Here is a 125,075-nt window from a genome sequence, read left to right as displayed (position 1 = left end):
AACTAGGTTTGGAATTTTAGGTTGGATATAATTTTCCCTTAGAATTTTGAGAGAATTATACCATTGTCTTCTAGCTTACAGTTTTTATCTTAAAGTATGATGACAGTTTGATTTGTATTTTGTTGTTCTTCTTTCTCTTTAGAAGCATTCTTAAATACTTCTCTTCACACCTAGTTTTCTGAAACTTCACAAAGGTGTGCTCTGGTATGAGTCTTTTTGGTTCATTGTATGGGGTATTCAGTGGACCCCTTTATGTTGAAGAATCGTGACCTATATTTCTAGAAATCTTAAATTTTCTGAAATTTTCCTCCATTCAGTTTTCTCCTCTCTGTTTCTGGAACCTTCTCTTTCTGGATGTTGAAATTCCTGATTTTATCTGTTATCTTTCTCATTTTTTATTACCTTATTTTTTAACTTTTTTTTCCCCCTACAACTGAGTGATTTCCACAACTCTTTCCCATATCTGCTATTAAATTTTTAATAATAGGTATTTTATTTTTAATTTCCAAGAGCAGTTTTTATATACATGTTAATTGTTTCCTGGATATAAGATCTCCTCTTACCTCTTGGTGCTATTGTAGGGGGATTTTGGGTGGCTTTTTCCTGTGTGTGTATTTTTCTCTTCCTTAACTGTATTCATTTCCTTAGTTCTTTTTTTTATTGTTTTCATCTGTCTTTCATATTAGTAGGTTTACATTTACATATTGCTAGGCTTTTCCTAGTTTGTTGATTAATACTGTCCATTCATCATTTATTAATAATGCGCTAAAAAGATGACTGTTGTTGGGCCTCAAAACAGGCCACCCCAAGAAATGCCACAATGGCATATTGATTGTTTTGAATTAAAGTTACTTGAGAAACAGCTAGTGGGGAAAAATGATATAAAAAACACTCTGACCCCCTTCTTTCCCCTGAAAGCAGGAAATAAATCTCCCATGTAAAACTATCCTCCCTATACCAAGAGAATAAAAACCATCCTTATCACCAGAGTTAGGGAATTCAAGGCTAAGAAAGCTGTATAAACGAACTTTTTTACTGCTTCGTTAGTCTGCTCCGCCAAGCACAAGGCCCTTTGTTAAATCTTCACAAATAATTGTTTCTTTGTCAGGGGTCCCATTTCTATGAGACTTTCATGCATATAAATTAAATTGGGTTTTTTTTCTCCTGTTAATCTGTCTTGAGTCAATTAAATTATTAGACCAGCCAAAAGAATTCAAGAGGGGTGGGGGGAGGGATTTAATGTAATAACAATAGGTAGATAGATAGGGCTTGTCAACTTGTGAACTTCAGTATAGATTTCAGACATTTCTTTGTCAGCCCCAAAATGTTAATATTATAGCTTTTCTCCTAGGCTATTCCGTTTCTCCAGAGAAGAGCCTTCTCACCTCTTGACTGCCAGAATTTTGAGGGTCCAATAGTGATGAGGTCCCACCATTTATATTTTATTTCTTTATTTTTTTTAATTAATTAATTTATTTATTTTTGGCTGCATTGGGTCTTCGTTGCTTCGTGTGGGCTTTCTCTAGTTGCGGCGAGCAGAGGCTACTCTTAATTGCGGTGCTAGTGGCTTCTCTTGTTGCGGAGCACAGGCTCTAGGTGCACAGGCTTCAGTAGTTGTGGCACACGGGCTCGGTAGTTGTGGCTCGCAGGCTCAGTAATTGTGGTGCACCGGCTTAGTTGCTCTGAGGCATGTGGGATCTTCCTGAACCAGGGCTCGAACCCATGTCCCCTGCATTGGCAGGCAGATTCTTAACCATTGCACCACCAGGGAAGTCCCCCATTTATTTTTTATTATAATTTTTTATTAAAGTATAGTTGATTTACATTCCACTATTTTTTTAATCCCCTGATTTCAGCATGGTGCCTCTGCCATCTGCTTTTCTTCATATCCTTGTGTCTAAAGCTTCCCTGATTCAATTTCTCTAGGGAATAAATATTCTATTCTTTGCCAGGATGGTGTGGTAGTGTATTATCTATTTCTGCATAACAAATTGCCCTACAATGTAGCAGCTTAAAACAACAAACATTTATTCTCTGAAACAGTTTCTGAGGGTCACAAATCTGGAAATAGCTTAGCTGGGTGATTCCAGCTCAGGGTCTCTTGTGAGGTTGCAGTCAACCTGCTGGCCAAACTTGACTGGGACTGGAACATTTGCTTCCAAGGTAGATGGCTCATTCACATGGTTTTTAGTAGTTCCTTGCTGGCTATTATCAGAAAGCTTCAGTTCCTTGTTACCTGGGCCTCACCACAGGGCTGCCTGAGTGCCCTAACGACTGGCTTAATAGATTACCCCAACAACTGGCTTAATAGATTGCCCTAAGAGCAAGTGATACAAGAAAGACCAGAGTGCCTTTTATGATCTACGTTCAAAGGTCTCATCCCATCACTTCCACCATAATCTGTTCATTACAGGTGAGTCACTAAGTCCAGCCCACACTCAAGGCAGGGGCCAGGGAGAGTATAAAAAATTTGTGGACATGGTTCAGAACTACCACAGGTGGTAATCACTTGGCTTAAATGGGGTTGGGGGTGCTGAGTTTGAAACTACTTGTAAGTCCTTTTTTCAGCTCCATGCTTTAACCACCTTTTGAGACATTTGGTTTCTCCAGTCCATGAGTTGTTGTAGTGATTTGTTTATAGCTTATTTTCATTGCACTCTTTTCTGTGTGCACTTTTATTTGAGCTACTTGGTTCTGCTGTTAGCTAACAGTCTTGCTTCTGCTTGCCACCTTTGAAAAATATGTTGACATAACTCATCAATTATACCAATTCTTTTTTTTCTTGTGAGTTTATATTGTCCCACTCTCCCATTTACATAACTTGAAGTTTCTGGAGGAAGCAAAAATAAATGCATGTCAATTCACTATGTTTAATACACTATGTCCTCTTTGTATGTTTTTCCCTCTGGTCATTCTATCCTCTGTCCAGTCTTCTAAATAGACTCTTTTTATTAACTCACTCTTTCATCCTATTGGTTACTTACTCATTTTGAGATCTGTTCATTTTGCTGATTTCTGAGTTATGGAAGGTTAATTTAAAAGCATTCAAAGATATACATACAAATTAAATGTCAGTGTACTACCCAAAGTTCCTCAGTAAGAGTTTCCTCCTCAAAACTAAGGGCCATGAATTGGGATAGTGGGATTGACATATATACACTATTGATACTATGTATAAAATAGATAACTAATGAGAACCTACTGTATAGCACAGGGAACTCTACTCAGTGCTCTGAGGTGACCTAAATGGGAAGGAAATCCAAAAAAGAGGGGATATATGTATACGTATAGCTGATTCACTTTGCTGTACAGTAGAAACTAACACAACATTGTAAAGCAACTTATACTCCAATAAAAATTAAACAAAACTAAGAGCCAGTAGATATGAGCACTTGTGATTTCATTCATATTGGGTGATTCTTTAGACCTGAAACTGAAGCGTCTACCCCATAATAACAAATATGTGAAATTTTATTAATAAAATAATAATACAAAAAATTTAAGTGATGATGATTACAATAATAATCATTTTCTGCATACTTACCACATACTAAACAGCATTTTAAACAATTTTCACATATTAATTTTTAATGCTTATTCTTTGCATTCCATTTTAGAAGAAATCTTGGAAGTTAATAAGCAGATAAGAGAGGCAACTGAAAGATTCATGAGTCAAATTGTAGATATCTCCAAGAAAATACAGTTTGAAAAAGGCAGTGAATTTAAGTGAATCAGAAAGACATCCTCTGAATTTCAGCCTCTTCAAGACAAGGCTTCTATCAATGTGACTCACTTGAAAAGAGTTGAAAACTTAATTTAGACTTAAGATATTACGAAGGGGGGCTTCCCTGGTGGTGCACTGGTTGAGAATCTGCCTGCCAATGCAGGGGACACGAGTTCGAGCCCTGGTCTGGGAAGATCCCACATGCCACGGAGCAACTGGGCCCGTGAGCCACAACTACTGAGCCTGCGCGTCTGGAGCTTGTGCTCCGCAACAAGATAGGCCGTGACAGTGAGAGGCCCGCGCACTGCGATGAAGAGTGGCCCCCGCTTGCCGCAACTAGAGAAAGCCCTTGCACAGAAACAAAGACCCAACACAGCCAAAAATAAATAAATAAATAAAAATTTAACAACAACAAAAAAAAGATATTATGAAGGAATTTATGTAAGAAAGAAATGCTATGAATATAATTAGTATATTATAATTTATCTTACCTTATAGTGACCCCGATTAAGTGAAATCTGTATAAACAGGGATTTAACAATAAACTTCATGAAATACCTGAGAATACACAGTGGAGAGAAAGCCTACAAACCCTGTCCATGTGGGATCCTTATATTCACATGCTTAATCTTATTAGTCACTAGAGAAATAATGCAGCAGAAGAAGCCTGTACATGTAAAGAATATTGGAAAACCTTCAGTTATTCAAACTAATTGAATATGAGAAAATTCAAACTGTGGAGAAACTCAATGAATGTAACAAATTTGGAGAACTGTTTTTTCCAGAAGCAAAACTTCATAGAACTTGAGAAAATTTTAAACCTTATGAATATGAGAAAGCTTCCATTCAGATGTCACACCTCATAAGTCACCAGAGAATTCATATTGGAAAGAAATCTTATTCATGTAAGAAATGTGTGAAAGCCTACAGCCACAAATCAAATATCACTGACCATAAGAAAATCCATATGGGAGAGAAAACCTTTGAATGTAATGAATGTGGAAAAAACTTCAGCCAGAAGCAATACCTCACTAAGCATCACATTGCTCACTTTGGAGAGAAATCCTGCAAATGTAAGGAATGTGGAAAATCCTTTCTTTCAATCAGAAAGAAAATCTCATTACCCGTCAGAAAATTCATACTAGAGAGAAACCGTTGGGATGTAATGACTGTGACAAAGTTTTAATTCATAAGTCAAGCCTCATTAAACACCAGAAAATGCACAAAAAACTAAAAATAGAATTACCATATGATCCAGCAATCCCACTACTGGGCATATACCCAGAGAAAACCATAATTCAAAAAGACACATGCACCCCAATGTTCATTGCAGCACTATTTACAATAGCCAGGTCATGGAAGCAATCTAAATGCCCATTGACAGACGAATGGATAAAGAAATTGTGGTACATATATACAATGGAATATTACTCAGTCATAAAAAGGAATGAAATTGAGACATTTGTTGAGACGTGGATGGATCTAGAGACTGTCATACAGAGTGAAGTAAGTCAGAAAGAGAAAAACAAATATCGTATATTAACACATGTATGTGGAACCTAGAAAACCTAGAACCTAGAAAAACCTAGAACCTAGAACCTAGAAAAATGGTACAGATGAACCAGTTTGCAGGGCAGAAGTTGAGACACAGATGTAGAGAACAAACATATGGACACCAAGGGGGGAAAACTGTGGTGGGGTGGGGATGGTGGTGTGCTGAATTGGGCGATTGGTATTGACATGTATACACTGATGTGTATAAAATTGATAACAAGAACCTGTAGTATAAAACAAACAAACAAACAAAAAAAACTAATTAACTTTCTTTGGGTTATTTGTATGGAAATATGTTAACATAAATGTTTCAGACATTACATGAAATTTCTAAAAATCTTATATGTTCTGGTATGATGTTATAAGTCATAATTCTAGTTATTACTTTAAAATATATATCTCAGAAATAACTAAATTTCCTTGTCAATTGTATTATTATGAATTTTCATCAGATCTTTAACCGTGGTTATTTTTAAGTCTTTTGTCATTTACAGACAGTTCTGGGTGTACTCTGATGCTTTTGCAAAAATGTTCCTGTAAAAAGGTTTCATCTTCAAGGAATTCATGGAAAAGACTCTGACAAGTACAGGTTTCTGGTAACTGACTATACTGCTGAACTGAATGAATAAGCATTTTCAGAACTCTAATGGGAAACTGATGAACTCATAAAACTGCTGACAAATATCAAGATGAAAAAAAAAATTAATTACATGGGACTGAGTGAACTGATGAGGATGATTATAATTTTTGTGACTTTCTGTTTGAATAAAAAAAATAGAATGAGGAAGTAGAATACTAGTGAAACATCTATACCAGTTAATGGTATTATTATTATTATCATCATCATCACTATTTATTTATTTATTTATTTATTTATTTATTTTTGGCTGCGTTGGGTCTTCCTTGCTGTGCTTGGGCTTTCTCTACTTGCAGCTAGTGGAGACTACTCTTCGTTGTGGTGTGCAGGCTTCTCATTTCGGTGGCTTCTCTTTTTGCAGGGCACGGGCTCTAGGCGCACGGGCTTCAGTAGTTGTGGCTCACGGGCTCCAGAGCGCAGGCTCAGTAGTTGTGGCGCACGGGCTTAGTTGCTCCGCGGCATTTAGGATATTCCCGGACCAGGGCTCGAACCTATGTCCCCTGCATTGGCAGGTGGATTCTTAACCACTGCGCCACCAGGGAAGTCCCATCACTACTATTTTATTGTTGTGATTAACACCAGTTAAGCACTAACTAAATAGAACATGATTAAATAACTAAATGGTAGAAAAATTGGACCTATAAATAAAGATGGAGGATAAAAGTAAATATTTAGAAAGCTATATCTAGAGGGGAAAAAAGCTGAACTCTCTCGCATTTCCCCACATGATCTCCCAAAGTCACCAAGGCTGGATATGTTTATTGCTTGAGGAGGGACTTGCTTGTGTTGGGATTCTCCACTTTTAGACCTACTAGGTAGCCAAAGGGGTGTGGCTACCTTGAGGACACAGAGGGGATTTCTCCTTTGTTATAAAGTACACAGCTGGGGGACTTCCCTGGTGGCACTGTGGTTAAGAATCCGCCTGCCAATGCAGGGAACACGGGTTTGATCCCTGGTCCTGGAAGATCCCACATGCTGTGGAGCAACTAAGCCCTTGTGCCACAACTACAGAGCCTACACTCTAGAGCCCTCGAGCCACAACTACTGAAGCCCACGCGCCTAGAGCCCGTGCTCCGCAACAAGAGAAGCCACCGCAATGAGAAGCCCGCGCACCACAACGAAGAGTAGCCCCTGCTCGCCACAACTAGAGAAAAGCCCGCGCGCAGCAACGAAGACCCAATGCAGCCAAAAATAAATTTATTTAAAAAATAAAGTACACAGCTGGGATTTCCCTGGTGGTCCAGTGGTTAAGACTCCGTGCTTCCACTGCAGGGCAACTAAGATCCTGTGTGCCGCACAGCGCAGCCAAAAAATTTAAAATAAACAAAAATATAAAAGTACACAGCATGCTGTACTTGTATGGTTTTACTTACTAGAGTCTCTCATAAAGCCTATGAGGGAAGGACTGGCTCTTGTTCACCTCTGTGTGGTTTACAACACCTCTCTCGTGGTAAGTAGGGAAGGAAGGAAAGAAGGAAGGTAGGCAGGCTGGAGAAAAATTGACAAGCTTTCTGATTTTGAGGTCTCTGATTAGGCTTTCTTTCTGGAATGGACAGAGGAATATGTATTTCAAAAGCACTCAAATAAGGATTTCCTTGGTGGTCCAGTGGGTAAGACGCCTCGCTCCCAATGCAGGGGGCCCAGGTTCGATCCCTGATCGGGGAACTGGATCCCACATGCTGCAACTAAAGTCTGCATTCCGCAACGAAGATCCTGCGTGCCGCAACTAAGACCAGGTGCAGCCAAAAAAAAAAAAAACAGCACTCAAATAAGCGCATGTTGAGTGATTAAGAGTAATTAATTATGTGAGAATTTTCCCACCTGCAGGAGCCAGTTCCACCAATGTCCCCCATACCCCTTTCCCTCAGTCATCTCAGCAGGAAATTACTATACTATGTCTCTCACATGGGTGATGAATGTTAGAAGCATTTTAGCAGACTGTGATAGGGCCCAGAATGGGGTCAAGTAAAAGTAAATACCAGTCCTTATTAGGCGATCCTGGCCTCCAGTGGTGCATTTGCCCTGAGACACACGCAGCTTCCTGCTCTGTCATAGAAAGCAGACCTATCAGGTCACCACCTCCAGGTGACAGTTCCCTGACCTCCAGAAAGTTCTTTAGTCAGGCATCACTTCATTCCTCACTCCTACACTCGACTCCTACACTTGACTCGATTTTACCACCGTGCACTATGCTCATGACAGTGCCCTGGTGTGGCCACAGGAGGAACTCAGCAGAGCACTGGGGAGTCTCCATAACGGCGGCAATAGGGCTGTTTTACGGAAACCCAGCAAGGCTGTGGCTGGCCCTCAAGAATCATTTCACACGTTCATTTTCTACCTAGTCATATGTCAAAGGGGAGCAGAGGGGCAAATGGATGGACTAGTATTCACACACGAGCTGCGGCTGACAGAATTCTGATTTTCCAGAACTAGTCCTATACAGCGGTGGATGTGGTGGTGTTAGTTGGGGTGGGAGAAGCTTCATACCATGTATTTGTTTAGTGACCCCAGGTTAAATTATATTATGATTTTTATTTAATGGCTATTAAATGCTCAGAAACTAATTAAGGTAGCATGTATTGATTCACAATTTTTACACCATTCCATTTCTTTTTGTGTTGTTCTTCTAAAAAATTCTAGGATTTACCTGTGATTATATTTGCATTTATCATGCCTATGTTGATATTTTAAAATTTGTATCCATGTTTTTTTCCAGCTCATGAACGTTTTCTTCAACTATTTCTGTTCAGTTGCTCTGGAGCCTGCCTTAGGAATATCTCTAATTCTTTATTTTGTATATCTGATCTCTGTTCTCTGTATCTATAATATTCATTCTTTCTTCTTTTGTCCCCTTCCTCTGAATCCTGAGAGAAATTTGTCTTTGACATCACTGATATGATTTTTTTTGCAGTGTCAATTTTTTAAAATTAAGTTTTAGCTCTTATCAGCTAGTATCATTGCTTCCTATAGTGGTGAAGTTTTTGGTAGTTACTCAAGACTGTTAGATTTGATTATTTGCAGTTTTGTTTTTTAATGGGGGAGAAAATTTTTTTTTCTAGTAGTAAGTATTTCTGAAAACTTCTAACTGCTTACTATATAAAATTAATTTTTTAAAAATGAAATCAGAGCAGCAGTATAATAAATAAAACAATTTTAATTTGCTGTTTTAGTGTGTCATGGTATAGTATACATAGTTTATTTTCTCATCATTTCTAGCATTGTTTTGGAACAGACTGTTTGGATTCATACATTTGTAATTATCCTAGCATTAAATAATGATACATACAGTGTCTTTGAGAGAACTCAGTTTTTCAGAGATACTGACTTTGGAGTATTCATTTCCTGATTTGTTCTCTTTAATTTGAATAGTAAAGTTTCAGAAATTTAGCATTTTATTGCAATGCTTTAAATAAAGAAAACTGTTCTACTTTCTAGGTCCTCCATTAAGCCATTGAGTAAAATGCCAACCCATTCATCTCAGCTTCAATCTTATCTTGCAGACTTTTTTCTCAAAAAATTCTGACTAATAAGGTTTTCTGAAAGACCACATGTTTCAGAATTATTGCCATCCCTCCCAGTGGTGAGGGAGCTGGGATATTTATATACCAACCCTCAGGGGATGTTAATTCCCTTTCACTTGTGACCTGCTGCTCACTCATGGGCAGAGCAGTATTTCACAGCTATGAAAAAAGTCCCTAAAGCACAGAGATGCAGATATAACAGCAGAAAGTTGTCTGCAGCATACTGCTTCTCTTTGCTCCTGTTTAAAGTTACTCATGAACCCATTCTTTTCTCTATGTTCCTGAGTGCCCCATCTCCCTGCTAGGGAGAACTATTCATAAGTTGGCAGCAACCCCCCATTTAAATCAAGGTGAGTTAGAAATCAGTGTGCCCCTGGAGAGGGGACCAGAGCTACTTATGCTATTAGCTGATAGGAAAGAAGTTTCTACTGGGAGTGACAAGACTGTTGAGCTATCAGGGGTAAACCCACAGATGTGGGCACAAGGGGACATGGGCTAGGCCCTTGGGGCCAGCCTGTAGTATTCCACTTAAAATCTGGACATAGCTGCCCAAATAAAAAACAGTAGCCTTTGCACCAGGAAGGCCTACAAGGCATAGCTCCTGTAATCCAGAAGCTAATAGAACAAGGTCTTATCCAACTTTGCCAGACTGCCTGTAACACCCCCATCCTCCCAGTAAAAAAAGGCAGTGGAGAATACTGCATGGTACAAGATCTGAGGGCAGTTAACGAGGCTACAGAGGACATTCAACCAGTAGTCCTAAACCCTTATACTCTGCTAGCTACTCTCCCACTGTTCCCGGACCAGAACTGGTACTCTGTCCTGAACTTAAAAGATGTTTTTGTTTGTTTGTATTCCCTTGGCTCCAGAGTCCTAAGAAATTTTTGCCTTTGAATGGCAGGACCCCAACAGTCAGCAAAAGCACCAGTACTTCTGGACAATCTTGCCACAAGGATTTAAGAACTCTCCTACTCTTTTGGGGGAAGCCTTAGCAAAGGACCTAAGGGACCTTCATTTAGAGGAGGGGACTCTCTTGCAATATGTGGATGATATTTTGGTCGCTAGCCCCTCAAAGCTACTATCAGATAAGAACACCATCATGACCCTAAACCACTTGGCAGACAAGGAATATAAAGTTTCAAGGAAAAAGGCTCAGATATCTCAGATAAGGGTCACCTACCTGGGGTTCACATAGACTGAAGGGAAAAGAAGCCTGCCCAGGGAAGGAAAGAGGCCATCTGTGGCCTCGGGCCACCAAAAACCCAGAGACAGCTCAGGGGGTTTCTAGGAATGGCTGGGTTTTGCCAAATCTGGATTCCCAACTTCGGCCTAATAGCTAACCCCCTCTACAAGGGAAAGACAATGACCGCTTTGAATGGGACTTCACCTGTGCAAGGGCCTTTAAGGAACTAAAGTTGGGCCCTTAGTTCCTTAAAGGCCCCATTGCTTCAGGCTCCTGCTCTGGGTCTTCCAGGTCTTATCAAACCCTTTAATTTGTACCTTCATGAAAGACAGAAAGTAGCCCCAGGAGTGCTCACCCAGAAGTTAGGCCCCCTTACTTGAGTGGTGGCATACTTCTCCAAACAGTTAGATCAGACAGCCAAAGGATGGCCGCCTTGCATGCAAGCGGTGTGGCCACCACTACCCTCTTAAAAGAGGCAGAAAAGTTGACTTTTGGACAAACCACAACAATTTGGACCCCACATCCGGTACCAGGCCTTGATTAATTCTAAGGGAACTGAAATGGCTATCGCCTGGGAGATCCATTCAAGTTCAGGCCATGTTGCTAGACAACCCAGTCATGACCATAAAGACTTGCCAAACCCTGAACCACATGACTCAGCTTCTGGAAGAATCAGGAAATCTAGAGCATAATCCTATAGAGACAATAGACAGTTTATTTCAGTCAGCTTGACTTCAAGAATAAGCCAGTCCCCAATGTGGAAGAAGAATGGTTTACAGGTAGTAATTTTATAAAGGAAGGGAAGAGCAATGAAGTTAGTTATGCCATTAACACTTTGGGAGAAGTAACAGAAGCAAGTGCCCTTCCCCTGGAGACCTCCACTCAAAAGGCTGAGTTAAAAACACTAACCTGAGCCCTAGAGCTGGGAAAGGGGAAGAGCCTCAACATTTATACCAACTCTCAGTATGCCTATGGCATTTTACATTTTATAATTTGGAAAGGAAAATGTGTGCTTCTGACCACAAGCAGGTTAAACATGGGGCAGAAATCCTGAGGTTATTACAAGCCGTCATGCTGCCTAGAGAATTGGCATTCACTGCAGAGGCCACCAAAAGGGAGATGCGGAAGTAATAAAAGAGAACAGAGCAGATGCAACAGCTAAGGAAGATGCACTGAGATCTAACTCCCCCTTGGTCTTGCCCTTAATGCCAATAAAACCTGACCCTCTGAATTACACCCCAGTCTATACAGAGGAAGAACTTGGGAAGGCCGAAAGATGGGGATTCTCCCAGGAGCCATCCCAAGGTGGATGGCTGACTAACCAACATGGACAGTACTTCTTTCTCAAACCCGCAGCCTACCATGCAATAAGAGAAGCCCATCAGAGTACCCATTGTGGGAAAGAAGTCCTCCATAACTGGCTTGTAAGGATGTTGTTGACCCCAGGCCTAAGAGTCCTGATAGAGCAAGAGGTCAAGTCCTATCCTATCTGCAACACTAACAACCCAAACACTGGGCCTCCGCATGGGCCAAATGTCCAGGCAATCCAGGTAAGAGGTAACTACCCTGGGAAAGACTGGCAGATAGATTTCACTGTCATGCCCCGAGCAACAGGAAACTTCACGTACCTCTTGGTGTTAGTAGACACTTTCTCCAGGTGGACGGAGGCCTTCCTACAAGAAAAGAGACTGCCATCGAGGTCTCCAAGATATTATTAAAGGAAATAATCCTGACATTTGGGCTCGCCAGGTCTCTTCAGAGTGACAATGGGCCTGCCTTTGTGTTCCAGGTCATCAAACATACTGCCCAGGCTCTACTGTGGACGGAGGTTACATTCCGCCTGGAGACCTCAATCTTCTGGAAAGGTTGAAAGGACAAATCAAACCCTTAAGAGGACACTGGCTAAACTGTGCCAGGAAGCCCAAGAAAACTGGATTAAGTTTTTACCTGTAGCCTTGCTTTGCTTATGCCTGGCCCCACAGGGAAAGTTAAAATTAACTGCCTGACGTAGAGAAAGGACTTGAGGACATGGGGTGGGGGGGATGTGAGGGTAAGCTGGGACGAAGTGAGAGAGTGGCATGGACATATATACACTACCAAATGTAAAATGGATAGCTAGTGGGAAGCAGCCGCATAGCACAGGGAGATCAGCTCGGTGCTTTGTGACCACCTAGAGGGGGTGGGAGGGAGGCACAAGAGGGAGGGGATATGGGGATATACGTATGCATATAGCTGATTCACTTTGTTATACAGCAGAAACTAACACAACATTGTAAAGCAATTATACTCTAATAAAGGTGTTAAAAAAATAATAATGGTAATAAAAACTGGAAAGTGTGAAAAAAAAATATTAACTGCCTATGAGCTAATGTATGGTAGGCCAGTTCCCTCCATGGAAAAAGAGGGACCCTTGAGTCCTTATGAAAAGGAACAACTCAGATATGCCCTACAGGTGGGAGAAGCTATGAAGGCCCTCACTGCCTATGGAAATCAGGTGCTGCCTGCTCCCACAGATCTCATGCTATATCCATTCTAGCCAGGGGACTGGGACAACTGGGAGTCCTCAGGACCAATTATCCTCTAAATGAAAGGGATCATATTGAGTAATTTTGACAACTCAATCTGCCCTAAAATTGCATGGTGTCACTCCATGGATACACCATAGCAGAGTGAAGCATGACCCTAAACCCAAGACGGGAGAATCGCCCTCACAATATTCCTGTGAACCCCTTTCAGACCTGACGCTGTTATTCTGCAGGGCTGCCTCAAATAAGTGGTGCGGCTATGAATTCACAACCTACCCACCAGAGGCTTGCACCCGCTTGTGGTCTTTGCCTACTAATAAGCTATCTTATCATCCTTCTCCTGACTCTCACCTGTGCTCCCCAGGAACTCCCCTATTGGAGTGGCTTTGAAGTTTGGCCAACTCTTACTACTGACGTGGACAATGACATCTCCTTAACTGGCACCGCCCTTCACAAAAGTGAGAGCTAATGCCTGGATACCTGGATGGTTCAGGGATCTTATGCATAATATTAATCCTTATCCTGTTCATACTATGCATACTTCTAATACTTTATTCAACACTTAGTTAAGATGTATCAGATTCTGACTCTTCCTTTACTTATATGGGCAATTCAGACCATAGGAAAACCCTACCCATGGGCCAATAACACACTAGTACAAATAACTGCTGATATAATATGGGGTCAGAATGTCACTAACTGCTGGGTTTGCCACAATCAACCAACTAGTGACTCAGGGAGACACTCAAGGTAGGACAACCTGCACCATGGGAGGAAGTGTTGCTTCACCCCATATATTGAGGGGACCAAAACACCTCGAGTCCCATTGTCTGGGTCCAACCTACCCTGGCCAACCAGTCAACCCATAAATGTTACCAGCCAAGTGCCCTGAGCTGTTACACCAATATTGATGAGAGGTTCCAGGACACTCATAACACCTCCTGCCCCATGTGTGGCATCCCGTACTGCAAGCTTCATGATGGGGTGTGTAAGAATACCCCTCCATGCATGTGTGCCATTGGATCATGGACATCAACCCCCTATCCCCCAGGGTATAATAGGATGCAAAACTCATTAGTGGTGAGCAAATGGGCCCAACGGATAGAAGTCCCCAGATCAGCAGGGTGGGGAAAAACCTACACAGGATGCATTCAATCAAAATCACTGGTCCAAATGGGTACCCCCTGACCACCCCATCTTGAGCCCTGCTAAGCTAATCCCCAGTCACGGGAGGACTGTATGTCTTGGAAAGGGAATGATGTTCTTAGGATATAAGGATGGTCAAGGTATGGCTACACAATGCCTGAATTGGAGTTGAATGGCTGGACAATGGACCACTGGGCATGTATACCCCCATCTGAATCTATTAATTTTCACTAATGATCCTGTCCCCTTGCATCCACAGCAAGTCCATCATTGAGAGACGATGGGAATTGGATTACTCATATTTGGGAGAGTAACCCTCATTAGAGCCTTGATTGGCCTGGTTGGGAGAGTCATATACAACAATGTGGTAGCCAGGAAGCTCACAGGCACAGTGGCAACCATAGCTCAAGAGGCAAGATTTTAAGATCATAAAAAAATCCCTAGATTCTCTGGCCCAGATGGTAGTTGACCATTGCATTGCTCTGGATTATCTCTTGGTTGAACAAGGGGGCATATGTGCACTGGCCAACACTTCTTGCTGTTTCTATATTAATGTAACAGGTAAAACTGAGATTAGTGCAGATAAAATTCTGCAACAAGCGGTCTGGCTTAGGAAGTCTGAGGAAGATCAAACCACCTCGACCATTCGGGAAACAGTGAGAAAGGCAATTCTAAGTTTAACTTGGTTCCTCCCTTTTCTGGGGCCCTTAGCAGCCATTATTCTTCTATTCCTTTTTGGACCTTGCATTTTTTTTTTTTTACTAAACACTTTCTAAAAAATTGAAGTATAGTTGATATACAATATTATATATGTTACAGGTATACAATATAGTGATTCACAATTTTTAAACATTATACTCTATTTATAGTTATAAAATATTGGCTATATTCCCCATGTTGTACAATATATCCATGTAGCTTATTTTATACATAATAGTTTGTACCTCTTAATCTCCTACCCCTATATTGCCCCTCACCCTTCCCTCTCCCCACTAGTAACCATTACTTTGTTCTCTTTATCTGTGAGCCTGCTTCTTTTCTATTATATTCACTAGTTTGTTGTATTTTTTAGATTCCACATATAAGTGATATCCTACACTATCTGTCTTTCTCTGTCTGACTTATTTCACTTAGCATAATGCCCTCTAAGTCCATCCATGTTGCTGCAAATGGCAAAATTTCATTCTTTTTCATGGCTGAGTAGTATTCCGTTATATATACACATATATATGATACCCATATATTCAGAATATATATATGTTTTGTAAATAAGTTCATTTGTATCATTTTTTTACATTCCACATACAAGTGATATCATATGGTATTTGTCTTTCTCTTACTTCACTTAGTATGATAACCTCTAAGTCCATCCATCTTGCTGCAAATGGCATTCTTTCATTCTTTTTTATGGCTGAATAGTATTCCATTGTATATATGTACCACATCTTCTTTATCCATTCATCTGTCAATGAATATTTAGGTTGTTTCCATGTCTTGGCTATTGTAAATAGTGCTGCTATGAACATTGGGGTGCATATATCTTTTTGAATTAGAGTTTTCATCTTTTCCAGACATATACCCAGGAGTGGGATTGCTGGATCATATGGTAACTCTACTTTTAGTTTTTTAAGGAACATCCATACTGTTTTCCATAGTGGCTACACCAATTTTCATTCCCACCAACAGTGTGGGAGGGTTCCCTTTTCTCCGAACCCTCTCCAGTGTTTATTATACATAGACTTTTGGATGATGGCCATTCTGACTGGTGTGAGATGATACCTCATTGTAGTTTTGATTTGCATTTCTCTAATAATTAGCAATGTTGAGCATCCTTTCATATGCCTATTGGCCATCTATATGTAGTCTTTAGAGAAATGTCTATTTAGATCTTCTGCCCGTTTTATGATTGGGTTGTTTTTGATATTGAGCTGTATGAGCTGCTTGTATATTTTGGAAATTAATCCCTTGTCGGTCTCATCATTTGCAAATATTTTCTCCCATTCTGTAGGTTGCCTTTTTGTTTTGTTTATGATTTCCTTTGCTGTGCAAAAGCTTTTAAGTTTAATTAGGTCCCATTTGTTTATTTTTGCTTTTATTTCCATTACTCTAGGAGACTGATCCAAAAAAATATTGCTGTGGTTTATTTTGAAGAGTGTTCTTATGTTTTCCTCTAGCAGTTTTATAGTATCCAGTCTTACATTTAGGTCTTTAATCCATTTTGAGTTTATTTTTGTATATGGTGTTAGAGAATGTTGTTGTGATGGAAATGGGGTTGTTTCCTTAATTTCTCTTTCTGATCTTTTCTACCTATTCTGAATATTTCATATTGAATAAATCATAGAATATGTGACATTTTGTGTCTAACTTCTTTCACTTAATTTTTTTTTTAATTCTGTAAAACAGTTATTTATTTATTTGGCTGCACCGGGTCTCAGCTTCAGCATGAGGAATCTTTGTTGCCGTGTGAGGGATCTTCATTGCAGCATGCTGGTTCTTTTTTAGCTGTGGCATGCGGGATCTTTAGTTGCGGCTTGCAAACTCTTAGTTGCGGCATGTGGGATCTAATTCCCTGACCAGGGATTGAACCCAGATGCCCTGCGTTGGGAGCACAGAGTCTTAGCCACTGGACCACCAGGGAAGTCCCTAACATAAAGTTTTTGATGTTCATTGATGGTGATGATGTAACATGTATCAGTATTTCATCCCTTTTTATGACAATATTATTCTGTTGTATGATGGATATATCACATTTTATTTATATATTCATCAGTTGATGAATGGGCTTTTGGCTATTGTGAAAACTGCTGAAATGAACATTCTTGTACAAGTTTTTGTTTAATCACCTGTTTTCAATTCTTTGGGTATATCCCTAGGAGTGGAATATTTGGGTCGTATGGTAATTCTATGTTTAAGTTATTGAAAAACCAACAAAGTCCTTTCCATAGCAGCTGCACACCATTTAAAATTACTTCCAGCAATGTATGAGGGTTCCAATTTCTCCACATCCTCATCAACATTTATTATTTTATGTTTTCTTGGCTATCACCATCCTAGTGGATGTGAAGTGATAACTCATTATGGTTTTGATTTGCATTTCCCTAAAGAATAGAGATGTTGAACATCTTGTCATGATCTTGTTGAACATTTGTATGCCTTCTTTGGAGAAAAAGGACTTAAGTTATTTGCCCATTTTTTATTGGCTTGTTTGTCTTTTTTTATTGAGTTATAAGAGTATTTATATATTCTGGATACTAAACCCTTATCAGGTATATGATTGGCAGATATTCCTCCCATTCTGTATGCTGCTGTCTTTTCACTTTCTTTATAGCATCCGTTGATGTACAAAAGTTTTCAATTTTGATCAAGTTCAGTTTATATTTTTCTTTTGTTGCTTGTGCTTTCGGTGTCATATCAAAGTAATCATTGCCAAATCCAAAGTCATGAAGAATTTACCCTTATGTTTTCTTCTGGGTTTTATAGTTTTAGCTCTTATGTATAGGTCTTTGATCGATTATGAGTTAATTTTTGTATATGGTGTGAGGCAAAGGTCTGACATCATTCTTTTGCATTGATTTTCCCAGCACAGCACTATTTGTTTAAGAGACTATTCTTTCCCCGTTGAATGGCCTTGGCACTCTGGTTGAAAATCAACTGACCATAGATGTATGGGTTTATTTGGGGACTCATTCTATTCCATTGATCTATCATCTCTATCATTATTCTAGGAACACACTGTTTTGCTTTGTAGTAAATATTGAAATGTATCTCTTCCCCAGTCTCTTCCTTCCTAGGCTTTTCAGTCTGTCTGCTGCTTGCTCTATTATTTTTTTTCATGGATAGCTGTGTGTAGTATATGCCTTTGAATACTTTTGACAAAAGCCTCCCAGGGGGGCCACTCCAGCCCTTATGGACCAAACGGGTCAAAATAAGCACAATTCTTTGCGAACAAGTCTGTATTGTCCACTATGGTACCAACAAGCTGCACGAGGAATGCAGGCCACCACACCCACAGCCACCTCTGAGGTGGGAGATAGTAGGTTGGTATGCCAAAATACCACAATTCCTTCTACTGAAATTTAGCAGCTTCTTTCTTCATTAAGTACTCCCTTGGTTTTTGTAAATTTTAAATTAGATTCCATAGTTATGAAAAGTTGATTCTGACAATTTTTGCCAGCTTAATCATTGCTTCATTGGAGGGATGGATCCATGGAGCCCCCTACTCCACCATTCTCAGTGACATCACACCCATTTCTACCAGTTATGCTTTACATATTCTACAACTCTGTTGTTTGGTACATACACATTTAGGATTTATACATTTGAATAAACATTCCTAAAGGATATTTTCACTAGGTAGAGAATTCTGGGTTGGACAGTTTTGCTTTTTCTTTCACCACTTGAAAAATGCTGTGCCACTTCCTCCGTCTCTGATGAGAAATTTGTTGTCATTCAAATTGTTTCCTCCTATAGATAAGGTGTCACTTCTCTTTTTGCTTTCAAGATTTTTTCTTTAGTTTTCAGAAGTTTGATTATAATGTGTCTTAGCTGGGATTTTTTTTTTTTTTTTTTTACCCTGTTTGAGTTTTTCTCAGCTTCTTGAATCTGTATGTATGTCTTTTGCCATATTGGGGACATTTTCAGCCATTATTTCTTCAACTATTTATTTAGCCTTGCCCTCTTTTTCCCCCTCCCTGTGGGACCCCTGTGACACAAATATTAGATCTGTTTTTGTTTTCAGTCCATTTTCTCTTTGCTTTCAAACTGAATGATTTCCATTGTCTGTCTTCAAATTCATTGAGTCTTTCCTCTGTACTTTTCACACTGCTATTGAACCCAGCCGCTGAGTTTTGTTCTGTTTCTTATATTTTCAATTATTGTATCTTTCAATTCTAAAATTTCCATTTGGTTCTTCTTTATGTTTTCTATTTCTTTTTTTTTTTTAAGGGAATTTTTTTTTAATAAATGTATTTATTTATTTATTTTTGGCTGGGTTGGGTCTTCATTGCTGTGCGCAGGCTTTCTCTAGTTGTGGAGAGCAGGGGCTACTCTTTGTTGCAGTGCACGGGCTTCTCATTGCGGTGGCTTCTCTTGTTGAAGAGCATGGGCTCTAGGCATGCGGGCTTCAGTAGTTGTGGCACCTGGGCTCAGTAGTTATGGCTCGCAGGCTCTAGAGTGCAGGCTCAGTAGTTGTGGTGCACAGGCTTAGTTGCTCTGTGGCATGTGGGATCTTCCCGGACCAGGGCTTAAACCCGTGTCCCCTGCATTGGCAGGCAGATTCTTAACCACTACACCACCAGGGAAGCCCTATGTTTTCTATTTCTTGCTCAAACGTTCTATTTCTCATTTGTTTCAAATGTGATTTTAATTGCTCATTAAAGCATATTTATGATGACTGCTTTAAAATCTTCATCAGATCATTCTAACCTGTCATCTATGTTGACATCTATTGATATTTTTAATAGAATTTATTTTTTAGAGCAGTTTTAGGTTCAAAGCAAAACATCTTCATTTTATTGGACTTCACTTTATTGTGCTTCACAGATATCGCATATTTTACAAATTGAATGTCTGTAGCAACCCTGCCTTAAGCCAGTCTATCAATGCCATTTTTCCAACAGCATTTGCTCACTTTGAGTCTCTGTGTCACATTTTGATAATTCTTGCAATATTTCAAACATTTGCATTAATATTGTATTTGTTATGATGATCTGTGATCTTTGATGTTACTACTACAACTTGCTGATGGCTCAGATGACAGTTAGCATTTTTTAGCAATGAAGTATTTTTTAACTAAGGTATGTATATTTTTTAGGCATAATTCTGTTGCACACTTAACAGACTACAGTATGGTGTAAACATAACTTTTATATGCACTGAGAAACCAAAAAATTCGTGTGACTCACTTTACTGTGATTTTTGCTTTATTGCGGTGGTCTAGAACTGAACTCACAATATCTCCAAGGGATGCCTATATTGATTTTTATTCAAGTTGAGATTTTCCCCGTTTTGTGAAATTTTCTAGTTTTTCTGTAATTTTCTATTGAAGTGTGGACATTTGGGGCATTATGAGACTAGATCTTATTTAAACCTTCAGTTTGGGCTGGCTTCCTCTGAGACTGTCATAGCTGAGAGACCTGGAGACATGACCTTGTTTCTGCTAGCTGTGGGTAGAAGTCTAGGTTCCCAATTCAGCCTTCTTTGACACCTGAGGAGGGGAAGGCCTCCTTGTTATTGCTGAACAGGGATGGAAGTTCCAGCTCTCCTTCAGGCATCCACTGGTAATCACCATGGCTGGGATGGATAAGACTATATATTATAACCATCCCCCAGGTGGTCTCCACTGACACTACAGGGGTTTGTGTGGGCTCATTAACACAGGGCAGTGGTGAAAGTCCTGACTTTCCAGTAGGTCTCCCTGAGACCACCCAGTAGAGAGGTTGAGGGATGCAGGTGCCTCATTACTGCTGGGTAGAAGTCCTAGATCCCCAAAGGGTCTACACTGACACCATGGGTGGGAGTGCTGTCTCATTACCACCCAGTGGGGATAAAAGTCCCAACTCCTTAGTCCTTTTCTGAAACCACCCCAGTGAAGGAGAGGTAGGGTTGGAGCACCTTTACAGCCTGGTGAGGCTTTATGCGGCCTTTGCTGGTGTGGGTGGGGCCAATCTTTTCTGTGGTGTTTGGCTTGAGTAGAGCAGCTATTATCTAAAAATTTTTTGTCTTACTAGGCTGTCCCTTTCATTGTTCTTTGGTTAGAGAGAATGGGCTTTTTTCTGAGGCTTTTTCTTTCTACATCATTTGGCATTCCAGGGTTGCCAGCTTCTTCAGCTCCAAGTCTCAGATGTATAAGGCAAAAAGAAAACCCAGAAAACTAAGCACCATGTTATTCCTTAGGTCCCATGGTTCCAACCATGTCCACCTTTCAAAGTCTTATGTTTGTTTTCTATATATATTCAGAGTTTTTATTTGTTCTCAGCAAGAGAAATAAGGAAAAGTACACCTACTCAATGTTCTCTGAAGCAGAAGGCCCTCTTCTATTATTTTTAAATTATTACTTAATCTTATACTGTTCTTTTTTTTTTCTGGCTGCATTGGGTCTTCATTGCTGTGCGTAGGCTTTCTCTAGTTGCAGCGAACGGGGGCTACTCTTCATTGTGGTACACGGGCTTCTCACTGTGGTGGTTTCTCTTGTTGCGGAGCATGGGCTCTAGGTGCGCAGGCTTCAGTAGCTGCGGCTTGCAGGCTCAGTAGTTGTAGCACACAGGCTTGTTGCTCTGTGGCATGTGGGGTCTCCCCCGACCAGGGCTTGAACCCATGTGCCCTGCACTGGCAGGCGGATTCCTAACCACTGTGCCACCAGGAAAGCCCAATATACTGTTCTTTTCTGGCTCTTTCAAATGTCTATTATACATATAGAGCATATTCTAGATGTATTTTTATATCTTTCCTTTCATAATTTCAGTGTCATTTTTCTCAGTCCTTATCAAGCTGTTAAGATTGACTGATTTGGTACTCTGCCATAACCATCCTGCTAATTATAGTTGCTGAGTCCAATTGCTTCATTTTATTGGCCTCTGTTCACTTGTAAAGGGATTGGAATAAATAGCCTTTAGCTTCCCAATTTATCTCTAAAGATGCTCTATTACAATAATGGTTTGAGAACTAATGGTTAGTTCCTAACTATGTAAAATTCTATTTCATCTGTAAAAAAAATGAAAGTGGTTAACTACTAGCTATGTAAATTCTATTTCCTCATCTGTAAAATGGAAATAAGTGACTACACTTCATAAACTTGATGTGAATATTGACACATTATAAAAGACTCAATGACTGGTAGTTATTATACAAAAACCTATGATTCCTGAGAGGAAAAAGGCAGAGAAGAATAGGAAAGGCTCAGTGGAAGAGTGACAACTGATCTCTGCCTTTGATGAATATATTTTGATAGCTGGTAATTGACAATTATAATGGATGGACATTCCAAACAGAGGAAAAGGCACAAGAAATGTTGCTAATGTGGAAAAGAGCAAAGCAAGTTCTGGGACCATTAAGCAATCTATGTTTAGTTGACATATAAAGTACATGCGCTAAATTAGTGATGGATTAAATTAGAAAAGTAGAAAGTAAATAAAATATGAAAGACCTTGAATAATGTGGTAAGGAGTTCAGTGTTCTTTTCAAGAATTGAAGAATGATAGACATTTATTCTTCATATGGCAATGAGATAAAGTTGTCTTTCAGATTTCTCTGGGAGATAAACGGAGATTGCATGTTTACCCAAAGACCACATTCTGCATAGCTCTATCATCTCAAAAAATTTGCTTCTCTGGCAATTTCCTTCCTGGATTATGTATCAGACTGGAATCTCCCAATTAACTCAGCAACCCAGGCAATCATTTCACTGTTTCCACTAAATGAAGTTAGGAAGAATAAAAATTGGTTCTGGTTACATGTGAAAAGGATGGATGACTGTCTGCAATGGTCCAGAGTCCTTACACCAGAAAGCCAAAGAGAACTGTGAGGCCTCTTAAGCCCCACTTTTCGGTCCTGTCAGCACAACCTTTACAGTCAATCATACTAACCCGCACTTCCGCTCTAATACTGTCTGTGCCTACATTTCATTTTGCCCTTGGAAATGCCAGTTGTATCACAAACACTGCAAATGTGCTAAACTCAACAGTAAAGGTTTTACCTCTATTTTCTGCCTTAATTTAGCCATACTTTTTCTAAGGATTTCTCTTCCTCTTTAGGCCTCTAGAGTTGATGTTGCTCATTTCCCATGCTTCACATCCCACGGATCCCAGAAAAAGGGTGGGTGTTATTTTTTATTGCCTACACATTTGTATCCCTCATATAGCTATAAAAGCTATATAAAAGCTATGTCATATGCTTATATCACTTCCTATACTTCAAACTACTGTAACCTGTTCAAAACTCATTCTGGGAATATAGTTTTGAGAAAAACTTATGGATCTAAGGTCTTTTGTTTTTTTTTTAAGAAACTGTTGCATTTCAGCTAGACTTGCTCTAACTCATGCTGGTAGTTTTAAGGACTTATGTATCTAAGCTTATTTTCACAGAAACTGCTGTTTCAACTAGGTGTACTGATTTCCAGGTTGTGGGTTATATTATGCGTCCCAAAAAGATATGTTTAAGTCCTAATCCCAATACCTATGAATTTGACTTTATTTGGAAACAGGGTCTTTGCAGATGTAATCAAGCTAAGATGAGATCACACTGGATTAGGGTGGGCCCTAAATCCAATAACTCTTGTCATAAAGAGAAGTTTTGGACACACAGAGGAGACAAGGGGAATGGGATCATGTGAAGAGATTGGAGTGATGCAACTACAAGCCGAGGAATGCCTGGGGCTACAAAAGTTGTAAGAGGCAAGGAAGGATTCTTCCCTAGAACCTTCAAAGGGAGCATGGACCTGATCACACTTGTGGGTTTTGGACTTCTAGCCTCCATAACTGTGAGAGAAGAACAAAATACCACAAACTTGGTGGCTTATCAAAATATTTGGTGGCTTGTTTTAAGCTTTGTGGTACTTTGCTATGGCAGCCCTAGGAAACAAACATTCCTCAGTGACTGAAAACTTCAACAGCAGTTTCTGAATTTTCTCTCTAGTTCCATTATCATTATCTGCATGGAAAACTTACCCAATTGGCTTGTCTGCCTCTTCTGTCATATACTTTCACAATGGTACAGAATAGTAATGAAAGAGCACATATCATGTGCAGTATAAACTTAAGTTTAAAAAGGGAAAGTATACGTCACTTTCATTTATGCAATCAGATTTGAAAGCTTAAATACTACCAAACTTATTCCAGTAGGACTCCAAATTGGCCAAACAGGAATTCTACAAGGAATGCCATAAATGGACTTTTGTTGTTCACTTTTATTACACAATAAAAGATAGAAAAAATAAAGACACATTTAAAAAAAATTTTTTTTTCATCATGATCTTTTGTTAGCACTTTTATGAGTTCATCAGTTAAGACACATTTTTTAAAAGATAGAAAAAATAAAGAAAAGGAAAAAACTCAAAATCATCCATAATCCCAGCTATTCGGGATTACCACTCTAACATTTGCTAACCATCCTTCTTCATATTTTATTCTGAACGTGTACAGAAAGTATATTTGTATAGAAATGTATAGAAATGGTTACTTATTTTAGATCTTGTTTTGATGGCTTCCCTATCACACTGTAGAAAATTATGTATTTCTATTGCACTGTAAAAACACATACGGGCAGTGGAGAAAGTGACCTGAGGGTAATAAAATGTGCAACTTACACACAGCCCTCTGAGAAGGCCAGGCCTGAATGGTTATATATAATTGATGGGTGAGGAAATAGTGCCCTGAGTAGGAAAAGCCAGGTCTAGGCCATGACACAATTTGGGCCAGCTCCCATCTCTTTCAAAGAACTCCATCTCCCATCATTTTAGGCATTCAATAATAAGGGATTAAAAAATGATGGAAATGATCATGAGTTTCTCTTGAGTTGGCTTTGCTCCTGATAGTTTTAAAATACCTGGTTGATTTGTCAATTTCTCTCTGTAGTTCTTTTGATTTGTTTTATTAATATTCTCAGGCTATATTATTTAGCAACATACATGATTAGAATTATATCTTCCTTAGTGAAGTGAAATGTTTACTATTCTCTAGTGACTTTATCTCTAGTAATGTTTGCTTAAAGACTACTTTGTCTGGTATTTAAATACAACAGTTTTCTCTTAGATACCATTTGCCTGGCATATCTTTTTCTGTAATTTTCACCTATCTTTTTAGAGATACCCTTGGTAAAATGGCTTATAGCTGCTTTTAAAAAAAAGAATTCTACTTCATGATCTTTACTTTTAACTGAAAAGTTGAGCCTATTTACATTTACTTGATTAATGATGTACTCAGATTTATTTCTACTATTCATTATGTGGTTTCAACTTACCTCCCGTTTTTGTTGTTGTTTCCTCCTCATTTTCCTGCCTTTCTTTGCGTTGGTTTTTTTCTCACTCCATTATTTTCTTCTAGTTTAGAAGTTTTCTCTCCCTGCCACCCTCCTTCCCTTTCTTAGTGGCTATCCTGGTTATTTCAGCACGTACACTTAAATCAGTCCATCTGCCATCTTCCTGAAATAAAAGGATCTTACAATGCTTTAACCCAGTAACTCATTCACAAAAGTTTGCGTCTCAAAACTTTAGTTCTTTTGTTAACGCCACAAAACAGACATTGTCATGGTTTTATAGTCACTATTCCTTAATAAAAACATTTATATTAAACATTCTTTAGTATAAATATTCAACCCTTGGTATATTTTAGTCTGGTCTCCAGTATTTTCTCCTGTTCTACATATCAACCTATTTTCTACAAGATTTCTGATGCAGTATTGCTAGGAATTGCCCTAAAGTTCACTCCTCTAACCATCTGCGTTTTCAGTTCTGTAGGATGGTAATCTCATTATATAGAACTTTCATTCAATAACATACTCTCAAAATTTCATGTGGCAGGATATGTGAATAAATGTGTCTCAAGTCTGATATTCATCTTAGGGTAGAAAAATAATCATTAGAGAAAAGCCATCATTACTATGCTCTGGGTCAACTCCACAATACCCCCTTCCCTGCCCCAGGGCAGGCAGGTCAAATTGGACACATCTTAGGAATGTCTGAAATGAGGGGTGACTGTTGAGGAAAAAGGAATTTTTACTGAAAAATTCGAGACTTAATTAAGATATATTTTGTTGGGGACCTATGAGCATGCTTCAACACTTCAGTATGAGAGACCTCCTTTATCTCCTCAAATCTTGCACATTCCTTCCTCTGCTTTCGTTCTAACCCATTTCATCTGATATTACACTGAGAAAATACAATTAACCAAACAGAAACTTCCTTTTATTCTCCCCACCACCAAATTCTCAGATCTGCTTGCACTGACACTTATATTCTCTTCCCTCCTGTTCAGAGAAAGTAACCCAGTTCCTATCAACCACTAACTGGGTCATCTATGCAACAGCTCATCTTCTCCCGGCCTCTCAAATAACTCTTGTCCTGAAGTTACCTTACAGTTTACAAATATATTCTACCCAGCTTTAGTAACAAACCAAAACCAAAGAACCAAAACTCCCTTCCTTTATCTCACATCTGCCTCAAACTAACTTACCTCTGGGCTTCTTCTAGTGGAACACTTAAAGGGTAGTCTACTCGTGCTGCCACTCTTCCTGTCTTTCCGTTCACCCTTTAACTCTAAGAATGATAAACATTTATTGAGCATTTAACGTGCTGAGTACTGTTCTAAGATTTTTTTTAAATGTTATTTATTAATCCTTACAACTCTATGAGAAGATGATGTACTGGAGATAAGGCAACTGAGGCACAAATGTTACAAAATTTGCAGAAAGCCTCAGAAATAGTGGCAGGAACAGTTTTCAAACCTGATAGCAGAGCCAAGTTCTTATCAATTTACCCTATGCTAAACCAATGTGGTTTATGACCCCCGCAGTCCACCAAAAAAGCTTTTGAACAGGTTTACAGTGGCCTACATACTGCCAAATTTAAAGGACACTGGCTCATCATTTAATTTTGTAGTAAAATCAACAGAATGACCATTTCTATCTTCATATACTTAGTTTCCTTGGCTTCTAAGACACCATACTCTAAATAGGCTCCTACCTCATTAGCATAGGCGATCAGCTGCTTTTCTTTCCTCTGCGTGACTTCTAAACGTTGGAGAGTACCAAGGCTCAAACCTAGGCCTTCTTATTTCCTCTAAAGACTGTACTTTACCTCAGGGATCTTACCCTATCACCTGTCTTTAATACTATCTGAAGGCTTATGATTCCAAATTCTCTGATTCCCACTTAGTGTCAAACAAGTTTTTCAAATCTAACAAACACACCTCAAACCAATTTTTTTTTTTTTTCTTAAAGGAAACTTTTTTTTTGATTTTTTTTTGACGTGGACCATTTTTAAAGTCTTTATTGAATTTTTGTTACAATATTGCTTCTGTTTTATGTTTGGTTTTTTGGCTGCAAAGCATGTGGGATCTTAGCTTCCCGGCTGCATTGGAAGTCTTAACCACCGGACCGCCAGGAAAGTCCCTCTCAAACCAATTCTTGATTCTATTTCCTCCCAAACTGCTTCTCCATGGCCCCTAATATCTTAATCAGCTAGCTGTAGAAGTTAAAAGTTGGCATTGTACTCGATGTCTTCCTGTTATCATGTACCTCATAAGTCCTGTCAGCTCGCCTCCAAATAAATCTCAGAACTACCCATTTCCATCCATCTCCAATGCAACATCTCTATCCTAACCTCTATTACCTTGCTTCAGTGATTGATTACTCAGCCTCTAAAATGGCCACTCTGCCTCTCTACTCTTGCTCCCATTTCAACCCACTCTTCACAAAGCATCAAATGATCTCGTCAAAATGTCAATCATACTGCCACACTCAAGTCTCCTTTGGCAGATTCTCCTGGCACTTAATAAATCAAGTCTTTGACACAATGGCCTATGACCCTTACATTATATGCTACATGGCTGTATCTTCAGCCACATCGTACACTTCCCCTGCCTCCCCAGCACACACAAGAGCACTAGTATTAGGGCAGCAGCATGTTGTTTTGATATTCATTATGTATCGATGGCATGTAACAGGTAGTAGGCAAATTATTCACCAAAGTTTGCAAGAGCCATCTCTCCCATCTATTACACTGAAGTTGTCACAAAAAGCCATAACTTGCTTTATAGTCTTAGTTCACCACTAAATAGATATAAAACACTAAGCTTGTCACATACCTCTCATTTTTTCTAGATATAAAATGGAGAAATAATACTCTCTACTACCCAGTGGAGCTGCTGTGAAGATCATCAGTTCTCAAAGTGTGGCCCCTGGCACAGCAGCACCTGGGAACCTGTTAGAAATTCAAATTCTCAGCCCCCCTCATGCCAGATTTACTGAATCAGGAACTCTGGAAATGGGACCCAGCAATAAACCCTCTAGGTGATTCTAATGTACACTTAAGTTTAAAAATTTAGATGAAAACACTGGGGAAAAAAAAAAAAAAAAGTAGAGATAAGTAAATGCCAGGGTATGTTGTTATTACTGCCTTGTATGACAAAATGGTGTTTGTTATGCAGCAGTGGTAAACAGTAAAATTACAAAGTCAGGTTTTGCATAAAATAACTTGTGCCGGCTCATAGTATTTTAAACACAGAACACCTTAAACGTGAAATACATATGCAGTATGTAAGCAAGGAGAGCAGAGATAGTATTGCTTAACTAACAGGTATAACTAAGGAATACCTGAAACAGTAGATGAAAGGTTATCACTGAAAATTAGGATACTTGAGATTTTGTTGGGCTTGGGGCAAGGATAAAGATGTTTTATGGTCCCTCACATGGTTTGGGTATGATATAAGGTAGCTATTAATATGTATCCTGGCAACGTGGGCAATGTGGGAGTAACAACTTATTTTATAAATCTTGACTAACAATGATTCAGGTTTCCAATAATCTGGTCACTTGTATCTATTAGGATGGAGTAAGACAGATGTACTTAGGAAGTTCAGGTCATCTGCCTCCTGACATACTGAGTAAAATAACGATTCTGATTTTCAGATTCAACTTCCCTCTATGGGTCAACACTACCAGCCAAGCTGGATGGGGGTGAGGGGTATCCCAAGCCGCAGTCAACAGACACATTAAGGTATCCTCTTGGTTTTGTCTTAGCGTCAGGCTTTATTTACTCTGTTGACTCCAAAGCTGCAAAAACACAGGAGCAGAGTTAAGAGCTAAGTGAAGCATGTGAGATTAAGGAGAAAAAAGTAGTTCAGGAAAATGCCTTATGACTAAAATCTTTGTTTTTCCTACTGTGGTTGATAAGCAGAGGCAATTTTTTTTCTTTTTGGCCGTGCCGCACAGCTTGTGGGATCTTAGTTCCCTGACTAGGGATTGAACCCGTGCCCTCGGAAATGAAAGTGCAGAGTCCTAACACCGCTGGACCACCAGAGAATTCCCTGAAGGCAATTTTTAAATGGTGTACAAACATCTGGTGCAATTCCTTAGTAGATATAGTATATAACATCCTTTTTAAAAAGGGGGTTGTGGAACTTCATACTAGAAAGGACTAAGACTCACGTATTTAAGTGATGGTCATTCCTCCAAAACGGCTAATAAAAGATACACGGTAATGTTGTGGCATTTAGCTGAGTTTAAGAGTTGTTTTTGTTTTTGTTTTTTGGCTGCACCGCATGGCATCCAGGATCTTAGTTCCCCAACCAGGGATTGAAGCCTGCACCAGGGATCGAACCCATGTTCCCTGCATTGGAAGCACGGAGTCTTAACCACTGGGCCACCAGGGAAGTCCTTAAGAGCTTTTTAAAAAGCAGTTTAAAAAGTCAACCTCAAATGCTGTATTGCTGATGTTCACCATTCAAGAAAATTTTAAAACATTATTTATATCAAGTTACATTGTGATGAGGGACTAAATAATAAGTATCTTCAGGAAGGATTGGTTTACACAATAGATTTCTGCCCGGAGTCTGGACCACTTTTTTCATACCCATCTCATCCTCTCCACCTTTGTAAAAGAAAACAGTAACTTGATGGGGAGAATCCCTTCACAGTGTATACGTATACCAAATCCTCATGTTGTACACTTCAAATATCTTACAATTTTATTTGTCAGTTATACCAGAGCTGGAAAAAACAAACAAAAAAGGTGTATTTGTCAAAGCAGGGGGAGGAATGAAATAATCTGCAGGTTAAAACTGAGATCCAGGTGTTGGCATTTAACTCGAATTGTGAACATTCTGGGAAGTTGCATGGTTTCTCTTTTTAAAAATGAAATAATCAAAAACTTTACTTTTAATGCATATGCTGTTCCCATGGAAATTTACAGGACAGGAAAATGGTCATTCCAAAGTCAGTTTATCTGAAAAACACAAATTATATGAAGTCTGTGTGTGTATCCTTATTTAAACTAAATGTTCTTAAAAATTCCTAAGCTCAAATGATATGTCACAAAATAGTGTTAGAAACGTGTAGACCATATAGTGTACACTATATCATGTAAAAATAAATTAAAACAGATTTGGATTATGCTGTCATTTTTAATTTTAATAAAATAGATAATTTCATACTACATAGAGAGCAAGTCCATCCACTCATTGATAAAATTTTAGAAATATTTTCTATAAAAAGTTTAGTAGCTGATTGCGAATGAATCCATTAGAACATGATTTCTATAGGTACAGTGTTCCCATCCTCACCCCCATTCTTGTTAATTTTGAGAAAATTTAAAAATACAGAAAAGTACAAAAAATAAGACAAGATATCCATATACCACAATCCAGAATTAACCAGTATTTCAATATATTTTCTTGCAGTCTTTTTTTTTAAGAGAAATGAACGTTTATATATAAAACTGAAGTCCCCTCTAACCAATCCAATCCCGCCCTCTCCCACACGCATTCCCTTCCCTTCTCCACTCTTCACAGGCAACCACTATCAAGAGTTTGGTCTGTATCCTTCCAAACCATTTCAAAAACATTTCAAAAACATACATACATATATGTATCTATTACCAATATATAGCACTGAAATTTTGAGGGAAGTTTTATTCAAATTTACAAAACTCATCGTATTATATGTCATTCTGCAACTTTATCTTTCCCCCTCAACATGATTTTTGAGATCTTTCTCTGTAATACATATAGATCTCATTTATTACATTTTACAGATATACAGTATTCCATCGTAAGTATTTTCCATTTTGTTGCTGATGGGCATTTAAGTTGTTTCCAATTTATGACTACTACATATCATGCCACAGTAAATAGCCTGGTACACATTTCCTGAGCATACAAACTCAGAGTAGAATTGCTAGGTGTTTTTCAATTTGCTGTAAGGAATGTTTCCCAACTCCCAAGGTCATAACCATTTTAGTATATAGCTTTTTCATATTACTGTTTTTAACCTAACCCCCTTGGATCTTACCTTTGTGTATAGTTCTTGTTTTTTTTTTTCCCCTTGGAGAACAAATTTCCTCCAAATCAAATCATTTTTTAAATAGTCCCATTATATTCTCATCTCGTGATGCCATTTCTATATTATAAATTCTAATAAATGCATAGGTGTTTCCAGAATCTCTTCTGTTCTGCTAAATCAATATCATAAAAGTCTCTTCCTTCCTAACACTTGCAACCTTTTTTTTCTTTTACATTGGTGAAGAGCTCCAGATCCATGCAGATGGCAATGTTAAACATGTTTTCCATTCCCAATTTTAGTGGAAATGCATCTAAAGTTTCAGCATTACCTTTGCTGTATGTTTTTTTTTTTTACTGAATATTATCATACAAATGTCTTTCTCTTCAGGATGAATTCTCTGGTGTCCTTTAAGTTTTTAGCTTTTGTTTCTCTCATTTGTGATGCTTTCCTTCAGAATGATTATTTCTGATATGTTATGAGATGTAAATTCCTGATGAACACCTTTCATGATATCCACAGGTTTTTAATGAGTATGAATTTTCTGGTGTCTAATGTGGTGTGATTTCTGGCTGAAAGCTTTCCCACATTCACTACATTGATAAGGCTTCTTACCTGTGTGTATTCTCAAATGTAGAGCAAGGGTTGAGAATTGAGAGAAAGCTTTCCCACACTCATTACAACCATAGGGTTTCTCACCTGTATGGCTTCTCACATGCACCGTAAGAGATGAACTTTGAGAGAAGGCTTTTCCACATACATTGCATTCATAAGGCTTATCACCTGAATGAATTCTCACATGTACAATAAGTGACGTTCGCTGAGAGAAGGCTTTTCCACATTCATTACATTCATAGGGTTTCTCTCCAGTGTGAATATTTTGATGTTTTATGAGGTACTTCTTCTGACCAAAAGCTGTTCCACATTCACTACACTTAAAGGGTTTCTCTCCAATATGAATTTTCTCATGCTCTGTAAGGTTTGACTTGCCACTGAAGGTTTTCCCACACTCCTTACATACAAAGGGCTTCTCTCCTGTGTGAGTTCTCTGGTGTCTGATGAGGTTCGACTTCTGAATGAAAGCTTTCCCACAATCCTTACACTCAAAAGGTTTCTCTCCAGTGTGAATTTTCTGATGGGTAAGAAGGTTTTCCTTCTGGCTGAAGGATTTTCCACATTCATTACATTCAAAAAGCTTCTCTCCAGTATGGGTATTTTGATGTTTAATAACATACTGCTTTTGGCTGAATGCTTTTCCACATTCATTACATTCAAAAGGTTTCTCTCTATTATGAAAATGCTCATGCTCAGTGAGAGTTGATTTGTGGCTGAAGACTTTCCCACATACCTTACAGGCAAAGGGGTTTTCCCCACTACAAACTCTCTGCTGACTGAGGTGTGACATCTGAATGGAAGCTTTCCCACATTCACAAGATTTCTCTCCAGTATGAATTTTTTGATGAATGAGAATTTACTTTTAGCTGAAGGTATTTCCACATTTCTTACATTTGTAGGGCTTCTCTGTGTATGACCTTTCAAATGCAGAGTAAGAGATAAGGTTCAAGAGAAAACTTTATCATACTTAGTACCTTCAAAGCTTTCTCTTCAACTCTAAATTTTCTAATACTCAAATGAAGTTTTGTTACATTCACTGGTTTCTCTCCAGTATGAATTTTCTTCTACTCAATGAGATTTGTTATCTAGCTAAAGGCTTTTCAATATTCCTTAGAAGCACAGGGTTTCTCTCCAGCCTGACTTCTACATTTATGAGGTGCAACATGTGAGTGAAAGTTTTACCACATTCAGTAAATTCATAGGTTTTCTCTCCAGTATGAATGCTCTGATATCATATGGGGTTCAAAATTTTTTAAATGAAGGCATTTCCACACTGATTTATACCTAAAAGGGGTTATTACCACAAGGAGTAAGCTGTGGCAGGATTTCCAAACTAATTGATGATTCTTTCCTACACAACTAAGTCTAAATTGTGTTTCAAACTCTTTCTAGGTTAAGTTGAAAAAGGTGTTGCCTTAAAAGATATAAGGTTTGAGATCAGAGGAAGTATTTTTCCAATTTTCTTATATTCACTGCTTTTTTCCTCAGTCTGTACTTTACTGGAGCTGGATGCAACTTGCCTCCCAAGTCTTGTTGCCTCTCTATCTGCTCATCATCTTCTCAGGCTTCTTCTAAAATGGAGTACAAAGAATCATCATTTAAAGGAGTCAATGTGCTTAGAACTGTGGCTGGCACATGGTAAGCACTCAATGTTAGCTTTATGTTATCATCATTATTTATGAATTTTCCCATTACTAGTAATAAAATCTCAGATTGTGCTTTTGGGGATGAACTCGGGTAGCCCACCTCAACAGTATGAAAGAATCCTCATGACCAATGTCTCCAACTAAATTTTGAGAAGGAAACCCTTATACAGGACCCCTGGTTGAAAATTAACATTCATATGTACATAAAGCTTAGATTATTCTTGAAAAATAATCTTTCTTATTTCATAATCCAGCAAATTGAATATAACAAAAAATGAGGAATTAACAAACAGGATATAGAGATGACCACATAAAATTAAGAAAGTCTACCTGGGATTCCTAAGAAATGGAAAAAGGAAAAATCAACTGCTTCCTTCTAAAACTCCATTAAAATGACAAGAAAAGGGAAAATGGTACAAACTCACAAGAAAAAAGAATATGATAGCAGACATCAATACACACAGGTGTTAACAAAATTTTTGATAACATAAAGTACATGGAAGATTTTCAACACACGGAAGAGCTCAGGAAGTTCAAATAACATAAAGGTATTCCAGAAGAGGATGCCAATGTCAAGCAAGCCAATTTGTGCCACAAAATATCAGAAAGACTCAGGAAATGAAGGGAAATCAAGTATCTCAAAAGAAGGAATGAAGGATGGTTGCTGGGTGGAAAAAGAAAAGATTGTGTGAGTTGCAGCTGGACCTCTACTGTCAGTCGGGAGGACAAAGGACCACTACTCTGTAAGAAATGGAAGTTATTCTTTGCAGAAATTTAATCAGAGTAGCTCTAGTCTCAGGGACACTCAACAAATGAGATGACAGGTGCTATACTGAAATCAATGGGATCTATATGCAATATGGTGAAACCTCCAGTTCCATTATGCAGCTGATGCCAAAAAATGTTGGCAACCTGTGAGCAGGATATGAAAGGACCCTTTTCTGGACAAACTGAAAGGCCAGTGAAAAACTTAAATAGGATGCCCACCATCTAAGATGATACTTGTTGCTTGCACTCATTTTTTTTTTTTTTTTTTTGCCAAAACGAAGTACCTGGCCACACCTGAGCTCATGAGAGGAAGGCAGTATAACGCTTCTGCAGGAGGAGACCCTGAGTCCATGAGGCATTCTATTTTTCATCCACTAAAGCCTACCAGCTGACTAAAAGCACCCAGGCACAAAAGAGCTTACGTTTTAGTGAATCACTCTTAAGTATGACTGTGCAGCCAGTGTTCCACACACATTAGAGGAACCCCACTAACATGACAGATCAACATTGAGAGAAAAAAGAAAGTCTAAGGAAATAAAAGTAAGGCACAGCAAACAACAAAACCCTAAAACCAATCACAGTTATGAGAAGATATTTTATCAGTGAAACAATAACAGGATTCTGTAAGCAAGAAGCAGAAAGAAAAAGTTCCCTTACAAATTAAGACTGGGGTTGAGGGGGTGGTGAGGGGGAAGGTGGTAAAGTAGACTGTATTACCATTTACCAATAACAGGGTCTCCTAAGTGCAGAGGGGTCATACCGTTAATATGAGCACAGGTGACAAGTGTCATTTCCTGGTAGAAGTTTTGTTTGTTTGTTTGTTTGTTTTAGGGGGGCACGCCTCGGCTTGCAGGATCTTAGTTCCCTAAAACCAGGTGTCCAACCCGGCCCCCAGCAGTGAAAGCGTGGAGTCCTAACCACTGCAATGCCAGGGAATTCCCTCTCTAGACTTCTTTTTTTCCCTCTCTTTTTTTCTTTTTCTTTCTTTCCTTTTTTTCTTTGGCCACACCACGCAGCATGTAGGATCTCAGTTCCCCGACCAAATATCGAACCTCTGTGCCCTGCAGTGGAAGTGCAGAGTCTCAACCACTGGACCTCCAGGGAAGTCCTCTCTAGAATTCTTAAAAGGCCCACTTGGTACCCCACACAATGAATAATAAAGATGCATACCTAGACACATCACTGTGACATTTCAAAACAGAAAAGAGGCCATAAATGTTTTCAGAAAAAAGAACATATATCATTCAAAGAAAAAGGAATCAGAATAAAATTTCCCAACAGAAAGACAGGAAGTTAGAGATAAAATTCTGAGAGAAAAATTTTACGCTTAGCCTATCAATCTAATAAGACAGTCAAATAAATCCATTTTTCAGATATGCAAATGCCCCAAAATGCACCTTTCCTCCCAGGGTGGTACTAGAAGATGTGTTCCACCAAAATTAGTAGACAGAGAAGGCAACAGATGTAGAATCCAAATAAGAGGGGATGCATAGGGGAAAAAATGAAGAAAATCTCTATGATAATGGTGATGAAAACCTATAAGTAAGAGCTGACTATCAAGTCAGAGTACAGCCAGTCTAGACTGAAGCAGGAGGACAAAAATTCTAGAAGTAATATCTCTAAGGGGAAAAATGGAAGGAGATTTCCCAATGCATTTGACCATGTGGAAACAAGTATTGAGAGGGCTTTGAACTATTCTGAAGAAAGTCCAAGGGAGTCTGTGCTAAATATAGGAAACCAAGCAAGGAAAAGCACTTGGGCAAATCATCTAAGTTGTGAGCTAAACCTAGCCACTTTTCTCATGAAGCACCATTTTTTACTTTATTTTATGGAGCACCACTAATTTGCTTTAAATAAATTAATAAATGCCTTACAAACTATGGTTATTAAGCCTTGGGTATTGTTTGCCAGGAACTTCCTTCAGACAGAACAAAGTAAGACATCATCTTAAGGAAAACAACTGACAGTATATGTTGCCAATGATAGAATTCGAGTTTCAAACAAAAATTAGAATTTTAGAAAACCATAAATCCTCCACCATGAGACTGATAGCTTCCCAATACTTAAAAAACTTTTCTAATGAGACTGGTGATGTTAACAAACTGTGATGTTTTGATATTGTGTAATGAGATACATCAACATTTGAAAGATCTCCATAATTCAACAGACAAATGCATGGTATTACAAAATCACGCATGGGTAAGAAATCCATTCAAAGTTTAAGACAAACCAATGGATTTTATGTAAGAGAACAAAAAAATGTGTTTCAAATTTCACATTATGGCTAATCTTAAAAAAAGTGATCACTTGTCAAGTGTTGGTATAGTACCAAAGAATATTCACAATTATCTGAAAAGGCTACTAAAATACTTCTCCCTTTTCTAACTACATCTGTGTGAAGCCACAATTTTTTAACATACTTCAACCAAAACAACAGGTTACAATAGCAGATTCTGCTATCTCCCATTAAGCCAGACAATAAAGATATTTACAAACATGCAAAACAATGCCACTCTTCTCACTAAATTTTTTTATTTTGGAAAATTGTTATTTTTATTAAGAAACGATATAAGTTTGTATGTAATGGGGTTTTTTTTTAAATTAATAAATGTTTTTAAAAGTTTCCATTTTTTGTTAAATAAAGTAAATATCACAAAAGTCCACATAATAAACCAAAACTCTTTGCGGGTCCTCAAGTTTTAGGACTGTAAATTTTATTGCTATTGGGTACTGGGTTTCCTTCTGTGGTGATGAAAATGTGATAGCGGTGATGACTGCACGACTTTGTGAATATAATAAAAACTACTGAACTGTATACCCTAAAAGGGTAGATTTGGTTATCTGAACTATATCTTAATAAAGCTGTTATGTAAGAAAAAGAAAAAAAAAAATGTGAAGAGTTCCTAAGACTAAAATCTTTGAGAACCTGATGCTCAAAACACTTCTCATTATTCATTCCACAAATACCTTCTTCTTTCCTTACTATGTGCCTGGCACAGTTCTAAGCTCCAGGGATAAACAGTACTGAACAAAACCGACAAAATTTTCTGCACCCATCAAGTTTACATTCTAGTGGACAGAGACAAATAATAAACAAATGAAGGAGATGGTTTGTTAACAAGTTTTAAGTGCTATGAGATAAAATTAGGGAAGGGATAGAGTTTCAATTTCAGATGGAGCGGCCTCTGAGAAGGCAAGATTCAAGACATGAAGGAAGAAAGAGTGATCTGGAGGAAGAGCATTCTAAGCAGTAGTTAAGTAAGTTCAGAGGCCCTGAGGAAAAGCCTGCCAAGCATGTTAAATATGCTATCAGTGAGTCACAATTACACATATTCTGTTCCTTATGTCCTTTGGCTTAGCCTGATCCCCTAGTTTTTACACTTCCTAGAATCCACAGAACCTCCTGGAAGCAGCTCCAGTAACATGCTCTTAAAAAGACTTCTCCAATCTTGTCTCTTACTTCTAAACATCTTTCCCTTAACTACTAATCACAATCACATTCACTTTTCTTAAAATAAGTGTTTCATATGAAATATTTTTAAACCCAAATTTGTATGTAGCTAAGTCTTAACATGCTAACTATAATCTGAGATGCTGGATTGCAGTAACAGCTCCACTCTTTTCTTTGGATGGCTGATAGCAATTATTTTTTAAAAATAGGGGGCATTACCAAGGGGGAAAAAAGGAGGGGAGGAGAGTTTAGAGTTTAAAGACTAAAAAGACAACAACCAAACCCAAAGTTTAAACCTTGACTGGATTCTGGTATTTTAAAAAAAGCTATAGAGGGACCTCCCTGGTCGTCTAGTGGTTAGGATCTGGCGCTTTCACTGCTGTGGCCTGGGTTCAATCCCTGGTCAGGGAACTGAGACCCCGCAAGGCTCGAAGAGGCCAAAAAAAAAAAAAAGAAAAAAGCTATAGAAAGTATGCTGGAGATAACTGGGGAATCTGAATATGGACTACTAACTACATAGTATTAGCACATTATGACTAATCATCTAAGGCGTGATAATGGTATTTTTGTTATATAGAGGGATGACACACAGTATTTTTAGAAAATGCTTAATTTTTTAGGAGTGAAGTGTCATGCTGTCTGTGTGCTATAATGCACACAATACACATGCACTGGGATACAGATACATCAAACACGGCAAAATACTAACTACTGAATCTATGTGGTGGGTATAGAGGAGATCACTGTACTCTTCTTTCAGTGTTTTATGGTGTTTGAAGATGTTAAGAATTGATTAAAAAAACAAACCTTCCACAATAATAATTCAGATTTAACAAGTTACCACATGTGTAATCAAAACTGCAAACAGAAAATATAAAACATGGGCCTTCCTTTCAACAAGTTCGTAAGATATCCAGACATAAAAACAAAAAAACACGTAAGATGGTATTTACTAAGGACTTTTGAATTTCTGTGGGAAATGTGAAGTAGGATGGACAACCAGAGGGGAGATCAAAAAAAGAGGAAGTAACAGGTTTAAATAAGCAGGAACTGAAAAGGTAGGGTATTTCATAATCAAGGGCCAAGATTCAAATAATTTTATAGAAAGGAAATATGTTCACATTTATATTCACATGGTTAACATGCCCTCTCTTGATGAGAGCAAAGTATATCTTTTAAAGGGTTTGACTGACCATATCACAAGGACCATAAGAAAAGAAATAATCCAGACCTAATTTGAAAATGGTTTGAAGTAACATCTGGACCTGAAATAATGAGCTGAAATCTCTAAATTTGCGTAGAATATTAATGATTTCACGGTCTGACACAATGAAAATGAAGTCAATTGGACAGTTGTTTATCCCGTAAACAGGTAAAATTATGGTGGGCAAGACAAAAAGGCTGGAGGTGCCAAAATAAAAATTGATATTTATAGAAAGAGTTACTTCTAACTTCAGAATGAATGAGTCACTTTCTAGGAATTAGTTTATAAAGGGAAGGAGGAAAGGCAGAATGCAGAGTTCCAGAAGCCACCTCCAGTAAGAAGATGAGGGGGGGAGGGCGCAAAAGATAAGGAAACACTTAAGACAGAAAAAGCAACATCTCAGGCCATCAAAGCACCAATCAAGCTTAAGTGGGAGAGAATTCCTAGAGGAGGGACTCAAACATAACATAAATAGATGCTTTCTTCTAAAATGATAGACATCTCTGCTCACTTTATGCCTGTGAAGGAGAAAGATAAAGAGGAAAAAAAAAAGGGAAAACTGCATTGTTGATAAGAGTAGGAAGTAGCTATAATTCTAATGTCTTATGAGAAAGGATATGAGTGGGCAGCTGCCACTGCTGTTTTTAGGAAGAGCTCTCATGCACAATGCTCTCCAAAAACAAAAGGCACAGCTTCAAGGGCCATTATCACCACCTCCTTGTTTCTAACAACAGAATCCAGGAATGTAGGCTGGATGCAGGAGACTTGGTGGACACACTGGCATCCCTGAGTGGTAAGAAAAGTTAAGACTGAGCAAGAAAATGCAGAGACACCATCAATGAATAAAGCAGCTTATTAGTACAGCAGAACAGAAGTCATCACAACTTTCTATCTTCCTCAATTCCTGACTTGTGCATCCAACTGTCTACCTGAATATGCACTTAGATGATGGACCAGTAGATATGTCACAATTAACGAGTCCAAAAGAAAACTCTTGATCTATCTCCCAAAATTCCTGAAGTCTTCCTATCTCAGTAAATGGTAATTCATCTTCTTCTAGTTAAAGAGTCATCAACAACTCTTCTTTCTCTCATAACCAACATAAAGTAAGTCCATCTTGTCAGCTGTTCCTTTAAAATATCTTAAGAATCTGACTATGTGTCACTAAGTACAATTACTACCTAGATTACTGCAATAGCCTCCCATTAATCCCCTCTACCATGTTTTCTTTATAGCAGCCAAACTGTAATTCTGATCTTTTCACTCCTCACCTCACACGCCCCCGCTTTTTTCCCCAAATATTTCATTTTTATTAGAATATTTTTTTTTTTGGTGGTAGAGCATATTACGATCTCAATTATCCTAACAGGCTTTTAAAGGAAAGCAGTTCTGGGACGTCCCTGGTGGTGCAGTAGTTAAGACTCCAAGCTCCCAACTCAGGGGGCCTGGGTTCAATCCCTGGTCAGGGAACTAGATCCCACATGCATGCCGCAACTAAGAGTTTGCATGCCACAACTAAAGAGCCAGCAAGCTGCCAACTAAGGAGCCCACGAGTAGTGCCGCAACTAAGGAGGACACGAGCTGCAATTAAGGAGCCGGTGAGCCACAACTAAGGAGCCAGCAAGCCACAACTAAGAACTGGCACAACCAAATAAATAATAAATATTAAAAAAACAAACAAACAAAAAAACCCAGGATTCCTTCAGGTTCACATGCCTGGGAGGAGCAGGAGAAAAAAAAAAAAAGGAAAGCAGTTCTATCTGCCAAGGCGAGAAGAACCAATGTTTAGAGAATGGTTACTAAGCAGAGAGGAGTAGAGTGACTCTTCCTCCATATATGTCAGCGAACTTGAATACGCTCAGCTTTGATACCTTGCCAACTTGCAAAGCGTCTAATGGTGGCTTGAGCCACAAGGGATAGCTGAATTATGGTATTTAACAATATTTATTGCTTGACTACTGGCTTCATACAATTTGGTGATTTACCTCAAAACCCTTTGATGGTCTACCAAAATCACTCAGAATAAAGGCCAAAGTCTATGGTTTAGACTGTTAACCTAACCAAACTTATTCTTATTCCCTTTGTTCACTCTGCTCCAGCCCACTGCCCTGATCATTATTTCTTGAACAGCACGCTTCAGCACGCTTCAGGGTTTTTAAGACTTTTTGTTCCTTTTGGCTGAATGTTCTTCCACCAAATACTGCATGCCCCACTCTCATACTCTTAAATGCCATCCTCTTAACGAGACCTTTCCCTGACCAACTTATTTAAAATTATAACCCCCAACTGGCCCTCTCTATGCCAGTTTTCCTTGCTTTACTCTTCTGCATAGGACTCACCACCGAATATTTCTTTTACCTATTTATTCATAGTCTGCCTTCCCCAATTAGAATATAGGCCTCAAGAGGGAGGAATTTTTGACTGCTTTGATCACTGACATTTCCCTAGTAACTGAACTGGTGCCAAATACAAATCATTCAGTAAATATTTATTGAATATACGAATATACCATGTTGGCAGAAATGTAAATTGGTTTACTTCTCTTGAGAACAATGTGCCTATTTCTATCAAACCTATAAATAAACATAACTTTGACCCAGCACTTCCACTTAGAGTAAATTATGATGTAACTATATCTGCACATCTCTGCAAAGCAATATAAACAAGTATATGCACTTGCATCTTCAATTGCATAAGCCTGGAAACAACCTAAATGTCCATTAGTACGAGATAGGTTAAACAAATTAAATGTTGATAGAGAAAAAAAGAAAACTATGTACACAATAGAATACATACCACCATTTACATGAAACGGAAAACTGAGGGCTTATATATATTCATATTTGCAGCACAGATACATAATATATGCTGGTTTATTCGTAGACTACCTCAAGAAGGATACATGTGAAACTCTTAAAAGTGACTGCATCTCTGAAAAAGAACTACAGGACTCAGGGTCAGAACAGCAGACTTTTTCACTGTATACCTGATGTTCAAAAATTTTTACAAATTCATGTATTACATTAAAAAACAAATACTGACTCATACATCCATACACACATACACAGCAGAAAGGTAGAATTGACTTCTAAGGCAAAAACTTCTGAAAGAGGTTCATGGCGGCAGAAGGGAGGGAGGCAGGAGTTTGTTGATGTATAATGGGGGCGTTGGATAAGAAGACAACAGGAAGTGTGATTACAGATGTAAAATATAATGCTGAGGCATTTAACCACTGAAAGAATGAGAGAAATTGGTAAGTAATAAAAAGGAACCTAAATATCAGATAATATATAAAGACTTAAGACATATAAAAGAATGCACAAGGAAAGGAGTCTATACACATCAGGGGATATGAGACTGAGGGTATCGTGAAAGAGAGAACAATCACACAGATGCAGTACAAATGAAGTGCGAAGTGCTGACATGCAGAATAAAGGTAAGACGGGAACCTGGTCCTCTAGCATCTGATTAAAGGAGTAGACTACTAAAAGAAAAAATGACTGGAAATGTCCTTCAGGTTTCTAAAGAATTCGTATCAAGTGATACTCTAAGACTAGGGCCTGTAAGAAAACATCCTTAAAAGCATTTCAGAGGTGGCAATGCTGACTGAACAACTGTGACCCGCCTGGTTGTGATGCACTCACCTGGACAAATTTCCTTTATACTTCTTTCTCCACCATCCAGATTTCGTCTTCTTGCTTCAACAGAAGATCACATACAGCTTGGCCAGCTTATAACCTGCTATTGGGGAAATGACACAGCACTAGAATGTTAATGCTGGAGCCAAAGTTCTGTCCTAGAACTCAGGCTGAGCCCTGGGGCCTCCTGGCCTTCCGAAGGATGAGGAAGGTGCAGTCTCCAGGAATGCACAAGGAAGCGACCCTGTGAAAAAGAACAAAGTAATGACTTTTTGTCTTAGAGATTAAAGCACACACAACTAATACGAGCAAAGGGACTATTTGGGTCCTGAATTTCAAAGCCATACACTCATTGAACCTTTTAAGGCTCCACACATCCAGAAATGGAGGAAGAAAGAGGGAATGTATTTTGAAAATTTGACCTCCATAGGAAAAGCTGTTCATACCTTACATGACTGGCTGCTACTGTTCTCTAGCACCACATTCCTATGTAGGCTCCTAAGTGGATTTTAACTGTGGCCCTTATTCCTGGATGAAATTCAATACTCATATCTATGACTATAACAACATACACCTAACAGAACTAAGCCACATGGATAAAGTTGTTCTTGACAGTATTCAGGAATAAGAACTGAAGTTTACCTGGAGTCCTAATATTTACTTTGCTAGCAATATACTCTGAAAGAAACTATATACTAAAAATATCCTGTAAATATATGTTCATCCACACATTCAAAAAAACGTTTTTAAGAACATTATTCAGACAATGGACAAAATTTGAATATGGATTTTGAATTAAACAATAGTATTGGCATTATATTTTCTGATTTTGATTACTGTACCATGGTTATGTATAAGAATGTTCTTGTTCTTAGAAAATTTATGCTGAAGTATTTGCAGATAAAGGGAGCATGTATACAACTTAGTCTCAAATAGTTCAGAAAAAAAATTTACACACATATTTGGAGAATAAGAGAAGGAAAAATAAAGCAATAAAAAAGTAAATGATTGGTGAATTTGGGTAAAGGGTATATGGGACTGCTCTGCACATGTACCCTTCTCTAGAAAGGGTACATGCAACTTTTCTATAAAATTGAAACCATTAAAAAAGAAAAGCAAAATCCTAAAAAAACCTAAGTTACTACTTATACACTCTATCTACTACGTGTGTTGAAAAAGCTTGGTCACCAGCTTGTACTGGGGTGTAGCAGATGGAAGGCTTACAGCCTACTTTAAACAGTAATGTACACAGAGATAAACATGAGAGGGCGAGTTGCCTAGAAACAGCCTGCAAAAGGAGATCAAGTTTGATCTTCTGGACATTCAGAGTGTCAGGTTTCTGAGGATCATGCAGGCAAGTATATCCATTACACAACTGCATATATAAATTAGGAGCTCAGAACAGCCTAGAATGGAAATGGGAATTTGTCAGTTGTCAGAATATCACTGCTGTTGAAGACAGGTGGAATACTACTGTGACTGCTTATAGAGAACATACACAGTACGTGAAGACGGTCAAGGACAGAATCCTAGGAACACCAAAGGTCAAGGACACAAGGAAAGGTTTCACAGGAGCATGGTCGCTGCTTAGTTTCAATCTTGCAAATACTCTTCCTGAAAACCATATAAAACATCAAGAATAATGGGGTAATGGGGAGGGTGGAACAAGGGGGCAAGAAGCTAATCCATACACTACATCTGTAGTGAAACTAGTAGGGAGAATTTATGTTAACTCTAAATTATTTGTAAGTGCGGCCCAAAAACCCAAAATAGCCGAAGTGGTACAGGAACCACAATAGTGTAATAAGTGTAGCAAAAAAGACTAGATAATGGCGAGAAGTCCTTGAGTTAACAGATCTCAGAAATAACTAGCAAATATTCACTCTCAGAATGAGGGATTCACCCTGAGTGAGAACTGTTGTAATGAAGTCTAATCATGAACAACAGGACTAGCAACAAAAGAAAAAAAAAAAAAGCCAAACCCCCAAACTCCATATATCTCTGCCAAAGGGAAACCCAAACAGGAGGCCTAAAGAAGTTACAAAGAAGCCTAGGAAGAACTCGAAATGCTGAGGGAGATTCTCAGGACTTAAGGAGTTCAGAAATCTGCAGCTAGTATTTCCTTCCAGAACGAGTAGGCCTTACCCTAAGACGGAACTAATGAAAGCAAGACCTAGATTAAACAGAAAGAGACTGCAGGGAAAGCAGAAAGAGCAGGCTTAAAAAGTACTTGGGGGCTTCCCTGGTGGTGCAGTGGTTGAGAATCTGCCTGCCAATGCAGGGGACATGGGTTCGAGCCCTGGTCCGGGAAGATCCCACATGCTGCGGAGCAACTAAGCCCATGCGCCACAACTACTGAGCCTGCGCTCTAGAGCCCACTCGCCACCACTGAAGCCCGTGTGCCTAGAGCCCTTGCTCCGCAACAAGAGAAGCCACCGTAGTGAGAAGCCTGCGCACGGCAACAAAGAGTAGCCCCCGCTCGCCACAACTAGAGAAAGCCCGCACACAGCAACGAAGACCCAACACAGCCAAAAATAAAATAATAAATAAATAAATTTATATATTAAAAAAAAAAGCAAATGCATCATCCTGGAAGGCAAGTACTATGAAGATCTATGGGAAACAGAGAGATGGAGATAAAAGTCTGCCTCAACCAAGTTAGGGTCATCTAGCCAGAGAAGGTGTGGAAGCCCTCTGCTTTTAAACACTAGAAGAGGCACATGAGCTTTGAAGTATAGAATGCTACTATGTTTCCTTTTTCCTGGTACTTGTCTATGAATACCTACCTCATACAAACATGAGAAACACAAAATATTTTGTCTGTGTCCATACAAGGATGCTTTAAGGAAAACAGTGGCAATGAACAGCATAATTTTCCAACAGTTAAACTCACCTGAAAATTACTGCCACAAGTAGATAAAAAGTGAAACACAATGTAACAAAATTAATTTTTTTAAAAAGACATAAAAACTTTAAGAAGCAACAAGCAAAGCTATAAAAAGAACATAAAAGATAAATGGAGAAACTGATTTAAGAAATGGTCACCCAAAAGGAGGAAATGAAAAGAAAATAGGAATGGACATCTTACTTTTGTTATATTTGACTTTTTTAAAGACTGCAGCTGGACTTCCCTGGTGGCGCAGTGGTTAAGAATCCGCCTGCCAATGCGGGGGACACGGGTTCGAACCCTGATCCGGGAAGATTCCACATGCCGCGGAGCAACTAAGCCCGTGCGCCACGACTACTGAGCCTGTGCTCTAGAGCCCGCGAGCCGCAACTACTAAGCCCGCATGCCACAACTACTGAAGCCCGCGCGCCTAGAGCCTGTGCTCCGCAACGAGAAGCCACGACAATGAGAAGCCCACGCACTACAACGAAGAGTAGCCCCCGCTCGCCACAACTAGAGAAAGCCCGCGTGCAGCAACGAAGACCCAACACAGCCATAAAATAAATAAATTAATTAAAAAAAAAAAAAGACTGCAGCTATCAGAGTTTAGAGGGATTTTTATTTCCTTGATTAATGTGATCTTTCCTGGTTGTTGTATCTGAGGCATAGCAGTGGTCTCAGCCTTAAACTTTTTGTTTCTACTCATATCCCCAGAGACCCAGGCAGCATGGGTAATTTATACATATATAGGTAATCATAATCTATATCTGACCACGAAAGCCAGCATCTTATCTAATGCAAAAATATTGAAGGCATTTCTATTAAACTCTAAATAAAGGTAAGGATGCCCACTGCCTCATTTTAAAATATAATTATAAACAACAATTCAATAAATTATGCAGGGAATAAAATTAACTTATAGAAATCAACAAACTTTGGGACTTCCCTAGTGGTGCAGTGGTTAAGAATCCGCCTGCCAATGCAGGGGACACGGGTTTGAACCCTGGTCTGGGAAGATCCCACATGCCACGGAGCAACTAAGCCCATGCGCCACAACTACTGAGCCTGCGCTCTAGAGCCTGCGTGCCACAACTACTGAAGCCCGCGTGCCTAGAGCCCGTGCTCCACAACAAGAGAAGCCACCGCAATGAGAAGCCCGCGCACTGCAACGAAGAGTAGCCCCCACTCACCACAACTACAGAAAGCCCGCAAACAGAAACGAAGACCCAACACAGCCAAAAATAAAGAAATAAATAAATGTATATATATATAAAAGAAATCAACAAGCTTTATATATAGCACAATGACTCCATTCATAACAGCAATATAAAAGATAAAGTACCTAGAAATAAACTTAGTAAAAAGTGCCTAAAACCTATATGAAGAAAGTATTAAAACACTCTAGAAGACCCAAAAGTAAACTGGAATATATACAACACATATCATGTACATGGACAAGAATATTTAACATTATAGAGATCTAATGTCCCTTTCCCTAAATTATTTTACAAAATTTAATACAATATCAGTAAGTTTTTTTTCTAGAACTAGACAAGCTGATTCTGAAGTTTACAAAGAAAAATAAACAAGAATTAGGAAACTGAAAAAGACAAGCAATAAGAGTAACTACAATAGATATTAAAACAAAATTATAAAGCATCTATACTAAAAAGATAAATATTGGTACACGAATATAGGCTGGAAGATGGATGAGAATATAAAGTCCAGAAATAAGACCAAAAACATGAGAATTTAGTATATGATCAAAATGGAATCTTAAAATAGTAGAGTTAAGGCCTTTTAATAAATGGTGTTGGAAGAACTGGGTAGCCTACTGGAAAAACATAAACCTGGATGCAAACCTAAATATCATACACAAGGATATGAAAACCCATAGAAATTATAATCTTTTAAGGATTTGAAAGTATAGGTGAAACCTGGAGTGCGAAAGGCTTTCTATGACCATAAATGAAAAGACTGATAAATCTATTACATAAAAATAAAAACTACCTGATTCCACATGGTTTAAAAAAACAAACCACTGTGAACAATATCAAAACACAAATTTAAAACTTGGAAAAAAACCTGCAACTCATTTCACATAGGGCTAACCTTTCTAATGTAATTTAACAGCTCCTAGAAGAAAGAGATACCCTACAGTAAAAGGAGGAAAAGGATATGAACAGAGTTCCCAGATAAGTACATGTGGCCCTTAAACATATGGAAGATACTCAACCTCACCCATAATAGAGATGTAAATTAAACCTACACTGAGATACCAATTTTCACTCATACCTTTGGCAAAAAAAATATTCAACTCTACATTCTGATGATAAGGTTCTAGGAGGAAAGGTGTTCTTGTAGATTGCTAATGGAAATGAAAGTACTTAGCCCTACGTGCAATTCTACTTGTAGCAATCTACTTTGGAGATAATCTTGCATAAGTACAAAATGACATAGATGAAAAATTATTCATTACTGCAGTAACAGCAAAAGATTGGAAACAACCCAAATGTCCAAGAGCAGAATCAACTACGGTACACGCACACAATGGCATCTTATTTATAAGGCAGTTAAAAAGAAAAATATATATATATAATCATTAATAAAGGATATCTCCAGGACATATTGTTAAGTGAAGAAAGTGAGGAACACAGATGTACATAGTATATCTTTTACGTCAGGACAGTGGGGGATAGGAGGGAAGAATAAACATACACTAATGGCCCAACAAACAAAAAAAATCTACTTGAAGGATAAAGAAACAAAAAAACAAGAAACTATATTTAATTGGGACAGAGAAGAATGTGATGGGGAGGGGAGCAGAATGAGATATCTCTATGAGATATAGTTTTTGTTGAATCACAGAAATGCATTATTTACTTTTTATATGATAAAATTCATTTTTAATAAAAGCAATCCCTGAACTTGAAATTGAAACAAATGAACTCAACTGTACATTAACTTGGTAACATAATTCCTCAAAGAAAGGATTTATAACAGAGAACTTTGACTACACATCTTTCGTGGGATGCATTCTAAGGACAAAAATAGCTACAAAGAAAATTTTCACATGATACAGTATGTTTATGGTTACTACTATCAACATTGTTATTTTTGAAACCATTTTTTTTTTATAGTGCAGGATAAAGCAAATAATCCCATACTTATATTAACCTGTTCCAAAATTTTTACTATAAAATACAATTAGGAGCTAAGTATGAGGTAAAAATACTGAACCATTTAAACTGAATTATAAATGTTAATATGAACTCATGATTTTTCAAAATGGGTTTTCTAGTTCCGTCTCTGAAATGGCCTTGAAACAATGTTACCTCTGCAACAATAAAATAACATCCAGGAGCTTCCCTGGGTCCGCCCGCCAGTGCAGGGGACATGGGTTCGATCCCTGGTCCGGGAGGATCCCACATGCCGCAGAGTGGCTGGGCCCGTGCGCCACAGCTACTGAGCCTGCACTCTGGAGGCCACAAGCCACAACTGCTGAGCCCGCATACCACAACTACTGAGGCCCACGCGCCTGGAGCCGGTGCTCTGCAGCAGGAGAGGTCACCGCGATGGGAGGCCCGCGCACCATGGCGAGGAGTGGCCCCCACTCTCCGCAACTGGAAAAAGCCCATGCACAGCAATGAAGCCAAAGAAGCCGAAAGTGGGGGGCAGGGGGGAGAACGAACATCCAGCACCCAGATCTTGGTCTCCAATACCACTCTCCAGTAAAAGGAACCAGAGCTCCTTGAAGAAACAGCTAATTCCAAGTCTGGGAGGGAAGGTACAAGATGGGCCTGGAGTGCAAGATAGCTTTCAAAGTTAAATGGGGGCAAGTTAAAATGAGACAGGAGTTAGCATGAAGGAACATCCACTGACTAAAACTGTGACAATATGACTACCAAAAAGAAAACTAGCTGCAGTTATTAGAGCACAACTTTAAAATGATGCTTAAAGAAAAAGCCAGGATAAATTTGACACAATTTGAGGTAGCAATCAAATAAACGTAAAAGGAATGAAAAAACTAGAAAATCACTTTGCAACCTTGAAGAAATTATTGATTCCGCTAAGGATTATTTATTGGTGTTAAAACCATTCATTAAATGATTGATGGGGAATGGACATCTGTACCGTGCCAAATTATGAAACCATACAGATTACACTTTGGTCATAAAGGGGAAAATACAATCACTAATGGTGGACCAGTCATATATTTCTCTTCTTATGTTATGCAATTTGAAGATCACCTCTGATGTAGTCTGACCCAAAACAGGTCACAATTAGGATTTTTTAAAAATATCATCAGAGGCTCTGAATTAGAACCATGAGAAAGTAACCATCACAGAAATCAAAGAACAAATCTCATGAAGGAGGCAGTGATGAATTTCTAAGGATGAATGTAACCTGAACAAAGAACTCTAACTTCCTCATTCCAGTTACAAAAGAAAATGTCAAAAAAAAAAAATGCTTAAACATGGAAATTAAAAAAGAGCATCTACATATCTGAATCTTTCAGAAATTTTTACCAGAAACAGTAAGAATGACTGTACTGTTTCTGAGGAAATTTTTTGTCCCTTTCTGAATTTTCTAAAAATTTTTATTTTATATTGGAATATAGTTGATTAACAATGATGTGCTAGGGCTTCCCTGGTGGCACAGTGGTTAAGAATCCACCTGCCAATGCAGGGGACACGGGTTCAAGCCCTGGTCCGGGAAGAACCCACATGCCACGGAGCAACTAAGCCCGTGTGCCATAACTACTGAGCCTGCACTCTAGAGCCCACAAGCCACAACTGCTGAGCCCACGTGCCACAACTACTGAAGCCCGTGTGCCTAGAGCCTGTGCTCCGCAACAAGAGAAGTCACCCCAATGAGAAGCCTGCACACCACAACAAAGAATAGCCCCCGCTCACCACAACTAGAAAAAGCCCGCATGCAGCAACGAAGACCCAATGCAGCCAAAAATAAATAAATAAATTTATTAAAAAAAAAAAAAATGATGTGCTAGTTACAGGTGTACGGCAAAGTGATTTAGTTACACCCATACAAGTATCCACTCTTTTTCACATTCTTTTCCCATTTAGGTTATTATATTGAGCTGAGTTCCCTGTGCTATACAGTAGGTCCTTGTTGGTTATCTATTTTAAATATAGTACTGTGTACATGTCAATCCCAAACTCCCAATCTACCCCCCCACACACACACACACATACTCTTTCCCTCTGGTAACCATAAATTCATTCTCTGAGTGTTTGCTTTGCAAATAAGTTCATTTGTATCATTTTTTTTAGATTCTGCCTATCATATATTTGTCTTTCTCTGTCTGACTTAACTTCACTTAGTATGATCATCTCCAGGTCCATCCACCTTGCTGCAAGTGGCATTATTTCTGAGAAAGTATTATTCTATAGATAGTAATAATAGTACTACTTAAAATTTATCCAGTACTACTAAGTAATAAGGCACTATTCTTTAGAACTCCTCGATCTACACAACTACTCCATGAATCAGATACTATTATTTTCTCTATAATACTGGATGAGAACCTGAGGCACAAGGGAGTACCTGCCTAAGGTCACCAAGGTACAAAGTGGCAGAGGAAAGAGTCTGGTTCTATGGCCTATGTCCTCCTTTTAAAAAAAAATTACTTTGACTTTTGAATATATACTAAACTCATATAGTCAGGGGAAAAAAAAAACAAACATAGAAAGCTATTTGCCCTTGTCCTATCTATGCCAGTACCTCTACCCCCAACAGAGGTAGCCACTCTTACTAGTTTCTTGTGGATCTTGTTTCTTAAAGGAAACAAATACAAGTATATATTCTTATCTCTCCCCTTTCTTACTCCAAATGAAGCATACCATACATTCTGCATCTTGCATTTTTCACTTAACAATACAATTCTGGAGTTATTTCAGTGTCAATATATAGAAAGCTTCCTCCTCATTCTTTTATGGAGCTGCAAATTATTCTGTTGTATACATACATTATAATTTTATCGAACCAATCTCCTACTGATGGGCATGAATTGTTTCTAATCTTTTCCTATGTGAAACACTGCTGCAATGAACAACCTTGTACCTGTATAACTTCATGTAAATTCAGGTACATTTGCAGAATGAATTTCCATCTGTAAAATAAGTCAAAAAGAAAATACATTTGTAGTTATCATACATAATGCTGAATTGCCCTTCATAGGTCTGCTTCCTGCTAATACCAATACTATTTCAATTTCTGAGGATTTAAAATGTTACTGTTGGGGGAATTCCCTGGTGGTCCAGTGGTTAGGACTCTGCGCTTTCACTGCTGAGGGTGCCTGTTCAATACCTGGTTGGGGAACTAACATCACAAAAGCCCAGGGGAGTGGCCAAAAAAAAAAAAAAAATGTTACTATTGGGCTCCGACCTCCCCACACCCCAACTGCTTTCCTTCTTCAGAGTTTTACTAGCTATTCTAGCTTGTCTATTTTTCCATATTAAGTGCAGAATCAGCTTACCTAGGTCCAAAAAAAAAAAAAAAAATCTGTGGATACTTTTATTGGGATAACATTAAATTAATAAATTTACTTAAATTTGCACACACTTCTTTAAGATGTCTTCCTATTGAAAAACACTATATTTGTTCACATCTTACGTTATGCCCTTTAGAAGTATTTTAAAGTTCTTTTCCAATAGTTTTGCACATTTCTTAAGTTTATTCCTCAATTTTTAAAAAACTGTTCTTATAAATAATGGTTGTCTTCTATTATACCTTCTAACTGGCTGTGGTTTGTCTATCTGAAGGCTACTGATTTGTAGATATTGATTTGGTACCCAATTATTTAAAATAACGTGAAGGATAACTGAAAGTGGATTCCTTAGACTTTTTCGTTACTTCACAAAATCCATACAACCTGGGAACATCTCCACGCATTTAGGAGTTAGGACAACTAACTAGTCCAGACTCATGGATAAACACTGCAGGAACTAAGTTTTTTTCAAAGAACGAGGGTAACCGTGCCGAACCTAGAACCCCAAACCCTTGACTCCCCAGTCCTCGGCCTTCTGCTCTATATGACACTGCTTCTCAAAATGTAAGGCTGATATTTACGCTAAATTAACAGCAGACCTATTAAAGTACCCCAAAGATCAGGATATTTGAGACCGTTTGAAGCAGGCTCCCCCTAACAAAAATTTCCTTTGAAATATTTTTGTTTAAAAAAAAAAACACGGTGATTTGCATTCTACCCCAATTAAAAAGAAACGCGCTTTTATACAAAAGTCCATTTAAAAAGTATTTACCACTTAGCTTTTATCCCCCTTCAAATCTTCAAGTAATTAGATGTTCCAGGAAGACAGCACCGTTATTATCAGCACTTTCGACACGGGAAGTGCCGCTCGGATGTTGTTCTCTCAATGCTGGTTTCCTACATCTCTCTCTCTTAGAAGCAACCATACACAACGCTGCACCCCCAGTTTCTCCATCAATAATCTCAAACATCCGATCAAACTTGCGGTCAAACTCAGGGTCATGCACGCTCGAACCCTCCTCAGAGGCCCCCACCCCCACCCTACATGTAGGCCAGAAGCTCTTAAACCCACTCCCCACCCTCGCGCCGCACCCCAATAGATCTGGAATCCTTCTCTTCATAACCTCCCAGACCCCATCGGCCCAAGACACCCACGTCCCACCTCCTATTTTCGCGCCACGTGGACCCAGGGGCCGGACTGACCCGCGGACAAAGACCAAAATGTCCACTCGGTGCGCTGCGCCTGCGCACTCCGAGGCCGAGTGAGCACTCCCAGAAATCTCCGCGATGCGGCCCGCACTGTCGCCGCGGCCAAGCGCAGGCTGGTATCTGATTACCTTCTATCGACAGCACCGCCGCTTTTCCGGCCTTGGACTACATTTCCCTTAAGGCTTTGCTGGTCGACATTCTATGTCTCTCCGTCTGTCTTTCCCACGCGAACTTGGCGGCCTCTTCCTGTGATTATGAAGCTCTCAGGGTGAGTACTTCTGCCTTGGAGGAAGATCAGCTCAAGCCTGGTGGAAGGTTTGGAGCCGGAACCCCAACCCCCTCTTTGAAGCCTCCCGAGGGCAGCGTCAAACGAACCAAGCCCATACTCTGAGGTATGAGGACGCCATTTTCTCTGTAGCTTGTCTGGCTTTGGACTACATTTCCCAGAGTCCACAGTGGCCCAGCGTTACGTGTCTCTTGACGTCGTGGCGAGGTTGTTAGCTCCGCAGGGCCGCGGACGCGACCACGGGGAGGCAGAAGGTGAGGGGTCTGGGAGTCCGGGGCGGGGACAGGGCGTGTCCAGAGAGCATTGGGTTTTTGCGCGCTGGCGCGAGCGGGCTAACAATACACGATTCTGAATGTGTCTTTGTGTGTCATGGTGGTGAGTAGATTGTGCGACTGTGTGTGCCTTAGTGGGTGTGAGATTGTGGCTGTGTATAAGGCTGTGGAGGTGTCTATGATCATGTTTCATTGTGTGTTCTAAGAGTGGATATGTGTTTGTGTTTGTGTGACACTGACCATTTGTTCAGCACCAAGTGTGTGGGTGTGAGGTGCCTGTGACTCCAGTGCTCTGACAGATTATGGCCCTGGACAGTGATAACCTCAGCCTTTCCCTGTAACACCGAGATTGGGCATGATGTCCAGTCTTCTCTGCTCTCCCTCCCCAGTGTGGGAGGGTCGGGCGATGACCCTTTAAAAATGCGCTGGTCCCTTATGATTGCTTTTCCTTGACTCTTCTCCAAGAGACGTGTTGAGAGGAGAAGGAAAGAATTATTATTGAACATCCAAAAGCCAAGTTCTCCGTGCATGTTTTTCTTCTTTCCCTGAAACCCGTGTTATTTTTCGTGATGTGTGTTAAAAAAACAAAATTCAGCCAAATGTGAAGATTAATTGGCTTTATTCAACAATTCATGAATCAGGCAGCGTCCCATCTACCAAGTAGAGAGATACTCCAAGGAGTTGTACAAAATGGAAGGTTTTTATAGGCAGTAGGAAAGTGGGGCAAGGAAGTTATTAGCAAAAGAAAAGAGGATTGTTTTAGGCCGTGACATCTTTTAGGGGAAGGGAATGGCAGGGGTCTTATCATGCAGATTACCTCACTAGTGCTAATCAGGAAATTTCAGATTGACGGTTTAAAGAGCACATTTTCTTTTTGTTTGTTTGTTTGTTGAGTTTTTATTTAGGAGCACATTTTCTTGAGAGAGATTGAAACTGGAATTGTCTTGTTTGCTGTTATGGGGGCACATGACCCCATTTTGGGCTTTTTTTTTTTTTTTTTTTTTTTTAACACGTGCTTTTCTTTCCTTCTCCTGAAACTTCTTGCCTAACAAAGACACACACCACCACCTACCTTCAAGTGAACTGGTGTCCAGTATTTGCCATTGGAGTGAATTACTGAGTGCTATGGAGGTGAACTGAAAGGCCCATACCTTCCATACTCCCTACACACCTAACGTTAATCTAAATGTTTTTAAACTTTTCATTTTGAATTAGCTTTACACTTAAAACTGTTGCAAAAATAGAATTCCCAAATACTCTTAACCCAGCTTCTCTATCAAAGCCAGAAGATTAACGCTGATAAATAACCAATCTACAAACCTTATTCAAATTTCATCAGTGTCCCTTAGTGTCCTGTTTCTGGACAAGGATCCAATCCAGGATCATATGTTGCAGTTAAGTTGGTAACTCTCCTTAGTCTTCTTTTATCTGGCACGGTTACTCAATCTTTCTTTGTCTTTCATGACCTTGACACTCTTGAGGTGAACTGGCCATTTATTTTGTAAATACTGCAATGTAGAATGTTCCTCAATTTGAGGTTGTCTGATACTTCCTCATAATTAAATTCAGATTATGCAGTTGAGGCAAGACTACCCCAAAAGTGATGTATTCTCAGTGCATCTTATCAGGAGACACATGAGATTAATTTGTCTCATTATTGGTGGTGTTAATTTTATTTGCCAGGTTTCTCCACCGCAAAGTCACTCTTTCCATTATAATTAATGTTTCTCATGGAGAAATACTTTAGGTCTATAAAATTATGCTGTTTTTCATCCTACTTCCACCTACTACATCCATTGATAATTCCTGCCTGAAAATTTATTACCAGGTATTTGCCAAAAGACGGTGATTTTTTTTTTTTCCGGATTGTTATTCCTTCTACATTTATTAATTATAATTCTGTTACAAATAGATTTTCCTTCTCCCCATTTAATTTATTTACTAACTTACATAAGTATAGTCTGGATTTTTTTAATACTATAGGTTATAATCCATTACTATCACTATTTTATTGCTCGAATTGTCCCATATTTGGCCACTGGGAAACCCTTTGGATTGGCTCCTGTATCCTTTCAACGTATCCCCTTTATTTGTTTATTTTTTTTTTTAGTACTTCCTTATTTTCCTGCACCGCAGGATGTTCCAGGTTGATACTGTACTTTCCCAGCCCTAGTCCTGGAATCAGCAAATTTCCCAGGGATCACTGGCTCCTTTTATTAGAAAATTATATTTAGAAACCAAGATTAGATGTGCTTATTGCTACTGGGATGTCTTTGCTTCTTGACTTTCTCAGATATGAAATATATGCATCTGTACCCACACATCTGTATCTATCTGTATGTATACCTATACAGGTAATCCATGATTTCATATGATATCTCCAATTCCAGTTCAATACCACAGGGCTTCTTCTAGCCATCTCCATTTCCTCTTCTGTAACTCCCTTCTCTAACAGTGAAAAACTCGGCTCTCATTAACCACAATATATTTATTTATTTGCTCAGTCTTGAGTAGAAAGTAGTTCTAACACATATCCCCAAACCCCATACAGTTCTTTTTGTATTTAGTCTTACAGTTCATAGTAAAAATACAGTACCCCCCCCCAAAAAAATAAAATAAATAAAAATACAGTTTTCCCTACACCCATATGTATGGTAATGTTACTCATTTGTAATATACATAGATTCATTTGTTACTGTTTGTATTTTATTTGGGGTTCCCAAACACACATCCTGGTTGATTTTAATTATTTTTTGAGTATGTGAAACATTAACATGGTTCTGAAAGTTAGTATTAGACCAGAGGATCTACTCAGTTACTCCTCCATCATTCCTTCTCTCCCAATTCCATTCCCCCATTCTTTCCACACTGTTCCCAATCACCCATTGTAGGTAGCCAACCAATCTCAGTTTCTTGGGGGTTTTTATGGTTAAATATACATAACATAAAATTTACCATTTTAATTATGCTGTTCAGTAACATTAACTCCATTTGCATTGTGCAGCCATCACCACCATTCATCTCCAGAACTTTTTTCATCTTCAAAAACCGAAACTCTGTACCCATCAAACAATAATTCCCTTCGCCCCTTCCTCCAGCCCCTGGAAACCACCATTCTGCTTTTTATCTCTATGAATTAGAATATTCTAGGTACCTCACATAAGTGGAATCATACAGTGTTTGACCTTTTATGACTGACTTATTTCACTGAGCGTAATATCTTCAGGATTCATCCATGTTGTAGCATATGTCAGAGTTTCCTTCCTTTTTAAGTCTGAATAATTTTCCATTGTACATATATACCACATTCTGTTTATTGATTTATCAGTGGGCAGTTGGGTTGCTAACACCTTTTCGCTATTGTGAATAATGCTGCTCTGAACATGGGTTTACAAATATCTGTTCAGGTCCCTGCTTTCACTTCTTTGGAGTATATATCCAGAAGTTGAATTGCTGGATCACATGGTATGTTTAATTTTCTGAGGAATCACCATACCATTTTCTACAACAGCTGCACTATTTTACATTCCCACTGGCAGTGCACAAGGGTTCTGATTTCTCTACATCCTTGCCAATGCTTGTTATTTTCTGCTTTTTTTATATAATAGCCATCCTAATGAGTGTGAAGTGGTATCTCATTATGGTTTTGATTTGCATTCCTTTAATTATTAGTGATGTAGGAAATCTTTTCACGTTGTTTGTTGGCCATTTGTGTATCTTTGGAGAAATGTCCTTTGGCTGCGCTGTGCAGCATGCAGGATCTCAGTTCCCTGACCAGGGATTGAACCCGGGCCATGGCAGTGAAAGCCTGGAATCCTAACCACGAGGCCACCGGGGTTTGTTTGTTTTTTGTTGTTGCGTTCTAGGAGTTCTTTATATATTCTGAATATTAATCCCTTATCAAACATATGATTTGCAAATATTCCCATCCCATGGATTGTATTTTCACTCTGTTGACAGTATCCTTTGATGCACAAAAGTTTTTTATTTTGATGAAGTCTACAACACGTTTTTTCTTTTGTTGCCTGTGCTTTCGTTGTCATATCCAAGAAATAATTGCTAAATCTAGTGTTATGAAGATTTTTCCCTACGTTTTCTTCTAAGAGTTTTATAGTTTTAGCTCTTATGTTTAGATCTTTGATCCATTTTGAGTTAATTTTTTTTTTAAATTTATTTATTTTTATTTTATTTGTTTTATTTTTGGCTGTGTTGGGTCTTCATTGCTGCGCCCGGGCTTTTCTCTGGTTGCGGCGAGCTTCGTTGCGGTGCGCGGACCTCTCATTGCAGTGGCCTCCCCCGTTGCCCAGCACGGGCTCTAGGCACACGGGCCCCAGCAGCCGTGGCACCCGGGCTCAGCAGCTGTGGCCCACGGGCTCCAGAGCGCAGGCTCAGCAGCTGCAGCGCCCGGGCCCAGCTGCTCCATGGCATGCGGGACCTTCCCGGACCAGGGCTCGAACCCGTGTCCCCTGCATTGGCAGGCGGACTCTCAACCACCGCGCCACCAGGGAAGCCCTGAGTTAATTTTTTAATGTAGTATTAGGTACAGGTCCAACTTTATTCTTTTGCATGTGGATATCCAGTTTTCCCAACACCATTTGTTGAAAAGACTGTCCTTTCCCCTATCAAATGGTCTTGACTCCATTGCTGAAAATTATTTGACCATATATGTGAGGATTTCTATTCTATTTCATTGGTCTAGATATCTGTCTTTTTGGCAGTACCACACTGTTTTGATTACCATCTTTGGTAAGTTTTGTAGTAAGTTTTGAAATCAAGAAGTGTGAGAGTAAGATTGTTTTGGCTATTTGGCGTCCCTTGAGATTCCGTGTGAATTTTAGGATGGATTTTTCTATTTCTTCAAAAAAATCATTGGGGTTTTCATAAGGATCGCATTGAATCTGTATGTTACTTTAGGTAGTATTGCCATCTGTCTTGGTCAGCTCAAGCTTCCATAACAAAATACCATAGACTGCGTGGCTTAAACAACAGAAATTTATTTTCTCACAATTATGGAGGTTGGAAGTCGGAGATCAAGGTGCCACCTTCTCACTGAGTCCTCGCATGGCAGAGAGAGTGAGCTCTCTGGTGTCTCTTCTTATAGGGACACTACTGCTATCATATCAGGCCCCCACCCTTATGACGTCATTTAAATGCAATTACTTCCATAACGGCCCTATCTCCAAATACAGTGACATTAGGGGTTAGGGCTTCCAACATATGAATGGGGCGGGGAGGACACACACAATTCTAAGTCCATAGCAGCATCTTAACAATATTAAGTATTCCAAGTCTTGAACACAGGATATCTTTCCATTTATGTCTTCTTTCATTTCTTTCAGCAATCTTTGTAGTTATCAATGTATAAGTCTTTTGCTTCCTTAGTTAAGTTTATTCCTAAGTATTTTGGTTTTTTTGATACTATCATAAATGGATTTGTTTTTTTTAATTTTCTTTTCTGATTGTTCATTGTTAGTCTATATAGAAATGCAACTGATTTTTGTGTGTTGATTTTGTATCCTGCAACTTTGCTGAATTCATTTTTTTGTTCTAATGGTGTGTGTGTGTGTGTGTGTAATCTCTAGGGTTTTCTATATATAAGATTATGTCATCTGTGAACAGAGATAAGTTTACTTCTTCCTTTCCAATTTGGATGCCTTTTATTTCTTTTTCTTGCCCAACTGCTCTGGCTAGGACTTGCAGTACTATGTTGATAGACATCTTTTCATACATATCCTTAAGGGCCTTTTTTACATCTTTTGTGTGTGTGAATTGTCCATCTCTTTTTCCTATTTACTTTCACGGGGTTTTTTTGTTTGTTGTTTGTTTTTTGGGGGGGGTTTGGTTTTTCTGGTGCTTTGTCACAATGTTTAAGAATTCTTTACACACTAGGAATATTAGTTCCTCATCTGTGATGTATGGTGCAAGTATTTTCTTCCAGTTTGACAGTTGTCTTTTTACTTTGTTTATGGTGTTGTCGTTGAATATTTTTATTTTTATGTAGTCAAATTACCAATGTTTTCCTTTATTGCTTCTGGATTTAGAAAGCCTTTCTAAATCTCAGGATTAAAGGGGAATTTACATGTGTTATCTTCTAATGACTGTATGGTTTCATCTTTTACATCTAGCACCCTGATCCATTTGGAGTTTAATTTTGTGTATGGAATGGGGTATGGATTTAATTTTGTATTTTCTAAATGGCTATCCAGTTTTCCCAGCACCATTTATTAAGAATTTTATCTTTGCCCCACTGATTTGAAATGCCATCTCTATCATATACTAAATGTCCATCTATATTGATACTTGGTTCTATTTCTAGGCCTTCTGTTCTGTTCCACTGGTTGGTTTGTCTATTTATGCACTACTACCACACTGTTTTAATTATAGAGACTTTACAGTACATTTTAATGTCTAGTACAGCTAGTTTCCTGATGTTCCTTTTTTATTGTCAAATTATTCTCTTTCTCCTTTATACCATTTATGCAGCAAAGGGTTCTGTTGGCATAGATCTACATCTTTTGGAGGGTCGTGATTTGTTGATTCATGAGTAATGGCCCCTGCATAATTGTACACAGATACCCTGGCTCATGTAACACTTGTTATTAATATTTTTGATTTTCACAGTCTGGGTTGATGAACAAGGCCTTCTGCTGTTCTGGCTTTTAGGAGTAAGAATGTGATTGGGACCTATCTCAGAAGTCTAGATTCACAAATCTGGGATAAAACTTTGTTTCAGTAACCAGATCTAATTTGATATGGGGCATTTTGGGTTTTGTGTCTTAAATTTGTTTCCGGCCAAATCCATGTTGTTCTTTTGATAAGTTATGAAAAAAACAAAAAAAAGAATATTAGCTAGTAGTACTTGGTGTTTGTAAATAAGTGGTTACAGCAGGGTTTTTAAAGAAGGTCCAGGCTCCCACCCTTAGACTTCAGGGCTCTGCAGACGCCATGAAATTTTATGCAGTTTTTGCAGATACTTTTTTTTTTAATACTTATTTATTTATTTATTTTGGCTGCGCTGGGTCTTAGTTGCGGCACGCAGAATGCTCACCGCGGCTTGCAGGCTCATAGTTGTGGCATCTTAGTTATGCCATTCGGGCCTCTTAGTTGTGGCATGTGAACTCTTAGTTGTGGCATGCATTCAGGATCTAGCTCCCGGACCAGGGATTGAACCTGGACCTCCTGCATTGGGAGCACAGAGTCTCAGCCACTGGACCACCGGGGAAGTCCTTGCAGATACTTATTTATTTGATTTTTTTCTTGAAAGAAGGTTTATGATTTCATAAGATTTTCAAAGAGATTCATGACCCTTAAAAATTTAGAACTGCAATCAAAGACAGTAATGCCCGGTAATAATAGCCTTTGAGATGTTGTCCAAAATTTGTGCCAACAACAGGGAGTTAGAAGAGGAAGTTTCCATCACATACTACGTTCATGTGATGGAATATTATTCAGCTAATAAACATATGCTTACAGAGAGTTAACCAGAACAAGGAAAATACTGTAATGATACAACTCTGAAAATGATGAATAAAAAAGTACTCAAATTTTGCAAAGATCCCATCCCCAAATTTTTTAATGGGTAATTGAATGGAGAAGAAACTGGCTACATATCTGACACCATGCATTCTGCTGTGTGTTCACTGTCTCACTTAAACTGGAAATTGCACTGTCTTGAAAATTGGTCATTCACAGGATGTTTTTGATAATGAAGCTATTTCAGTGCACCAGAGAATATGTTAAAGGACTTTTAGTTGTAATTTGTTTCAATCATACTAATTTCCTTTTTTGTCCCCACTTGTGTTATAGACATTGGCTCGATTGCTCATAATTTTTCTGCTGCCAGGAAAATAAATGTCAGCTACAACTCTAGTTATTTATTTTTGTTTAAATGGAAAGTACTGTTATGTCTTTTATTATGAAATATATTAGCTTAATGCAAAAATCTAGAAATTTTGCTAAAAATGTAATTCATCTAAAGGTAAATATTCTTAATATTTGATGGATATATTTCAAGTATTTTTCTGTGGGATTTTATAGAGTGGTATCTCATATAAATTCTGTAACCTCCCTGCCTCATTTAATAATGCCTTGACTGTGTAGCAATTATATTTTAAAGTCACTATGTAGTATTTCATTATCGAGATGCACCTTAATTTATTAGCTTTACTGCCTACTAAAGAGCATTTATATTTCTATATTTTAATTGTGAAATTGTCCCAAAAGTACTCTTGTGCATACAACTTCACGTATTTTTATAATGAATTCCTTTGGGTCAGGCATTAGACATTTATTAAGAAATTGCAAATATGCAAAATCCTAATCTAGAACTCAGGGAGACAAAGTACTTTTAAAAAGTGAGAATCTCTATTTTTAAATTACAAATAATGTAATGGGGGAGATAAAACTTGTATACGAATGTCCAAAGTAAAGGATGAAAAAGGGCACTCGTTTACCCTGATAGTATGCTATGAGAGTTCATAAGAGGAAGATATTTGAATGACCAGAGCAGTCATTGTCATGTCATATCATATCTGAGTCAAACTGATCCCATAAGAACTCTATGGAGGTGAACTGAGTCACCTATATTTCCTGCAATTTTCATTCTAATCATCAGAAATCCAAAGTATTGGGACTTCCCTGGCAGTCCAGTGGTTAAGACTTCGCCTTCCAATGCAGGGGGGGGGTACAGGTTCGATCCCTGGTTGAGGAGCTAAGATCCCACATGGCTCATGGCCAAAAAAACCAAAACATAAACAGAAGCAATATTGTAACAAATTCAATAAAGACTTTAAAAATGGTCCACATCAAAAAAGTCTTTAAAAAAAAAAGTGTTAAAAAGAAATACAAAGTATGACCAATGGAGCAAGATGATTCTATAGCTGTTCAGAGAACACTGAGGCAAATAGGGCAGGTGCAGAAACATAATAAACCTATCTGGCAAGAAGAGCTGAAAGGAAGCATCACTTATACACAGGACTTGGTCTGAATGACTTTTAGTTCTTTTCCAGGCAGGTCTCCAGCACACATAAATGTAGTTACCAAATCAAGAAGTTTGCAACAATTGGGAGCTGAGGAAGCAAAAACAACAAAAGCCATTCTGTGAAAAAGAACTGTTTTTAGAATATCCTGAGCTATTATTTCATGTTCAAAGGAAGATTGTTTAAAAAAAAAGAAAGTATTTCCTTTTTCATCTGCCGTTTGGGAGTAGCTTATACTTAACAGAACTTTAAAATACGCATTTAAAAATTAATGCGTGGTTATTGAAAAACTACACTTAAGCAAAACTAAGAAAATTGAAGATCACAACCCAGAAATAACCAAAGTAATCTTTAAGGATAAAACTTCCCAGATATGTTCAGTCTGATCTGTCTGTCTATATTGTCTATGTTAATAAATACATGTATTTTACAAATAAGACCACATGATGCCCAGTTGTTTTGTAATCTAACCAGATCTTGAACATTTTCTATGTTATTAACTACTTCATTACCACTAAATTTGTGAGTACTCAGAATTGCTGTTTTATAGAAATCTTTCATTTATTTAATATGCTATCGTCTGACTCAGAATCTTGAACATTGCCTGAGAATGTACATACATCTCAGTGTATTGATTTTGGGTTGATGTTTAGACTGGAAAAATTTATGTTTACATCCATAAACCTCAATACAACATTTAAAAATATGACATATAGGAAAAGTTTCAAGTTAAACCAGAAATTCACTTAAATATCAGAGTCATGTAAATATTTTGACAAATGTATAGATTGGCCTGTCTACAAAAGGGATGTGCAGATGTTCATGGTGTTAAGGAGGCCATGTTACTGCACACAAAGCAACTAGTTATTAATAATTATAATAACTGGTGATCAGGAAGTGATGTTTTAAGAAATTTTCATCTTTTTTTTTCTTTTTAGCTGCGTTGGGTCTCCTGCGTGTGGGCTTTCTGTAGTAGGGGCAAGCGGGGGCTACTCTTCGTTGCGGCATGTAGGCCTCTCATTGCGGTGGCTTCTCTTGTTGTGAAGCACGGGCTCTAGCCTTGCGGGCTTCAGTAGTTGTGGCGCGCGGGCTCAGTAGTTGTGGCTCACGGGCTCTAGAGCGCAGGCTCAGTAGTTGTGGCGCACAGGCTTAGTTGTTCCGTGGCATGTGGGATCTTCCCAGACCAGGGTTCAAACCCGTGTCCCCCGCATTGGCAGGCTGATTCTTAACCACTGCACAACCAGGGAAGTCCCAGAAATTTTCATCTTAATACAATAGTTTATTATTTATATGTAGGTGTTTCTTGTGTTTAATTATGTTTAGGAAATTATTTGGGGGCTTTGTGTTAAAGTGTGACTCATTATATTTTTCACATTTTAAATATTGGGAAAGAGGCTCCTGGTTAGAGTTTTTACTCAGAATGATTGCTTTTTCAGGAATAGATTACTAATGTTAAGGTGAAGATACCTATATATATCTACTTCTCATGAGCTGTCAAGTTCTCCTACTCCCCCGGCACAAGGCTTGTGTGATGTGGGATCCATGCCCTCTGAAGAATAAGAATGTCAATTTAGAGACGGAAAATCCAGGGATGTAACTACAAGCTTCACTGGGTGGTGTGTAGATGGCTGAACTTTGCTTAGAAGGATTTGTACAAAGATTTGATGATAGGGATCTAAAGGAGCATGATTTTGCTGGGTCAAGAACAACTTGTCCCATAACTCATAATCTGCCTTTTGAGGGCTTTTTGCTTCACATTGTGGGTTTGTGAAAAATCCCTTTGAGATGTATAGAGTTGGAAATGCACAGCTCTGCTCTGTTATTTCTGAAGCTTCCTCTGACTTTTGAAAAATTATTCTTTCTTATATTGACCAAGGCCCCAAGTCTGAATTTTTATTTAGTCAGAGTATAGCTGAATTAGCGTATTAGTTAGGACAGGTTGTTATGCTGTGGTAGCAAACAACCCCCAAATCTCAGTGGTTTACAAAATAACTTTTTATTTTTTGCTCATTATGCATCAGCATAGGCAGGGTCCCAGACTAAAGGAGACTCCACCATCCTGTAGCTGTACCATCTGAAACACACAGCCTCCTTGGCCACCACATCAGCAATAGAAAGATTAGAGAATTATGTGGTCTTTCCAGTGCCTCAGACTGAAGTGGCACACATCACCTCAGCTCATATTTCTATTGGTCAAAACCAGTTTATGGCCCTGCCTAACTTCAGGGGGCTGGAAAATGTCATCTTCTACATGCCCAAAAGGAGAGGAAGACTGGATACTTGAAAAACTGGATAATGCTGAGACATTAGTAATGTCTACCACACTGGCTAAGACCCATTCCTTTTTCTGTGTATAGGAAGTTGCTTCTGTAAATTAGGTGTGAATTCTTTTTGGAGCAAGGAAGACATCCTGGACTGTGGAAAGAGGTTAACAAGAGGCCTGTGCAGAGGTGAGTGAGGAGACTAAGGAAACAGGAAGCCTTTTATATGAAAGCTCACCTCCTCTATGGGAAGTCAGTTACTGTTTGAGAACACACCCCACAAAGGCTCTAGAACTATGGAGAAGATTAAGCTCCTTCAGCATACAAGTTCCCAGAGGCACTTCACTGTCACTCATATCACTCCATTCGTATTTTCTTTTATAATCTATCCCACCCCATGAGGAGGAAGGAATTAATTGTGTTATTTATGATTATAAAACATATGCTTAAAGGAAAACTTGAAAATACAGGAAAACAGGGACTTCCCTGACGGTCCAGTGGTTGAGACCCCATGCTTCCAATGCAGGGGCAGGGGGCGCAGGTTCCATCCCTGGTCGGGGAACTAAGATCCTAGATGCAGCGTGGTGTGGCCAAAAAAAAAAAAAAAAAAAAAGGAAAAGAAAAAATACAGAAAAACAGATTCCCCCATAATTATACACCTAGAGACAAATGTAAAAATTTAATTGAAAATCCTTTCAATCCATTTTCTGTGCATACACATACGCATGTATATACGCATGCATATATTTTTCCTATAAATATAAGATTACATATACTGTTTTATTACCTACCTTATTCACCCAAAGTTATTTAACATCTTAACATCAGCAAAGATATGTTTTTATGGCAACAGTGTTTCCATTGTATGGATACACTATATTTTGTAGGATATTTAAATCCTCTCCAAGTTGTTTCCATTGTCAACAGTGTCTCCATCATACACCCCACACTCATCTTTTGGATAGAGTCTCAGATATAGAATTACTTCATCAGAGGACATACATGGTTTAATTTCTGCTAACATTGCCTTCTTGCAAGTTTATACCAGCTATAATCTACTGTGTGTGTCCATTTCCTTACATCATGCTATTGTGAAGTGTCATCAGTCTTTTAAAAATTTGCCAAATTGATAACTGTAAAATGTTATTTCCTTATTGCTTTAACGTACATTCCCTTCATTACTAGTGAAGTTTTAAAACTCTTGATAGGTTGAGGAGCCACTTTATTATCTAGTGAGTTGCCCATGCATATCCTTTGCTCACTTGTCTAAAATTACTGCTTTTTTCTGAAAATTTAATTTAATTTTTAAAAATTTATTTATTTATTTATTTATTTTTGACTGAGTTGGGTCTTTGTTGCTGCGTGCGGGCTTTCTCTAGTTGCAGCAAGCAGGGGCTACTCTTCATTGCAGTGCGCGGGCTTCTCATTGCGGTGGCTTCTCGTTGTGGAGCACAGGCTCTAGGCGTGCGGGCTTCAGTAGTTGTGGCGCACGGGCTTAGTTGCTCCGCGGCATGTGGGATCTTCCCAGACCAGGGCTCGAACCCGTGTCCCCTGCATTGGCAGGCAGATTCTTAACCACTGCGGCACCAGGGAAGCCCTGAAAATTTAATTTTAAAAGCACTATCCAATAAGAATTTTTGTTGTTTATCTGACTTGTGAGTTAAAGGCTTTTTTTTTTTTCCATTTTATCATTTGCCTTTTCATTTTGATTTTAGTATTTGGGGCTAGAGTTTTTAAAATCTCAAATATAAGTTTTTTCTTTGTATTTTTCTGCCTTGTATGTTATGTGTTCACAAAATATAAATACATTATATTTGTCTGAAGTACGTTTACAGTTATTTTATTTTTATATTAAATATTTTATCAAGTTAGAACTTCTTTTTGGCTTATGGTACAACCAGAAAAAATAGGCTGAGAAATTACTACTTTGATAAACTCTTAAGGTTTTCATTGTGATATTGTACATTCATTGGAGAGTTTGAGTGCCTCCCATGTAGTATTTTATGTCCTGAGGAATTCATAATGAACAAAACCAACAAGATCCCTGCTTTTAAGTTTAGTGGGAAGAGTCAAATAATTGACAAGCAAATATATAATATAATGTATAGTAGCACTGAGAGCTAGAAGGAAAAATAAAGCAGGGAAGGCTAAAGTGAATGACAGAGGGTAATATTTTAATAGTTTGGTCATAGAGGTGAAGTTTAAGCAGAAACCTTCATGGAGGGAGCAAGTGAGCTCTATGACTATCTTGAGGAGGAGCATTCCAGAAGGAATATACAAAGCCTCCAAAGGGAACATGGCTGGTATTATGTGGTGCGTTCTAAATAGTCCATGGACATTTAAGAATAATATCTTATTGGTAAGTGAAAATTTCAGGATTGCTACCAGGATGCATCCAGATATGGCCCTTTGTGAATTTTTATAAGCTCTCAGGGATTCTTTCTAATTTAAAGATTCAAGTATTTTATTTCCTCCAGAAAACACTCTTATTACTAACTTTTATTCACTTTTTTCCTCCCAGTGTTCTGTTTTATTCTCCACTTTTACATATACTTTAGGTCTTCTGGATCTCTCTTCCGTACCTCTGACCTTTGTTTTCAGAATTCATTTCTTCTGTCTTTTTTTCCTCTGAATTCTGAGATTTTCTCCTAGGCTGTTCCCTCCTGATTTCTAATGTATCTGGTGCCTTCTTGTCTAATAATTCTTAAAAGAAACTATTACTTGTCAGAATTGTCTCCTGTTACAAAGCCCTTACAAAAGGTTTCAGTTTCCTTTTCCCATTAACCCCTAACTCTCTTAATTGGGCCTTTTCTAACTCTCTTAATTGGGGAATTTATTGTTCATTCCCCTCATTAATGGCAGTAACCACAGGGAGGCAGTTTATGCTGACGGAAACTTTCATGGGCAATAAAATAGAACACTTGGGTTCTTATCCCACTCAGTGTGGCCTTGGGTCAATATCATAACCTCTCAGGCATTCTAGCTTCTCTTATGTATAATGTGAGAAATAAAATCAACTTTATTTAACTAACAGGGTAGTTATAAAAGTAAAACTAAATGAAAGTGTATATGAATGGCACTGCATCACCTCACCCTAGAATCCTGGGGATCATTCCTGTACTTATGTACTCTACCTTCCCTAGTTATGAACTAACTATCTGTGATCTTCTGTAATTCAGCCCCCAATACTTAGGTGCTGGTTCCCATCCCCTCTCTCCTGCTCAAGATCATTGCTCCTGTGCAGTTGTCTCCTGTGTCCCTGCATTATTCATTTTTCTCTACTGGGTTATTCCCATCACTATAAACCATGCTGTAATCTCTCCCACATTCAAAACAAACAACCGTTCCTGGATTCCATATCCATTTCTAGCTCTATTTCTCTGTTCTTTTCAACAAAACTCCTTGAAAGGGATGGGTCTTCTGTCTCCACTACCTTTCCTTCCACTTTCTCATATAAATTTATTTACTTATTTATTTTTGGCTGTGCTGGGTCTTCGTTGCTGAGTGCAGGCTTTCCCTAGTTGCAGCGAGTGGGGGCTACTCTTTGTTGCAGTGCTCGGGCTTCTCACTGCGGTGGCTTCTCTTTGTTGCGGGGCACAGGCTGTAGGCGGGCGGGCTTCAGTACTTGTGGTACGCCGGCTCAGTAGTTGTGGCTCACGGTCTCTAGAGTGTAGGCTCAGTAGTTGTGGCGCACGGGCTGAGTTGCTCCGCGGCATGTGGGATCTTCCCAGACCAGGGCTCCAAACCCATGTCCTCTGCATTGGCAGGCGGATTCTTAACTACTACGCCACCAGGGAAGTCCCACCTTCCATTTTCTCTTGAACTCACTCCAGCCAAGCTTTTGTGTCCTCCACTCTAGAGAATCCACTTTTGTTGAGACTTCTAATGATCTCTCTAATGCCAGATCCAATGGACAGTTCTCGTTCCTCACACCACTTGACCTATTGGTAGCATTTGACAGTTGTTCTCACCTTCCTTCTTGGTATACTTTCTTCACTGGGCTTTCAGTGAAGCCCAATTCTCTTTTTTTCCTTCTATTCCACTGATGTCTCCTTTTCAGACTCCTTTCTTTCTTTTTTGCTTTTCATCTCCCTGTTCTCTAACTGTTGGAGCCCCTCAGGCTCAGGTTTTGGACCGTTTTTCTTCCTTACCTTTAATCACTCTATAGGCAATCTTACCTAGTATCAGAGCTTTAAATATCAACTGAACATCAGTAACTTCCAATTTTATATTCCTACATTTGGACTTTCTCTGAACTCCCGGATCGAATGTCTAATGGACATCTGGCATTTCCACTTAGACATGTAATAAGCATCTCAAGTATTAAGGTAAAACAGAATTCATAATTGGTCCATCCAAACCCGCTCCTCTCACAGTCCGTTGTGTTAAAAAATGGCAACTTCATACCTCTAGTTGCTCAAGCCAAAAACCCTAGCATCTTGGCCTTTTTTTTCTTTCATACCTAAAATCAGTAAATCCTGTCAGCTCTTCCTACAGAGGATATCTAGAATCTGATCAGTTCTCGTCACCTCCCCCATGACCATACCACCCTAAGGCAAGCCCCTCAACCCCTTGCCAGGATTACTGCAATAACCTTCTCACTGGTCTCCCTGCTTCCCCCCCTTGTCCTCTTAGTCCATTTTCCATGAGTGATCCTTTTAAATGTAAATCAGATTATGCCATTCCTTGGTTTGAAGTGTTTCAGTGGCTTCCTGTCTTATTCAAGAGTAAAAACCAACGTTCTTACAATGGCCCACAAGCCCCGTGTGATCCAGCTTCCATCTACCTCTCTGGCCCTCATTTTCTCACTCACCCCATTCCAGCCACTCTTGTCTCCTTCCTCTTTGTTGTTAAAGCCTGCTCTTGCCAGAGGCCTTTGCATTTGTTGGTCCCTCTGCTAGGACTGTGCTTCCCCTAGATATCTGTGTCGACGTGTCACATTGTGTCACATTCCCAATGAAAAGCCTTCTCAGACCACCCTTCATTCCCCCATCTCCTTAATCTTTTTATTTTCCTCTATAGAACTTTGACCCCTTTACATATAAATAGGAATATCAGTGTCAGTATATCAATATTTGTTATTGTCTCATTCCATTAGAATGTGAGACCCGCTGGGACGGGCTGGATTTGCTGTCTTCCTTACACATAGAACCATGCCAACTGAAGTGGAAACTCAGCAAATATGAAAGAATTCCTGACTCCTTTTTCTCTCTCTGCATCCATATCCAATCAGATGCCAGAACCAGTTGATTTTACTTCTCTGACACCTTGAATTCATCCCCTTCCTCCTCATTTCCACCATCACCATCTTGGGTCAGGCCTTTGTTTGCTTGGGAAACTACAGGCACCTTTCAGCTGATCTCCCTGACTCCAATTTTACTCCTCTCCACTAAAATAATCTGGCCATATTGGCCCTTTCACTTCCTTTTTTAAAATTCTTCAGTAGCCTTCCATTCATTAATGGGTGAAAACCGAAATTGTATATATTCAGTCAGTATTCATTGGTCACCTTTATACTTCAGTCACTGTGGCCCGTACTATTTACAGTGATGATGAGACCTGGCCCTCATAGTTAATGTCATAAGCATTATCTTCCTCTAGATTCTAGAATTAATTAAATTTAAATTCAGATTAACTAAAACTAAATTAAAAATTCAGTTCCTCGGTCATACTAGCCACATTTCAAATGCTTAGTAGCCACATGCGGCTAATGGCTACATTATTGACAGTACAAGATGTGAAGAGTTCCATCATCACAAAGGTTCTATAAGACAGCAGTGGTCTAAACCTTGCCCCAAACTGTACAAGTCATTCGCAGTTATTCTCAGCAATCCAAACACACCGTCTACTTCTGGTCCACTGTTTTTGCCACTGTTCTTCACTTTGCTCAGAATGCTCTTCTGTCCCTTTTCTGTCTATTAAAATCCTCTGATTTTAGGCCCCAAATCATATTCTGTAACTTACAGGAAATTTTCCTTGACACCAGACCCCAGTGATTTAACTAGTCTTCCTTCTGACCGCACCCCTCCCCACCATGGGAACTCAGCAAGGCAGTCTGGCTGCTTACTTCAGCACTATTGGAATTATTTCCTGCTGTTGCCAATGGAAATCAAAGAAAATGGATGTGACATCTCTGCAGGTGGATGGCAGTAAGAGAGGCTTATTTAACTTGCTTCTCAGTGCAACTTGATAGGAGAATACAACATCTTAAAGTTGCATATGTGTAGCACTAATGTTTCTTTTTAAATAGTTGGGGGAAAATGACCTAGAAAACCAAATTGCAGTTTGGTAGCCAAAATTAACTCTTGGTTTATTTGTCCTTTGTGTGTGAAAAGTCCTACTATTCCGTGCGTCCGACTTCCTCACGGATCTGTTGATCAGTTTTGGTTCTTCTTAGTACTATTGAGATCTATCCAGTTGATACCAACGGCCTTAGCGGCGGCAGACTCGAATAACTCCTTACACCTTTCTGGCCTGCATTTCTCTAGACTTCACCCTCCAGGGAGGAGTTTTCTTTTCTTACTTTTTGACTGTCTTGCACACCATATGCACTAAGGATTCTGGAAACTTCTAGCATGACTGCAAAGTGGCCAAGAGAATAAAGTCCTTGATGATAAATCACAGTATATAAAAAAAAAAAAAAAAAAAGCGTGGGTGCTCCTTGCACCTGTAATTAGAACCAGCCTTACTACCCTCCTTAAAAACCCCTGAGTTCTCATTATCTTGAAGTAGGCCGTTCTCCACCAGCCTCAGCAGCTCTCAGCCAGAGAGGAAGTGATGTTCTTCAGGAAAGCAGTCGAGAGGGCTTATGTGGAAAATAAGGATTGCTGGGCCAAGAAGCTTCTAGAAATTGAGTTCCCACTCAGGTCAATACTCTGGATGTGGAGGTATGCCTGTAAGATGCCTGTATTACTGTCGTTTTTTTGCTCCTGTCTGATAAGTCCAGCTGGGGCTGGAGGCTTTGATGAAGCCTCTTGTATGGATGGTGTGGCCCTTTTTTGAACTTAGAAGGAGAGTGTAGAGCCGGGGAGGTACCCAAGAGGTTTTGCCTGTTGAACCCAGAGAAGCTGGAAAACTTTGTTTAAGGTTGTCTTTTTCACAAGGTTTGGCCTGCACAGGTATGCTCTGCTCCTAGCCTGTAGGTACCGTCCTCATCTTTTTTTAAACATTGCTTTTTTTTTTTTTTTTTTTTAATTTATTTTATTTAGTTAGTTAGTTAGTTATGGCTGTGTTGGATCTTCGTTTCTGTGCGAGGGCTTCCTCTAGTTGTGGCAAGTGGGGGCCACTCTTCATCGCGGTGCGCGGGCCTCTCACTATCGCGGCCTCTCTTGTTGTGGAGCACAGGCTCCAGACGTGCAGGCTCAGTAATTGGGGCTCACGGGCCCATTTGCTCCGCGGCATGTGGGATCTTCCCAGACCAGGGCTCGAACCCGTGTCCCCTGCATTGGCAGGCAGATTCTCAACCACTGCGCCACCAGGGAAGCCCCGTCCTCATCTTTAAGGGGTAAAGTCTGAGTGAGTCTGAGTTGTGATCCTCCTTGCTGCAGCTGCAAAGGAAGGTCTGCTTGGTACAGCTAGCTGGGAGTTGTCTAGGCCTCATCTAGGGTGTAGATTAGCATCAACAAGATAGGGACTGTCCCAGCCAGAATCCCTCCTAACGTGCTTGGATTCTATGTCAGTGCCGAAGCACATCTGCCTTGAATCCATCTTTCAGTTTCCTTATGGTTTAGGAAGGGGCTGGGTTTTGTTAACTCAGTAGTTCTTGGCATTAGTGTTGTGTGGTGGGACAAGGGGAGAGCAAAGGAAGCAGAGCAGGGACCCTGGAAGTACAGTTGTTTTAAGCTCATCTATTTAGGCGTGCTGAGGCAAGCTCGGTTTATGAGATTTGCCCCTTCTCCCCCTACTCTGTTTTCTTTTTTCAGGACACTGCACTTGTTCAAGAGAAGAATCTAAAGAAATCCAAGCAGGACAGGTAGTTCTAAAAGCCATGACCCAGGTAAGTTGAAGTTTCCTCTATCCTTGAAATAATATCAACATTTGTGTTCTTTGTCCTGAGACTTCCCTGTCTGGCTGAGCCCCATTTAGTAACCTGCTCCCAGTTCCTCCATTGCAGGGAATGAGCAATGGTGCCTCACCTCCCTTTGTGGCCCTCTCTTCTCCAACAGTGTTCACATACGTGCACAATGTTCTTACCAGAGCACCAATGGAGCAGAAATATATTCTCTTGAGAGAAATTTGAGAGCTGCCCTTATCAGAACCATGGTTGAATAGAGCCAAAGATAAGATAACTTTGATCTTTTCCATTAACCCAAGTAGTTTCCTTTTTTCTTCTATTTTAAAATATCACCCCCTCTTTAAAAATCATAAAACATTTCACAGTATTGAAAAGTACATACAAAAACATGTCTATAACGTATATATGGTATAAAGAATAATAAAATGAGTTGATATAGTTGTTTAATGTACCGTCTAAGCAACCCTTATCCCTTCCCACACCCCTTCACATATCGTATTACCACCTCACCAACGTTAATGACTACTTTTAATTTTGTGTTCGTTAGTACTTTGATTCTTATAATTTACCATATATGAATGCCTGCTGAACAGTATACTGTTGAGTTTTTAATTTTTAAATTTGATGTACAGTTGTCATATTCTCTATATTTTTTACCATATTTTTTCGCTCAACACAATGTGATTTCAAGTTATTCATGTTAAATTGTGTAGCACTAGGTCAGCAGTTCTTAAAGTGTGGTCCAGGAAGACTTTGATACCCTTTCAGGAGGTCTAGGGGTCAAAATTACTTGTATAATAATAATACTAACACATTATTTGCATTTTTCACTCACAACTCTAATGAGTGTACAGTGGAGTTTTCCAGAAGCTGTATGAAATGTGTTATCCCAACAGATTGGGGAGTTCCCTGGTGACCTAGTGGTTAGGATTCCTGGCTTTCACTGCTGTGGCCTGGGTTCAGTTCCTGGGTGGAGAACTGAGATTCCGCAAGCCGCATGGTGCAGCCAAAAAGTAAAATTAAATTAAATTAAGTTGGCCAACAGATTGAATACAGAAGATGTGAAAATCTAACTCTTTCATTCAGCCAGTCATTAAAGAGATTTGCAAAAATGTAAAACAGTGCTACTAAATTTTTTTATTTTGACAAAGTTATTTTTCATAAAATGTGTGTTATTTATGTTAACATGTAACAGGTTTATTATTAGTTATTCGAATAAATTAATAATTTTTAAAATTTATCTCTTTTAATTTCTAATCTATTGATAGATTTAACCAGCGTTAATGAAAGTCTTCAATAACATTAACAGCTTTATTTATTGTACATATATATAATTCACATACAATGAAATACACCCATATAAGTATATAGTTCAGTGCTTTTTTAGTATATTTGCAGAGTTGTGCAACCATCAGCACAAACCATTTTAAAACATTTACATCACTGCCAAAAAAAATCCTGTTTGCATTAGCCATCACTCCCAAATTCCCCTCCTCATCCCCTGGCAACCACTAATTTACTTTCTGTCTCTATGGAATTGCCTTTTCTGGACTTTTAATATAAATGAAATCATTGAATATTTGATCTTTTGTGTGTGACTTTTTTCACTTAGCATAAGTGAAGCTTTGTTTTTCAAGCTTCCATGATGTAGCATGTGTCAGTACTTTGTTCATTTTTATACCAAACAATATTCCATGGATATGTATAGACCACATTTGGTTCAGCAGTTCATCAGTCTGTGGACATTTGAGTTGCTTCTACTTTTTGGCTATCATGAATAATGCTGCTATAAGCATTGGTATATACCAATGTTTTTAGGTAGACATAGGTTTTCATTTCTCTATATTTAGGAGTGGAATTTCTGGGTAACATGTTAACCCTATGTTTAACATTTTGAGGAACTGTCAAAACTGTTTTCCAAAGTGGCTACCCCATTTTACATTCCTACCAGCAATGTAAGAGAGTTCCAGTTTCTCCACATCTTCACCAGTATGTGTTTTTTGGGAGTTTTGTTTTTTGCTTTGTTTTCATAATAGCCATCCCACTGGATGTGAAATGGCATCTTATTGTGGTTTTGATTTGCATTTCCCTAATGATTAGTGATGTTGAACATCTTTTCATGTGCTTATTGGCCATTTGTATTTTTTTTAATATACATATACACATACATCTACATATATACATTATATATGTATATATACACATATATATACATCTCCACTCTTTTAGATTCATCCAGGGCTTTTTTTTTTTTTTTTTTTTTAATTAATTAATTAATTTTTTTTTTTTTGGCTGTGTTGGGTCTTCATTTCTGTGCGAGGGCTTTCTCCAGTTGCGGCAAGCGGGGGCCCCTCTTCATCGCGGTGCACGGGCCTCTCACCATCGCGGCCTCTTTTGTTACAGAGCACAGCCTCCAGACGTGCAGGCTCAGTAGTTGTGGCTCACGGGCCCAGTTGCTCTGCGGCATGTGGGATCTTCCCAGACCAGGGCTCGAACCTGTGTCCCCTGCATTAGCAGGCAGATTCTCAACCACTGCACCACCAGGGAAGCCCCCCATTTGTATATTTTCTTTGGAGAAATCTCTTCAAGTTCTTTGGCTGGTTTATAATTAGGTTGTCTTTTTTATTATTGAGTTGTGAGAGTTCTGTATATATTCTGGATTCAAGTCCCTTATCAGATAAACAATTTGCAAATATTTTCTCCCAGTTTTGTGGGTTGGAATTTCACTTTCTTGATGAAATTATTTGCAGAACAAAAGCTTTAAATTTTGATGAAGTTTATTTTATCTTCTTGTTCTTTTTGTTTCTTTTTTGTGTCTGGTGCCATATCTAAGAAACCCCTGCCTGACCAAGGCTGTGAAGATATACTCCTATGTTTTCTTCTAAGAGTTTTGTGGTTTTAGCTTTTACATTTAGATCTACGATCTATTTTGAGTTAATTTTTTTTTAAATATTTATTTATTTATTTATTTATTTGGCTGTGTTGGATCTTCGTTTCTGTGCGAGGGCTTTCTCCAGCTGCGGCAAGTGGGGGCCACCTTCATTGCGGTGCGTGGGCCTCTCACCATCGCGGCCTCTCCTATTGCAGAGCACAGGCTCCAGACGCGCAGGCTCAGTAGCTGTGGCTCACGGGCCCAGTTGCTCCGTGGCATATGGGATCTTCCCAGACCAGGGCTCGAACCCATGTCCCCTGCATTGGCAGTCAGATTCTCAGCCACTGCGCCACCAGGGAAGCCCTTGAGTTAATTTTTATATATAGTGTGATGTGGGGTCCAACTTCATTCTTTGCATATGGATATCCACTTATTCCAGCATTATTTGTTAAAAAGACTAATCTTTTCCCATGAAATTATCTTGGTTGGTTTAATTTAATATGTGGTAGTCCTTAGGGAGCTGGTAGAAGATGCCTTTCTTCAGAGAGGTTTTGCACCTAGGAGTATTCTCAAATTTGGCACACTTTAATTTTTCTCCTGGGGTTTCCCCCAGCTGCATGAATTTCAACCTCACTAAAAATGAGACAACCAGTCATTATGTGCCTCCTAAGGGGATGCTATAGGGAGTACACAGTACGACCTCTGACATATTTATATCCCCTAAAAAAATATGGAAGTAGAGCAACATGTTAAACTATACCATGAAGATAAGATAAGCCAAATCCAGAATATGGGAAATGCTACTGATTCAAATGTTTGTTTAATGAATAAACAGCAATAAAAATTTTTAAAGGGTCTGTGGGTGCTATAAGAGATTTGAGAGACTTTAGGAAATCTATAAACTGATTGCAAGGAGTGGATTTTGTTTGAATCCTGATTTGAACAAACCTACTGTCAAAAATCACTTTCGAGAAAATTGGGGCAATCTGAAACTTGATCTGGTTATTAGGAAATTATTGTTAATTTTATTAAGTGTGATAGTGATATTCTGGTTATTATGCCTTTTTTAAAAAGTCTAATCTGTTAGATACTAAGGTATTTGTGGGTGAAATACTATAATGTTTGGTATGTGGGATTTGCCTCAGAATATACCAGGAGTAAAAAACAGAAAGGAGGACCTAAAACAAGATTTGCAAGGTCTTGTTAAGTTACTGAAGCAGAGTGATGGATTCATGGGGGCTCATTATACTATTCTCTGTACTTTTGTGTATTTTGAAAATTTTTGTAATCAATTTAAAAAATAAAAGTCATTTCATTTACTATTAGTGCATGGGTTTATTGTTTCAGGGATTGGTGACATTTAGGGATGTGGCCATAGAGTTCTCTCAGGAAGAATGGAAGTGCCTGGAACCTGCCCAAAGGGACTTGTACAAGGATGTAACTTTGGAGAACTTCGGTAACTTGGTCTCACTAGGTAAGGACATTGTATAATACAGGACCAGCCAGGAAACAAGGCTCCCAGGGACTACAACAGTGGGAGGCTGTTACCACCTCTGGCTGGAGGGGGTAAAGAGAGGAAACACTGCCACCGGAAGATAGTGAGAGCTAGAGCCATGGAGGAGGGCCGGCTGGTAGCCACTGTAGCTACCTCCAGAACTCCTGGGTCAAAGGAGGGAGCGAGAGGGATAAGAAATATCCAGAACTGTCTTCCTGCCCACTGATGGTTTCCATCTACCAAACCCAATGAGAAATGATAGGACCAGGGTAATACACAGTCCTTACAGGTAAGCTGTCTGGGGCACAGCTGGGCACAGAGCAGGGCCAAGAGTAGCAAGGAATGGATTGGGGAGAGGGAGAGGGCAAATGGAGAATAAAATTTCTGGTTTCTTCATGGTGAATTTCTGGGAAGACTCACAAGTTTCTGGCTAAGTTTCTGTTCTCTGTCTTCAAGGGAATTGTTCTGTGCTTTGCTGAAGTGGAAATGGGTAGTGCCATTGGCACCTCCACCTTCCCATCCTTTGGACAACCTTCACACCTTCCTTTATGTAATTGCCTCTCTTCCTTAGCAACCAAGGGACTGGGTTTGAATTTGGAAACAGCACGATCATGCCCCATTTCTTTTCCTATAAACAGGACTTTCCCTTTCTAAGCCCGATGTCATCTCCTTACTGGAGCAAGGGAAAGAACCCTGGATGGTTGTAAATGATATGACAGGACCATGGTGCCCAGGTGAGTGAGGGCTGATCCAATGGGGGGAGGTCACTGGGAATAATAGTCCAGCAGGTGAGTCAACTCCTAACAGTAACTTGAGTTACTGTCAGGAAACTCCCTCAAAGCCCTACTGAAAACTGAGGAATAAAAGCCTGAGACGTGAAGCCATGAAGAACAAAGACCTTGCCAGCGTCAGCTTCCAAGGGAACCTTGCCTTTATCCTCATTAATTCCTCTCTGTTCTTTCTTCTCTTACGTTTTCTTCTCATTTCAAAAAGGAATGTGCCCCTCTCCGGTGGCTGCTATTTTACCTGTAGTTTGGATCCTTTTTTCTGCAAGTGTCTTCATTCCTTAAAAAGTATTTATTTTTTTAAAACAGCTTTTCACGTCACCTAATTCAGCAGTTCATTTATTCTCTTAACTTTTGAGAGGTAAGGATGTGTAGTGGCTGAGGGAATACTCTGGAATCAGATTTTCTTTTTTTTTTTTTTAATTTATTTGGCTGCATCAGGTCTTAGTTGCGGCATGTGGGATCTTTCGTTATGGCACGCGGGCTCCTCTAGTTGCAGCGCGCAGGCTTCTCCCTAGTTGTGGTGTGTGGGCTGCAGAGTGTGAGGGCTCAATAGTTGCGGTGCATGGGCTTAGTTGCCCCGTGGCATGTGGGATCTTAGTTCCCCAACCAGGGATTGAACTTGCGTCCCCTGCATTGGGAGGCGGATGCTTAACCACTGGACCACCAGGGAAGTCCCTGGAATCAGGTTTTCTGAGTTCAAATCCTGGCTCTGCCACTTACTAGATCTGTGAGTTTAAGTAAGTTACTTAAATTCTCTGTGCTTCAGTTTTCTCCTCTGAAAATGGGATTAAAAATAGTGCCTTCCTCATGTAGTTATTGTGGCTTTTTTATGAGTTAGTATGTGAAAATGCCCAGAACAATGCCAGGCAATAGTGACCACTAAAAAAATGTTAGTATTTGTAACTGGCACTTGCTGGACAGAATTGGAGCCTTTGAATACTTAGTTATGTTACTACCTCATGACTTCTCTGTATTGTTTTCATTTATTTTCATCTGGGATCATTTTTTCTCTATCTGAAGAACACCCTTAATATTTCCTTTTTTGTAGGTCTGCTGTTGACAGATTCTCTCAGCTTTTGACCACATGAAAATGTCTTTATTCTGCCTTTTTTCTTGTAGGATATTTTCACTGAGTATGGAATTCTGTGTTGGCAGGAATCTTCTCTCAGCCCAAAGAAGAACTCATTCCACTGCCTTTTCTCTTCCAATGTTATCAATAAGTCAAGTTGTTCCAATTTTGGAAAATGTTCCACATATATTTAAAACTAGTGTTCTTTGGATGGGGCATTCACCTCTTTAACTATAACCCTTTTGATTATGTGATTTAGAGTCTGTATGTCCTTTTAACTTTCTCTGTACTTCCACTATCAAATTCTGAGAGCTCTTAATTGTATTATATATTTTGCTACTACATATTACATTTTTATAAAGATGAAATATAGATCCTTGTTACAAATTGTATTTTTATCAGTACAGTCCATCTTCATTTTGCCACTTAGTGGCATTTAACCTTGAATTCTATTTTTTCTGATATTAGTATAAAATGCCCTGTTTTTGTTAGTTTAAAAAATTATGGTGTATCTTTGCTTATCCTTTTTTAAAAATTATTGCCATTTTAAGTGTGTCCATTATAATCAGAATTAGAGTTTCCTTTTTTAATCAATCTGATAGTCCTTGACTTTAATAGAATTTAATCCATTCTCATTTATTGTGATCATTCATGTGTCTGTTCTTACTCCTCCCATTTTATCTTATATTTTCTGTTCCTCATTCTATTTATTTCTAGCTATTCCTGTTTTGCTCACATTTTATGACCCTTTCTACCTTTAAGCAATTTTGAAGTTGTACGTCCTATTGCTTTGTAATAGAATGTCTTTAACTTGACTTTTAAGAAATGTGCTTAAACCTGTGTTTCTCTTCCCACCTCAAGACTGAAATAGAATTTTTTTCTTTTTAGTAAAGTTTTTTAAAAAATATTTTGAAATCATTCTAGTTTAGACTTATAGAAAATTTGCAAAATTATTACAGAGAATTCCCATATACCCTTCACTCAGCTTCCAAATGTTAACATTTTATGTAACCATAGTACAGTTATCAAAACCAGGAAATTAACATTGGTGTAATACTATTAACTAATCTACAGATCTTATTAGAATTTCATCACTTTTTCCCCTAATGTCCTCCTTCTATACCAGGATCCAGTCTGGGATCCCACTTTGCATTAAGTTGTTTTGTCTCCTTAGTATCCTCCAATCTGTGACAATTGCTCTGTCTTTCATGACTTTGATCCTTTTGATGAGTACTCTTTTGGAGAATGTCTCTCACTTGTGTTTGCTTGATATTTTCTCATAGTTAGATTGAGATTATGCATCTTTGACAGGAATACCACAGAAGTGATGTTGTGTCCTTCTCTATGCATCGTATCAGGGGTTGCCTGATGTTAATATGGCTTTTTACTGGTAGTGTTAACCTTGATCACCTTGGTTAAGGTGTTTCTCATGTTTCTCTCCTGTAAAGTTACTACTTTGCAACTGTAAGTGGTAATTATCTTGGAGGGAGCTACTTTGCAACTATATGCTGTTTCTCCTCATTTTGCCTGCTGGTTTTAGCATCCATTGGTGGATCTTGTCTGTAACAATACAATAGTGTTGCCTTGTGTTGATTTTCTATGTCCCTTATTGCTTCTGCATTTATTAATTGGAATTCTTCTGTAAGGAAGGGCTCTCCCTACCCCCTTTCCCATTCATCTATTTATTCAAAGATTTGTTTCTATCAGTATGGGCTATTTATTTATTTATGTATTCTATGAGTTATAGTCCAAAAATATCATTGTTTATTCTGCTATTCAAATTGCTTATTGGGAAAGCTTTGGCCATTTGGGAACACCTTCAGGTTGTATACATATTCACAATGTTGTGCAGCCATTATCACTATCCATTTCCAGAACTTATTCATCATCCCAAACAGAAACTCTGTACCTGTTAAATAATAACTCCCTACTTTCCCCTCCGCCCTGCCCCTTGTTACCTCTTTTCTACTTTGTCTCTATGAATTTGACAATTCTAGGTATCTCGTGTAAATGTAGTCATGCAATATGTAGTTTTAGGTTCATTCATTTATCAGAATTTATTTCCTTTTTAAGACTGAATAACATTCCATTGTATGTATATACCACATTTTGTTTATTCATTCCTCTGTTGATGGACACTTGGGTTCTTTCTCTCTTTTGGCTATTGTGAATAATGCTGCTCTGAGCCTTGGTGTACAAGTATCTGTTTGACTCCCTGTTTTCACTTCTTTGGGGTATATACCTAGGAATGAAATTGCTGGATCAGCTGGTAATTGTTATGTTACTTTTCGAGGGCATTTCTTAATTTTTAAGAGTCTTTTATAAATTGTGAAAATCATCCCATTATCTATGATATAAGTTTCAAATATTTTCTCTGTCACTTGTCTTTTGACTTTGCTCTTGGTGTTTTTTGTTCATGTGCAAGTTTTTTTTTGTTTTTTGTTTGTTTGTTTGTTTTAAACATCTTTATTGGAGTATAACTGCTTTACAATGGTGTGTTAGTTTCTGCTTTATAACAAAGTGAATCAGTTATATATATACATATGTTCCCATATCTCTTCCCTCTTGCATCTCCCTCCCTCCCACCCTCCCTATGCCACCCCTCTAGGTGGTCACAAAGCACCGAGCTGATCTTCCTGTGCTATGCGGTTGCTTCCCACTAGCTATCTATTTTACGTTTGGTAGTGTATATATGTCTATGCCACTCTCTCACCCTGTCACATCTTACCCCTCCCCCTCCCCATATCCTCAAGTCCATTCTCTAGTAGGTCTGTGTCTTTATTCCCGTCTTGCCACTAGGTTCTTCATGACCTTTATTTTCCCTTAGATTCCATATATATGTGTTAGCATACTGTATTTGTTTTTCTCTTTCTGACTTACTTCACTCTGTATGACAGACTCTAACTCCATCCACCTCACTACAAATACCTCCATTTCATTTCTTTTTATGGCTGAGTAATATTCCTTTGTGTATATGTGCCACATCTTCTTTATCCATTCATCCAATGATGGACACTTAGGTTGCTTCCATGTCCTGGCTATTGTAAATAGAGCTGCAATGAACATTTTGGTACATGACTCTTTTTGAATTATGCTTTTCTCAGGGTATATGCCCAGTAGTGGGATTGCTGGGTTGTATGGTAGTTCTGTTTTTAGTTTTTTAAGGAACCTCCATACTGTTCTCCATAGTGGCTGTATCAATTTACATTCCCACCAACAGTGCAAGAGTGTTCCCTTTTCTCCACACCCTCTCCAGCATTTATTGTTTCTAGATTTTTTGATGATGGCCATTCTGACCGGTGTGAGATGATATCTCATTGTAGTTTTGATTTGCATTTCTCTAATGATTAATGATGAGCATTCTTTCATGTGTCTGTTGGCAATCTGTATATCTTCTTTGGAGAAATGTCTATTTAGGTCTTCTGCCCATTTTTGGATTGGGTTGTTTGTTTTTTTGTTATTGAGCTGCATGAGCTGCTTGTAAATCTTGGAGATTAATCCTTTGTCAGTTGCTTCATTTGCAAATATTTTCTCCCATTCTGAGGGTTGTCTTTTGGTCTTGTTTATGGTTTCCTTTGCCATGTGCAAGTTTTTTGTTTTGTTTTTCACCTTTACATAATGGAATTTATCAGTCTTTTGATGCTTTTGGATTTTGAGTCATTATTTAGAAGGTTTCCCTATACCTAGATTATAAAGTAATCTACCACATTTCCTTCCAGTTTTTGTATGGTTTCTATTTTCTTTTAACATTAAAACTGTATTCAGAGTTTATTCTGGTATGTGGTGGTATAACATATGGATCTAATTTTATCTTTTTCCAAATGACTATCTAATCCCCACATTATTTATTATAAAAACTATTCTCCTTTGTGATACCACCTTTATAATAAATTCAATTTCCATATAAACTTAATCTATTTCTGGCCTTTCTATTGAGTTCCATTTGTGTGTCTCTAGAATCCAATATTTATTCATCAAGCAATCCGTTATTGCTACTATGTGCTAGGATTTGGTGACAACGGCTAGTGAAAAAGGCTTTATTTCTGCCTTTGGGGAGGTAAAAAAACAAATCAACAGATGAGTAAGTAAAAGAAACTCTAAGTACAACTGATGAAAGTGTTATGACAATAGGACACACATTGTGGGAGAGAGAATCAAAGTATATGCTTAGGGTTATCAGGCTGAGAGCTTTTTGAAAGTATGAGTTTTAATCTGAAACCTAAAGAGAAAAGCAGCCATACAAAGGGCCCAGGACAGGATTCCCAATAGATAGAAGAACCTGATGAGAGGTCTAAGATGGAAAAGACCTACATTTATTCTAGATACTCAAAGGAGGGCTGTGTTACATAGGGAGGAAAGGGGAGAGTATTCAATATGAAGATGCATTGTCCTTGGTGGAGATAGAGTGACAGAGCGACAACAAAGACAATCAGGGACCTGCTTTGCCAACAACCTGTGAACCATGGCATTGAATTTAGAATTTATTCTAAGTGCAGTGGGGAGGCTGTGAAAAAGTTTAAGCAGAGATTTTCATTTTGACTGACATCAGCATCATATGGTAGAAAGTGCTAAAAATATAGATGCCTTATTTGTATGAAATGCCCTGAATAGGCAAATTCACAGGGACAGAATTAGTGTTTCTCTGCCATTAGTGATTGCCAGGGCCTGGCAGGAATGAGGAATGGGGAGTGGCTGCTTAATTGGCACAGGGTTTCTTTATTTTTTTTAAATTGAGGTATAGTTGATTTACAATGTTGTGTTAGTTTCTGCTATACAGCAAAGTGATTTACGTATATATATTTTATATATATATATATATATATATATATATATATATATATACACACACACACATATATACATATATATACACACACACATACTTTTTCATATTCTTTTCCATTATGGTTTAATTTCGGATATTGAATATGGTTTGCTATGCTATACAATAGGACCTTGTTGTTTATCCATTCTATATATAATAGTTTACATCTGCTAGTCCCAAACTCCCAATCCAGCCCTCCCCCACCCCCTTGGCAACCACAAGTCTGTCCTCTATGTCTGTGAGTCTGTAGCACAGAGTTTCCATTTGGGGTGATGAGAGTGTTCTGGAATTAGAAGATAGTGGCAATGATTGCAGGACACTGGGAATGTACTGCAAACCATGGAATTGTACACTTTAAAATGGTTAAATGGGAAATTTTATGTTATGTGAATCTTCAATTAAAATATATATATATTACTTTTAAAATATGTGTAGATATGTATGTATACACATGTCTTGGCCCTACTCCTGTAGATTTTGATTCAGTGTGGGGTGCTGTTTGGACATTTGTTTTGTTACAAGGCTTCCTGGATGATTCTGATCTCTGTCAAACATGAGAACCACTGGCTTAATTTGTTTTCTTGCCCCTTTCTGGCACCATATGAGCTCTTATCATATTTGTGCTTTCATGTGGTTTTTAGAAATTGCACAGCAATATTTGAGACTTATAGAAGCAATTCACCTATTATGGTTATTATTTTCATTTTGTCTCTCTAGTCTCCTGTAGAATTTTTAAATTTCTCTTAGAAGAAGAGAACAGGTTGTATTTACTTTTTTTTTATTTTTCAGACTTGGAGTCCAGGTGTGATAAATTTCTACAAAAAGATATCTTTGAAGTAGAGTCATTCGATTGGGAGCTGATGGAAAGCCTTACATGCTGTGCTTTTGAGGGCTCCAGTTTTAGAGATGACTGGGCATACAAAGGCCAGTTTGAAAAACAACAAGTAAATCATGAGTGCTCTTTCAAGCAAGTGAAAATCACCTACGGAAACATGCCCACTTTTGAGCATCATACACCCCTTACCCTACATCCCAGCAATGAGACTGGCGAGAAACTGATTGAATGTAATGAATGTGGGAAAGCATTTAGCCGTGGCTCACACCTTACTCAACATCAGAAAACTCATACGGGTGAAAAGCCCTTTGAATGTAAGGAATGTGGGAAAGCCTTCAGTCGTACCTCGCACCTTGTTCAACATCAGAGAATTCATACAGGTGAGAAACCTTATGACTGTAAGGAGTGTGGGAAGGCCTTTGGTCGTACTTCAGAACTTATTCTACATCAGAGACTTCATACTGGTGTCAAACCCTATGAATGTAAAGAATGTGGAAAGACCTTTAGACAGCACTCACAACTTATTCTGCATCATAGAACTCATACAGGTGAGAAACCCTACGTATGTAAAGACTGTGGCAAGGCTTTTATTCGCGGCTCACAACTTACTGTTCATCGGAGAATTCATACAGGTGCTAGACCCTATCAGTGTAAAGAATGTGGGAAAGCCTTTAGACAGCATTCACAGCTTACTGTACATCAGAGGATTCATACTGGGGAGAAACCCTATGAATGTAAGGAGTGTGGCAAGGGCTTTATTCATAGCTCAGAAGTTACTCGACATCAAAGAATTCATTCTGGGGAGAAACCCTACGAATGTAAAGAATGTGGGAAGGCCTTTAGACAGCACGCACAGCTTACACGACATCAGAGAGTTCATACAGGTGACAGACCCTATGAGTGTAAAGATTGTGGGAAGGCCTTTAGTCGTAGTTCATACCTTATTCAGCATCAAAGAATTCATACAGGTGACAAACCCTACGAATGTAAGGAATGTGGGAAAGCCTTTATTCGTGTTTCACAACTGACTCATCATCAGCGGATTCACACTTGTGAGAAACCCTATCAATGTAGGGAATGTGGAATGGCCTTTATTCGTAGTTCACAGCTTACTGAACATCAGAGAATTCATCCTGGTATCAAACCTTATGAATGTAGAGAATGTGGGCAGGCCTTTATTCTTGGCTCACAGCTCATTGAACACTACAGAATTCATACTGGCTAGAAAGCCTTGATGTTAGGGATGTAGCAGAGCCTTTATGTGGAATTCATACCTGACTCAATATTAGATAATGCATAATGTAATGTAATTATTGTCAGAGAACCTTCATTTGTCACCTCCATTATGGAACATCAGGTAACTCATACCAGAAGAAAATTCAATAAACATGGGAATTCTTTTTGCCTCACACTCACTGTTTACTAAGCATCAGAGATCTTACACTGAAAAAAAATTAATATGAATATAGAAAACCCTCCTGTTACCACTCAAAATATGTTAAACTTCTGAGAATTCCTAATAGAAAATGACCCTATTAAAACATTTGTGACTGTGCCTTTCGCCATATACCTTACTTAACATTATCTCACTTCCAGCAATTACTGACTGTATAACATTGGGCAAATTATGCAATGTCTGTGTTCCTCAGTTTACTTATTTTTAAGCAGTGATAATTATATGTACCTAATAGAGTTTCCGTGAAGATTGTCAGATATTTTATATAAAGCCTATGCTCAATAAATACTATTGTCATTAATTAATAACAGTATTACTGTTAAGGAGTTCATGTGAGAGGAGGGCCTTATGAATGTATCAAATATCCAAAGCCTTCAAAACCACTTGTTAGGATAATTCATTCTGAAAAACAGTAGTAAAGTATAGTTATCATGAGAAGATCTTCATTTAAAAGGTTGTAAATTTTGAAGATTAGAAATTAACAGAAGAGTAGCTGAAAGAAATCTGCCCATTTAGGAATCTAAAACCACCTCCAAGTATAACTTCAAGAGAATCAAACTAAAATTACAAACTAGAAGTGAATGGCAGTGGGGCTTCCCTGGTGGCGCAGTGGTTGAGAATCTGACTGCCAATGCAGGGGACATGGGTTCGAGCCCTGGTCTGGGAAGATCCCACATGCCACAGAGCAACTGGGCCCGTGAGCCACAACTACTGAGCCTACACGTCTGGAGCCTGTGCTGCGCAACAAGAGAGGCCACGATAGTGAGAGGCCTGCGCACCGCGATGAAGAGTGGCCCCCGCTTGCCGCAACTGGAGAAAGCCCTCACACAGAAACGAAGACCCAACACAGCCAAAAAAATAAATTAATTAATTAAAAAAAAAAAAAGAAAAAAAGAAATGAATGGCAGTGAATTCTGCATATCAAAACCAGTTCAGTGTAACCAAAGCTGTACTCCTGTCAGAACCCAAGGGTTAAAGGTAGGGGCTTTGGGACTTCCCTGGTGGCGCGGTGGTTAGGAGCCCACCTGCCAATGCAGGGGATACAGGTTCGAGCCCTGGTCCGGGAAGATCCCACGTGCCGTGGAGCAACTAAGCCCATGCGCCACAACTACTGAGCCTGCACTCTAGAGCCCGCGTGCCACAACTACTGAGCCCACGTGCTGCAACAACTGAAGCCCACGCACCTAGAGCCCATGCTCCGCAACAAGAGAAGCCACTGCAATGAGAAACCCACACACCGCAACGAAGAGTAGCCCCCAATCACCGCAACTAGCAAAAGCCCACATGCAGCAGCGAAGACCCAACGCATCCAAAGATGAATAAATGAATAAATTAATTAATTAAAAAAATTTTTAAAAAAGGTAAGGGCTTTGTTCTCCAAGTAGATCTCCAACACCTACTCATTGCCAGTCACATACTAAGCGCGTTAAATGAATGGTCAACCCTAAAAGGGGAAATTACCACATAAACCCAAGTCAACAGTAAGAACGATTATTAAAAAGAAAAGAAAAAATGGGACATCTCTAGTGGTCCACTGGTTAAGGCTTCAAGCTTCCACTGCAGGGGGCGTGGGTTCAATCCCTGCTCGGGGAACTAAGATCCTACATGCCGCATGGCGCAGCCAAAAAATATGAAATCAGAAATGACAGTAGACTTAATCTGAAGGTTATTTAACAATATAATAGACAATTGACAACTCTGATATAGAAAAAAAAAACACATTTAGCAGTATGAATGAGGAAGGGGTGGATTTTTTAAAAATAGCAGCTATGCATGACTTTATTCTAATATATTTAGAAATCTAGAGAGAATGAATTTTTACAAAAATAATCAAAATTGGTTCAAAAAGATGTGGGATTTCCGAACAATCAATGATTGTGGAAGGACATAAAAAGTCATCAAAGCTCTGTCCCTTTAGAAAAAACAATTTTTTTTGTTTTGTTTCATTTTAATTAATTTATTTTTGGCTGCGTTGGGTCTTCATTGTTGTGCGCGGGCTTTCTCTAGTTGCGGCGAGTGGGGGCTACTCTTTGTTGTGGTGCTCAGGCTTCTCATTGTGGTGGCTTCTCGTTGTGGAGCATGGGCTTTAGGCGTGCAGGCTTCAGTAGTTATGGCATACGGGCTCAGTAGTTGTGGCACACAGGCTTAGTTGCTCCGTGGCATGTGGGATCTTCCCAGACCAGGGCTCAAACCCGTGTCCCCTGCATTGGCAGGCGGATTCTTAACCACTGCGCCACCAGGGAAGTCCCGAGAAAACAGTTTAACGTACAAAAACCTTAAGGAACAGATAATCCCTGAGAGAAGCTTGCCAATTCATCTTCAAGGCTAAAAAATTTATGATAAAAAACTCAACAAGAATAACTCCTGAAAAACAAATTGTAGATAATAATTATCATTTGTGAAAATAAATATAAATAAAATTCCAGCTAATTTAATCCAGTCTATTAAAATTAATTTTAGATGGAATGTCTGGAACTGTACCTATTCTGGATTAAATATGTTTTTAGAATTTTGATGTTGTAACTCCAGGTGTGACAGTGATGGGGAAAAGAGCCTTGATCCAACTCCAGGGACATCCAGATCAGGGCTTGTGAATGACTCTGAGGAATCTTAAAAAACACATCCCCTCAGCCCTTGGGGTAGCCAGTCAGTGTCTGGGGCAGAAGACCCATTGCACCCTGATGCCATCCATCTTCTCAGTCATCTTGAGTGTTCAGTAAAAGCACCTGCATTTTCTGCATGTGCCACTGCCTACAAAGGGTTACAAAGCAATGTGCTTTATGTCATTTTTCTTTAAGTGGCTTAATGATTAGGATGTACAGTTGGAGGGGCTCAAATCTATGACATTAAAAATTATCACTTTGAATAGCTAAAACACAGGCACAGGATAAAAATTTTAAAGTTAAATTTTGTATTCACATAAGTGAACCTCCACACGTTACCCTGTTGCCCTTTATGTAGCAATCACTGCTATCAAGTTCTTGCATATACTTCCTGATTTCTCCATTTGCTTAAGTGTAGACATGCACATAACACTCTTTATAAGAATGTTTTACATAAATGGTAGCAAATTTCTATACATTGCTAGTTTTGCTTATCCATACACCTTGGAAGACTGGACCATGTCAATACATATATGGTGGCCTTATTCTTCTTTAACAGCTGCATAGTATTCTCTCATATGTGTGTTTCATAATTTATTTAACCTTATCAATTTAGTTTATTTTTTGCTCTTTCCAACAATCCTGTAATAAATATCCTTGCACATACATTATTTTGTATATGTAATGTATATCTTTAAGATGAATTTCTAAAAGTGGAAATGTTAGATCAAAATAATATACTTTTTTTTTTTACTAGCAAACATCAAAAAAAATGTATATACTTTCTTTTAAACTTTCTGTCCTCACACTCTTAGAATGTACCCCCAGTGCCCCATGACCAGCTTCAGTAATTATCAGCTCATGGCCAGGCTTCTTTTATCCATATTTCCACCCACTCCCCCACCTCCATGTTATTTTTGAAGTAAATCCCAGATATATCATTTCATCTATAAAAATTTTAATATGTACCTCTGAAATATCTCACAAATTTAGAAAAGATTTTCACGCCTTAAAAAAACTGACAGCACTGCCTTAATAATTAACATTGCATACCTGATAGCCAGTGTTCCAATTTCTAATTGTTTCATGAATGTCAATTTTTTGAAAGTTATCAGGATCCAAATAATGTTCACAAATTGCAGTTGATTGTTGTGTTTCTTAAGTCTCAATCTATCCATTCTCCTTCATCCTCCTCCCCCGGACTCCCCACCCCCACCCCCGGCAACTTACTTTTCAAAGAAATTAGTTTGTTTGCCTTGGAGAGTTTCTCAGAGCTTGGTTTTTGCTGGCTCATCCCAATGGGTAGTTAAACCTGCTCCTCTATCCTTGGTATTTCCTATAAGTTGGTAGTTGATGTCTAGAGGCATGATCAGATTGAGGTTCCATTTTTGTTGTTAAGACTACTTATAGGTGGTTAATATTGAGAGACATAATATTTAGGTGTCTTTCTTTTTATGATGTTAGCAGCCATTGATGTTCAATTGGTAAATCTATTAATTTATTAGGGATTGCAGAATGATGATGTATTATTTTTTCTTCCTTTATTAGCTAGAATATTTTTAAAAAGAGAAACTTCCCTTCAACTACTGTTTGGTTATCCATGTTACAATAAGGAAAGGCAGGGTAGATGCTTCTTTCTTTCTCTTTATTGGTTTTCAAAATAATGAGTTGGTTCCCTAACATTCTGCCATGGTAATCACTGAGTTTAGAGGGGTGTGTATGTGAAGCATATTCAGTATGTTTAAATCTATTTCAGTTGTACTCTCATTGATGCTCAAATTGTTCCATGTGTGGTTTGTGGGATCCTCTTCCATTTGATTCCTGTGTCCTTTTGATATGACCCTGCTAGTCTTTGATCACTTGCCTGCTATCTGCCACAACAGGATGTTCCAGGCTCGTCTTGTTCATTTCCTAGCTCCCACCTTGAAGTAGCCATTTTCCAAGGAATCCTTTTTCCTTTGGGTATTTTGGTACTTTCCAAAATGGTATTTGGAAACTGCAGTCTCTAGGTGTGCTTCATTCTCCTGGTTGGACATTTTTTTTAGGTAAATATACATTTTAGCCCGTTTTATACACATTGCTCAAGTGCCTTCAGGAAGATGGTGCATCTATGCGTCTGCCCACTTTAGAAGAGATCCCAAAGCACCACATTCATCTAACCCTAAGAAAACATTTATTGAAAGTTCACCATTTCATGGGTGAAAAATGGAAGAGTCCCTTTTGTTTTTACTTGCAATCCTTTGATTATGACTAATAGAGATGACCATTTGTTCACATATTTGCTGACCATTGGTATTGCTTTCAGCATGGTGCCTAAAATATAGTAGGTGGTCATAAATATTTGTTAATTGAATAAATTAATTGAATGTTCATATCCTTTATTCATTTAATATTGAAGTAGTCATATTTTTCTTCCTTAAAACATGTTTTTGAGAGGAATAAATGTGTATAAAATTCCTAGTACAATGCCTGAAATTCACCAAGTGTTAGTTCCCTGCCTTGCTGTTTGCCTACATTGTCATTCATGCCTCTGATTTGGCTTATTTTCTACTTTAAGGTAAAGAAATTGAGAGTCAGAGAGATTAAGTAGTTTGCCCAAGGCCTCTTAAGTGGAGATCCTAATTTCAAGGAAGGGCAAGATAGGGTAGAGTTTCACATGTACAAATTTCAGAATGTATGACTGAAAAGGAAAAAAATCAGTGTTTTTTCAGATAATCTATAAACTGCAGTCAGTTCATGGCCCTGACACAGAAAGTGGCAATGCTAGGATCAAAAGGATGAAAGAGCTTAGTAAGAATGGCGTTTTGGTTTTTTTGTTTGTTTTTGTTTTGTCCTTATAAAAAAGTTAAAATGCTCAAATAGAATACAGAGAATATAGAAAATGAGAAGGCAAAATATTTCTGTGATACCTTAAACATAAATGTTATCATTTCTTTCTAGCTTCTAAGTTTTTAAAAATTCACGCTATGTCTTTATTTTGGAAAACTTCAAATATACACAAAAGTAGAAAGTATAGTACAGTGAACCCTCAATATTCTCATCACCCTGCTATAAAAACTGTCAGCCCATGGCCAGTGGTGTTTGTCTACACTCACATCTACTTCCTCTTTCACTGGATTCTTTTGAAAGTTGAACTCAGATGTTATATGATGACATCTGAAAGTATTTCAGTAATTATCTCTTAAAGAGACTTTTAAAAAATATCAGGGGGGACTTCCCTGGCGGTCCAGTGGTTAAGACTTCGCCTTCCAATGCAGGGGACGTGGGTTTGATCCCTGGTCAGGGAACTAAGATCCCACATGCTGCAAGGCAACTAAGCCCACACGCTCGAGAGCCCACATGCCGCAACTGCTGAGCCAGTGCACTCCGGAGCCCACGCACCACAGCTAGAGAGCCTGTGTGGCGCAACTAGAGAGAAGCCTGCCTGCCGCAACGAAACAATCCTACATGCTGCAACTAAGACCTGATGCAGCCAAGTAAATAAATAGAATATCAGTAAGGGAATTCCCTAGTGGTCCAGTGGTTAAGACTCCGTGCTTTCATTGCCGAGGGTGCGGGTTCAATCCCTGGTTGGGGAACTAAGATCCCACATGCCGTGCGGCGTGGCCCAAAAAAAAAAAATTAATTAAAAAAATATATACAGGGACTTCCCTGCTGGCACAGTGGTTAAGAATCCGCCTGCCAATGCAGGGGACACGTGTTCGAGCCCTGGCCCGGGAAGATCCCACATGCCACGGAGCAACTAAGCCCATGCGCCACAACTACTGAGCCTGCGCTCTAGAGCCCGCGAGCCACAACAACTGAGCCCGCATGCCACAACTACTGAAGCCCGTGCACCTACAGCCCATGCTCCGCAACAAGAGAAGAAGCCACTGCAATGAGAAGCCCGCACACCACAACGAAGAGTAGCCCCTGCTCACTGCAACTAGAGAAAGCCCACGCGCAGCAACGAAGACCCAACGCAGCCAAAAATAAAATAAAATAAATGTATTAAAAAAAAAATATATATATATATATATATATACACACACACACATATCAGTAAGAATTAATAATCCTGGGCCATTAGTAGGGAAGACAATAAAATTTTCTACCAAATCCCCCTGGTTTAAGCTGATTCTCATTTGTGATCGCAGAGAAAGTTGTTTCATATGTATTAGGAGAATTAGAAACTTACGAAAATGTTTTCCTAGAAACAACATTCTTTTCCAAAGTTCTCTCTTTTCTTTTCAAAAAGAAAAAAATTTAGGTGCAATTGTGAAATGTGAAGCGTTTTTTTAAATTGTTTGTTTGTATTAAACAAAATTGACTGACTTGGTACAACTCTTAACTATAAGATTTCTACATCTTTGATGTGTTGAGAATTGTATCTGCTTCTTTATTCCTAGGAGGCAGTCAGATATTTGTTGAATCACTGAGTTAATAAATTAGGCAAATGATAGAATATTTTTATGGGTAGTGAGAAGATGTAGGTGGGGAACCTTCCCTTTACAAAAAAAGAAAAAAAATTTTTTAAAGATAATAGATGTGAAATTTCACACTTAGAAGTCACCATGCGGGGGTGGGGGTGGGAGGAATTGGGAGGTTGGGATTGACATATATACACCATTGATACTATGTATAAAATAAATAACTAATGGGAACCTACTGTATAGCACGGGGAACTCTACTCAGTGCTCTGTGGTGACCTAAATGGGAAAGAAATCCAGAAAAGAGGGGATATATGTATACATATAGCTGATTCATTTTGCTATACAGTAGAAAGTAACAGAACATTGTAAAGCAACTGTACTCCAATAAAAATTAATTTTAAAAATAAATAAAATTATCATTATTAATCATGAAAAAAAAAAAGTCACCATGCCTTAAAAAAAAAAAAAAAAAGAGGAACAAGTCACCATGCCTTAAACCCTGGCTGAAGAATTGCACAAGTCATTCTGAAGAATTTCACAAATCATTCTGAAGAATTCACATGTCAAACTTTATTTCCAAAATTAAAATATTTCATCTTTATTAGATTCATAAGCAACATTAATGATGGACAAGGTTGCTTTACTACTCCAGCTAGAATCCCTCAGGCACCTCAAGTGTAATATCTAAAGCCAGGTTTATAATTCCACTCCCCCCAACTTACAGCTCCAAAGTCCTCTTTTGCTTCCACATTTCTAATATATCTTCTCTAACGATGTACCCAGTTCTGGTACCTTATCTTCCACATTTGAAATATTAGCTTTAGAATCAGGTCTGGACTCTGTCACTAACTAGATGATGATAACCTAGCCTCCCTAAGCATCCATTTGGGGCTCATAATAGTACCTCATGGAGCTATCATGAAAACTTAAATGTGAAGAACCTGGCAGAGTTACCAGCACAATAATATGAATAAAATCAGAAAGGAAAGTTTGATGTTACATAAGAACTGAAAGTTACTTAAATAATTGCAGGCATACCTAAACTGAGCCATTCCTAGTCATATAAATAAGTTCTTCTAACTGTCTTTTCTCTCAGCAAATGGCCCCCATTGCCCAGCCAGCTACTCAGGGATTATCCTTGGCCTCCCTCTCCCTGGTTATTTTGAAATCTCTTTTGCTTCTACCACTAGGACATTTCTGGAACAGACACACCCCTTTGCTGAGTACCATGAAGAGGTACTTTAGGGTGATAAGCCCTGCAGCCAGAATTCCTGAATTCAAATTCAAGCATAGCTACTTTACTTGCCAAGTGGCCTTGAACTAGTTTCATAATTTGTATCTAGGCAGTAATTTTCAAGTGAAGATATAAGTAATATATGCTTAGAACATGCCAGGAACATAGTAAAGGTTGAGTACATTTACTTTTATTTCAATTCAGTTCAACTATATTTATTGAGCACCTACTATATGCCAGGCACTGTTCTAGGCCCTGGGGATACAGCAGTGAACAACACAGACAAAAAGCCCCACCTTCATGGAGGTTGTATTCCAACGGGGAGAGAGATCAACAAAATGAGTAGATTTTGTAGTGTGTTGGAAGGTGTTATGCATTGAGGTGAAAAAAGGGCAGGGTAAGGAGATCAGGAATGGAAAGGAGGTTGCAATTAAAGTGATTACTAGTTATCGTCATCACCAAGTATTTAATAATTATTTATTTATATATGTTTATACTTACACATTTCTTATTAATTAATGAACTTACTATTTATAGTTACTAAGTGCTAATTGTTATGTAGTATAATCGGTGATCATTTTTTATCATTGTTACAATTTTTATTATTGTCTTAAGTCAGCCCTCATCGTCTCTTATCTTTCACCAGAAAGCTGGATCTAGGGACTTCCCTGGTTGTCCCGTGGGTAAGACTCGGCACTTCCACTGCAGGGGGCGTGGGATTAATCCTGGTCAGGGAACTATGATCCCACCTGCTGCACAGGGCAGCCAAAAAAAAAAAAAGCTAGGTCTAAAACCAAATATAAGTATGTTACATCAACGGTCTTCGCTCACTTAAGGAATAGAGGCCAAGCTCCCTGACCTAGCTCTAAGCCTCCTCCTCCCACTCAACCTTGGATCTATACCCTGCTTAGCACACCAGCTCCAGCTCTCAGCCCTCCCTCTGGAACTACCTAAGCCACTTGCAGCTCATCCTTGCAGCACATTATTTCCTGTGATGTAATAACATGAGAAACAGACAAGGTCACTCGGTGACCTCATGTGAAATGAGAGAGAATGATGCTTTGCTACTATACAAATAACATCAAGGTTCAGGGTAAGATTGTTCTTCTAGCTTCCGATACCCAAGGTAAGAACTATTATAGTGCTAATAAACATAATAGATTACTTTTAGAAAATGAAGGAACATTAGGGTCCCTTTTAGTCACCAAACTTTTCTGAAACGTTATTCAGATGATATGCAGTGTGCAAATGAATCACAACTTTGTAATTGTTTCATCTAACAGAAAAGATCCAGTAGTAGACTTCCTAAGATAGGGTGCCAAGGTCATCAATTTACTTGGTCATCTTCCTACTGCAATAGAAATAAAAGTGGCTCTGGCAGTTTAAAAACGTCACTGGCTTAATTGACTCTGCTAAAATAAGAATCTGAAGGAAAAAGCCTGAGGTGGAGGGGAAAGGTACCAGGAAAGACAGATTTTCTCGGGCAGTCCTTCACCTCCATTAGATGCCCAGAGTCCTGATATGGAAGGAAAGATGCTCCAGGCCTTGGCAAGCAAACACATCCATCTTCAGGGAACATGGATGGCCTCTAACTGAGGACAGAACGATTGAAATCCAGAGGGCATCCCCTGGCTCAGGCTCCCTCCTGGGGATGGTCAGGGTCTTGAGACACTTTAGCTGGGGAAAGGCAGAGAAGAGGCTCCCAGACTCACCTGACTGTGCCCTCCCCTCAATCTGGGGCATCAGTCCTCACCCTCTGACGTGCATACGTCCATCCTGACACCCACACAGTCCTGCAACTCTTGCCGCTTATACCAATTGGGAATCAGCCCCCTCCTCCTCTCTCACCCACATTGCCTGGAGAATGTAGTAACAGCCCCATTTTACAAATGAAGAAACAGACTTGGGTGGTTAAAGCTAAGCAAGCAACAGAACCAGGATCTGAATTCACTTTGGGCTTATTAGCGAGCTCAGTAAGACACCTCAGAAAGACAGTAAGAAAAAGCTACAAAATTAACAGACAATGGGAAAAAAACAAAACTGAACTTATTTAAAGCCAAAACACTCCTCAAGGCCTTTAACACTACTTAAGCACTTGCCAAGGGCAGTCCCTGTGCCAGGCCTCTCTTTTCAATTACGTTCAACTACAGGGTTACAGACAGCACCATACCAAAGTAACTGGCTGTGAGGCTGAATAATGGCTTCCCAAAGATGACCACATCTTAATCCCTAGAATCTTATATGGCAAAAGGGACTTTGCAGATATGATTAAAGTAATGGGGAGATTATCCTGGATTATCCAGGTGAACCCACTGTAAATCACAAGGGTTCTTAAAAGAAAAAGGCAGGAGATCAGAGTGAGTATTAGGAGATGTGACAATGAAAGCAAGAGGTTGGAGGGATTCAAGGAAGGAGTCACAAGCCAAGGAATGCAGGAGGGGACTTCCCTGATGGTCCAGTGGTTAAGACTCCCCGCTTCCATTGCAGGGCGCACAGGTTTGATCCCTGGGTCGGGGAACTAAGATCCCGCATGGCATGCAAGGTGTGGCCAAAAAATTTAAACAAACAAAAAAAAAATTACCAAACTGATTTCCAAAGTGGTTACACCCTCTTGTATCCCCACCAGCAATGTATGAGAGTTTTCATTGCTTCACATTCTCTCCAATATTTGATATGGCCAGTTCTAAAAAAAAGAAAAAAGGAATGCAGGAGGCCTCTAAATGCTAGAAAAAACAAGGAAATAGATTCTTACCTAGAGCCTCCAGAAGGAGCTAGCCCTGCCAATATCTTGACATTTGCCCAGTGAAACTGATTTTGGAATTTTATCTCCAGAACTATAAGAGAATAAATTTGCATTGTTTTAAGCCACTATGTTTATGGTTACTTGTTACAGCAGCAATAGAAAACTGACACAATGGCCAAAGTTTGAAGGGTATTTGGTTGGACAAATTTTCAGGAAGTTATTTCTTACCAAGTAATTATATAATTATATTATAAAAATATATTATTATATATTGTATTATTATAAATATAACAGTACACTAATATTATTTAATAATATTTATACAATATTACTATATTATTATTAAAAGATAACAAAATGATACATTGTTTTTGGAATAGCCTTGGGAAGCAAACTTGAAAAATACATCTCAAGAATGCTCACAAATGCTAGTGTAAATTAGCATTTTTCAAAATACAGAATAAGGAAACAAGGAAAATTCATTCATTCCATGTTTTCAAAATACAGAATAAGGAAACAAGGGAAAAGCTGAAGGAAATCAAATTTTCACTCTCTTTTCAAAATACATAAGTAAAAGTAGAAATCCTGCCTTTAGGAAACATTATCTTGGAAAAGCATCAGAAATGCACACACTATCAGAAATATAAACCTAATTTACAAAATCCTAGCAGGCATTTTGAACATTAGCTATTACAAAATTGCAAGACAGATAGTTCTTTGGTATATATAGCCTAAGACAAAGTGAGAATCTTGAATGCAAAAAAGAGAAGTATCTCATCATGTATAGGGAGGCCTTAGTAAGATAAACAGCTTATCTCTCAACAGAAATCATGAGGACAAGAAGGCAGTGGGATGACATATTCACAGTGCTGAAAGAAAAAAAACAAAGAATCTATATCTGACAAAACTATCCTTCAAAAATAAAGGAGAGGACTTCCCTGGTGGTGCAGTGGTTAAGAATCCACCTGCCAGTGCAGGGGACACGGGTTCAAGCCCTGGTCCAGGAAGATCCCACATGCCCGTGTGCCACAACTACTGTGCCTGTGTTCTAGAGCCTGCGAGCCACAACTACTGAGCCCACGTGCATTAACTACTAAAGCCCACGTGCCCTAGAGCCCATGCGCAGCAACTACTGAGCCCGCGTGCTGCAACTACTGAAGCGTGCACACCTAGAGCCCATGCTCTGCAGCAAGCAAAGCCACCGCAATGAAGTTGCCCCTGCTCGCCACAACTAGAGAAAGCCCGTGCACAGCAACAAAGATCCAACGCAGCCAAAAAAAAGTAAAAAATATAAATTAATAAATAAATATTTTTTAAAATAAAGGAGAAATTAAGATATTCCTATATAAATAAAAACCAAGAGATCATTGCTAGCGGACCTTCCTACAAAAAACGCAAAAGAAATGCTTCAAGCTGAAATGAAAAAACACTTGACAGTAACTAAAATCCACAGGAAGAAGTAAAGAACACTGGTAAAGATAACTACAAAGATAAATATAAAATGTATTTTTTTGTTTGTAACTCCTCTTTTTTCCCACCTGATTTAAAAGATTACTGCATAGGGCTTCCCTGGTGGCACAGTGATTAAGAATCCACCCCCCAATGCAGGGTACACAGGTTCGAGCCGTGGTCTGGGAAGATCCCACATGCCGTGGAGCAACTAAGCCCGTGTGCCACAACTACTGAGCCTGTGCTCTAGAGTCTGCAAGGCGCAACTACTGAGCCCATGTGCCACAACTACTGAGCCTGCAAGCCACAACTACTGAAGCCCGTGCTCCTGGAGCCCGTGCTCCACAATGAGAAGCCCACGCACCACAACAAAGAGTAGCCCCTGCTCACCGCAACTAGAGAAAGCCCGCGTGCAGCAACGAAGACCCAATGCAGCAAAAAAAAAAAAAAAAGAAAAAAAAATTTTGGTATATGGTGTGAGGGAGAGTCCAACTTAATTCTTTTGCATGTGGATATCCAGTAGTACCATTTTTTTAAATAAATTTATTTTATTTATTTATTTTTGGCTGCATTGCCGTGTGTGGGCTTTCTCTAGTTGCAGCGAGCGGAGGCTGCTCTTTGTTGCGATGCCCGGGCTTCTCATTGCAGTGGATTCCCTTGTTGCAGAGCACGGGCTCTAGGCTCACGGGCTTCAGTAGTTGTGGCACGTGGATTCAGCAGTTGTGGCTCGCAGGCTCCAGAGCACAGGCTAAGTAGTTGTGGCGCACGGGCTTAGTTGCTCCGCGGCATGTGGGATCTTCCTGGACCAGGGCTCGAACCTGTGTCCCCTGCATTGGCAGGTGTATTCTTAACCACTGCGCCACCAGGGAAGCCCACCATTTTTAAAAATACCATTCTTTCCCCCACTGGATGCTCTTGGCACTGCACTTTACTCTTATCTATCATCTTATTTTTGACCACAAGGTTCACAACTACCCCTGGGTATGAGGAGGAAGGGAAGGAGGGAATGGTGACTACTAATATGCTTTTTGGAAATTTGCAGAAAAGTTCACCCCTTTAGTCAAAGTTCTGAGGTTAATTTCATACTGGCACTTCTGCTTAGTTACGAAGTTAAATTTGAGAGAATTTTATCTGCTGCTAGCAAAACAAATGTTCCACTGAGTTTCAGTTACCAACTTTCAGTGCATTTTTTGAAAGGACATTATCAAATGAGACTTCTAAAAAATCCAACTGTACATGTTATTTGAACTATTAACTGTCCTTAGAATGGATCGTTTTATTATTAGAAGAAAAAGAATGATGAAATGAAGAGATGTGTTCAAGTTCCACTGCTGGATCTGGAGACATAAATAATGGAAATATTGAGAAAAATGTTGATTTAGCAGACTTCTTGGAGCCACATTATAAAAGGAAATACACACAAGACTATATAATGAAGATTACTTTTTTAATGGTTTTGTCAAATGTATAAAATTCAATGAAAATGTCATGCCACAATATATTTCTCTGTAATTATATTCTTGCAAAAAAATTTTTATTTCTTATTTATTGATTTGTTTTTGGCTATGCTGCACAGCATGCGGGATCTTAGTTCCCTGACCAGGGCTCAAACCCAGGCCCCCTGCATTGGGAGCACACAGTCTTAACCACTGGACCACGAGGGAAGTCCCTATTGCAAAAAGAATTTAATTAAACATACATGGACATACAGCTCACCCACCTGATGATATGTCCAGAGGATGGATGCTTTGATATGCTGCCCAGATCACTGTTTCAGGACCAAGGCACTCAATTCTTCATCTGCTTAGAGCATTGGCTAGCAATGCCTTGCAGCTGAGTTCCTCCTAGTGCATGGTCTCAGCTAAAGAAAGGTTTCAATTTATAACTATGTGTAGTGTTGGAGGTTAACTAGACTTATTGTGGTGGTCATTTTGCAATATATACAAATATCAAATCATTATGTTGTACACCTAAACTAATCATTATATGTCAATTATATCTAAATTTTAAAAATTTTTAAAAGAAAAACAAAATAATAAAATAAAGGTTTCCATGTAACATCCCCTTCCCAGAGATAGCATGCATACATCAGAGATATTGTGAGCTTGGTTCCAGAGCACCATAATAAAGTAAATATAGCAATAAAGTGAGTCACACCAGTTTTTGGTTTCCCAGTGCATATGAAAGTTATGTTTAGGGACTTCCCTGGTGGAGCAGTGGTTAAGACTCCGCACTCCCAATGCAGGGGGCCCGGGTTCAATCCCTGGTCAGGGAACTAGATCCCACATGCATGACACAACTAAGAGTTCACATGCCATAACTAAGGAGCCCGCCTGCTGCAACTAAGACGGGCGTGACCAAATAAATAAATATTAAAAAAAGAAAGTTACGTTTACACTATACTGTAATTTATTAAGTGTGCAAGAGCATTACATCTTTTTTTTAAGTACATACCTTAATTTAAAGATACTTTATTGCTAAAAAATGCTAACCTTCATCTGACAACACAGGGTTGCCACAAACCTTTACTTAGTAAAAACCACAATATCTGCAAAGCACAATAAAGTGAAACGCAATAAAATGAGGTATGCCTGTATCCAATTACTAGTTGATGCTGGGGATTCCAGCCCCATTGTCCCAATTTGGAAAACTCTTAGAGGCCATCCAAGTTCCACAGCTCCCCAAGGTCTGATATAGAGCACCCAAGGAAGAGGCCCTCCTGGGGCTGAGATCCAGACCTTGTTGGAGAGGGCATGGCTATGGCTAACCAAAGAGAAGTGCTAGTGGATCTTGCTGGAAATTTGCCCTTTGGAACTTGCTGGAAATCCACTCTAGTGTGTTCAAGGGGAAGTGTCTCGCCCGAGGCACTCTGCTATAAAACCACCCAAGGGAGGTACTAAAGAAAGCTGCAGGCCACTAGGTGCTGCTTGGCTGCTATGCGCTGTAGTGCAGGCCCTGGTTCTGGAGAAGCTGAGAACGCTGTAGGAACCTGGTGCTGGAGAAACTGCCCACACTGCAGGAGCTGGGCACTGGGGAAGCCAAGCACATTGCCAGGAGCCTGGCAATCGAGCACACCAGAACCAGGATGCAGAACCCTTTTTCATTCTGCAATCTCTCTCCATCAACCTCTACTGATGAAGCTTATCATGATGCCAGCTGGCAAAGGAAAAATATTTGTTTAATGGGTCCACATTTGTTTTCATAAAGCAGACAAAAGGGCAAATTTAGGAATATTACTCAGCCATAAAAAGAAATGAAATTGAGTTATTTGTAGTGAGGTGGATGGACCTAGAGTCTGTCATACAGAGTGAAGTAAGTCAGAAAGAGAAAAATAAATACCATATGCTAACCCATATATATGGAATCTAAGGGAAAAAAAATGGTCATGAAGAACCTAGGGGCAAGACGGGAATAAAGACGCAGACCTACTAGAGAATGGACTTGAGCATACGGGGAGGGGGAAGGGTAAGCTGGGACAAAGTGAGAGAGTGGCATGGACATATATACACTACCAAACGTAAAATAGATAGCTAGTGGGAAGCAGCTGCATAGCACAGGGAGATCAGCTCGGTGCTTTGTGACCACCTAGAGGGGTGGGATAGGGAGGGTGGGAGGGAGACGCAAGAGGGAGGGGACATGGGGATATATGTATACGTATAGCTGATTCACTTCGTTATAAAGCAGAAACTAACACACCATTGTAAAGCAATTATACTCCAATAAAGATGTTTTAAAAAAAAAGGGCAAATTTAGAGCTAAAGGGCAATAAATCAATAATCAACACAACCTACCCCTTTGACTAATTAGCATCCATATGCACCCTCTACACAGGTGTGAACCCCTATACAACAGCAAAAACAAGAAAAACTTTATCGTTGTATCTAACAAGATACAGCTGTCCTCCTTACAGATGAAGAAATTCTCACCCTTTCCCCCAAATGAGGAGATGCACAGACCCAAGAGTCATTGTATCCATCACTGGCTATATTACTACTCAAATTCAGTCACTCTGACTAAATACTAGTTTAAGGCCAAATTGTAAATTAACTTCCAACAACTTGCATATAAAATAAAAATGGATGAAGGAAAGAGAAGAAGAAAACAGTTAGCATATACAAATAAACACATAATAGGCAAACAGGAAATATGCAAAGTCACTACAATCCTCATTTTTGTAACTGGTCACCAGGTCATAATTGGTATCTTCCTTCTTCCACAACCCATTCTGCATTTCCACCACCCTCAGCCAGAACCTCAGCTAGGTTCTTTACCTGGTGGGGTAATCTGTTTTGATTGCATTGTTAAAGAAGGGTTCTTTTACCTTAGCATTATTTTTATTGTACTTACATTTGGTGTGGCACGGTATCAGTCAAAAAACTTATTCTGGGAATTTCCTGGTGGGCCAGTGGTTAGGACTCGGCGCTTTCACTGCTGAGGGCCTGGGTTCAAACACTGGTCGGGGAACAAAGATCCCACAAGCCATGTGGCAGGGCCAAAATAAAAAAAATCAGGAAAAATCTTATTTTGGGATATGGTGTGTATAATTTTTCCATAATAAATCAACTGATAAGTTAGAACTCTACCTCTCAGTAATAAGGCTATATATCCCATCAAACCTACACTGTTGTGATATACTAAGAAGCAATTTTTTTTTTTTTTTTAATTTATACTTGGCTGAGTTGGGTCTTTGTTGCTGCGCATGGGCTCTCTCTAGTTGCGGCCAGCAGGGGCTACTCTTCCTTGCGGTGCGCGGACTTCTCATTGTGTTGGCTTCTCTTGTTGCAGAGCACAGGCTCTAGGCATGCGGGCTTCAGTAGTTGAGGCTCGCGGGCTCTAGAGTGCAGGCTCAGTAGTTGTGGTGCACAGGCTTAGTTGCTCCGCGGCATGTGGGATCTTCCCGGACCAGGGCTCGAACCTGTGTCCCCTTCACTGGCAGGCGGATTCTTAACCGCTGCGCCACCAGGGAAGCCCAGAAGCAATTCTTTTTAGGCCATCAAATCTGGCATAAATTTGATAGTCTATTTCCTTAGAGTACTAATACTCCAAACTGCACAATACTTTTCATTTATGTGACATATCAAGATAATTTTATGAGGGAATTCCCTGGCGGTCCAGTGGTTAGGACTTTATGCTTTCACTGCTGAAGGTGCAGGTTCAATCCTTGGTCGGGGGGGGAACAAGATCCTGCAAGCTGCATGGCATGGCCAAAAAAAAAAAAAAAAAAGATAATTTTATGAAAGTTTAGTTTTATTTACTTATTTATTTTTAAATTTATTTATTTATTTATTTTTGGCTGCATTGGGTCTTCATTGCTGTGCGCGGGCTTTCTCTAGTTGCGTCGAGTGCGGGCTTCTCATTGTGGTGGCTTCTCTTGTTGCAGAGTACAGGCTCCAGTAGTTGTGGCATGCAGGCTCAGTAGTTGTGGCTCACAGGCTCTAGAGTACAGGCTCAGTAGCTGTGTTGCAGGGGCTTTGTTGCTCCGTGGTATGTGGGATCTTCCCCGACCAGGGCTCGAACCTGTGTCCCCTGCACTGGCAGGCACATTCTTAACCACTGTGCTCCCAGGGAAGTCCCAGTTTAGTTTTATTTAAATTTAACTTTATACTCACAGGATTGAACATACTAACAGGATTATTAAAATGCATTGTTAATCAGTACACATTAAACTGAAAAATTTGTAAAGGAAGTACAAGCAATGGAGCTACAAGTATGACCAGAAAACATAGTGGAGCTATTAAATTGTTGGAAGAATTATAGGAATAATATCTTATATAACAAAGCTTTGGCACCCAAAGAGATTCTTCTGAATCTTATTAGATGCATTTAAAAATGCAGCAAGAATTGTTAAAATGAAGCTCATCAAAGAGCTGAATTAATGAAATAATATATCTTGTTCAAACACTGGAGCTATGATACTGAAATTTGTTGATTGGCTGGCATCAAGGTGAAGTTCTAGACATCGTCAGTCTTCTGGTTTCAACCGGTCTGGGATCTAAGTGCTTGAGGTCAGCAGTTTCCATCTGGTGGGAGTCTGGTTCCTTACAGGAGCAACTTAGGAATGTGTGTCAGACCTTTATGTCTTTCAGGGAACTGGGAGTTCAGTGACTCTGTCTGCTACATGGTTTATAGTCTAAATTGTTACCAGTTTCCCAGCCCAACAGCTATTTCTTATTTCTACATCTTCATATTTCCTAATCATTTTTAACCCTTGAGTCAGCCTTTTGGGACTTTAGGAGGACTGGGAGACTAAAGCAAAAGCCTTTTACTTAAAAAATCAGGGACACAGGGGCTTGTATATGGTTTTAAGCTCCATACCGCCCCTAAGCAATTAACATTAATTCCTTCATATAATAAAATTTTCAGGCAGTGTTCACATTTCCCCATTGGGTCATATTATTTTTATATTTTTTGTTTGTTGAAAACATATACACATTGCTTGTTCAAATCAGGATCAATAAGTATTACTGAATGAATTTGCTGATTTCAGGAACAAATTATCCTTTTATGACTGGGGGAGGCTGAGTATATTTTTGTGGTTTTGTTGTTGTATTTGGAGGGTTTATTTATTTATTTATTTATTTATTTATTTATTTAATATGCATAAAATTTCCCTGTAAGGATACACAAGAAACAACACAGAATGGTTCCCCTGGAGAGGAACGCAGAGAGTCCTCAGAGGGAAGAAGACTTTTCTTCCTATTCACACTTACGAATTTTAAACCATCTTGAACTCATGATCTATTCAGCAACTGGGTGGATAAAAGTAAAAAGTTTTTAAAAAGCAAGTCCTAAAACATCATCAAAAGGGATTGGAGTGTGGGAAGGTAGCGGTGGGAGGAGCGTTTTTCCAGACCTGCCACAAGATGACAGCAGAGAGATACCAAAGTTGGTTCTGGACTCTGGAAGGCTGCTTGGCTGGAATCGGTCTCTCTCTCCACTCATGACAGGTAAATGCTGGTGGGTTCCTGCCCACCTCTATCCTGAGCCGTGAGACTGTAGCTGAGCTAAAACACCCTCAGATTCCTGACCAACAGAAACTGTGAAATAATGTTTATTGTTGTTTTAAGCTGCTACATTTGTCACTTGGCATTTATATACTAGAACTCATACCATTCCACCAAAAAATATTTGAGTATGTATTTCTAAAATGTACAGACCCATTTTTAAAAAACACAACCACAACAGCTATAAAATTTTAAATTATTTACCATAATAAAATATCCAAGCAGTCTAGTTAATGACACATGCCAAAGTATTTGAAGTAAGAGTACTGATATCTGCAATCTACTTTGACGTGGATCAAAAAATGATATGGGGGACTTCCCTGGCAGTCCAGTGTTTAAGACTCCGTGCTTCCACTGCAGGGGGCGTGGGTTGGATCCCTGGTCGGGGAACTGAGATCCTACGTGCCGGGCAGCACAACCAAAAAAAAAAAAAGATGTGGCTTGATGGACTGATAGAGGCATAGATGGCTAGTTATGTGATAAAGCAAATGTAGCAAAATATTTATTATAGAATCTAGGTGGTGGCGATATGAATGTTTACTAGAAGATTCCTTCACCCTTTCTGTATCTTTGAAATTTTTCATAAAATGTTGAGGGAGAAGTCAATCATTGTCCAAATTTCCAATTGTCTCAAAAATGTTTTTTTGGTTTTTTTACTGTTTTTTCATATCAAGATCCAAATAAAGTCCACATGTTGAGACTGGTTGGTATATAAGTTGTGTGTTCTTTAAACCACAGAATTTTGGTGCCTTTTTGTTATAGCAATAAGTGTTCATGCTAACACAGGGCAGCAGAGCTTACGTCCCCCAGCTGGTTCTTTATCCTGAAATTGAGCCCTTTTGTCCTGCAAGTTGATGAACCCATTCCTAAAGGAGACCTGAGTGATGGCAGCAGCAGCTTCTTGCCTAGGGCTTCCTGACCAAGGTCAGTGCTACAGGGTGTGTTCTGGACTCTATCCCTGCAGGGGCAGCATCAGAGAACAGCTTTCCTAGGTCAGTTTTCCTAGGTCCTGAGACTCATTCCCACAGGACTAGCTTAAAAGCAAGGCCTATGTCCAGTGCAGTTGCACAGAGCCCCACACTCGTAAGTGTGGTAGGTTTTTGTTCGTTTGTTTTTTGGCCGAGAGGCTTGCAGTATCTTACTTCCCCAACCAGGAGTCAAACCCGAGTCCTCAGCAGGGAAAGCGCAGAGTCCTAACCACTGGACCTCCAGGGAATTCCCCTCAGAAGCGTGGGGTTTAATGCTCTGCGGCTGCCGTCTTGTAATTCTTCACGTTATCTTTGAATTTGTGTTTTATAAGTGAAGTCTGCTGGGACGATGGAGCAGGCACCAGGGGCTTGGAGCCTGACCCGTATGCATCCTCTCCTCCCACCACTCTCCACCTCCCTGAGACAGGCTCTTAGCTGCCTATTCTTCTGCCTCCTGGGGCCCTGGGCGTAGGGAGAGTCAAGGTCCACCACACACATCCCATGGCCTCTGAGGGCAGGGCAGAGTGGCAGCTACCCCCTCCTCAGTTGGCACTCCATGGCACATTTAGCGGGTGACCCGGCAGGGGCGAGGGTCCTGTCCACCTTTGATCCAGGTTCCTGGCTCTTCTTGGAAGGGAAGTTGCATCACCCTGTAGGGAGCAAGCCCGTGGGAAGGAGAGATGCCTTGTTTGACTTCTCCACCTCTGGCCAGGGCACGAGTTGGTCCAGTGGCTGGTGGGGAGAGGAGGAGAACCCAGCAGCCAGCAGCCGTGTGTGTACACACACACGAAGTTGCAAGGCAGGTCCCCCAGGTGACTGTGAGAGTTTGTACTCACCCCAGGGTATCCCTTACTCTAGGGAGTATGACATTGAATAGCAAATTAAAAAACACCATGACAGGTTAAGAGCAATCATGGAAGAAAGAAAAAAAGCTTTATATTTTAGTATTTTTAACAGCAATTTTTTTCCCCTTCTGTTTGAACGAGAGATCCCACGTTTTCATTTTGCACAAGGCCCCATAAATTAGGTAGCAGCCCTGCTTAGAAGGCACTCCTTCAGCCTTTCCAAACTTTCTGGTATCCAATTCTCAGAGCAGTTTCTGTTTTCTTCCCTGAATACTGATCCTACATGACTGCAGTTAACAGGGGACAGCTGGGTGAGTGCGCACATGTGCGGCCACTTCCTGGGGATGCCCAGAAATATCTAGATGACTAGAATCTAGGGGAAGCACTGAGGTCCTTCTTTGTTAAGTGGGTGGGAACGACCAAGTTAGAGAACATTTGGGTTATACTGTATTTCCTTCAACGAATATTTATCAAATCTACCCATGCGGGACTTCCCTGGTGACACAGCGGTTAAGAACCTGCCTGCCAACGCAGGGGACACGGGTTCGAGCCCTGGTCCGGGAAGATCCCACGTGCCGCAGAGCAACTAAGCCCGTGCACCACAGCTACTGAGCCCATGTGCCTAGAGCCCGTGCTCCGCAACAAGAGAAGCCACTGCAATGAGAAGCCCACGCACCGCAACAAAGCGTAGCCCCCCTCTCCGCAACTAGAGAAAGCCCCCGCGCAGCAACAAAGACCCAACGCAGCCAAAAAAGAAAATCCACCCATGCGCCAGGTGCTGGGGATGCAGTGGAGTCTAAAGTCAACAGATAGATAAATAGAGCAACTACACCGTTTTCCAGGGTGAAGAACTGAGTGCGGAGGTGAGGGTAAGATATGAATGAAGAAGCAAAGATGGTGGCTGGCTATAAGGCGGAGTCATTTTGTGTGCATGTTTAACTTATGCAGAGTCAGCTACATGGATTCACAATAAACCAAGAGAGATAATGAAAAATAACTATTTAAACAAGGAAAATTATCCTGCCTTTCATTCCACTCAGTGAGGAAGCAGCATATGCCCCCGTGAGTATGAGATACGGGCGAAATCTACTACCTCCTTGGTTCCCATCACTCACCTGGATGAGGTGTGAGTTGAGTGCATTTTCCATACTACATGGTCCCTAAACCCAAAATGAACATTGACGTTTAGCCAAAGCCACAGCAATCTGTTTCAACATGGGAGGGAAAAGGACTGCACTTGACATAATGAAAGATGGTATCTTACCTTCCTTTACTCGCTCTCCAACGTCTGTCGGATAGGGAGAGATCCGAGGGACCCGACGGAGGACTTGCACTTGCCCCAGGCCGACGTCACCGCAGAAACAACCCAAAAATGAATTCTCTGGAACCGCTTTCCTCTCCACGCGGACCAACAGAATTCCGAGTTGAGTAACAGATGGGTGCTCCAACCATTTGGCGCTGGGATGCGGGGATGGGGTTGCAGCGTCTTCTCCGCCCACCTATTGGACGAATGGGGAAGCGGCCGCCGGGACCTCGCTGTCCCGGGGCGCGCCGAGGGCGTGGCCTGGGGCTCCCCCGGAGGGGAGGGCACCGTCTGTCCTTGGGCGGAGAGGGGAGGTGACTCCGGCCGAAGAGGAGGACGCAGGATGAGGGCCCTGCGGGTGAGGGCCCCCACGGGTCGGGCTGGGTCCCCCAACCCGGAAGCCCTCGCCCCTATACGAGACTCCCCAAACATGCCGGGATCTGGGGACTTGGAACGTGAGCCCCCTTCAGGGCTCGGGACTCCCTCCTAATAAGCCTGGGGCCCCCTCCCCCCAGCTCCCAGTCCAAGAGCTTCTGAGACAGCCGGGGACCCGTTAACATGGCCCAAAGCCCCGAGTTTGAACTTCTTCCCTTCATCCAGGGCTCCCGTTATACCTCGGGACTTAGGCACCGGGAACGTAACACCCCTTCCCCGCCCCCGAAGCTCTCGGGCAGCCGGGAAATCCCCCAGGCACTCCAGATCCTGTCCTGACATTCCCGGCACCTGGGCTCCTCCCATTAATCCAGGAAACTGCAAAAAACCTCTCCGGGACTTGGACCCGCAGAACATGAGTCTCCCTTCTGGGTCCAATCCTCTTCCAATAGTACCCTCTAGTCAGCCTGATAGCCTCCAAGCCAGACCCTCTAGGCACGAGTCCCCTTCTTCTGGGCCTTTCTTGACAGGACACCCTCCCCCACTCTTGCTGCCAGTTCGGATCTTGCCTTTGAGACGCTCCCAAGGGACAGGACCGTCCCCGAGTCAGAGCCTCGGAAAGTCCGACACCCTCTCCCCAGCGGGACCTCCTCCGGGACACCCCTCCAGGCGCCTCCAATACCCAGCCACCCCCTCTCCACAGGTCTCCCAGGCACTGGTACGCTCCTTTAGCTCAACCGCCCGGAACCGCTTCGAGAACCGAGTGGCCGAGAAACAAAAACTCTTCCAGGTAGGCGGGGCGGGGGGAGGACCCGGGGCCGCCTGCTTGGTCCTGAAGAGGAGTTGGGCAGGCAGGGGCTTAAGGTCTACCGAGTAGGCGGCGCCTTTCCAATCGTTTACCCCCAACATCCAGGCGGACAATGACCTCCCGGTGCACTTGAAGGGCGGCCTAACCGACAACATCCTGTATCGAGTGACTATGGCTCTGTGTCTGGGAGGTGAGTGCAGGGCCCGGCTGGGCCTGAACTGCGGGAGGAGGCGGGACTCGAGATGGAGTGGGGAAGGGGCTGGTTCCAGCGCTGGGGTTTTGGGAGGGGATTGGGTTCTGAGCTGGTGTGGGACGGTATGGGGCTCTGGGCTGGCAAATAGGGAGGAAGCACCCTAGGGCTTGGGCTTCTGTCCCAGGAGGGCGGCTGGGCTAGTGATGGGTCTGGGGAGAAAGCCCAAAGCCTGGTCTGGATCAAGGTCCAGCATTTCCCCAGTTGAAGTGCAGTTTGGGAAGGAAGCTGGAGCCTGAAGTAGGGCTGAGATCCAGGATGGTGACTGGGGAGTCTGCAGGGGGCTCAGGGAGGGAATTAGGGTCTCATTCTGTATCCCCCCACACTCCCTCCCTAGGCACTGTCTACAGCCTGTACTTCCTTGGCTGGGCCTCCTTCCCTCACAAGAAGTGAAACCAAGAAGTCTGCAGGACCTGAACAAGCATCAATAAATAAATGTGCTGGCTTCCTGGGGAAGCCAGCCCGGCTCTGTCCTCCGTGTGTGTACCTCCCAGCCTTCCACCAGCAAGTGATCTCTGCCCTGTGGACAGACCATTGCCCCAGCCCTGAGTCTCCGACGCTAGACCAGGGCTGTCCCTAGGATATCGCTGCCTCTCAGCCCTCCCAGAAGGGCTGGGAGCCCCACACAGCACCCCTGGGCTGCCCCTCAGGGCCTGGGGACCTGGAATGGGACAGGGGCTTTGTATCCTGGGATGGCAGCCCCTCTCCCTGCAGAGGCCGGAGGGTGGGAAGGAAGATGCTGAGCATAATGTATGACACACAGAGGCAGAGACAAGTGAGGACAGACTCACTCAAGCACAGAAGCTGAGAGGGGCAAACATGGCCTTGGGGGACAGAGCCAGGGGTAGCACTGAGACTTCCCACCAGCGTGGCTCTTGGAGCAGAAGCAGAGATGGTCCAGGCTTCTAGTCTTGGCCTCCGCAGGCTCTGTGAGAGATCTCAGCAAGAATGAGGCTACAGGGACTTCCCTGGCGGTCCAGTGGTTAAGACTCCGCACTTCCAATGCAGGGGGCGCAGGTTCAATCCTGGGTCAGGGAACTAAGATCCCACATGCAGCGGGGCCAAAAAAAGACCCAAAAAGAATGAGGCTACAGCTCAACTGGGATCGAGAATTTGAAAAAAGACCAGGACTAGAAGACAGGCGGAGGCAGACTCCCTCTGCCCCAAACAGAGCCAGAGCCACCCCTCAACTCTCAGAACAGGAGGCAGATCTCAGAGAGTAGCAACTAGGGTGCATTTATTTCCTCCTGGGCCTGGCAGGCTGGGAGCAGAATACAGACAAAGGCACTGGGGCATGTGGCCTATTATAGCCTGGAGTTCAGCTGCCTGGGTGGTAACTGAATGGGTGTGCCAGGGTGTGTAGGGACTGGAGTCATCCTCCCAGAACTGAGAAGGGCCCTTGGGGTGTGCAAGCAACACAAACGTTGGGCTTGGCACAGATGCAAGAGAGGGATTATGGAGTAGATGTGAGATGGGTGTGCTGGGGCAGGGTGTGTTGAAGCATGTTGGGCCCTGGCTGTTGACTGAGAATCCAGGTGCCAAGGGCTGGGAGAACAGAAAGGCCTGTGGGTCAGCAGGAGCCATGAAGATGTGACTGCAAACAGGATCAGCCCTGGGGGAGACCGAAGAGTCCAAGGCGACTCCTACAGCGAGGCGATGAGGGGGCAGGTCTGGGACTCCCATTCAGGAATACATGGTCAGCTGTAGCCACTGGCGAGAGGAAGGCACCGAGAGTGAGGATCAGGGAACCTAAGAATACCAGCAGCCCTTCTCTGCCCTCACCCAGGGGTCGCTGGGAAAATAGGAGGGAGGGAGCCCCAGCCCAGAGCTGGTACATGGGACTGAGGGGAGGGGCCCCCTGCTAGGATCCCACATCCCAGGATGGGGGTTCTTACCTCCTGGATGTTCACCTGGATTTGTCCAGTGCCATCTCTGTCAAGAGATTTGAAGGCACCTGGTGAAAGGAAGGGTTGGAGGGATTGGCTTTTAGGATAAAAATATATTAATATATGGGATGACAATAATAATGGCTAGTACTCTGTGCCAAGCAATGTATAAAGCGCTTTCCATGTATGAACTCATTTAATCCGATTCTGTGAGATAAGTGTCATTTAAAAATAAGGCACAGAGGGATCTCCCTGGTGGTCCAGTGGGTAAGACTCCACGCTCTCAATGCAGGGGGCCCGGGTTCAATCCCTGGTTCGGGAGCTAGATCCCACATGCATGCCACAACTAAGAAGTCCACATGCCGCAACTAAAAAGAAAAAGATCCTGTATGCCGCAACAAAGATCCCACGTGCCACAACTAAGACCCAGCACAGCCAAAATAAATAAATAATAAATAAATAAATATTTTTTTTAAAAATGAAAAAAAAATAAGGCACAGAGAAATGTAGTGATGTGCCCCATGTCACAGAGCGAAAAAGTGAGGAAACTGGGATTGGAACCCAGACTGCTACCCACCTCAGTAATGGGCTCCATATCCTGACCTGTATGCCTCCCATCACCCCTCTGCCCAAGCCCCAGCCTCCCACTGACCGGCTCCACACGGTTCCAGCCTAAGCAGGCTACCAGAAGGAGGTGCTGCACTTCCTCCTCCTACAGTCTGGTGTGGTCCCCACTCCTGCCCTGAAACTCGACTCCATGTTCCTCACTCACAGCCAAACCAGTAGGCAAACAGGCGCCCATACTGTCTCTCTGGCTTCTCTTTCACTCACCACTCAGTTACCACCCTCAAGGGCCCACTCGCCTGGTACCCCGGATGTTGCAGTCACTGCTGGCCCTCTTGCTGGTAAATCCAAGGCCATTTCTTGGGCCCTCTCATACATGACTTTTGGCATCATCTGCCCTATCGTCCTCCCCCACCTTCCCTTCATGTCCCCGACATACCTGCCCCCTTTTCCTCTCCCCATGCTCTTAATGCATTGTCCTCCCTGGGCTCTTGGGAGGCCGGGAGGTCTTCCTAAAGCTAAACCTGAGACCCTGTCATTCCCCTGCCTGGACCCTGTCCACTGTCCCCAGTAGAGTCTGAGCGCCCCTGAACTTGGCATTCACAGCCTGCACAGCCTGACCAGGCCCACTGCTCCTGCCTCCTTTTATGCAACTCTCTCAGACAAATCTGAGTTCAAATTCTAGCTTTGCAACTTCCTAGCTAAGTGGCTGTGCGCAAGAAATTTTGCCTCCTTGAACCCTAGGTTCCTCCTCCAGAAAATGGGGACAATAATTCCCACTTCGCAGGGCTGTCTCAAGGATTCAGTGCATTAATGTTCACAAGAGCCCTCATGATCCAGCCCCTACTGACCCCTCCCAGCCTTATGTCTCCCCATCCCACCCCCTTCCTTTTTAGCACTCTGAACCAAGTCCAACCAAAATCATCCAAAGCACCAACTACTCTTTCCTTTCTAGGCCTTCGCACAGGCTGTTCGCGCTGCAGCGCTCGTCCCCACCCTCTTGCTGGGGTCACTCCTCCTCATCCTTCAGGTCTCCACTCACATGTGCCCTCCCTCCTCCAGGAAGCCCTCCTTGACCCCTTAAGCTGCATCAGGTGCCTTGTTAGGGTTGAATAGCTGTGAGAGCTCCCCCAGTCACAAATCTAAACCCCATCTGCCCTGAGCTTCCCCCTCACAGCCCTCATCGCTCTGCCTAGGCTTCCCCGATCCCACTGCCTGGTAATTTGCCTCCCCTCCTCTGGACTGTGAGTAACATGAGGGCAGAAACTAGGGCTGTTTCAGTCACTGCTGTGCCCCTAACATTGCCCACCTCAGGGTCAGGCTCAGAGGAGGCTTGGCGGATGGAAGTTGGACAAACCCCCACCCAGGAAGAGAGCTGGGGTGTCACTCACGGAACATGGCATCCAGTCTGACCAGGCAGCTGATGAAGTTGTCAAAATCCATGTTCCCTCCCTCATCTGAGTAGCGTCGGATGATCATGTTGTAGAGATGCTCATTCAGGTGGAATCCTGAGAACGACTGTCTCTCAGGTGTGGGGGCCACGGAGCCCAGCCCTCCCAGCCCCAGGATTCAGGCTCAGCCCAGCTCAGTGGGAGCTGCCTCACCAGTCCCACCCCCAGCCCCATCACGTTCCCGCCAGCCACACCTGCTGCCTCAAAGGCCCCCGGGAGTTCACTGCTGCCAATGGTCCCTGAACCGTCAATGTCAAACTGTTTGTATATGGCCTGTGGGGACAAGGAGGTCAGGGTTCAACTAAGCATCACGGGGCATGGCATCTCCATGGCTTGGGGGTCTCTGTGCTAGGAGTTTCAGAGGCTGCGCACACCTGCCACTTTTTGATGTTGTTCCACAAGTACTTGAATTCCTCGAAGCCCAGTTTGCCGGTCGTGTCACTCTGGTGAGAGGGTGTTAAGAATAAATGTACCCAGATGTGTGCACTGTGTACATGATGATGATAATGGCCAAGCAGGGGAACCTGGGCTAAAACCCCAGCTCCCATCCCACCCTAGTCATGTCACCTTGGGTGTGGCTTCATTGTTCATTTTGCCATACTTATTTTAGTCTATATTTCTAAATGATAAGGACTCTCTTTAAACATAACCACAGGGAATTCCTCATTTATAAAATTCTTCAACAGTAATTCAATGTTATAAATGTTAGGACATGTAAAAAACAAGGGTATATGGGACTTCCCTGGTGACGCAGTGGTTAAGAATCCGCCTGCCAATGCAGGGGACACGGGTTCAAGCCCTGGTCCAGGAAGATCCCACATGCCGCTGAGCAACTAAGCCTGTGCGCCACAACTAGTGAGCCTGGGCTCTAGAGCCCGCGAGCCACAACTACTGAGCCCACGTGCCACAACTACTGAAGCCCGCGCACCTAGAGCCCGTGCTCCGCAACAAGAGAAGCCACTGCAATGAGAAGCCCGTGCACCACAACGGAGAGTAGCCCCTGCTCGCGGCAACTAGAGAAAGCCCACATGCAGCAACGAAGACCCAATGCAGCCATAAGTAAATAAATAAATATATGATTTTAAAAAGGAAACAAAAAAAAAAACAACAACAAAAAAAACAAGGGTATCTTAGAACTCTAAGGAAATAAGGTGATGAGGGTAAATACCTGCTGGGTTTGTGATAAAAAGTGAATGAGGGGCTTCCCTGGTGGCGCAGTTGTTAAGAATCCGCCTGACAATGCAGGGGACATGGGTTCAAGCCCTGGTCTGGGAAGATCCCACATTCCGTAGAGCAACTAAGCCCATGTGCCACAACTACTGAGCCTGCACTCTAGAGCCCGCAAGCCACAACTACTGAGCCCGCGTGCCACAACTACTGAAGCCCATGCACCTAGAGCCGGTGCTCTGCAACAAGAGAAGCCACCACAGTGAGAAGCCTGCGCACCGCAACGAAGAGTAGCCCCCGCTTGCAGCAACTAGAGAAAGCCCACGTGCAGCAACGAAGACCCAACGCAGCCAAAAAATAAATAAATAAATATAAATAAACAAATAAATAAAAGTGAATGAGAAGGCTGTATATCGGTATAAAGCCCTTAGCTCAGGGGTTGGCACTTGATAAATTCTCAATAAATAGCAACAACGGCCAAGACTTATCAAATGACCAAGTACACGTCAGATAGTGCTAAGCTTCTCAGGAATGTCACTTTTGTCACTAAATCCTCAAGACACCAGTCCCACCAGTATTATACCCCAGTGACAGAGAAACAGATTCAGAGCTGAAAAATCTACCTGGGTGAGATCATGGTAACAGTTAGCATGTACACACCACTTATGTGCTAGGTACCGTGCTAAACCATTTGTGTGCAACTCCAATTTGGTATCACCATTATCATTCACCCGATTTTACAGAGAGGCAAACTGAGGCACAGAGAGGCTCAGTAACCTTGCTAAGGGCAGAGCTGGATTTGTTTAACCCTATGCAACATGTTATGACAGCTGATGTTATTATGTATTGCCGTATGTCCAAGGTGGGTGTGTGTTCTGATATATACATGTCTACATCTGTGGGTATGAAAGCTACACACTGACTGCCCCAATCATGCTCTCAGAAAATCCCCTCTTGGGAATTCCCTGGCAGTCCAGTGGTTAGGACTCCTCACCCTCACTGCCGAGGGCCCGGGTTCAATCCCTGGCTGGGGAACTAAGATCCCACAAGCCGTGCAGCACAGCCAAAAAAAAAAAAAAGAAAGAAAAGCAAAAAAGAAAATCCCCTCTTCACCAAGGCCTCCACCAGACTGCCCTCAAGGATACATCCATAACAGCCACCATGCTGCGACATGTGTCAATGCCAAAACCATCAGTCTTCAGATCAGGATCTGTGGGATGCAGGTTGAAAGTCAGAGGCCAGAGATCACAGCTACCCCAGCCGCCATGCCTCTAAACCTGCCCTGTGTGTTGATCCCAGTCACTCACGTCGGGTCACGACTTTGTTGAGAATGTTCATGAGTTCTGTGGCACTGACCTCCATGTCCTAGGGGGAGAAGTTAGGAATGGGTCAGGGGTGACTGAAAGGGGTCTGGGCATGTCATGAAGGAGGATGGGAACTTTGGGATTGCCATGGTCAAATGTACATGTAAAGGGCATCCAGAGGGAAGGCATGGAAAGGTTAGGACACTTCTGAGGGCCCCAGGTTACTTACCTCTCCAGCCAGCTGGGCAAAGAGCCTCCGGAACTGCCGGACCTCCTCACTCTCATTGGCCTCGATGTTGGAGTAATGGGTGCGAGGGGGCTGCAGAGGGAGGAGATCTCAGAGCAGGTAGGGGGAGGGGTGCCCCGGCCAGGGCAGCCTTAGGTGGGAAAGTCAGAGTGGCCTGGGTGGCTGAGTGACCAATGAATGAGAAGTGGTCAATGAATAGGGAGTGGATATAGCTAAGTTTAAGGATGTTACAAGGGAGAGACTTAATGAGACAAATTTCATTAGGAGAGGTGTGGGGCTTCTTCAAAGGGCCAAGGATGGGTCCTTGTCCCTTTGAAGAAGAGGGGTCTCCGATTATGAAGGGTGGCTTACCGGGGGCTCTGGGTTGTACTGCGCAGCCGCCTCACTGAAGGGAAACAAGGGGGAGTTAGTGCCAGGGGGCGGGGCCTCCAACGGGCAGCACCAGCCCCCACACCCCAAGCCCCCAACCCCCAGCTCGCCGCCCTACCTACCTCTTCCCTCCGCCCGCCTCATCAGTCCTTGTCCTCACCTGTCCCTATCCTCGCTGCCCTGGTTGTGCCCCCACGGTAGGACACCCTCTTGCCACGGCACACCTACGCAATGGCAGATTCCTCAAAAGACGAGAGCTCACTTCACAGAAGCTCGGCCCCAGCTTCCCGGGGCCCCACCCTCCTGGGTTCCACCTGTCTAGGAACCTGCTCCATCGCCGCGGCTTCTGAACACTTGTGTCTTCCCAAGATCCCACCCCGGCTCCATTCGTGCTCACCCCTTTAAGGGATCGCACTCAGTGGCCAAGACTAACGAGGCCCCTACCGACGCCCTGCCCTACCTCCACCAGGACATTTTTCTATTTTAACCAGCCAGTTCCCAGCCAGGCCCTGTCCCTTCAAGGCCATATCCCCTGTCCCATTACGCTTAGACCTCTTCTGGGCACACCTCATTGACCCACCTACGAGGGCCACGCCGCGCCCATAAGGCTAGCCTTGCCCCCATCAAGTGATACCCAGCCTCACTGGCTCCGCCCCCTTAACGTTTGTCTCCAGGTTAGCGGAAGTAGGCCGCGCCAGCCCCGTCAAGCCCCACCTCCCAAAGCCCCGCCGGTCCCATCCGATTGTGTCCCCACAACAGACTACCCCCATGTCAAGCCCCGCCCCCATGAACTCATTACGGTCGGCCCCCTCAAGGCCGGTCTCCTAGCCCAGGCCCGGCCCAGCCTAATTAAGGTTCCTGGTCAGTGTCCAGGTTACCCCATTCTATCCTGGCTGGACAAGCCTCTTCCTCCAGGCCCCGCCCCTCCTCAGGCCCCGCCTTACCTAATGGCGCTAATGACCCCGCCCAGGATGCGCATGGCAGTTCCGCCACCACCGCCGCCACCGCCGCCGCCGCCTCCTCCGCCGCCGCCGCCTCCGGCCCCGCTGATCAGGCCTCCGAGCACATTCCCTAGGCCCCCGCCCAGGCCCCCGCCTCCCCCGCCGCCTCCTCCACCCTTCAAGAACGAGTTAACCAGGAACATGGCTGTGACTCAAGATTCCTGAGGAGGGAAAAAGGGGTCAGGTGGCTGTCTCGTCCCTGAGCCCGCCCCTTCCCCCACAGAAATACGCATTTCTGACTGCTGGACTTGGGGGAGTGATATGAAGCCTCTAGGCGGAGACCTATCCTCCGGCTGCGCCTTGAGGGTCCATTCGGGATGGGGTCTGGGCTTCTGGGGGAAGGTAGTTCTTGGCTGGGTGGCATAGGGACGCAAGATCAGGTTTGAAACCTCCTCCCGGTCCAAAGGGTCCGCGTCTGGCTTGAAGGACTCTGGGCTGAGTCTACGCATAGGCATCATTAGGCACCAGACACCGGCCAGGTCAAGTGGGGTTCTCGAGATGGGGGCCCCAAGCTGGCTCTCGAATCTGAGATCCAGAGCCCCAAGACTGATTTAGGGGTTTGGGGTGGGTCGGGAGCGTGGATCAGAAATTCTCCGCCTGGAGGCTCCTGGAGCAGAGTTTAGGAAATCCAGAATGTGGGCTTGAGGGTTTAGGTACAATCAGCAGCGGGATTACAGTCTCATCGCTGTGTCTATGGGTTCGGGTCTAAGATATTGAGTGTGAGTCCCGGGGCCCGGGATAACGGAGTCCCCGTTAGAATTGAGAGCACGAATCCAGGATCGTGGTCCTGGAGGCCACACCCAGGGCTGAATTTACGGGGTGCCTCTCAAATCCATGGGCTCCTATTTTAGATCCTGAGAGGGAGGGTGGAAAAGTCCCCGGGGCGGGATAACTAGGGCCGGACAGATCTGGGGGGTCGGAACTGAGATCGTGGGTGTGGTGGACCCCTGAGGCCAAGATGTGAGGATTTCTTCGGGTCGGGAGGCCTCCAGGGCCGGGTTTACGGAGTGCAGGGGGAGTCCGGACTGGGCGCTCACCACCTCGCTCGCGCGTCGGCCGGTCCGCTAGTCTGTGCTGCTCCGGGGCCTCCGGCTGCGTCCGGCTCCGCAGGGAGGGGCGGGTGACTCAGGCGGAAGAGGCCGGATTAGGCACTTGCTGGGCGGCCCAGCGGCATCCGCACGGTCTTAGAGCCGACACTGAAACTGCGCGTGTGCCTGCCGGCACCGCCTCCTGTAATGGGGTGCGGCCGCCCGGGCTCAGTCCTGCGTTTCCGGTGCCTCGCATTCCGACACCGCCCTGACTTTAAAGAGCTGAGGTCTTTCCCTACACTTGGTTCCAGGTGCGGGTACCCGGGGACGAGAACTCCGAGGTGACTTGAGGACTCGTCGTGCCCAAGGTCACCCCCTAGTGTTGTAGTGTGAATGTTCGCCCCAAAGCCAGCCTCCACCTGCTCACAGATGTGGTTTTCGGCCTCCTCGGAAAGGAACTCTTGGGGCTCTTGGCACTTGTCCCCTATCCTAGCCTTGTCGCGACAAACAGCATCTGGAGGCCCCGAGTTATGTTTGGCCCACAGTCCGGGGACAAGCGCCCGCATCTGTGGCGGGGATCCTGCGGCACAGCCCTGGTGGCGGTCCAGTTCCGCCTACGAATTGGACTGTCTTGTGCCTTCTCCATCCACACCCCTTGACCCCCTGAGTCAGGGTCACCAGGGTCACCAGGTCACCATTTTACCTGGACGGGCCCAAAGTGTAGTCTCAGTCTTACAGTCTCTAAAGAGGGGCCCAGACACAGGAAGAGTCCCCTGGCCACAGCCTGGTTTCTGAGACTAGATGTTCCCAAGGTCGGGTGGTGGGCAGGGTGCGGAATGCAGCTGAGAGGGAAAATGGCAACCGAAGCCACCTCTGGGTATCTTTCCCTTGCTGTCTGCTTCCAACGTCCAACCTGTGAGGGCCCAGTACTTTTTCCGGGCTCCTCAGAGGGAGCTAAATCTGGCTCCCCCAGGCAGTCTGGCTGTCTAGCCCTTAGCCTCTCCCCGGGAAGCTGGCTCAGCTTGAGTTTGAATCCTTACTTTGCGCTTAATAATTTGGGATCCCAAAACAGTGAGCTGAGCAACAATCTCCTAATCTGTAAAATGCGAACAAAGGTTTCCATGCCCCAACTTTCTAGGCCCCTATCAAAGTTAAGCAGTAAATGCTTAGTAAATAGTAGCTATTATCCTCTGTGTCTGTTCCTTCCTCCTGGAGCCCACCTGGGTTCCTTAGGTGGTTGATTCTTGCTCCTCCTTAGGTAATACTGATAAAAAAATAACTGCCAAGCACTCTCCCAAGTACTTTACGTATATCGGGTCATATGTCCTCATAACAGTCCTGTGGGATGGATGCTATATACATTATCTCCATTTTACAAATATGTAAACTGATTCTGAGGGTAAACTCCCAAGCCTGTACTCTTGAGCACTACTGAAACCGAGCAGGACCCTGTAGGACTCCTGGGCAACGGAAGCCTTTCTGTGTCCCCCGTTTCTTGTTTGTAGGAAATAGGCTTCAGCCTCCATGACCTTCCTTGAGCTCCAGAGGGCAGGTTCAAACAGCTGCTAATCAGGGAAGGGAGGGGATGCAGAGACAAGGTAGGAGCAGTCAAGAAACAATAGTGCAGCATTGGGATAGGATCCTGGTTGCACCTCAAGGAATACACATAACAATATCTTTGAGCTCTTCTGCAGAACTAAAACCCCCAACAAATGGAAGATGTTAACTATTTGATGAAGCATTCTTCATTCCAGAGAAGTGCATCAGGAGACCACCTGAGGCCAGATTAAAGAAGTACAGGCCATGCACACACCCTGATCCTTATCACCAACCCTGCCCTTGAACCATTGCTATTAAACTCCTCACCAAATCCCCCGGGTTGGGACACAGTTTTTGAGGCCATGAGCCTGTTGTGTCCCCGTTTGCCTGGCAAAGCAATAAAACTCTTCTTTTCTACTTCATCCAAAACTCTGTCTCCAAGATTTGATTTGGCACCAGTGCACAGAGGCTGAGTTTTCAGCATCATTACTCTAACGCATTGACTCTTCAATAATATAATTAATATGATAATAGCTCAAATAACAAGCACAACAGACAGAACCCCAGTCACAGCTATGCTTCCTGAAGGCTTGCTGGGGCTGCTACATAAGCCTTATCTATGAGGCAGGAACTAACAGGAGAGAAAATGGAATCTCTGAAGGCAGGGTCACTTGCCTGAGGTCACAGAGGGTGGCAGGACCAGGTCTGAACCTGGGCTTGGCTGATGCCAAAAACTTTTGGTGATGACTAATCTGGATTCCCTTCTGACCACACCCCTCCCTGCCAGTCTGAGTAGCTTCCTTCTCTGCCCTCTCCGGGGCCCACTTGCTGACAGGCCTTTGCATGGGCTGTGCCCTCTATCTGTAACACTCCTTCTGCCTTTTTTGCCTGGTTTTTTAGCCACTCAGGTTTTGGTGTCAGCTCAGGAGTCACTTCTTCTAGGAAGCCCTCCCTGTCTGAACCTGAGACTGAAAATGAAGCTTGCAGTTACATGCTTGTAACATACTTTCTCATAGCACTCACTGCCAATTACAATCATATTGTCATCTAGGTCTGGCTCCCTGACCTCTTAACCCTGGCCAGCTCTAAATCTTTGTCCTTCTCTCTAGTCTACTCATGCAATCATGGATCTCCCTCACATGCATGGCTAAAATTCTATCTCTAGGCAATTCCCTGGCGGTTCAGCGGTTAGGACTCCAAGCTTTCACTGCCAAAGGCATGGGTTCAATCCCTGGTGGGGAACTAGGATCCCCCAAGGTGTGCGGTGCAGCCAAAAAAAAAAAAAAAAAGAAATCCATCTCTAGGTTATCAACACCCAAGTTTCTATCTTCAGCCCAGATAGTTCTATCTTCAGGATCCTACATTCTGCATCCTACTCAATATCTCCATGGGGGTCTTAGAGATGTCTCAAGCTTGACACATCTTAAACTGAGCTCCTGACCTTCCTCCCAAACCTGCTCCCCCCCCACCTTCCCCATCTAGGTCAAGGGCACCTCTATCCTTCCAGTGACTGAGACCAAATACCCTAGGTTCATCCTTGACCTCTGTTTCAGACGCACTCCAACTGTCAGCAAACCTTGGTGACTCTACCTACAGAATCTAAACTCTCCTCCCCTTCCCCTGCCCCCAGCCTGGCCCAGCCTCCACCCTCTCCTGCCTGGACAGTTAGAGCAGCCTCCTCCCTGATCCCTCCCAACCCCCCCCACCCCAACCACCCCCCACCCCCCCAACCCCACTCCTGAGCCCGCCCTCACAGTCTTTTCCCCAAACACAGCCAGAGGGAGCCTGTGAACACCTGAGGCAGATCAGAAAACTACTGGCTGAGCCCTCCCTTGGCTGCATCTCACCACAGTAAGAGTCAAAATCCTCACAAGGCCACCAAATCCCTCGTGATCTGCCCTGTCACCTCTCTGCCCTCATCTCCTCCCCCTTAAGAAAGTGAGAAGAAACCCTACAGGCAGCTTGACCTGGATGTTCCCAGTTGAACGAAGACAAGACATGGACGAGGAGGCTCTGCAAATGCAGCGATATCCAAAGAGCCCCTCTCTGGTCACACTTGGGGGCCGATACTCCATTACCAAGGCCCTCTCTAGCCCCTCCTTAGCGCCTTACCTCTTACTGCCTCAAGACTACACACCTAGTGATCGCAGGAGGGTCCTCTCAGATCTCCGCTTTAACCCCACACTCCTCATCCCACCTGACACTGCTCTTACCATGTATCACCTGCTAACATAGTGTACAGTTTAGGGACTTCCCTGGCGGTCCAGTGGTTAAGACTCCGAGCTTCCACCGCAGGGGGTGCGGGTTCAATCCCTGGTCAGGGAACTAAGATCCTACATGCCATGTGTCATGGCCATACTGTACAGTTTATTTATTTACTCAGTTTCTTGTCTGTTTTCCCCACTGGAATGTGAGCTCCTCGAGCGCAAGGATTTCTGTCTGTCTTGTTCACTGCTATCTACCCAGTTCCTAGAACAGTGCCTGGTTCATCTTAGGTACTCAGATATTTGTTGAAAGAATGAAATGTTTTGTGTGGATTTTCTCTTTGAATTTTCAGCACCATCCATGAGATAGTACAGCAAGCATTACTAAAGTCTTCCACCATCTTCCAGACTCCTTTGAACTCAGATATGGTTATGTGACTTGCTTTGGCCAATAAAAACGTGAATGGAAATGTTGGGGGTGTCACTTCCCAGTAGTAGCACTTAAAGGCCTGTGCAGGATGCTCCATGCTCTAATTCTTTAATGCCCTCAGGTTGCCTAGGCAACTCTGGAAGCTCTGCAAGCACAGAGGTGCCACAGGAAGGAAGCTAGCTAGATCCCTGAGCCGTGGCATGGAGGACATCTGCTAATTTCTGTGAACAAGAAATCAATTTTGAGGTGTTAGTCCACTAAGGGTTAGAACTCATTTGTTACCTCCACATAACCTAGCCTATTCTGACTGATGGTAGACGTTATTATCATGCCATGAGTTAACCGAGAGATGGGATTACTTGTCCAACATCACACAGCTAATAAGTTCCAGAGTCAAGATTCGAATCCAGGAAGGCTGACTTTGTAGCTTATGCCTCCCCCTCCCCCGGCCCGCCTCCTGGCATGTGGGACCTTAGTTCCCTGACCAGGGATTGAACTCACGCCCCCTGCAGTGGAAGCACTGGAAGTGCAGAGTCTTAACCACTTGACTGCCAGGGAAGTCCTGTAGCTTATGCTTTTAATTCTCACAATTTGCTGCCTCAACGATGTTAATGTTATAATGCCGCCACCAATTAATAAACTCAAAATAGTCATAACTCTCCTAGCTAATGCCGCCTGAGGGTTTGATGGGACCAGGCTGGAGTAACTGCATTACAGGCATGTCTTTCAAGGCCTCTCACAACCCTTTGAGAAAGGAACTAACATGAAAGGAAGTGGAGGTTCAGAGCAGTAGAGTCCTTTGCCTGAGGGGATGGCATAGCCAGTTTGAACCCAAGCATGGTTGATGCCAAATAGTTCTGTGATGACTACTCCAGTTTACTGTCCTTTCACTGTCCTCCCTTCACCAGTGTATTAGTCAGGGTTTTCCAGACGAGCAGAATCAATAGGATATATAGAGAGAGAGGAAAAAAAAGATTTATTATAAGGAAATGGCTCATGAATGATTATGGAGGCTGAGAAGTCACATGATCTGCTCTCCGCAAGCTGGAGGCCCAGGAAAGCCAATGGTTTAAGTCCTGGTACAAGTCTGAAGACTGGAGAACCAGGGGAGCCAATGGTGTAAGTCCCAGTCTGAGTGCAGGAGAAGTGGAGAAATCTGATGTTCCAGCTCAGTGGTCAGGCAGAACATGAATTATTCCTTCTGAAACTGAGCAGGATCTTGTGTGGCCTTCCTGGGGACAGACACCCTCCCCTCACCCGTGTCCCCTGCCTCATGTTTGCAGAAAAGCTTTAGCCTCCTAGGCCGTCCCCGAGTTCCAAAAAGCAAACTTAATCAGAGAAGTGAGAAAATGCAGAAACAAAGGAAAACAGTCAAGCAAGACAAAACAATAATAGTTTAGCCATAAAACAAAGTCAAGTACCTTTAGTTCCTCCTCAAGGGCTATAGATAATATCCTGGGCCATATCCTTCAGTTGTTTTTCAGATACTACCCTCATCAGGTGGAAGAAGCTAACTGCATGATGACCATGAGCATGTA

At 41.1% G+C, this 125,075-nt stretch overlaps 4 protein-coding genes and 1 long non-coding RNA gene across 10 annotated transcripts; 2 read left to right on the top strand and 3 right to left on the bottom strand.

Annotated features, from left to right (window-relative positions):
• Positions 1 to 30,388: 30,388 nt before the first annotated feature.
• ZNF146 (zinc finger protein 146) lies at positions 30,389 to 53,443 on the bottom strand. 5 transcript variants are annotated; one of them, XM_068528622.1, is made up of 4 exons: positions 53,159 to 53,259; positions 51,475 to 51,618; positions 42,605 to 42,842; positions 30,389 to 33,462 (listed from the first exon to the last, which is right to left on the bottom strand). In XM_068528622.1, exon 4 carries the CDS (start codon positions 32,679 to 32,681, stop codon positions 31,803 to 31,805), a length of 879 nt encoding a protein of 292 aa, XP_068384723.1. In that variant the 5' UTR covers positions 32,682 to 33,462; positions 42,605 to 42,842; positions 51,475 to 51,618; positions 53,159 to 53,259; the 3' UTR covers positions 30,389 to 31,802. The 5 variants fall into 5 exon arrangements, with proteins under 5 accessions (XP_068384723.1, XP_068384721.1, XP_068384722.1 ...); XM_068528620.1 differs by having other exon boundaries at positions 51,570 to 51,618; XM_068528621.1 differs by lacking the exon at positions 53,159 to 53,259 and adding an exon at positions 52,769 to 53,002 and having other exon boundaries at positions 51,570 to 51,618.
• A 92-nt stretch (positions 53,444 to 53,535) lies between these two features.
• ZNF565 (zinc finger protein 565) lies at positions 53,536 to 86,540 on the top strand. The gene is made up of 5 exons (XM_068528582.1): positions 53,536 to 53,597; positions 72,925 to 72,998; positions 77,236 to 77,362; positions 78,022 to 78,117; positions 84,855 to 86,540. The coding sequence occupies exons 2-5, from the start codon at positions 72,990 to 72,992 to the stop codon at positions 86,123 to 86,125; spliced, it is 1,503 nt and encodes a 500-aa protein (XP_068384683.1). The 5' UTR covers positions 53,536 to 53,597; positions 72,925 to 72,989; the 3' UTR covers positions 86,126 to 86,540.
• Positions 62,670 to 109,009, bottom strand: LOC137753450 (uncharacterized). Its single transcript, XR_011071484.1, has 3 exons — positions 108,879 to 109,009; positions 103,145 to 103,249; positions 62,670 to 62,831 (listed from the first exon to the last, which is right to left on the bottom strand). It is a non-coding gene; the product is annotated as an uncharacterized lncRNA (long non-coding RNA).
• Positions 109,010 to 109,173: 164 nt separating this feature from the next.
• COX7A1 (cytochrome c oxidase subunit 7A1) lies at positions 109,174 to 110,820 on the top strand. The gene is made up of 4 exons (XM_068528669.1): positions 109,174 to 109,275; positions 109,993 to 110,079; positions 110,203 to 110,287; positions 110,685 to 110,820. Exons 1-4 carry the CDS (start codon positions 109,261 to 109,263, stop codon positions 110,738 to 110,740), a joined length of 243 nt encoding a protein of 80 aa, XP_068384770.1. The 5' UTR covers positions 109,174 to 109,260; the 3' UTR covers positions 110,741 to 110,820.
• A 739-nt stretch (positions 110,821 to 111,559) lies between these two features.
• Positions 111,560 to 119,514, bottom strand: CAPNS1 (calpain small subunit 1). Of its 2 annotated transcripts, none has more exons than XM_068528631.1 (11): positions 119,374 to 119,514; positions 118,280 to 118,497; positions 117,318 to 117,351; positions 116,949 to 117,038; positions 116,723 to 116,780; positions 116,561 to 116,625; positions 114,623 to 114,691; positions 114,443 to 114,521; positions 114,189 to 114,305; positions 112,243 to 112,301; positions 111,560 to 112,057 (listed from the first exon to the last, which is right to left on the bottom strand). In XM_068528631.1, exons 2-11 carry the CDS (start codon positions 118,477 to 118,479, stop codon positions 112,031 to 112,033), a joined length of 798 nt encoding a protein of 265 aa, XP_068384732.1. In that variant the 5' UTR covers positions 118,480 to 118,497; positions 119,374 to 119,514; the 3' UTR covers positions 111,560 to 112,030. The 2 variants fall into 2 exon arrangements, with proteins under 2 accessions (XP_068384732.1, XP_068384733.1); XM_068528632.1 differs by having other exon boundaries at positions 119,377 to 119,514.
• Between the last annotated feature and the right edge of the window lie 5,561 nt (positions 119,515 to 125,075).

The sequence above is a fragment of the Eschrichtius robustus genome, chromosome 19 (genome assembly GCF_028021215.1).
Source record: "Eschrichtius robustus isolate mEscRob2 chromosome 19, mEscRob2.pri, whole genome shotgun sequence".
NCBI classification, from domain to species: domain Eukaryota; kingdom Metazoa; phylum Chordata; class Mammalia; order Artiodactyla; family Eschrichtiidae; genus Eschrichtius; species Eschrichtius robustus.
This window is presented reverse-complemented; position numbering and strand designations above follow the sequence as displayed.

Bases quoted from the DNA above. Each gene is read 5' to 3' on its own strand.
- ZNF146 (XM_068528624.1), bottom strand. From the start codon at position 32,681: ATGTCACACCTCAGTCAGCAGAGAGTTTGTAGTGGGGAAAACCCCTTT.
- ZNF565 (XM_068528582.1), top strand. The intron at 77,363-78,021 runs GTAAGGACATTG...TCCTATAAACAG, and splicing joins CGGTAACTTGGTCTCACTAG to GACTTTCCCTTTCTAAGCCC. The intron at 78,118-84,854 runs GTGAGTGAGGGC...TTTATTTTTCAG, and splicing joins GACAGGACCATGGTGCCCAG to ACTTGGAGTCCAGGTGTGAT.
- COX7A1 (XM_068528669.1), top strand. The intron at 110,080-110,202 runs GTAGGCGGGGCG...CCCAACATCCAG, and splicing joins AGAAACAAAAACTCTTCCAG to GCGGACAATGACCTCCCGGT. The intron at 110,288-110,684 runs GTGAGTGCAGGG...CTCCCTCCCTAG, and splicing joins TATGGCTCTGTGTCTGGGAG to GCACTGTCTACAGCCTGTAC.
- CAPNS1 (XM_068528631.1), bottom strand. From the start codon at position 118,479: ATGTTCCTGGTTAACTCGTTCTTGAAGGGTGGAGGAGGCGGCGGGGGA. The intron at 114,692-116,560 runs GTATCCTTGAGG...CCCTCTCACCAG, and splicing joins GCATGGTGGCTGTTATGGAT to AGTGACACGACCGGCAAACT. The intron at 114,306-114,442 runs GTGTGGCTGGCG...AGTCGTTCTCAG, and splicing joins GGGGGCCTTTGAGGCAGCAG to GATTCCACCTGAATGAGCAT.